Below are 121,896 nucleotides of genomic sequence, written 5' to 3' on the forward strand. Positions count from 1 at the left end.
ATGTAAACAGCACTTGCATGTATAGATCAACTGAATAAGACATAAAACCTCGTATTTGCAGGTATACAATAATAATGTATGGAAACGTAGCATTGCAGGTATAGATCAACAGAACACACAAGCCCAGCAAACACTCTGAAAAAGACCCCTCGTCTTATAATCAGGGTCGTCTATGAGACTATGAGACTAAGATCCAGATCGCCCGCAGCGCTGCAGGGGACCTGGATCCTCCTGTCTTATGCCCCCTCCAAACTTACCGGTGCTTCTGATTCCCCAGTGTGTAGCCGGGGCAGCGTGTAGACGTCTACGCGATTTGCGTAGGCAACTTCCGCTCCAGCCGTAAGGAGGTGCGGTTAGCAGCGGGTGTTGTCTGCGAATCGCGTAGACGTATACCTGTATACACACCGGGGAGTTAGAAGCACCGGTAAGTTTGGGGGGGGTAAATGGGGGCATAGGGCATTTCTGTAGGCAGAGTGCTCCATGAAATGCCTTTTAACCCCCTTAATGCCACTCTGCCTCCAGAAATGCCTTTTAACCCTCTATACGGCATTCTGTCTCCTGAAATGCCTTATACCTCCCTATATGCCACTCTGCCCCCTAAAATGCCTTTTAACCCCCTAAATGCCAGAGTGGGATCATTGGGCACAGTGGCATATTGAGGGTTAAAAGGCATATCATGGGGCACAGTGGTATTTAGAGGGTTAAAAGACATATCATGGGGCACAGTGGCATATAGAGGGTATAAGGCATTTCTGGGGCAGAGTGGCAAGCCTGGGGGCAGATGTGCATAACTGGGGGGGCAGGTTGCAAAATAAAAGAAAATAAAAACAACATTTTTTTTTCAATCATAGCTTTTATTTAAAAAAAAAAATAGTTGGCTCAATGTATAGTGATAGGGATTATGCTGTACCGCCACCAATGTGTGCCTCAGTATATAGTGATAGGTGTTATGCTGTACCACACTCAATGCGTGCCTCAGTATATAATGATACCAGTTATTCTACACAGTCAATGTTTGCCTCAGTATATAACAGTAATCCTATACCATTGTCAGTGTTTGCCTCAGTATATAATAGCAGTTATCCTATACCACCGCCAATGTTTGCCTCAGTATATAATGATAACAGTTATGCTGTACCATAACCATACATTTCCAGGCTCCGTACAACTGAAGCACATTTCGAGTCCTTAACTTTTTGCTTTGTCCTATTAACTTACTGTCTTGGTAACATGTAATTAAAGGATAACAGGCAGCCTTCCTTCCTGGATCTAATGAGATGATTCAATTTCTTTTTGCAGATGCTAAAGAATTTTCAATGTATTTCCATTCGTAAATGAACATGTTATATTGAGACTCATGCACAAAGGTTAGATTATGCTTTATGAAGCACCCTCCTTTTTTCTAGGTAATTGTTTTGTCTTCTCTGGTTTCGGGTGATTTTCATTTATTTTCTGAGAAACTGAGGTTTTCAAAGATTCAATAATTGCACTCTCTAGTATTGCTGTATAAACCATAGCATACCTTATATTATTATTCCCTCTGAAGTATGTATCATATAACAATACAGAAACTTTTAAGAAGCCTTTTTTGGTTTCTATGGCAACATCCTCTCAGTGCCAGTTTTTCTGTCACGTGACACTTTTTCTGAAAAAAATGGTAAATGATAATTCTGATAAGAATGAGACTGTTCACTCTCTCTCTATAAAAAAAAACGTCTACAATGCACTGGGGCAAAGATGGCACAGGCAGGCTGTTTGTGGCAAGGGCACTCACAAGCTGTTTGGGCAAAAGTGACAATTACAAGCTTTTTAGGGGAAAGGTGACATTGTGGGATATGTGGCTTGGTGAAGTTGGGGGACCAGGGCCCTGTGGTTTCTAGTTATACCGATGGTGTATTTACTCCATCACAGAGCCTGTTGCAGCCAATTTCTGCTTTTTTGGTTTATCATTCTGGCAAAGACCATGATCAAATTGAAGGTGCATCAGGTCTGGTACTTTTAGGCCCTGGGGACAAGTCAAGTGACCCCTCTGCACGTCCCCACTAAATTATAATCTCTCTCACTCACACACATGTATCAACTTACCTTGCATGGTGCAAATAAATCCTATCTGCACAATGTGCAAACTTTCACTCTACTATAAAAGGGGGTCTTGCAATATCTCCTTACATGAGCCAACTCATGTGCCAGTGTGCCAGCCCAATCTGTACTGACCCTGATTGACTAATTGAGAAGGGCCTGGGGGCAACTGCCCACCTGTCCCCCTGACCAGCCTGCCTGTGATCATCATCATATGACATCATCACCCAGTAATTAAGGAAAGTACAGCCCTAGCACTATGGGACAGTTCTTGGAAGAACTATGCCCTTGGAGGAGTTAGGTTGCTATGTGGGCATGTTCTTAAGCTCAACAAGTGAATAAAATATTATACCGGCCTGAATGTAAGCCTTTTTCTAAAGACATCTTTAATACACAGCCCTTGTTGCAGAAGTTCTTTACTTACAATGCCTTTAAAATCAGATAATTTCTTTCAGAGGTAACATATATAGATCTGTAATTTCATCAATGTCAGCCCAGTAACAATTTAACTTGGCTGCCCTAGAAAAGACAGTGAACAAATGTTGATTCTCAAAGAAATAAACAAGATACGGCCAATGAATAGATTTCATTCATTAGTGTTTCAGAAATCATGGGGACAAGTAATTGAAGGCAGGCAATCAGTGTTTGGCATGGATAATTTCACAAGTTTTTCCTTCAGGTCCTCTTGAAAAATATTAAATTTCAGATGCTGATGCCAAAAGTTTCTGATACATAGATGTTTACAGTCAACATGGATTGTGTCAAAATCTGATTCTACAAATTAGCATTTGTTATTAGAAAGTCACTCAGCAAATTTCCTCTGCACTGAGGTCCTCTAGATAAACCTCTGTCAACAAGAGTAGGATTTCTCTTGCCATGTTCCTTTATCATGTTCATGCCTTTTCCAGAGGTGTAATGAAAATGCCCCCCCCAACCATTTGCTCTAAATGGCTGTGTGTAATTTCACAGTTTGTTTTGCACTAAAATTAACAAATCACTTTGCACATGCATTATAATGCATTATTACAGAAGTCATTAGCAACAGATGTCATTAGTGTCAGCGTCCAATTTTGCATCAAGGAGCATTTTAAGGAAAATATTTGGTTGGTATAAAAAAAAGCCACAGACCTGTGATCATGTTAAACAAGGTATTTATTTTCCAGTGTTCAGTTGATAATTCCTCTTTTGTCACATGGGCTGGAGTGCAGTAGTAGACATGAGGAAAAGGCAATACTAGTTGCATGCTAGAGTCATTTGATGCATCTCAGGTTCCAGCATAACAAAACCAGGAATATTTAAATAAACCTCTGTCACCAATTTCTCTTCCTTTGAAACATTTCATGGTTTCTTTGGCTGGTGTATAGTTGCCATTGATCCCATGGAGAAGATGCTGATGCTAGGGAAAATGGAAGGCAAAAGGAAGAACAGCCGACCAAGGGCAAGATGGATGGGTGATATTCTGGAGGTCACGGACTCGACCTTGAGGGCACTGGGGATGGCGATGGCTGACAGGAAGCTCTGGCATGGGCTGGTCCATTAAATCACAAAGAGTTGTTTATTCGTTTAGTTGCTTCCGGCAATACTTGCCATATCCAGTATATTATGTGATCAACAATGTTTTTTTCTACTAACATGATTTGTGGTGAAATGACATGCCAGTTAATCTTATGGGCTAGAAACGGTTGAGCTAACAGGACCTCAAGCCCATTGTATGGCTTGGTCCAGCTCATGAAGTGTGAAGAAGTATGATCAAGAGCCAAACCATATCAACTTTCCTGTCAGTGTTTTGGTCAATATGGATATTTGTGAGGAGCTCAGCTCATGCACTGGTCAATGGGTTGAACCAGTCCCTGCTGTGGTTGTGCTGCACATTGGGCTGGCCCCTCTCCAGTGCTGTAACCAAAATATAACTAATGTCTCATAACCATTTAATGTATATTTGCAGTTTTGCTACTGGAGTCTGTGGATACTAGAAGAAGCCATCACACATGAAACTGTAGAGGTTTCTAGTGACCTCTATTCCACAAGGACAGGCTGTCTGCCCAGCTCCAATTTAAAAACTAAAATAACACACCTAATTAAATAATCAACTTACCTGCTATGATGTGAGGGTAATAACCCAGGAAATGGGAATAATAAAGTCAATCAATATGTCATTATGGCATAGCTATAGGCACATTATGGACTTGAGGCTTTATTACAAACGTTCTCCTGTTTACCTATGGAACTAGTGGTAGTACCAGAAATACAAATACATATACTGAGTACAGGAGAATAATCCTATAGTTTAGCTTTGGGATAAACCTTATGTGCTAGCTGTAAACACTCTAGAGATAATCTCTGCTGCCCAGGGTCATGTACAGGACAAGTGTTTCTCATTTAAAACAGTCATCTGCCAGGATGTCATATAATTAAAAAAAATACAGCTTTGAACCTGGAGGACTAATGGGTGTACTGTGTACACAAACATCAGAATGGCAAATTATCACTTGTAAGAATAACCCTTGAAACATATATTATATTTGTACAAATTCTGCAAAAAATGAGTAAAAAAAGTACATTGTCAAAATCATAACATGAGAGAGAAAGTGAGAGAGAAAGTGAGAGAAAGAGAGTTGAGAAATATATGATTAGTTATCTTTTATTAGATATTTACCAAATTAGGAGAAGAAGGTTGTAGGGAGTAGACAACCTATGAAGGAGATCTGTGTTTGCTTGTAAATGGGTATGTAAACTTGGAATAGGCCAAGTGACCATGTCCATGACAAAGCTGAAGGACTTTCCTGACAAGGATGTTGTTAATGCCTACGGGAAATGTAGTCAATTGTTCTTCATGAATGGATATCCATTCACATTATGTAAAGTAGAATAACCCTCACATTCCTATTAAAAAAACACTCTGCAAAACAGAGCTATATGTGCCCTAACAATAGATTTTTCTCTTAATGTTTTTCATATTTAATTCTGGAAATTTGTAGTTACAGTCTAACAAACAGTATCATGGTAAATGAAAAGAGTAAATGCTTATAACACTGGATAACAAAAAGGTAGCAGGAAGTTACTGGATTAAAACTACAAAATTATTAACCATATCGATAAGCATTATCTGAAATATAGTTCAAGGAGTTGGGTAAGGCAACTTGTCCATCCCCAGGGTTGCGCTATTTTATCAGGTACATTTTTAGAACCAGCAATATTGGTCTGATATAACCACTGCAAGGTAAGGCCAGATTGAAGAGGCTTTGGGGAAAAACTGTTCTGCAGGCTGACATCTCATTATCAGTCCCAATGCAAAGAGTACTTTGACAGACAGAGCTGCTGAATGATTTAGGGATGAGAAGGACGAGACAGAGAAAGTTTATTTAATAAAGGGAATTTTCTGAGACTCATCTCCGCTGCCCAGGGTTTGGGGAGCAGACATCCAGTTCTAATTACCTGTAAAAAGGAAATGGATGTCTTAACATTTTTTATTGAAAGGCCAGCATCAGTAAAAGGCATACAATCTGCATTTTTTTTTCAAAGGCTGTTATCATATACTCAGATACTGGAATGTAGACTATATGGCCTATGCTTTCGAAATTTCTGTCTTTCCAAGTTTGTCTATTAATAAACAGGAAAATCATGTTATTTAATTTTTCATCTAATCTGAATCATATAGAATTTTGGAACATGCTGTTTATAGAAAGGCATTTGCATCTGAAATTGAACTGTTTTGAAGAAATGGAACCACGACCAAAATAATATTCCTTCGGTTCCATATATGGCCACATAAACAAAATTAAAATATATAGCTCCCTTATGGCTTCCTTCTCTGCCTTAACTTTTAAGTACTGCTGGCTGATGTATAGGGAACTAGTCATATATTTAAGATCCTAAGATGAGTTTGCTTGTTTGATAAAATTTGTTGGATCTGGGTTTATTGTAGTGGCATAGAATAAAATAGGTGAAACATAATAACAGTTGAGTGTGGCTTTTATTTAGACATTTAAATGTATTTACAAGAAGAAAGGAACTGCACTTGTTTAGAATGGTGCTTACTAGACTTGTGCATTCGTCTTCGGGCGAACATGAAAACGAGCACGAAGAGGCCGTTTTTTTGTTCGTTCCGAAGGAACGTAGAACAGAATACAGTGCCGGCAAACCGTAGGCGAAGACGAAGACTCACAATCACGAAGAATCGAAGATTCTTCGTGATCGTCTTCGTTTTTGCCGCGCAACCGCCAAAATTTCAAACAGGAGTGAGCTGATCCTCGTCTGTCCAATCAGCTCACTCTTGTGACGTAACGCTAAGGGTCTCGTCCAATGCCTGTGCTGCTGTTTTTTGAATTCTGAAGGCGCCTTTATAAGACCAGAGCTTGCCTGAGAGATCCATTCATTTTTCGCTGTGACTGCTTTGGCAACACTGCTGTGCTGCATCCGAGCGTTACAGAGAGATTGTTCTGTTCTGTGTGAGACTGGTAAGCCTTAGCCTGCCATTTCTCACAGTGTACTTCATCCTCACTTCAGTGCTACTTAATTAATATATTTAATAATAATAATTTGATTAATTTAATTTTTTTAAAATTAATTTGTCATCAACTTTAGTGTAAGTGCTGTTGAGTTGACAGTGCACCCAGTGCCTCAGTGGCACTGGGGTGCCCTTGCCCTGGGCTGGCACTAGTGCCTATTGCCTGTCCTGCTTAAATAAATTAAATAGAATTTATAAATTACAATTTAATAGAATCTATAATTTAATAGTTCATTATAATATTATATATATATATATATTTGTCAGTCATATATATATATATACTATAGTATACTAGTGTAGAGTGTACTGTAGACATTCATCTACTAGTGTCTAATTTAAAATCAGTAATATTAATTAATATAATTAATAATTGAATTCATTATAAAATATATATATTTGTCAGTTATAGTTAGTAATAGTATACTAGTGTAGAGTGTACTGTAGACATTCAGAACATCTACTAGTGTCTAATCTAAAATCAGTAATATCAATAATTCTCTAATTCTTTCTTATCTTAATAGTTAATTAAATTAGCTATAAATAAAAGTAATAATATTAATTAATTACTACTAGCGTATAGTTCAGCTAATCTTATTAGTACTGGTGCTGCAGCTCTATAGTTTGTGCTTTGTTTTAGCAACAGTAAGAGACCAAGTCAATTTTTCTTAATTAATCTTTCATTTTATTTCATTTGTTTTGCTCACCTCAGTCCATCAGTGAAGTGAACTTGTTGGGCTAGTGAGTGCAGCCGCATAAGTGCTGTGTTTTTTTTTGATCAGCAAGCAGTGACGTTAACTGTTTTGCAAAGATTTTCTCATTTATTTTACATTTTATTTCAATTTTATTAAAAGTACCCTTAGTGTTTTGCTCACCTCAGTCCATCAGTGAAGTGAACTTGTTGGGCTAGTGAGTGCAGCAAGCAGTGAAGATAACTGTTTTGCTGTGACATTTTATTTTATTTCTAATTCTTTTCAAGAAAAATTGACTGTGACGAGCTGTACTAAGCAAAGCTTCAAGCTACTAGCTGTAGTACTAAAATAATTCTAATCTTCTTTAATCTTAATCTATAATATATTATAAATAATAATATTCTAATTCATAATCTATAATATAAGTAATTCTAATTCTAAATTCTAATTCATAATCTATATTCTTCTATCTATAATACATAATATATAAGTAAATTAGTTCTAATCTATTAATATTATATAACTTAATATTAATTAATAAATCATATACTGAATCTGATTTAACCTCACTTTAGCTTAGTGGGTTTGAGAGCGTCTGCCTAGAGGTAGACTTATAGTAAGGAAATATAGCTTTAGGCTAGCATAGTAGTAGGCTAAGCTCTTAGGCCCGTGTAAATTCAAATTAAAAATAAAATACTGCTAGTTATTAAATAGTTAATCTTGAGTTAATAATTTAAATAACTTTAGGATTTTGGCAGATTGCACACAGCACAGTGCAGTAGTGCATAGTTTTACTTTTTAAGCAGTAGCACTGAAGAGAACTTCCTCTAATTTTTTTGTCTTTAATTCGTTTTTCCTTTTTTTTATTTTTATTTTTTTATTTTTTTTTTATAGTTTTTTAAACACTACACTACACTACACTACACTACACTACACACACAACACAAAATTTGAAATGGATCCTCCTTTTGGGACTAAGGAGGGACAAGCTCCATCTACCACCACCACCACCACCACCAGCACCACCACCAGCACCACCACCAGTTCTAAGATGCAGCCTTTGCGTCAGTCTAGTCGGCCAAGTAGGCCAAGCTCTCGCTTATCATTTGGGGAAGCATTGCTTGAAGGATCATCAAGTAAAGGAAAGGCACCAAAAGCAGGCAGTAGTAGTGCGGCTAGGCCCACAAGCTCTATGGTTTTTTACGGAAAGCCTAAAGCACCAGAAGCACGTTCAAAGTTAAAGGGTAGCACAAGTAGTACCAGCCCAGTGACTAAAAAGAAGTGCCTTTTGCCCCAAGCAGCATCTTCCCCATCCACCAGCAGCATGCAAGGTACCAAGCAGAGCCAAATTAGCAGCAAGACTCAGAGGGGTCCCAAACCAAAGCGATCTCATTCCTTTGTAGGGAAAACCACCACCACCACCACCCCCACCTCTACCGCCTCTACCACCACTAGTGCTGCGCCTACTGTTCCCACTGGTACCGCCACGCCATGTCCTCCTAGTACCTCTAGCAAGCCACCAAGTCCTTACAAAATTTTTGTAAAGACAGTTAGAGAGAGGGCTACACATAGTGGAACTCCACCTAGCGAGGTAGCAGAGGAGCCTGAGACTGAGAGGCCAAGTGCAGAGTCTATTCTTCCTGCTCGCACTACTACTAGTCACGAGTCTCACGACGATATCAGTCTTAGCTCCAGCCTAGCAGGAATTCCATTCGATCTGGCTAATGAAGAGCTAGACTATGAGCCAGAGGAAGTAGAGGAGATGAGTGGTCAGGAATCAGATTCCTCAGGGAGCAGTGTCCAAATGACTAGTGCACAATTTTCCCCTGAGCCTCCACCTTCTCCGCTACGATCATCACCATCACCACCACCAGCAGCAGCAGCAAAACCTAGCAAATCTAAAGCAATTAGCAGTCCCACTATGGCCAGTACTGTTACCACCAGTCCCACCACCACTAGTTCTGCCTCTGTTCATCCACCCCGAGCAGTAAGAGCAGCACCCAAGGCACACTCCAAGGCTATGCGCGCCCCAATTTGGGAGCACTTTGAAAATGTTGAAGAAGGGCGCTATGGAAAGTGCAAACATTGTGGGAAGCTAATAAGCAGAGGGAAAGTGTCTGGCCATTTTACCAGTGCTAGCATGAAGCATCACCTCAGCACTCAACACAACGCTGTGCTATTGGGGAAAGATGCAGAGGTAAAACTTAGTGCAGGCAGCATAGCTGGTGGCCGTGGAAAAACCCCAACAGCTTCTTCTTCTGAGCCAATAGCAGCAGCAGCAGCAGCAACTAGTGCTGGCAGCCAGAGACCAAGGCAGGTTGGAGCACTGCATGCCCAGCCCACCCTGGAAGAATTTGGGGCATTCCACTCCAAGAGAACGATGCCCAAACAGCAGGCCAATAAAGTAACGCGACTTATTGGTCAGTTCATTGCTGTTGGAGGGGCATCCTTCTCCATGATTGAAGGGGAGCCTTTCAAACAATTGATGGCGGCTGTGGCTCCACAATACACAGTTCCGTCACGTTCCACTTTCAGCAGGAACATTGTCCCCTCGCTGTATCGGTCCTGTGTTGCAGCAGTGAAAGAGGAGCTTTCCAAGGCTGCTGGTCAGTGTGTTCATTTCACTACAGATTTGTGGAGTGCACCTAGCGCCCAGCATGCCTTTCTTTCTTTGACAGCACACTGGTGGCAGCCCGGTGTGTCTAAGGAAGTTGCTGCAGCAGGCTACCGATCATTCCTTCTCCATGCAGAAGTGATGGATGAAAAGCACACTTCCCAAAATATTCTGCATGCGATTAGGAAAATGTTTAGCCTTTGGGTGGGAGCAGAGGCGGGCACCAATGTTGAAGTTGGTTTTGTGGTAACTGACGGAGGTGCCAATATGGTGAAAGCGCTGCGAGATGGTCATATTGTTGGTGTGCGCTGTGCAGCCCACATCATCCATCTTGTAGTGAAGGCAGCAATGTCAGAAGGAACTAATGTGGCAGCAGTAGTTCTGTCCCGCTGCAGAAAGATCGCTGGGCACTTTCACCATAGTGTTAAGGCTAGCCAACTTTTGAGGGAAGAGCAAGAGAGGTCAGGTCTTCCCGTACACTGCCTACGTCAGGATGTCAGTACACGGTGGAACTCCACGTTAGACATGCTAGAGAGGATTTTGGAGCAGCAGAGGGCAATCCATAATCTTGCCTCAGAGCACAATATTGGGATTACCTCTCCATTGAATAGGGAGGATTGGACAGTGATCGCCCAGCTAGTGGCAGTCCTTAAACCATTCAGGGATGCCACAGAAAATTTAAGCTCAAACACTGCCAGTCTGGCCCAGGTAATCCCAGTGTTCTCCCATCTAGGCAGCAAGATGGATGTGTTCCTTGGAAACCGTGAGGCTGTTCAAGGTGGCACTCTACATCCTGACGTAGCAGCCATAGTCAGGAAGCTGAAGGATCTGCTAAAAGTACACCTTCGCAAGCGAATGGAAGAGAGTCCCGAAATGATGCTAGCGTGCCTTTGTGATCCAAGAATTAAGGGAAAGCTAGCTTTGAAATTCAATGTTCTCAGTAGCTACCGGGAGCAATTGGTCAACAAGGTGCGTGACTGGCAGCGTAAAATGGGAATGCTGTCCGAGGAGGGTGAGGTGCAGGAGGAGGAAGAGATGATGTGGTCTGCTACCCCTAGCAGCAGCATCAGCAGCAGTGCCACAAGCAGCACAACACAGCTGAGTGGAGCAGCTGCGTTTTGGGAAGAGGCACTTGGCAGTATAGTTGGACCATCTGACAGAGCTAGCAGCAGAAAGGAGAGTAGTGCTGCTGAAATGGTCAAACTTTACCTCTGTGAAGTTCCTTCTGCTCCTAATGTTGATCCTCTTAGCTACTGGGATGAAAAGAAGAGTGTGTGGCCTGCACTCTCATGGGTTGCGCAGCAGCTTCTATCATGTCCGCCAACCACTGTTCAAAGTGAGCGCGTGTTTTCTATGACTGGAAACATACTGAGTCCACAGCGCTCACGCATGGCACCTCATCTCATGGAGCAGATTGCCTTTCTTAAATTCAATCTGCCCAAATTGGGTTACCCAGCTCTTAGCTTGGAAAGTTAAATTTTTTCTCTCTAATGTTTAAGGTAGTTTCTCCCCCTGGTTGCACTTGCTGCGGTGTGGCAATGCCTGCTACCTCCGCTGGTGTAGCCATTTTACGCTAGGGCCTAGTGTCTGAGCTCTGTAAGTCCGCTCCCAAACGCCTAGGACTGACAGTCTTTGGATGCTTTGCCCTGGGGTGAAACAGGTGAGTGGGTCGTCAATTGCCCACTCATTCACCTTTTTCCGTTTCCAACGCTGCTGCTGGTGGTGGTGCCAGTATCTTTTGCCAGTTCGCTTCCTGGCTGAAATCATGCCTCAGATGTCCCTAATGGAAAGGGTAGTTTCTCCCCCCTGGTTGCACTTGCTGCGGTGTGGCAACGCCTGCTACCTCCGCCGGTGTAGCCAGCTTACGCTAGGGCCTTGTGTCTGAGTTCTGTAGGTCTGCTCCCAAACGCCAAGGACTGACAGTGCTTGGATGCTTTGCCCTGGGGTGAAACAGGTGAGCGGGTCGTCAATTGCCCACTCATTCGCCTTTCCCAATTCTGCTGCTGCTGGTGGTGGTGCCAGTGTCTCTCTTCAATGCCAGTTCGCTTCCTGGCTAGTGTCATGCCTCGAATGTCCCTGATGGTAAGGGTAGTTTCTCCCCCCTGGTTGCACTTGCTGCGGTGTGGCAACGCCTGCTACCTCCGCCGGTGTAGCCAGCTTACGCTAGGGCCTTGTGTCTGAGTTCTGTAGGTCTGCTCCCAAACGCCAAGGACTGACAGTGCTTGGATGCTTTGCCCTGGGGTGAAACAGGTGAGCGGGTCGTCAATTGCCCACTCATTCGCCTTTCCCAATTCTGCTGCTGCTGGTGGTGGTGCCAGTGTCTCTCTTCAATGCCAGTTCGCTTCCTGGCTAGTGTCATGCCTCGAATGTCCCTGATGGTAAGGGTAGTTTCTCCCCCCTGGTTGCACTTGCTGCGGTGTGGCAACGCCTGCTACCTCCGCCGGTGTAGCCAGCTTACGCTAGGGCCTTGTGTCTGAGTTCTGTAGGTCTGCTCCCAAACGCCAAGGACTGACAGTGCTTGGATGCTTTGCCCTGGGGTGAAACAGGTGAGCGGGTCGTCAATTGCCCACTCATTCGCCTTTCCCAATGCTGCTGCTGCTGGTGGTGGTGCCAGTGTCTCTCTTCTCTGCCAGTTCGCTTCCTGGCTAGTGTCATGCCTTAAATGTCCCTAATGGAGAGGGTAGTTTCTCCCCCCTGGTTGCACTTGCTGCGGTGTGGCAACGCCTGCTACCTCCGCCAATGTAGCCAGCTTACGCTAGGGCCTTGTGTCTGAGTTCTGGAAGTCCGCTCCCAAACGCCAAGGACTGACAGTCTTTGGATGCTTTGCCCTGGGGTGAAACAGGTGAGCGGGTCGTCAATTGCCCACTCATTCGCCTTTCCCAATGCTGCTGCTGCTGGTGGTGGTGCCAGTGTCTCTCTTTGCCAGTTCGCTTCCTGGCTAGTGTCATGCCTTAAATGTCCCTAATGGAGAGGGTAGTTTCTCCCCCCTGGTTGCACTTGCTGCGGTGTGGCAACGCCTGCTACCTCCGCCAATGTAGCCAGCTTACGCTAGGGCCTTGTGTCTGAGTTCTGGAAGTCCGCTCCCAAACGCCAAGGACTGACAGTCTTTGGATGCTTTGCCCTGGGGTGAAACAGGTGAGCGGGTCGTCAATTGCCCACTCATTCGCCTTTTCCAATGCTGCTGCTGCTGCTGCTGGTGGTGGTGCCAGTGTCTCTTCTCTGCCAGTTCGCTTCCTGGCTAGTGTCATGCCTCAAATGTCCCTTATGGTAAGGGCAGTTTCTCCCCCCTGGTTGCACTTGCTGCGGTGTGGCAATGCCTGCTACCTCCGCTGGTGTAGCCAATTTACGCTAGGGCCTAGTGTCTGAGCTCTGTAAGTCCGCTCCCAAACGCCAAGGACTGACAGTCTTTGGATGCTTTGCCCTGGGGTGAAACAGGTGAGCGGGTCGTCAATTGCCCACTCATTCGCCTTTTCCAATGCTGCTGCTGCTGCTGCTGGTGGTGGTGCCAGTGTCTCTTCTCTGCCAGTTCGCTTCCTGGCTAGTGTCATGCCTCAAATGTCCCTTATGGTAAGGGCAGTTTCTCCCCCCTGGTTGCACTTGCTGCGGTGTGGCAATGCCTGCTACCTCCGCTGGTGTAGCCAATTTACGCTAGGGCCTAGTGTCTGAGCTCTGTAAGTCCGCTCCCAAACGCCAAGGACTGACAGTCTTTGGATGCTTTGCCCTGGGGTGAAACAGGTGAGCGGGTCGTCAATTGCCCACTCATTCGCCTTTTCCAATGCTGCTGCTGCTGCTGCTGGTGGTGGTGCCAGTGTCTCTTCTCTGCCAGTTCGCTTCCTGGCTAGTGTCATGCCTCAAATGTCCCTTATGGTAAGGGCAGTTTCTCCCCCCTGGTTGCACTTGCTGCGGTGTGGCAATGCCTGCTACCTCCGCCAATGTAGCCAGCTTACGCTAGGGCCTTGTGTCTGAGTTCTGGAAGTCCGCTCCCAAACGCCAAGGACTGACAGTCTTTGGATGCTTTGCCCTGGGGTGAAACAGGTGAGCGGGTCGTCAATTGCCCACTCATTTGCCTTTTCCAATGCTGCTGCTGCTGCTGCTGGTGGTGCCAGCATCTCTTCTCTGCCAGTTCGCTTCCTGGCTAGTGTCATGCCTTAATTGTCCCTTATGGTAAGGGCAGTTTCTCCCCCCTGGTTGCACTTGCTGCGGTGTGGCAACGCCTGCTACCTCCGCCAATGTAGCCAGCTTACGCTAGGGCCTTGTGTCTGAGCTCTGGAAGTCCGCTCCCAAACGCCAAGGACTGACAGTGTTTGGATGCTTTGCTCTGGGGTGAAACAGGTGAGTGGGTCGCCAATTGCCCACTCATTCGCCTTTCCCATTTTTCAATGCTGCTGCTGGTGGTGGTGCCAGTGTCTCTTCGATGCCAGTTCGCTTCCTGGCTAGTGTCATGAATCAAATGTCCCTAATGGTAAGGGCAGTTTCTCCCCCCTGGCTGCCTCTGTCTGCGGTGTGGCAACGCCTGCTACCTCCGCCGGAGTGGCCAGCTTACGCTAGGGCCTAGTGTCTGAGCTCTGGAAGTCTGCTGCCAAACGTCTAAGACTGACAGTGTTTGGGTGCTTTGCCCTGGGGTGAAACAGGTGAGTGGGTCGCCAATTGCCCACTCATTCGCCTTTCCCATTTTTCAATGCTGCTGCTGGTGGTGGTGCCAGCATCTCTTCTCTGCCAGTTCGCTTCCTGGCTAGAGTCATGCCCAAAATGTCCCTAATGGTAAGGGCAGTTTCTCCCCCCTGGCTGCCTCTGTTTGCGGTGTGGCAACGCCTGCTACCTCCGCCGGAGTGGCCAGCTTACGCTAGGGCCTTGTGTCTGAGCTCTGGAAGTCTGCTGCCAAACGTCTAAGACTGACAGTGTTTGGGTGCTTTGCCCTGGGGTGAAACAGGTGAGCGGGTCGCCAATTGCCCACTCATTCGCCTTTTCAATGCTGCTGCTGGTGGTGGTGCCAGCATCTCTTCTCTGCCAGTTCGCTTCCTGGCTAGAGTCATGCCCAAAATGTCCCTAATTGTAAGGGCAGTTTCTCCCCCCTGGCTGCCTCTGTCTGCGGTGTGGCAACGCCTGCTACCTCCGCCGGAGTGGCCAGCTTACGCTAGGGCCTTGTGTCTGAGCTCTGGAAGTCTGCTGCCAAACGTCTAAGACTGACAGTGTTTGGGTGCTTTGCCCTGGGGTGAAACAGGTGAGTGGGTCGCCAATTGCCCACTCATTCGCCTTTTCAATGCTGCTGCTGGTGGTGGTGCCAGCATCTCTTCTCTGCCAGTTCGCTTCCTGGCTAGAGTCATGCCCAAAATGTCCCTAATTGTAAGGGCAGTTTCTCCCCCCTGGCTGCGTCTGTCTGCGGTGTGGCAACGCCTGCTACCTCCGCCGGAGTGGCCAGCTTACGCTAGGGCCTTGTGTCTGAGTTCTGGAAGTCTGCTGCCAAACGTCTAAGACTGACAGTGTTTGGGTGCTTTGCCCTGGGGTGAAACAGGTGAGTGGGTCGCCAATTGCCCACTCATTCGCCTTTTCAATGCTGCTGCTGGTGGTGGTGCCAGCATCTCTTCTCTGCCAGTTCGCTTCCTGGCTAGAGTCATGCCCAAAATGTCCCTAATTGTAAGGGCAGTTTCTCCCCCCTGGCTGCCTCTGTCTGCGGTGTGGCAACGCCTGCTACCTCCGCCGGAGTGGCCAGCTTACGCTAGGGCCTTGTGTCTGAGCTCTGGAAGTCTGCTGCCAAACGTCTAAGACTGACAGTGTTTGGGTGCTTTGCCCTGGGGTGAAACAGGTGAGTGGGTCGCCAATTGCCCACTCATTCGCCTTTTCAATGCTGCTGCTGGTGGTGGTGCCAGCATCTCTTCTCTGCCAGTTCGCTTCCTGGCTAGAGTCATGCCCAAAATGTCCCTAATTGTAAGGGCAGTTTCTCCCCCCTGGCTGCCTCTGTCTGCGGTGTGGCAACGCCTGCTACCTCCGCCGGAGTGGCCAGCTTACGCTAGGGCCTTGTGTCTGAGCTCTGGAAGTCTGCTGCCAAACGTCTAAGACTGACAGTGTTTGGGTGCTTTGCCCTGGGGTGAAACAGGTGAGTGGGTCGCCAATTGCCCACTCATTCGCCTTTCCCATTTTTCAATGCTGCTGCTGGTGGTGGTGCCAGCATCTCTTCTCTGCCAGTTCGCTTCCTGGCTAGAGTCATGCCCAAAATGTCCCTAATGGTAAGGGCAGTTTCTCCCCCCTGGCTGCCTCTGTTTGCGGTGTGGCAACGCCTGCTACCTCCGCCGGAGTGGCCAGCTTACGCTAGGGCCTTGTGTCTGAGCTCTGGAAGTCTGCTGCCAAACGTCTAAGACTGACAGTGTTTGGGTGCTTTGCCCTGGGGTGAAACAGGTGAGTGGGTCGCCAATTGCCCACTCATTCGCCTTTCCCATTTTTCAATGCTGCTGCTGGTGGTGGTGCCAGCATCTCTTCTCTGCCAGTTCGCTTCCTGGCTAGAGTCATGCCCAAAATGTCCCTAATGGTAAGGGCAGTTTCTCCCCCCTGGCTGCCTCTGTTTGCGGTGTGGCAACGCCTGCTACCTCCGCCGGAGTGGCCAGCTTACGCTAGGGCCTTGTGTCTGAGCTCTGGAAGTCTGCTGCCAAACGTCTAAGACTGACAGTGTTTGGGTGCTTTGCCCTGGGGTGAAACAGGTGAGTGGGTCGCCAATTGCCCACTCATTCGCCTTTCCCATTTTTCAATGCTGCTGCTGGTGGTGGTGCCAGCATCTCTTCTCTGCCAGTTCGCTTCCTGGCTAGAGTCATGCCCAAAATGTCCCTAATGGTAAGGGCAGTTTCTCCCCCCTGGCTGCCTCTGTTTGCGGTGTGGCAACGCCTGCTACCTCCGCCGGAGTGGCCAGCTTACGCTAGGGCCTTGTGTCTGAGCTCTGGAAGTCTGCTGCCAAACGTCTAAGACTGACAGTGTTTGGGTGCTTTGCCCTGGGGTGAAACAGGTGAGCGGGTCGCCAATTGCCCACTCATTTGCCTTTCCCATTTCCTTTTCCATTTCATTATTTTCCTTCTGATACACAACCAACCAAACATAACACACACAATAACACATATAACACATATAACACACAGTGACATCACACATAACACACATACACACACACTTACAATGCACAAAACACAAGGACCTTTTCCTTGTTATTTGCCCTGGCCTTCACTCACTAATAGCATTACATTAACACTATAACTCACACTTCACCCTATAACATTTTTCCATCCACATACCTGCCAACAGACCCAACTTTTTCAGGGACAGTCCTGCTTTTTTCCAGTCCTGTCCCATCTAATTTAGCTAAACTAGGTATGCAAAATGCAAATACACATAGGTAGGTATAGCTCGGTAGGTAACGCTACTATAAACATTTAATAAATATAATCAAGTACTAAATAATAAATCTAACTTTAAAATACATTTAAATAAACCCCTATTTTTTTTAAAAAAAAAACATTAAAATTAAATTATTATTATTTAGACATAATCCATCTTTAACCAAACCAGTGCACTGCTACTAATCTTAAACATAACCGTACATTAACCCTAAGCTATTTTTTAGTTCTTGTCCAACATTTTTCCATCAGCATACCTGCCAACACACCCAAGATTTTGGTGGACAGTCCTGCTATTTTCCAGTCCTGTCCAATAAGTAAGTTGGGTTGTTGCAAAGTATGCCATTGTAAATAGGTAGCAAATGTTAGGCATGTAAAGTGGTCCAAAATCAATTTAAAAATGTAAAATATTCCCTATTCTTTTATTAAACATCTATGGACAGTACACCTCGGTATGTGTGTGCAACTCTATTGGTCGTTTCGGCAGGGGGCTCGCCTGCCATCAACGAATGAAGTGCATTCTGCAGTTCTGCAATTCACTCGTTGATGCCAGACCAGCCCCCTGCCGAAACGACCAATAGAGCTGCACACACGTACCTTCACGGCAGCTGCTGCTGCTGTGATGTGTTATTAACCCCGTATTAACCCCTGCTAGGCAACCAGGAGGAAAACGAAGATTAAACGAGCACGAAGAATGTCCGCGAATATTCGCCCGAAGAGAAGACAGGAACGGGCGAATATTCGCGGAATACGAAGATTTTTTTTTCCCCGAAGACGAGCACGAAGACGAACACGAAGAGCCCCCTGGTGCCCAAGTCTAGTGCTTACTCAGAAGCACCATTGGTAAGCACCAGCATCCACAGGGCCCTGGTGCGAGAATCTGTTAAGGGCCCCCCCCACCCCCAACCCCCCCCAAAAAATGTTTTTCAACAAATTACATATTGAATCATATCTGTCAACTTTTCAACTTACTTATCTTCAACAATGCAGCATTCAGGATAGGAAAAAGTCACACGTCACAGCCATTGATGGTGTGGTTCTGAAAATATAAAGGACAAGCATTAATCAACATTCTTTATTAACACTTACCGTCTTGAAGTCCTGTGGTGGGAGCGCGAGGCCTCTGTCTCGCTGCTCTGCCGTGGTGCACGCGGCTTCACTGCTGAGCGCCGGCATATGGCGTCATTGGCACCGAGACAGACGCCTCACACTCCAACCACTGCAGTCGGGGCAGCGCTGAGGCAGGCAGCGGCAGGGAGCAGAGGAGACAGGACGCCGAGCGGTTGCTGAAAACGACCGTTCGGCACCCCTTGGGCCCCCCTGATTGTCAGAACTCGAGGGTCCGGTCGCAGTCGTGATCCCAGTAGTTCGCCATTATGTGTGGGTCAAACCAGCACTGGATCAGCTGTGGATGCACTTGTACCGTTTAGACATGCTCAATACATATTAGAAATTTATATCCAAAAGACTGTTGAGTTGATTTGCCCTGGACTGTATCACTGATCCATTTTGTGTTTCAATATTTTGGGAGATGCCCAATATGATTTTCAGTTACAATCCAAATTTCCCCTGATCATACGTGCATCACCTCCTTGAGCTGGTTTAAAAACAAAATTCTGTATTGGACTGACTTTGAGTTTGATTGTAGTGTATTGGAAAATTGATAACTGTTTGTATTATTTATGTCAGTTCTGGTGTGTTGCTTTTATGGGCCTCTTACAATTGATTAATAATTATAATGGATACAAGTTTATTCCCTTGTTCTCAGTGAAGCATTAATAATGAGCAGGATCCACAATGTCTCCAGTATCACAGTGCTCGTGCTCTCTTGTTTCAGAGGTCACATGGCTGTCCCTAAAGCCCTGATTCATTCGGTCCCCAGTACAGCTGGGGGCACAGGAAACACAGAATCACATTACAGATTAATCATGGCTGTAAATGTAACAGCCTGAAGGGTTAACTACATCTTATATCTAGACAAGGTATGCTCATGAAACAGAAAAATGACTTGAATTGTCATTTTTGCTTAGTAGTTTATGGAACAAACCTATAAGCATCTATTTAAGCATATAATCAAAATATTATGTGCAATTGTTTTAAGCCATGTTAACGAAGACCAAGTCGGAATGCAACAGATGTCAAAACTCAGCCATCTGAAATATATTAATTGTGAAGCTAAAAGCTTACATATACACCTTTTAAAATGTTATTAATTGACATAATAAATGAGACAAAGAAGAGTACAACCAAATCAAGGCTGGCCTTCTCAAAATAAATATGTGAAATACATTTTCTGGAACATAGGAAGAGCTATTTAACGGTATTTGCCCCAAACGTTTCCCCTCCTTTACCATCTAATGTAGCCTTAGCCAACATAAAATGTTTTTTCTTCTACTGTTCAAAGTCTTGTAAAATAAGATAAATAATAAAATACTCTATTATTGTAAATATTCTAGATTCTTTTGCACAGATTTCAGTGCATTTCATTCAAACACCTTATTTTTTTAATGAGGTGCTGTTTTACCTCCTTGTGAATTTGTAACCTCAGTGACTAGAAGACCACCTCTTAACCTGTGCAGGTAACGGCTTTGCTTTCTACTTTAATTTCTAAAGAAGTTAGTCTATAGAATATCTTGAATCATAGACTATTAGGGATTATTTGTGAATTATTTAGAAAGTCACTGCCTAAAATAGAAGCACATAAATATACCCGTACTTTAAAAAATATGGTTGGAAAAGCCAGTCATGATTTTGCTGATGACAACCTTACAGTTACAGCCTTTCTTCTCCTGACCTCTTGCCCTTTCTCCTAACTCACCCCCACTCCAATTGCACACTGTGTGGCATCCCACTACCAGAAGCTACAGCTTCGTGACTGAGGTTCTGATTACCATGTCTCCTCTAATTCCTTATTCGCCATCCAAGTTGAGAATTCCACAAACAACATCTCACATTCAGTTAAGCACTCAATCTTACTGCCTCACTTGCAAAATCCCTTGTATTTGTCCTTTCCTCACACAGGACACTAAAATGCTAATTTACCATTTGTGAATGCATAGAAAACCTGTAAAGAGTGCATAAAAAAGACACACTCATCACAGAAGTGCCATTTTAGTGCCATTTAAAATTGATCCTACTCTACCAGCCCCGGTGGCTATATGTAGATTACATATAAAACACTCCGGAAAGCTTCGTTATATTCAAGCACCATCCCTTCCCTGGGACGGTTGACAACCTAGTAGCGGGCACTGACAAAGCTCAGTGAGTTAGGTGCCCAAAACATATTAGAAAGACAATGCACACACACTGCTCAATCCTGTCTAACACATGTTCACCTAAAGGGCCTGTACAGAAAACGCTGAATGTGAACACAAAAAGAATCCGGTTATGATATAAATGCAGCATTAACCCCCTGTCAACCAAATTAATTCATGTCAATCCAAATTAATTCATTCAAATAACAACCATGGATTGGTTAATGGACACATTGAGCAGAGAAGGCCATCCTTGCACCTTGTTCTTGTTATCCTGCCAATTTGCTAGTTAGCAACAACATTTATAACATAATCTCATTGCAACGGGTCTAAAGATAAGATGTGAAGGAGACAATTCTTTAGGAAACTGTGAGTTTTGGTTTATCTTCCGAGTTATATTATCTAGATCTAATAAGCAATTATTATTGCATTATACAATGTGTTCCTTGACTAAAAGTAGAAATGTTGCTAAAACATAAAATATCAGGGCTTTATCATACATACTGTGTTTGAAAAAGGTACTTTGTTTTCATTGATTCCTACATTATGGATTTTAGGCATTGGCATATTGCTTTAGCTCTCCCAGTACAGAATAAATTATTGAACTCATCATGACATAAGAAAACTCCCTTATTTAGAGATGACGTTGGTATTAGTAAAAACCCTGCAGGCATTACTTTTTAAATAGAATAAACAGGTTGGGACGAACTTGTCGAATATACGTGATCAGAATCAGGAAACGTTGTTCTTGCTATCCTGCCAACTTTTAGGGGAATTGGCAATCCCTGTCATATATTGTGGGGAGTGATTAAACAAGACAACATAACGTGTAACTCTTCAACTTTCTTCCCACTTGGAACGTTCATTTAAAAGCATTCTGTTCATACATACTGTTGTTTCAGTGTTCCCTCAATTAATGCTGAGCACTGGAATATGATGTATGTATGAATAGAGCTCATGCCACATCCACAGGCTCACCAGGTTAGGAAGGAAAAGAGAGAAGGGGAAGGGATAAGGAGAAAGGGAAATAAATAAGGAGAAAGGGCAAAGGGAGAAGTGGGAAACAGAAGGAGAGGAGAGAGGCAGAAGGGAAAGAAATTAAAGGATGAAGAGAAAGAAAGGGAAGGAAGGAAATAAGGGCAGAGTGTGTTAGTGTTTTGTGTGTTTGTGTAAAGGAAAGTATATATGTTAGGGAAAGTGTGCCTTGTAAGAGTAAATACGTGCTAAATACGTGCTAGGATGTTTGTGTGTGAAAGCGTGAAAGTGTGAATGTGTGGTAGGTGTGAGTAAGGGCAAGTGTATGTAAATATATGTATCTTGACAGTCTAGCTATTACTGTTTCTAAAGGCAATATAATGAATAATTGGAAAACATTTTCACCTAGGGGAGTTTTGGAATATTTGTTTTAAATAAAAATAATCTATAAAATAATTTATAGTATCCTTCACAGAGTCCAGTACCTGCCATGGACCATGAATGAAGTAGCGTCCAGTTTAGGTACCTCTTTCACAAATAAAAACAAGAGACACTTCTTTATTTAAAAATTTTATTAAACGTCAGAATGGAATTATTTGTCCGGACTTAAAATACTTCAGCACCATGACACTCAACCTTTATTAATATGTCACAAAGTGTCAAATATTATAAACACACAAATTTGACACAATATATATCAATAATTTATTGTCAAAACGAAAGACAACATAACCAATTGTAACCATTAATAACCACTTAATAACCAAATTAATAACCTGCTGGTATGGGCGTGTCAACCTGTATCTCTGCTGGAACTGCCGGCGTCCCCTAGCGCGGCAGTCACATGACCTTACGATTCACAGAGGCGCATGCCCCTGGAGTGTCCTGCACTTACACCTCTGTGCACCACAAGTAACCATACCTAGATGGTTAACTCCTGCACCGTACCAGCTTAACAAAACCAGAGTACCCGGCAAATGCCAAAATTAGGGGAGGGATGGGCGGGAAAAATCTCTTGAAAATAATTGCCCCTATAGGCCACGACCCTTCCTTATATACCCCCCAGGGAGGATGATTACCCCCTCCCTTCTGGCCCTGCACGTGCCACCAAACTTAACTCTTTCAGTGCCAAAATTTCCGCTTAGTCATGCCTTAACCCCTTAAACCGGCTTGACCATGGGTACCTCGTCCGCACTACATTCATGTGGCCCCTCTGTCCAATTCTTTCCCTCCGGGGATGTTCTTGTCCGTGCATATTCCTGCCACTGCAACCCTTGAATGTTTCTTGCAGGATAATAAAGTTTTGACCTGTACTTTTTAGATATAACTCCTATTGTCCTTTGTTAATTGGGTGGGTTAAATCATTTTGAAGAAATCTATTTATCTATTCATCTGGCATCTATCAATCATGCTTTCTGCCTGCCTGCCTGCCTGTCTGTCAGTCTGTCAGAAAGCTGTCATCCATATTAATGGTCAGGGGCACACTCATGTTCATAAAAGTGTCAAGACAATCAGAAATTAGGTGTTAGCCGGAGTGCCTGCTTAAAGGTTAGTCTAGAACTAAGCAGTGGTGAACGTGACTTCTTTTTGTTCTCTGTAATTCTTATATATAACATATATTCTTTCTTATCTTCCTATCTTTTATCTTTTCTTTCATCTTTTTTTCCACTCTAACTTTTTTTTTTATCTTGGCTGGTTTCTCTTATGTTATATCCTTATTGAGTGATGACTAATTCCTGTTTATGTGCCTAGGGATGTCTTATTCCCAGGATCTTTTTGATCTTTGAAATTACTATTTTATGGTTGAATATTTACATCTCTATTGCCTTTAGTAATTTTCTGAGTGCTCTTTATAAAGGGTGCTCTACTTTTAATGGCATGTTTGTAACGTGTACTTTTTTGCATTATTGAATTGCCCATGTTTCACCCGTTCATGTTTTAATAAAATAGAAAGAAATTAGGTGTTAGATGATTCTGTAACACCCTAGTCTGTTAAAAGAAAAACCGCTAAACATAAATTCATTTCTAAATAAAAAAAAAAATGCAAAGACACGTTAATGCTATCTTTGTATGTGTATAAAATGATATGCATGTATATTATATATATATATATATCTGAGGCAATACAACAAAACTAGAGGTATTAGTTGCAGATAGAGGTTAAGCCATTTTTAAGATCTCTGGTCAGATATGTTAAAAAAGAGGTCATAATCTAAAACTAGAAGATCAGAGTCTTAGATGTAAGGAAATAAGGGTGGTAGATAAACAGGCATAGGGCTACCCATGATCTAAAATCAGACCAAAGACTGATTAAGATTAGATTAGGTAAAACAAGATTAGATTGGCCAAATGATTCTTATCTGCTGTGAACTTCTATATCTATCTATCTATCTATCTATCTATCTATCTATCTATCTATCTATCTATCTATCTATCTATCTATCTATCTATCTATCTATCTATCTATCTATCTATCCATATACACTACTAAACATTTGGGGTCCCTTAACTATTTCCATGAAAGCTGTGCTTACATAATTGTAAAATGGTTTTCTAATTATAAATTAACCTTTTAAACTTGGATTAGCAAACACAACATGCCATTGGAACACTAAATGATGGTTGCTGATGAAAAGCTTCTGTACTCTTATAAAGATATTCCATTAAATCAGCCGTTTTCAGCTACAATTGTCATTTACAACATTAAAAACGTCTAGACTGCATTTCTGATCCATTTCATGTTATTGTAGTGGACAAAAACAAGGATGTTTTTAAGCGAAACCAAACTTTTGAACAGTAGTGTGTGTATATAAATAAATACGTAATATATATATATATATATATATATATATATATATATATACAGTACTGTGCAAAAATTTTAGGCAGGTGTGAAAGATCCAGTAAAATTAGAATGACACTTTAATAGTTTATTTTCATCATTTAACAAAATGCAAAGTGAGTGAACAGAAGAAAAAGCTAAATCAAATCACTGTTTAGGCCACCCTTTCAAAACTACCTTTAACTACATCAGTTCTTCTAGGTAGACTTGCACACAGTTTTCTTAATGAACTCGGCAGGTAGGTTGTTCCAAACATCTTCTAGGCAGCCTCAGCTGCTTCTCTCTCTTCATTTAATCCCAGACAGACTCAATGATGTTGAGATCAGGGCTGTGTGGAGGCCAGGGGCGTACCTAGAGTATTTGGCACCTAGGGCGAATCCTGTATGCGGCACACACACACTTTAAAACTGCATAGCTTCTATCGTTGGGCAAACATTGACATGGGTACAGCATAACTGTTATCATTCTATACTAAGGCAGACATTGACGGTGTTACAGCATAACTGCTATCATTGTATACTGAGGCAAGCATTGATGGTGGTGCAGCATAACTATTATCATTATATACTAAGGCAAACATTGATGGTGGTACAGCATAACACCTAACACTACATACCAAGGCAGGCATTGATAGTGGTACAGCATAACACCAATCACTACATACTGAGGCAGACACTGACGGTGTTACAGCATAACTGCTATCATTATATACTGAGGCAAATATCGATGGTGGTGCAGCATAACTGTTATCATTATATACTAAGGCAGACATTGACGGTGGTACAACATAACACCTATACCTACATACCGAGGCAGACATTGACGGTGTTACAGCATAACTGCTATCATTATATACTGAGGCAAGCATTGATGGTGGTGCAGCATAACTATTATCATTATGTACTAAGGCAGACATTGACGGTGGTGCAGCATAACACCTAACACTACATACCAAGGCAGGCATTGATGGTGGTACAGCATAACACCAATCACTACATACCGAGGCAGACACTGACGGTGTTACAGCATAACTGCTATCATTATATACTGAGGCAAATATTGACGGTGGTGCAGCATAACTGTTATCATTATATACTAAGGCAGACATTGACAGTGGTAAAGCATAACACCTAACACTACATACCAAGGCAGACATCAATGGTGGTACAGCATAACACCTATCACTACATACCGAGGCAGACACTGACGGTGTTACAGCATAACTGCTATCATTATATACTGAGGCAAATATTGACGGTGGTGCAGCATAACTGTTATCATTATATACTAAGGCAGACATTGATGGCGGTAAAGCATAACACCTAACACTACATACCAAGGCAGACATTGATGGTGGTACAGCATAACACCTATCACTACATACCGAGGCAGACATTGACGGAGTTACAGCATAACTGCTATCATTATATACTGAGGCAAACATTGACAGTGGTGCTGCATAACTGTTATCATTATATACTGAGGCAAACATTGACGGTGGTACAGCATAACTATCATTATATATTCCTTAGCTGAAAGAGCATTATGGGAGATGTAGTCCTGCAGCAGCTGGAGGGCCACAGGTTGGACGCCCCTGTTATATACTGAGGCATGCACTGATGGTGGTACAGCATAACACCTATCACTATACAATGAGCCAGACATTGATGTGGTGTAGGCCTAAAAAATTCATAATGTATCTGGGATGAGGTATTATTTGGATGATGCAGTGCTGGAACAACTGTGATGGTATTAATAGCCAAACATTTCTTACAAGAATATTGTGAATAATAATGTGATCACTGTTTTGTTCCACTGAATAAAATTGAACTTTTAATCTTAAAGTTTTTGCAGTAGCAAATGTTTTGATTCCATTATGTCTAATGTATTTAATGTATTAGGGCCTTTTAACACTTTTGCTTTCTGGCATTTTAATACAAATAATTTGATAAAAAGAATGTTATTTGTATGGCAAATACCGTATTTGCTCGATTATAAGACGAGGTTTTTTTCAGAGCAAATGCTCTGAAAAATACCCCTCGTCTTATAATCGGGGTCGTCTTCTAATCAGACCTCAAATAGAGGTCTGATTAGGAGACTAAGATCCAGATCCCCCGCACCGCTGCAGGGGACCTGGATCCTCCTGTCGTCGCCCCCCCCAATTCAACGCCCCCCCCCACACACTTACCGGTGCTTCCGGAGGTGAAGTTGGCAGCGGGGGTTTGTATGCGTCCGTCGCAAATACCTTCCCCGACTGTCAGAGATCAGAGTTCCCCGCGACAGCCGTGGAAGGTATTTGCGACGGACGCATACAAACCCCCGCTGCCAACTCCACCTCCTTCCGGCTGCCGCGGAATGAGACGTCAACCCGCTGCCCCGGCAATACAGCAGGAAATTGGAAGCACCGGTAAGTAAGTAAGTAAGTAAGTGTGTGTGTGTGTGTGTGTGTGTGTGTGTGTGTGTGTGTAGGGCATTTCTGGAATGCCTTATACCCCTATATGCCACTCTGGCACTTAGGGGGTTAAAAGGCATATTATGGGGCAGAGTGGCATATAGGGAGGTATAAGGCATTTCAGGAGGCAGAGTGGCGTTAAGGGGGCATTTAATAGTGCACTCTGCCTCCTGAAATGCCTTATACCTCCCTATATGCCACTCTGCCCCATAATATGCCTTTTAACCCCCTAAATGCCAGAGTGGCATATAGGGGTATAAGGCATTTCTGGAGGCAGAGTGCTCTATATAATGCCTTTTAACTCCCTTAATGCCACTCTGCCTCCTGGAATGCCTTATACCTCCCTATGTGCCACTCTGCCCCATAATATGCATTTTAACCCCCTAAATGCCAGAATGGGATATAGGGGTATAAGGCATTTCTGGAGGCAGAGTGGCACATAGGGGGTTAAAAGGCATATCATGGGCCACAGTGCCATATTGGTGTGGCAAGCCTGGGGGCAGATGTGCGTAACTGGGGGACAGGTTGGAAAATACAAGAAATAAAAACAAAAAAAAATATTTTTCTCAATCATAGCTTTTATTAAAAAAAATAGTTTACATGAATTAACATTTACTGGTAAAACTTTTTTCCTTTAGGGTCATCTTATATTCAGGCTTTTTCTTTTTTTCCTAAGTTAATATTCAGATTTTGGGGGGTCGTCTTATAATCGGGGTCGTCTTATAATCGAGCAAATACGGTAGTGTGACTCGGGTATGTATAAGGGGTGAATGTGGGTACAAGAGCTCGACTATGAGATACAATATATGAGGCTGGTCTCCAAATGTTTCCAGGGTGGCTTTTCATTCCCAGTCCGGCCCTGTAGATGTGATCTCTAGTTTGTGCATGTTTGAAGATGCCTCTCCACATGACCTACAGTTATATAGCAGTTATATAGCAATGTTTGTGGCTTAAATAACCATCATTGAGGGTCATGTATAATGAGGAAATTGTTATATAACCATCTGGTTAACCTCTGGTTAACTGATTACCATAGAAAGGCACTGCCTGTGTGTGGCCCATTTCATTGTTACATTTCATTAAAAAGAAATAATTATTTGCCCTGGACTTCTCTAGGCTATATGTCTGTACACTAATAATGTATATTAATATGTTACCTGTGTAAATATGCAAGACTTATGTTTCCTGTACAATTTACATTATTTCATATGTTATATGCTTCCAGTACACTACATGGTTATACACTACATTCTGAAAATTTGATAATTTTTAAATTTGATAATTTTTGCTTGGTTATAGTCTATAAATATTTTTTGTAGATTATTTTACATTAGTAAGAAAATCTGAAAATACAGATTTTAATAGGAAATTAATTGAACCAGTATAGTCCCCAGAGACCATGCAGAGAACAGCAGCAGAATATTGCTGACAAAATGGATTTGACAGGTGACAGGTCAAAGCTTTTTTATGTCCCTGATACTAGGAAGATAAGATTTTTTTGGCCATTTCTTTATTGATGGAACGCTGTAGCTATGGAATGTAGAAATGATAATGGAACAGATGGCACTCACCTGTCAATGCAAGTTAAGGATTTTGAATGACCTCTGCTGACTGTGCCATTTCTAATCATCACAGGGATTCTCGTGCTGTACTAGAGAGCTAATGCAATGACAGAAAAGATGCTTGTGGCCAATGTAAACTGCACCCCATGGGCTGCTCTTAAGCATCTGCCTTTTATGTAGTTGACATATAACTACGTAACTGTCCAGACTATTACTTAGCAAATCGTGGTGCTTTTGCAGTGTTGAATTCTCACCATACATGTAAACTACAGCAGCAGGTTTTATAACGTTTACCTTCCTTGTATATACTTGTATACGTATGTTAAGTTTAAAAGCAAGGGTTCCTTTTATTGAAGGATAACATTGTAACCACTCTTTATACAGGCCTTTCTTGATTTAGTTAGTTCTCTTGTTTGGCAACTTAAAGCACTATATTTCCCTAGTATAAAATTTATATGAGTGTACGCAACATGTATAGAAGAGTAGAATGGCTTCCTTGTGAAGCAGAGCATCTGAATTTATAGCATCTAGTATAGCAGAGTGCAAGATCTATTCACTCTTACGAGTTCCTGAGCCGTTGTTCCACTAGAATAATTATCCCCCGTAAAGATTTGTGCAACCTCCTGGTTCTGGTGAAAATGCATTAGCAGAAAAAGATTGCAGGCTAAAACACCTTCTGGTATTCATCGGTCAAGTCCAGATTGGCTCATGCATGCCTCACTAAGCTGTGCCTGGTGTCTGGCCAAAGCTCAATGTGACTCACACATGTAAATGACCATCTCACCTACTTCTGTACTAGCCTTTCTTCTGACTATTGTTATGGTATATAAAAATAAATATCAGTCTAAAAAACAATAGCGTATACGATTGGCCACCAAAGCCAAAAGGTGCTGTCACAAGGTTTGGAGATGTAAGTATAGTTGCCACACTAATTAATCACTATTCATTCTTTAGTAAATTGATCCTTAGAACAAGAGTAAAGGGAAGAGACAGGGAAAAGCCATTTCAATTAAAATAACTTGGCTGAAAATGGCTGAAAAACAAAAAGATAGCATTGTTTTAATAAATACAATACAAAATAATATTTTTTTCTCAAGTCCTACACTTTACAATAAGTGGTTCCTATTTTCAAAAAGGGTTCAAACTCTGTGCCCGGAAATTATAGACCTGTGAGCTTAACTTGGTTGGGAAAGTATTTGAAGGGCTGTTTAGGGATAATATTCAAGCATTCCTTGGGAAGAACAGTATTATTAGCAAAAATCAGCATGGTTTTATGAAACATAGGTCCTGTCAAACTAATTTAATTGCATTCTACGAAGAAGTAAGTAGAGGCATAGATCAGGGGGTTGCCGTGGATGTAATCTACTTGGATTTTGCCAAGGCGTTTGACACGGTTCCACACAATAGGTTAGTATTCAAACTGAAGGAAATTGGTCTAGATGCAAATTCTTGTGCTTGGGTAGAACATTGGCTTAGGGATAGAGAACAGAGAGTTGTTATAAATGGTATATTTTCAAACTGGTCAAAAGTGGTAAGTGGCGTCCCTCAGGGTTCTGTTCTGGAACCAATTTTATTCAACATATTTATAAATGACCTGGCAGTAGGCGTTGAAAGTCATGTTTCTGTGTTTGCAGATGACACTAAACTAGGTAAAGTTATACAGGGCGAGCAGGATATTACTGTGCTGCAGAGAGATCTACATAGACTGGGGGACTGGGCACACAAATGGCAGATGAAATTCAATGTAGATAAATGTAAAGTTATGCACTTCGGGGTAGCGAATGCACAAGCAACTTACACCCTAAACGGTAGTGAATTAGGGGTAACGACAAATGAGAAGGATTTGGGAATTGTTATAGACAACAAACTAGGCAACAATGTGCAATGTCAGTCTGCGGTTGCTAAGGCCAGTAAGGTATTGTCGTGTATAAAAAGGGACATCAAGTCACGGGATAAAAATATAATTTTGCCTCTGTATAAATCAATGGTAAGGCCGCACCTTGAATATGCTGTGCAATTTTGGGCACCTATTCTAAAGAAGGATAGCATAGCACTAGAAAGGGTTGAGAGGCGTGCTACAAAATTAATAAAAGGAATGGAGCACTATAGTTATGAAGAAAGGTTAACAAATTGAAATCTGTTTAGTTTAGAAAAACGTCGCCTCAGAGGGGATATGATAACATTATATAAATATATTCGGGGGCCAATACAAACCATTGTGTGGAAATCTGTTCATAAACAGGACTATGCATAGGACACGTGGTCATGCGTTTAGACTGGAAGAAAGGAGATTTAGACTAAAGCAGAGGTTTTTTACAGAGGCAGAGGTTTTTTACAGTAAGGACAATAAGGATGTGAAATTCTCTGCCTGCAGAGGTAGTTTTATCGGAGTCTGTACAGACGTTTAAACTGAAACTGGATGGATACCTGGAAAAACATAATATTCGGGGATAAAATCTTTAATTATGGGGAAACAGCTTATTGATCCAAGGAGAAATCTGACTGCCATTTTGGGGTCAAGAAGGAATTTTTTCCCCTGTTTAGTGCAAAATTGGAAAGAGCGAAACTGGGGTTTTTTTGCCTTCTTTTGGATCAACAGCAACAAATTAACAGATATAGGAAAGGCTGAACTTGATGGACGCATGTCTTTTTTCAGCCTATGTAACTATGTAACTAACTATGTAACTATGTAAACATGTCAAATAACATTTAATTGAAATGTTTTACCCCTTAAGGACAAAGCCTGTACATGTACGGGCTCAAAATGCATTGTTTTCCATGGGTTTAGGGACCGGCCATTGTCCTTAAGGGGTTAATGTTTAATTGAAATGTTTAATTTAATTTAACATTTATTGAAAACCACGGTAGGTGTATACCATAGGGGCATTCATCTTAAGTATCTGTTTCTCAGAATCTGCATAGATATTACTCCCCATTGCTTCAATGCTGTTACATGATTCCTGGTTCTGGCAACCTTAGTAAAAGTGAGGTGAGAAGAATTAGAATTTGTTTTGTGTGGTATTGTTGGTTAAATTCCCTTTCAAATAAATGGTTTGTTTTTCATTTACTTCATATTCAACAAACTAGATGAGCAAACAGGGAAAAGAAAAAAAATGTCGGTGCGCTAAGCTAGTCACAGGCTCAAATAATACAAATGTATAATACGAGGCCTACCAAACATTTTTTTCTTTTCCCTGTTTGCACATATTTGAGGTTGTTGGCTCCTCATCAGTCTGGTTGCAGCTTGCTGTCCAGGGGTTAATAGGGAGGAGGTTTAATTGCACCTCCCCTAACACATTAATAAGGTTTTGGTAGCAGTATAAACTGCTTTGTGTGCCCACTATGTAGGAGATGAGAGTAGGTTCTCACCCTATTGAGAATGTGCCTTGACGTGGCGGGTGAGCTTACTAATGCTTTGGCCAATTCATATAACCAAAACCTCTCATTTATATTATGTTTATATATTTGTTGCCAACTTTATTAGGGTAAGAAGCGCAGACAGTTTTAGTTTTTTGTAACAAACTAGATGAGCCAACAGATTTATGAGAATCCATCAAGTGTCCTTACATCACTGGAGCCTAATATGATTTTTTTCAATTGTTGCATTTACCTTTAGCTAAATTTTTAGTGTAAATATAAAAGGTTCTGCTAAATAGAGATTTTGATGATTTACATTTTGAGATGTAAAGTTTTACATTAATGAATAAACGCTGTTAGAACAAATACATTCTGCATTTTTAAGATACACTATGTGGACACTCATTGCTAACAGGTATATAAAATCAAGCACATATGAAGCCATCTCCATAGACAAACAATGGCAGTAGAATGGGTCCTGCTGTAGAGCTCAATGAGTTTAAATATGGCACTGTCATAGGATGCCACCTTTGCCACAAGTCAGCTTATGACATTTCTGCCTTGTTAGGTCTGCCCTGGTCCACTATAAGCGCTATTATTGTGAAGACAACTGTATGCTTCCAACTTTTGGGAAGGCCTTTTTCTATTTCAGCATGACTGAGAGCACAAAGCTAGGTTGATAAACACATGGTTGAGATGAGTTTGGTGTGGAAGACGTTTACTGGTGCGCACAGAGACCTGACCTCAACCCCATCAAACACATTTGGGGGGGCGTGGCCAAACCTCGAGACCTTCCTGCTTCAGTTCCTAGAGATGCTATAGTCCGGCTGCACTTTTTTAAAACGAAGGAAGCCATCATGGGGGCCGTGAGACAGAAACAGAAAATTCCGGAGGAATTTCAGCACATCAATTTGTTTGCTGATCTCTCTGCATACACGCTTGCCAGGAGACGAAGCTTCAAACCATTCTTGGAGTCTCTACAGAAGAATAAGATCCCTTACAGGTGGGGTTATCCCACAAACTTATTGGTTACTATCGACGGCGCTACGCATGCGATTCATTCTCCTTCTGACTGTCCTGAGAGGCTGCGTGCCTGGGGTGTCCTTCTTCCACAGGACGTGTCCATCCCTCCAGCCAAGAAACGCCTGATCAAGATGCGGCGCGAATGGGCTCCATAGGTCGCCCACCCGGCCCTTTTTCTTACCGCTGACCGTTGCTGCAACTCACGGATGATCGTCTGCGGGACTTCTGCTACTTCCGTTGGCCCCTATGGGTCATCTGAGTGGATTGGGACAGTTCTTCTCTAATGCGATTGTGAGTTATTTTCTATGCTGTGCAGATGGGCACGGGGTTTCCGAAACGTTTGTTACCTTTTCATTTTGTACCTCTCCCATTGCGTCCATTGTATTATATACACCCTGTCTGTTTCGGGGGTTATAGAACGACGACTGCACTCCTAGTGCTCGTCTATTATGGGCTGCCACGCTCCGGGGCTAGTGCCCAGTTCTCTGGTGACGGGGGCTGTATGGAGAACACATAGGTTGCTATCACCTGCTTTGGTTTGGTTGTTCTGGTTTTTCTTGTTTTTTTATTTTCTATGTTCTGTTCTACACGGTGTCTGCGGTTATGCCCCGCTCTCAGCTCCTGTTCTTATGTTTCTATTACACATAATTTGCTGTCCCTTCAGTGTTCACTATTATGGCTCAGGATACTCTTAAGGTTATGTCTATGAATGTAAAAGGCCTAAATAGCCCTCATAAGCGTCGTATGGCATTGTCTGAGGCCAGCAGGGCCCACGCCGCTGTCGTATGCCTACAGGAAACCCACTTCTTAAATGCCCACCCGCCGTCCTTCTCTTCTCGCCAGTACCCTACGCACTACTCAGCCATGGCCTCTACTAAAACGAAAGGGGTTTCGATACTTATCCACAAAGATTGGCCCTTTGCATTGATTAAAAAGGTTTCTGACTCGCAAGGGAGATTTCTTTTTATTGTGGGACGCTTGAATCAACAGGTTGTTACCGTGGCGTGTATCTACCCGCCTAATGCTGACCAACTCCCGTTCCTGTCAATGTGCTTTGAGAAATTATCTAAGGTCCAACAGGGTCGCATCTTGGTCTGTGGGGATTTTAACCTCCCCTTAGACCCAGTATGGGATACATCCTCTTCGGCTCCCAGGGCTCGCAGTGCGCCCCTACGTAGATTATGTTCGGGTTTTCAGGACCTCTTGTTACAGCATGGGTTATATGATTCTTGGCGCATCCTACATGGTACAGAGAGGGACTACACGTTTTTTTCTGAGGCCCATAATAGTTATTCCAGGATCGATTTTGTATTTGTAGATAAGCTTACTTTACAAGATGTCAAATCGGTCGTTGTGGGTGATATCACGTGGTCGGACCATGCTCCGATGTTCGTGGACTTGCCCTCGGTGGCAGCGGTTAGGGGATACGGAACGTGGCGTTTAAACAACTCTTTGCTTAATGACAAGGAACTTGTCTCCACCCTCATCACGGCGACTAAGGATTTTTTCGCTATTACCGTATTTGCTCGATTATAAGACGACCCTGATTATAAGACGACCCCCCAAAATCTGAATATTAACTTAGGAAAAAAAGAAAAAGCCTGAATATAAGACGACCCTAAAGGAAAAAAGTTTTACCAGTAAATGTTAATTCATGTAAACTATTTTTTTTAATAAAAGCTATGATTGAGAAAAATTTTTTTTTTTTGTTTTTATTTCTCGTATTTTCCAACCTGTCCCCCAGTTACACACATCTGCCCCCAGGCTTGCCACACCAATATGGCACTGTGGCCCATGATATGCCTTTTAACCCTCTATATGCCACTGTGCCCCATGGTATGCCTTTTGACCCCCTATGTGCCACTCTGCCTCCAGAAATGCCTTATACCCCTATATCCCATTCTGGCATTTAGGGGGTTAAAATGCATATTATGGGGCAGAGTGGCATATAGGGAGGTATAAGGCATTCCAGGAGGCAGAGTGGCATTAAGGGAGTTAAAAGGCATTATATAGAGCACTCTGCCTCCAGAAATGCCTTATACCCCTATATGCCACTCTGGCATTTAGGGGGTTAAAAGGCATATTATGGGGCAGAGTGGCATATAGGGAGGTATAAGGCATTTCAGGAGGCAGAGTGCACTATTAAATGCCCCCTTAAAGCCACTCTGCCTCCTGAAATGCCTTATACCTCCCTATATGCCACTCTGCCCCATAATATGCCTTTTAACCCCCTAAGTGCCAGAGTGGCATATAGGGGTGTAAGGCATTCCAGAAATGCCCTACACACACACACACACACACACACACACACACCGGTGCTTCCAATTTCCTGCTGTATTGCCGGGGCAGCGGGTTGACGTCTCATTCCGCGGCAGCCGGAAGGAGGTGGAGTTGGCAGCGGGGGTTTGTATGCGTCCGTCGCAAATACCTTCCCCGGCTGTCAGACATCAGGAACTCTGGAACTCTGATCTCTGACAGTCGGGGAAGGTATTTGCGACGGACGCATACAAACCCCCGCTGCCAACTTCACCTCCGGAAGCACCGGTAAGTGTGTGTGTGTGTGTGTGGGGGGGGCGACGACAGGAGGATCCAGGTCCCCTGCAGCGGTGCGGGGGATCTGGATCTTAGTCTCCTAATCAGACCTCTATTTGAGGTCTGATTAGAAGACGACCCCGATTGTAAGACGAGGGGTATTTTTCAGAGCATTTGCTCTGAAAAAAACCTCGTCTTATAATCGAGCAAATACGGTAATTATACCCCTGAGGTAGACGTTCCGACGGTTTGGTCTGCTTATAAGGCGTTTATCCGGGGCCATTTCCTACAACATACCTCCCGGCTTAGGCGTTTGCGCAGGGAATCCTACCTCTCGTTGTTGCATGCGTTGACCTCTCTGGAATCCCAGCATAAGGCCAAACACATTTGGGATGAACTGGAACGGAGATTGCGAGATTCTCATCCAACACCGCTGCCTGACCTCACAAATGCTCTACTGGATGAATGAGCAAAAATTCCCTCAAAACTCTCCAAACTCTTATGGGAAGCCTTCTCAGAAGAGTGGAAGCTGTTATAGCTGCAAAACGGGGAGACCACCTACATATTAATGTCTATGTATGAAGAATGCAATGTCAAAAAAATCCTTGCTTAGTTGATTTTAGAAACACCGCTAACCCATTTCATATTTTCTGATTCCCATACCTGTAATGACACCATGGTATTTAAACATTTAACATTGTCATTTTTAGTATTGTTTTTTTTATTGTTAAGTTTTTCTTTTTATATTTTTTTGGTGACACTAACTAATGGTAAGCCAGACTAACCATTGTGAGATAAAATGTTGAACAGAGCCGTCCAGTGTTCTATGATTAAAAATTAGGTGTCATCACTTAATTTAATTTTGCAAATTTTTATAATATGGTACAAATGCCACAGACATTTCATCTTCTGGTAAATATTAATATCCTGTGTCATAGTGCAGACGTCCCGAAGCTGGTGCCAATATTAATTTTCTTGTTTGTTTTCTCACTACCTGTAGTGATATAACATTGGCCTATAACCGTCTGTCACCACATCTGTCTAGTGATATACTCAGACTTCCACTTTCCTATTATGTTACCTGAAATGTTGCATTGATTTATGTCAACCTGACCTTTGTTTAGCAGCCTTGAGCTTCTGCCTATCTGGTTTCTATCATCTGTACATGTTATGCCTTTATCCATTTGGCAAAACTATCTTGTTGCTCAATATGACATATCAAATTTATACTGTGCCTTAGTCATATCAAAAGTGCCTTACCCGCTACATCTTTGGTGTTTATGACAAAGTTCCAAGTTGAAGCCTTGAAAGAGGAAGGATTTTTTTGCTGACATGGACATGGTCATTATATAATAATCTCTTTGCAATAACTTGTAATGCTATATTCAGAGGGCAATTGTAAGCAAGGTTATGCTAGGTTTATAACATTTGTTCCATTTAGGTATGGTCCAGCAAAGGTTGCAATTGAATTTTCTAATTTTTTTCATATTACAGTATGAGTTCAATTGATTGGAATTAGCCCACTTGAAGCATTTGCATTTATTAGGCATGCATAAAGGTGCTTCATATACGTAATGCAGTTCAAAAGAATAGGGGATGCAGTTAGTACCAATTTTATAAATCTGCTTTACTGACATCAGGCAGGACTGGCAAAAGCCACCAAGGTCAGACCAGAGGATACCAAAATCAGGAGACAAGAAGCAGGTCAAAAACACGCCGGGTCGATAACAGGAGAGCAGGGTATAAGCCAAAATTAGGAAACAAGGCGCAAGGTCAAACAGTCCGGGTCACAACGGGTTAACACGATCAAACAAGAGCAGCAATACAATAGACGTCTTACACCAACCAAGGGTAAAGTATTGGTGAAGGTTCTGTGTTTAAATAGGCAGCAGGGGTCGAGAACGAGGCACAGGAGGTCAGGCGGGGTCATTCGAGGTCACAAATATGCATCACTCCAGTCCGCGCGTAGACGAGACGTCACATTAATTACGGGAGGCAGCATTGGCGAGGAAGCTGCTTCGCCTTAGGGCGAAAATGGGTGCCAACGGGTTTATCAGGATGTAGATCATGGAATCGATGAAGGAGGCGAGGAGCATGGACGTCATTGGCCGGTAACCAAGATCTCTCCTGCGGTCCATAACCCTTCAAATGTACCAGGTATTGAAGAGACCCTTTAAACAAGCAAAAGTCGAGGATAGTTTGGATCTCATATTCTTCCGAGGATTCCACTGCTATGGGACCAGGATAAACAGGAGCACGGGAGAATTTGTTGTAGATCACATGTTTTATCAGGGAGACGTGGAAGAAGCGGGGGATACGGAGGTTGTCGGGTAACTCCAATTTGCATGCCCCCTGACAGACCTCGCTTTACTGCTCCCTCATCAATACGCACCGGCTATTGATGTAAAGCGCAGGGATGACATTATATCACGGTGCTCTGCATCATTTGCCGGCGCACAGTGTTTAGGGAGCAGTACAGCGAGGTCCGTCAGACCCAAAATCAAGACTGTCCCACCAAATCGGAACAGTGACAGACCTTGCGCTCCCACCACAGGATGATGGATGAAGGATGAAGAAAGAAGGATGGAGGATGAGGAAATAAATGGGAGAGGTGTAAGTGCAGTGTATGTGTATATATCTGTGTGTGTTTGTAAGCTTGTGTATGTGTGTATAGGCAGGTGTGTGTAAGAGCAGTATAGGTATTTGTAAGCTGGTGTGTATATGTGTGTGTAAAGGCTGGTGTGTGTAAGATCAGTGTATGTGTATGTGTGTGTGTAAAGGCAGGTGTGTGTAAGGGCAGTGTATGTGTATATGTGTGTAAAGGCAGTGTATGTGTTTATCTGTGTGTAAAGGCAGGTGTATGTAAGGGCAGGGTATGTGTGTAAAGGAAGGCATGTATAAGGGCAGTGTATGTGTGTTTATGGGCAGGTGTGTGTAAAGGCAGTGTACGTGTATATGTGTGTAAGGGCAGTGTATGTGTATATGTGTGTGTAACGGCAGTGTATGTGTATACATGCGCGTAAGGGCAGTGTATGTGTATATGTGCGCGTAAGGGCAGTGTATGTGTATATGTGCGCGTAAGGGCAGTGTATGTGTATGTGTGTGTGTAACGGCAGTGTATGTGTTTACATATGTTAATGGTAAGGTGTGTGTAAGGGCAATGTACGTGTATATGTGTTTGTGTGTAAGGGCAGTGTATGTGTATATGTGTGTGTAAGGGCAGTGTATTATTTTTTTATTATTATTATACTTTATTTATAAAGCGCCGACAGATTCTGCAGCCCTGTACAAGATGAAATTTTTACAGATAACAACAAGTACAATACAGCAATTGACATATAGATACAAGAGGAATGAAGGGCCCTGTCCCTGCAGGAACTTACAATCTAGGTGGATAAGGGTAAGTGTAACGGGTTCACCAAGAGAGCTGTAGTAACTCCCAGAGATCACTCACATGTATCCTCCTGTTGTCCCCGGAATCACTTCCAGCACCAGCCAGCATGCGCACCTTGGAACCCTGCTATGTGTACCCAATATGTAGACACAACTACCTTGAACTGAGTACAGCAGGAATAAACAGTTTATTGTAGTAAAACATAGACTGATATAGCCACAGAACCTTACTAACATAAATTAACATTGATAAACAGGTACATGTAGACAACCCAACCTTTAATCCCCTTTAAACCGGGGACTCAGATGCAGGGGACCTGGATCCTCCTGTGTTATGCCCCCCCCCACAACTTACCGGTCTTCTGAGTCCCCGGTGCTTAGGCCGGGCAGCGTGTAGAGCTCTATGCAACTTCCGCTCGGAAGACTCAGAAACACCGGGGACTCAGAAACACCGCTAAGTTTGGAGAAGGGAGGGGGTCTTAAATGGGGGGCATAAGGAATTTCTGGAGGCAGAGTGCTCTGTGAAATGCCTTTTAACCCCCTTAATGCCACTCTGCCTCCAGAAATGCCTTTTAACCTTCTATACGCCACTCTGCCTCCTGAAATGCCTTATACCTCCCTATATGCCACTCTGCCCCATAATATGCCTTTTAACCCCCTAAATGAGGCACATAGGGGATCAAAAGGAATATCATGGGGCACAGTGGCATTTAGAGGGTTAAAATGCATATCATGGGGCACAGTGGCATATAGGGGGTATGGGGCATTTCTGGGGCAGAGTGGCAAGCCAGGGGGCAGATGTGCATAACTGGGGGGGCAGGTTGAAAAAAAAAAGGAAATAAAAACAAAGTATTTTTCTCATAGTTTTTATTAAAAAAAATTATTCACATAGTTTACATGAATTAACATTTACTGGTAAAACTTTTTTCCTATAGGGTCGTCTTATAGTCAGGCTTTTTCTTTTTTTCATAAATTAATATTCAGATTTTGGGGGGGCCGTCTTATAATCAGGGTCGTCTTATAATCGAGCAAATACGGTACCTTAGGGATAAATTGGAATGCTGATTGCTAGCCAGGCCTATACATCAAAAAATCAGTGCCAAAACTCACAGATGCTCTTTTGGCTGAATGGGCACCAATTCCCATAGACACACTCCAAAATCACGTGGAAAGCTTTCCCAGAAGAGTAGAGGCTTTTATAACCACAACATTGGGGCAACTTCATATTAATGGCTATGGTTTTGGAATATATAGATGTGATGGCCAGGTGTCCACATACTATTGTGCCTATGGTAGACCCAAAATCATTGTTCAGCAGAAGAGAAGAGTATAAATAATGGTTTTTATAAATGTTGGTCCATGGGTTATTGAAAACATGTGGTGAGGCATGTTTGTGTGAGTGCTTGCAGAGATGGTAACTGCTAATACCCCAGCTGCTGACATAATTTCATCATGATACCTCAGGCCCGTGGGTTTCTGAGCACATGGGGATCACACTCCACAAAGGTTGGCATGCCAAATGTTGCCAATCTCTGGGTGCTTGTGAGAGCTTGTCTGCAAAGGATTTTTTAGTAAAATATAATTCTTTAAATATATTTGGTCATTGACTTTGGGTGGCGGGGCAAGGAGGTTGTCCTAGAGGTTGGAATGAGACCCTTGAGCAACTGTTTCACCTGCCTATATGGTAGAAACACTTCTGCAAAAGATATAATGGATATATCTACATTTTAGAAATAAAAAAATAGGAAAATAACCAATAACAGGATAGTCATTGTGAAATTGATTAATTAAGTCTAATACTAATAATATGGTAAGAAAGATCAGATGGGAATAAATGAAACATTCTGTAAGTATTAGCCATATGTGCAATATCATTGGTGTTCATAAATAACTCACATTCTTAGACATGTAAATAAAGGACACTTGATAAAGGTTAATTTCACTGGAATGGGACTGTATGGGTAAGTGTATGATGTTAGACTACCAGATGCCAGAAGACGGGGAGATTAGGGGAGAAAAATTAATTTCCATTGTGCGCTGGTTGTAAAACATGTGTGTGCACGCACATGCGCACATCTTACAGGGATCATTGATACCAATTAATAATATCAATAAATACTAGTGCTGAGTAGGCTCCAATAATAACCATGTTTTATAATCCAAGACATTATTTTAATTAATTACAATAATCTTTGTTTAAAATAATGAAGATGGAACCTGGAAAACTGATAGCGTATCGTATTTCCTTTTCTTTTTAGGCACTTCTGTGTCTATGCTTTTTATTAGTTTTTCTTAAAACCTGTGATGAGTTTTACAATTTTCATGTACCTTCAGGTTGGCAAAAGTGTGGGGGATTATGGCTGGAGCTAGTCTGAAAATTATTGTAGAAAGCTGCAACAAATCCTACAACAGAGAAGTATTTTTCTGCCTAGCATATAGACATGGGTTTAGGATCTGGGGGGGGGGCAGACCCCCCAGTAAATCAGGCGCAGGGGGACCCATAATGAAGAAATCCCCCCCAGGGTCATAGGAATCCCCCCAATCGAAAAGCTGTATGGCACCCAGGCGGAGGAGAGAGAGGGGGAGAGTCGTGCAGTCGCTCATGAAAGAGTTTTCAACAACCGCTCAACACCCCTCTGTCTCCTCTGATCCCGGCCGCCACCCGCCTCAGCGCTGCCTTGAATGCAGTGGTGGGAGCGGAGAGGCCTCTGTCCTGGTGCCAGCACTTCAGCAGTGAAGCCGTGTGCACCGTGGCAGGGCAGCGAGACAGAGGCCTCGCGCTCCCACCACATGACTCCAGTTGTCTAAGATAAAGACAAATAAGTCGATGGGGCCTGATGGGATGCACCCCAAGTTATTAAAAGAGTTTGGTGGTATACTAGCACTAGCATTTGTTTAACGAATCATTGGTAACGAGAGTTGTCCCAGGGGATTGGAAATTAGTGAATGTTGTGTCCATTCACAAAAAAGGCAGTAGGGAGGAGTCGGACAACTACAGGCCAGTAACTCTCACTTCTGTAGTGGGGAAATTAATGGAAACTATGTTAAATGACAGGATTGTTGAACATCTGAAATCACAAGGGTTTCAAGGTCAAAAACAACATCTTCCTTAGGAAGATCATGCCAAACGAATCTTATTGATTTTTTTGATTGGGTGACTAAAGTAATTGATCAAGGTGGTGCGGCAGACATTGCGTATCTGGATTTCAGTAAGGCCTTTGACACTGTGCCACATAGAAGACTTTGGGTTTAGATCCCAATGTTGTTGAATGGATTAAGGACTGGCTGAGTGACAGACAACAGAGGGTTTTAGCCAATGGCGTCTCATCAGAACAAGGTCTTGTGACCAGTGGGATACCTCAGGAATCTGTCCTTGGACCCATTCTCTTTAATATTTTATTAGTGATATTGCAGAAGGTCTTGATAGAAAGGGATGTCTTGTTGGTGACGACACAAAGATTTGCAACAGGGTTGATGTTCCTGGAGGAAGAAGCCAAATGGCAAATGATTTAGGTAAACTCGAAAAATGGCTGTGGCAACTGGCATTTAATGTGGATAAATGCAAAGTGAGGCATTTAGGGCATAAAAGCCCAAGGACAGAGTATAGAATATTTGTACAGAGCACTGGTGAGACCTCACTTGGAGTATTGTGTACAGTACTGGAGACCATATCTCCAGAAGGATATAGAAACATTGGAGAAAGTTCAGAGAAGGGCTACTAAAATGGTTTATGGATTACAGGATAACACTTACCAGGACAGGTTAAAGGATCTTAACATATATAGCCTAGAAGAAAGACGCGGGAAATGCATGGGATAGGCATAAGGCCAAGCTAGATAGGATAAGGAAAGTACTCAGAGGTTGCGCAGACTGGATGGGCCTAATGGTTCTTATCAGCCGTCACTTTCTATGTTTCTATGTGTACATATCAATAGATATGACTCATGTACGTATAATATGCAAGCATTTTTCTTCTTCCGATGCATCTAGTACATCATCATAAAAAACATGGCTGTGATCTGTAATGAAGCCTTATATGTCACTGGATAATTAGCCCTTTGTTTAAGAAACTGTACAGTTGAGGTTGTTATTGTGATGCTAAGGAGAATAAAACAGTTAGCAAACATAAGAACAATTATTCAAATTACACAATACATCAAAAAGAAACTACTCATATAATACCATGTGTTTGTTGAATATTCCCCCAAAGGACTATTTAACTTCTGCCACTAACCAAATAAGACATTTTTAGAGGCAACATATTGCTTGGTTTTAGTGCTTTTAGTGGTTTTAGGTACTTTCTTGACCATTATCTGAGTTTGAACAAAATAGATTGAGTAGCCATTAAAATAAATAAACACTCTAACGTAAAATGCCATCTTCTCTTGAGACATGGCTTTGGCATGCTTCTTTCAAAAAAAAAGGAAAGTTCTGGACCACAAAAGGGCCACACTGAGACCAAAAAGAGTCCAGGGGATTTTAAAGCACACCTGCACACTTATTAAATAATTAATATACCTTATTTTTTTTTTTTACTGTTGTTTTTTCTGACAAAAAAAATACTGAGAAATACCTTACTTTCTGTAGCTCTCTAAATGATACTAGGTATCTGCAAACATGTCCTGTGATGATAGCTTCCCAACAATTGATCCTAAACCAGCTGTATCTGCCATTGCTCCTGCAGTAAGGATTCTATGTTTCAGCTCACAAACGGTAGAGGCAATCTAATAAAGATCTACATATTATACATAAACACATCACTCTTTGCATACAGTGCCAGTCTTCCTGAGAAAGCAGAATAGCTGCTGTAAAAAATAGAGGGGATTGTAAACCATTTTCCAGTCCTTGATTAGGATCTTCATTGAACCATTTAATTAAGGAAAGGAGGCTTTTGTGTGATGTCGAACACCATAAAGACCATTCTTCAATGGAAGACCTGATATTTTTTTCCTGAAATTCTTGAACTTCACTGATGAAATGAGATAATTAAATTTTTCTAGAGTATAGTATAAATATTTATGTATATTATTTGCATTCCCTGAATATCTAGACAACAGATATTCACTGAGACCATGTCTCCTGTCAGGTAAGGACATCCTGCATTTGCTAGCACCTGAATAGGCTTCTTGAAAAGAGTATGCTTTCCTTAATTGTTGATAGGTTATAGGACATATAATCATTAATGCATATGGCATGAACTACTCTGTCTATCTAAATGCTAAGAGAAGTGGGAGACACAGAATGGCAGACGTTGATTACCAAGTTCTTAGATTAAAAGTGTGTCATGGTAGAAACAAGAACACGATGACCATACTTTCTGGTCTACGTCATGATTACCCCGGCCATTTTCCAGCCATTTGCAATTGTGACTTATGAAAAATGATTTTCAACTTCTGTCTACATCAGACATTTTATTTGGACACAACTAGAGTTGCCTTGTTTATCTTCATATGATAATTCTGTATTGGCTCTTCAGTTTAAGATGCAGGAAACATGTGACAACATGACACATTCTCCCTTGGGCAAAAGTCTCTAAACAAAGCAATACATTAAAATGTTCACATAGATTTACTGGTATTTTTACCCTAATCATCCAATTAAAATTGTCCCTTCTTTTAATTATCATCTGACTTTGATTTGTTTTACCAGTAGTGTTCCTCTCTCTGGCAGGATCTGAAATTCTGTAGTAAGTACAAGAGGCAGAAGACGATGCATGGGGATATCATTCACACTTGGATGGCTAATAGCCAATGCAGCACTTAATGACTGGTATGAAACAGCTTAATGTGTCTTGCTGCACTGCAAATACAGTTGTTGTGTAAGCACAGATAGCATAGAGACCCCTAAACAAGCTCAGGAAGTGCAACCAAAAATAATTCTCTAAAAATATTCTTGAAGTGATAGAAAATACATTAAAGCAAACATTTTCATTTTTATTTTCTAGTAATATAGAAGACCACATATTTATTGCTAATTAAAATAATATCTATCTATCATTAATATGGAATTCATTTTGTTTATTGGACCAATAATATATCTTATCTTAGTGGTCTAATTATGCATTGTACAGCTCAGCCATTCTAGCAGGAGAAGCCCACTGTGACTGGCCCTTTCTTATCCATTGTGAAGTTATGGTCATCCACTAAAATCCAGATTACTGAATACACCACAGGGTGTTTTTCTTGAATACAACGACTTTAAGAAGCAAGTCCTATGAATTAATGTTCTTGATGAAATGGCCATTATTGTTACAAAGATTTCTTTTTCATTGAAAATCGTGTGTCTATGACCCACAATACAATGTAAGGGAGCCTCATACCACAATGAAGTTTCTAAGATCCAATGTATTTTTGAGAACTGTTGGCCAAAACTCCTCTGAATATTTAATGTGTGGTCTTACAAAATATTTTAAAATGAAAAAACGTAAAGTTAAAATTAATGAATCACTTTGCAATGCCTTAGCTGGTGCTGCTGTATGATATTGCAACTAGGGCTGAAACAACTAATCAATAAAATTGATAATCGATAATGAAAATCGTTGTCAACGATTTTCATTATCGATTAATCGAATAGATTTTTATCGATTATAAAAAGAGTTTTTTTTCAGAGCACATGCTCTGAAAAACTCCTCTCCTTATATAATCCAACCTCAAACAGAGATCGGATCATAACACTAGAATCCAGATCCCCCGCAACGCTGCAGGGGACCTGGATTCTCCTCACTGTCGGCCGGTCTCTCACTTCCGTCTCTCTGTCATCCTCTCTGTCAGCCGGTGAGGGTCTGCATCGCACAGACAGACTCCGTTACTGCCCTTCACTTACACTGAGGCTTCTAGGAAGCTGCAGTGAAAGTGCCTGTCAGTAACAGAGCTGGGTAGAGAGGCAGAGTGATGTATGGGAGGGGGGAGGAGGCAGAGGGGTGTATGGGAGCCACCCTCCCATACACCACTCTGGCTCCTCCCCCTCCCATTCGCCACTCTGCCTCTCTACCCGGCTCCCTGGTGTCTTGTCAGCAACAGAGGTTCACAGGAGGCAGAGTGGAGTATGGGAGGGGGGAGGAGGCAGAGTGGAGTATGGGAGGGGGGAGGAGGCAAAGTGATGTATGGGAGGGGGAGGAGCCAAAGTGATGTATGGGAGGGGGAGGAGGCAGAGTGGAGTATGGGAGGAGCCAGAGTGGTGTATGGGAGGGGGAGGAGCCAGAGTGGTGTATGGGAGGGGGAGGAGCCAAAGTGATGTATGGGAGGGGAGGAGGCAGAGTGGTATATGGGAGGGGGAGGAGGCAAAGTGATGTATGGGAGGGGAGGAGGCAAAGTGATGTATGGGAGGGGAGGAGCCAAAGTGATGTATGGGAGGGGGAGGAGGCAGAGTGGTGTATGGGAGGGGGGAGGAGGCAGAGTGGAGTATGAGAGGGGGAGGAGCCAGAATGGTGTATGGGAGGGGGAGGAGGCAGAGTGGTGTATGGGAGGGGGAGGAGCCAGAGTGGTGTATGGGTGAGTTTTAGTGGTGTATGGGGGGTATTATGAATTTCAGGGCATATAGGGGATATAAGGCATATCGATATTAGGTATATCAGGGGCCTCAGTTGCATATCACTGGCATATAAGGAGTATAAGGCATATCAGGGGCACAGTGGCATATCAGGGGGCACAGTGGAATCTGGCATATAAGAGGTATACGGCATATATGGGGGCAGAATGGCAAGCTGGGGGTCAGATGTGCATAACTGGGGGCAGTTTGGTAAATAAAAAAAAATTAAACAAGGCTTTTTTCTCAGTTTTTATTAAATATGAAAAATAGTTAACATATGAATTAATATTTACTAATAACTTTGTATTAAAACCTAGTTTGAGAAACACTGTGTTTGGGTTCTTGTAGCTTTTATTATTATGTCAGTAAAATAAGAAGGTGAATAGAGAGAGGCCATTGCAATAAAGAGATGAAAGTGTAAATTGTACATTTTTTATTGCAATTTTTCTTCAATTTAAAATAATGTATTTTTTTATCCGATTAATCGAAAAAATAATCGGACAACTAATCGATTATTAAAATAATCGTTAGTTGCAGCCCTAATTGCAACCTCTTTCAATGTATGTTATCTACAACAAGGGCGTAACTAGAAACCACGGGGCCTTGGTGCGAAAAATTGCCCCGGGCCCCCCCCCAACTTCAACAGCTAGTCTGTGCCATCATTGCCTCCACACAACTGGTCTGTGCCTTTTTTGCCCCTTGCACGCTTCCAATATACAACATATTTAAACACACTCACACAAATTACACACACTTACTCATACTAACACACACTCCATTGTCACACACACAAGTACACATCCATTCATACATATATATGCAAACACATATACATACATCCCGTCCCCGCAGCTTCCTCTCCGGCTGCTCACGCACTGTGCAAGCAGTCTCTTATATTAGCCCAATCTACTAGACAGCCTGACTCCTTATCGTACTGCTTGTGCGAAACGATAGAATAGCTCAATCTCAATCACCCAGCCTTACACTTTGACTAGAGAGTGTCATAAAGAATACATTACTGTATATTGGACTCTTTATGCTCAAGAAGATATTTTTCCATGAGACTTCCCCTTCAAGTGCTGTCATGAAAAACCTGGCGTGTCTGCAGCCATCAAGGGCCGTTGCTTTGATGCTTGATGTCAAGCTTTTGCAGATTCTATAGCAAAATTAAATGCGTATGTTTGTAACCTAACACAACATGTTTTTTCTCTATCTAACTTTCAGAAAACCATTAACTCTTATAAGTGTCATATTATTTTTCAAAATCCATAAAGCAGATGGATAATTATCCCCTGGCCTCTGTTGTTTAGTCAAATTTAGGCCACAAAAGCCATTCAATATTTTTTCATCAGATCGGGTAAGTGTTGGGCTCAGGTTTTTGGAATATAATTTATCTAATTCGGAAATATTTACGTATTTAAGAATGAAATCATTTCTAAATCAAGCACGATATAAGGTTAACAGAGACATTCAGGGGAAACTTGAATGTATATTTAATAAGAGTTGTATAAAAAAAGCTATGTCTAAATCCCTTGAAGTGTTTAGAAATATAGATGAGATTACACCAGAAATATTTCTGGTTAGATGGTCAAGAGATTTAAGGTCAGAGATTTCACAACAAGATTGGTACACAGCAATAAAGCGAACATACGATATTATACAGTGCATAACAATTAGGGAAAATTACTTTAAACTTATACATCAATGGTATTTGACGCCCACAAAGCTGAAAATCATTTTCCCAAATTCATCGGATAAATGTTGGAGGTGTAACACGGAAAAAGGTGATTATAAACATATTTGGTGGTCTTGTAAAAAAATAAGATCCCTCTGGGACGAGACATTTGAAATATTGGAAAAAAATCATTAATATTTGATTAAAAAGAATATGAAGACTGCTATGTTACATATCCTCCCTGAAAATGTATCTTTATAAAGAAAAATAATAATTATACATGCATTTGTGGCTACAAAGCTATTACCGTATTTGCTCGATTATAAGACGACCCTGATTATAAGACGACCCCCCAAAATCTGAATATTAACTTAGGAAAAAAAGAAAAAGTCTGAATATAAGACGACCCCAAAGGAAAAAAGTTTTACCAGTAAATGTTAATTCATGTAATAAAAGCTATGATTGAGAAAAAAAAAATTTTTTGTTTTTATTTCTTGTATTTTCCAACCTGTCCCCCAGTTACGCACATCTGCCCCCAGGCTTGCCACTCCAATATGGCACTGTGGCCCATGATATGCCTTTTAACCCTCTATATGCCACTGTGCCCCATGGTATGCCTTTTCACCCCTATGTTCCACTCTGCCTCCAGAAATGCCTTATATCCCTATATCCCATTCTGGCATTTAGGGGGTTAAAATGCATATTATGGGGCAGAGTGGCATATAGGGAGGTATAAGGCATTTCAGGAGGCAGAGTGGCATTAAGGGAGTTAAAAGGCATTGTGTAGAGCACTCTGCCTCCAGAAATGCCTTATACCCCTATATGCCACTCTGGCATTTAGGGGGTTAAAAGGCATATTATGGGGCAGAGTGGCATATAGGGAGGTATAAGGCATTTCAGGAGGCAGAGTGCTCTATTAAATGCCCCCTTAACACCACTCCAGAAATGCCCTATGCCCCCATTTAACACACACACCCTATAGCCCCATTTAACTAACACACACACACACACACACTCTCTCTCCCCCTCTTTCCCCCCTTCCCCCTTTCTCACCCCCCTTCCCCCTCTCTCACCCCCCTTCCCCCTCTTTCACCCCTCTCTTCCCTCTCAGCCCTCTCTTACCGGTGCTTCCAGCCGGGGCAGCGGGTTGACGTCGCCTTCCGCTGCAGCCGGAAGGAGGTGGAGTTGGCAGCGTGGGTTTGTATGCGTCCGTCGCATATACTTTCCCCGGCTGTCAGAGATCAGAGTTCCCGGCACCGGTGCCGGGAACTCTGATCTCTGACAGTCGGGGAAGGTCTACGCGACGGACGCAGACAACCCCCACTGCTAGCCACACCTCCTTCCGGCTGCAGCGGACGTTGTCTACGCGGATCGCGTAGACGTCAACCCGCTGCCCCGGCAATACAGCAGGAAGCACCGGTAAGTGTGTGTATGATGGGGGGGGGTGTGACAGGAGGATCCAGGTCCCCTGCAGCGCTGCGGGGGATCTGGATCTTAGTCTCCTAATCAGACCTCTATTTGAGGTCTGATTAGAAGACGACCCCGATTAGAAGACGAGGGGTATTTTTCAGAGCATTTGCTCTGAAAAAAACCTTGTCTTATAATCGAGCAAATACGGTAATTGCACGATCATGGAGAGAGATTAAACCTATAAGAAAGATACAGTTAGAAAATTAATGTTGCAGTTCCAAATGTTGCAGTTGCAAATGGAGATAGGTATGAGTTGGATCAGTATATCTCACAAAAGGAAGTCAGATATTTACGAGGACTGGATTAAAAAACTACGAGAATTATGAAGAACTTGAATTGGGGCTAGCTCTATACCTGGTTTCACTTTTGTTTTTTGTTTTTTTTATAATACATACTTGAAAGTGAAATGGAAGGTTCTTCCAATAATATTGACTAAACTAAGTAAGATCATATGTTTATGACTTTGTTTATGTGTTTCTGTTCATTTATGTAATATATGTTATTTCTTTTTGATATACGAAAAATCGATAAATATGATTGAAAGAAAAAAAAGATACATAAAGTTACACAAATTAATGGAAGAACTAACTTCTAGTTTTGCACAAATCTAGAACATAGCTTGCAGATGTCTCTCAGCTAGTGTGCATCCACTCAATGGTTTATTAACACATTTAGTGCTGTAGGGAGGTGAGAATTGATCATCTAAAATTCCTGGCAGGTGTATTGGAACTGGGGGAATTCAAACTGTGAAGCAAAGTTAAAAAGCTTTGGAAGAATATGTGAAAAGGGTTGCAAGGAGCAACAAATTGTTGTCTTCATTGTTGCTTATGTATGAAGGGTGATACTATAATGAATATTTTTCCAAGGCGGTAATTTCTGTAATTGGAACCAGGTGACTGCTCGATTAAGACTGTCGAGAGGCATGGCAATCCAAGTGGCACCAAAAAAAAAAAAGCCTAAAGCACATGAAATCAAAAGCCCTGAAATCAAATGTACAACAGTACCAAAGGACCCAATCACGAGGTAAATGCTGCCTCAATTTCTTGTCACTCTTGAACGCTATGCAGAATCAAAAATGGAAACACAAAAAAGTATTTGGCAGTAGTCCAGAATCTGTTTTTTTCTGTTGATTTCTACCATTGTATCAATACATTGATATTATATCAAATATCTATCATGAAATGGCTCAGATCCACTTGAAGACAGCAGAAAAGACTTGTACCAGAGAAAGCAACATGTGTTTAGCAAAATGCAGGAGATAGGACTTTAATTTGCATTGCGAAGAACAAGACATATATTATTGGGTACATTGTATTTACATAGTTACATAGGCTGAAAAAAGACATGTGTCCTTCAAGTATAGCCTTTCCTATATATGTTAATTTGTTGCTGTTGATCCAAAAGAAGGCAAAACAACCCAGTTTGGCTCTTTCCAATTTTGCACTAACCAGGGAAAAAATTCCTTCTTGACCCCAAAATGGCAGTCAGATTTATTGTTAAGGTAATATAATGTGTAAAGACCATATGCTCCAACGCTACTTTTATTTTCACTTTGAACATTTGTATCGATGTATGTTCATGTTCATACTTTAGAACTTTAGAAGTAGGTATTTGTGAAGGGTTGAACTTGACGGACTGAAGTCTTTTTTCAATATACTATACTATTATAATATTATTTATATTCTATGTGCATTAGTTTAGAAACTCACCAAAGGGTTATATTAAAAATAAAATATTTGCTATTTTATTATAAAATGCATGCTGTTATTCTCACTTGGTGGCGGATAAGGCATTTGGCCTACCCTCTTTGCCTATTTAGTTCTTGGTCTTCAGTTTTGTTTTATGAACAAATCATATGCCTGTCCCACAAATGCTTAAATCTCATTGCATTAGCCTTCTCTACTCCTGCAACAAGACAATTTTACTGTTCCACCACTATAAGCCCAACATTTTAGGTTCCCCAAGAGAGATAACTTTGACATGAATGTTTGAAAAAACAAATAAAGCATACCATAACCTTGCAATCTGTACAAGCAAAACACTAAAATATAAGGCAGTCTGGTGGGGGCTGTGATTGAGGTGGGCACCACATTCTCTATTAATAAATGGAGTAATTGTAGTAAAGGGTCATTAGTTACTTTACCACAGCTTTTTAAATAAAGACTAGGGCCCTAGAAACACATTAAAGAGAATTCAGGAGGGCACCGGAGGAACTAAATGTTATTAGCTGAAATAGTTAGAGCCTGCGTTCCTAATTAAAAACTCATAAAATTATGTTTGATAATTTAATGATTTTGAAACCCATTGTACAGTATATTTATACTTATAGCCAGACGGGCGAAGTAAAGCAGCCCTGGCAACTTAAGGCCAGCAGAAGCTAAATAATGTACATGTGGCCACCTGCTGGACACAGGTGGTCGCATGCAATGCACTCAAACAGCATTCAATTGCATGTATCCAACCTGTGACCACATTTGCCATGTAAGCCACATGACCTCTCACCGGCCCACATGGCGTTTCCTGTATATACAACAGATATGATCAAACCCTGTTGAGAGCAGTTCATTCTGATGGTTAACCCGATTTTATAAAGATCCTATAGTTCTGAGGAATAGAATTAACCAAGCCTGATACAAATTAAACATTAGTTATTTTTTTTTTCAATAAGGAGTAACAAGCCTCCCAGGCTACATGTTGCCATCCCTCTCTGCGCATATGCCAATGTACCACTCGGTTCATGAAGGGGTTAAATCCACTGAAAAATCTCCCACCATTTCACTTAAGGCACAGGTTGTCATCCTACTGTGTTATAAAGTGAATATTTAGAGGTTGTTTTGTCTAGAGAATATTTATAGAGGAGGAAAAGGAGAAAAAGAATCAAAATTGGTCTAAATTATACCTTTTTTGGACTAACAGTGCAACTTGATTCCTCACACACTTAATAGATGGCACAATTAGGATTTTATAATCTAATTTTGGCTACAAAAGAGGCAAGGGCAGCTGACAGTGATGACATCTGATACGTACTAAGTTAAACCACATCAAGGAAAATGTGAAAAATTATATTATGCTGTCATGTGCAAAGATATATAAATTAGTTGACTAATGTTATTTGGGTATAGTCAAAGCTCTAGGTCTCTGTGTCTGAATAATCACTTTGTAGTTTTATTTTTTCAGCTGCTGTATTGTTCACCCAGCTTGTTGGAATTAATAAACAATTCAGAATGTTAATATTTACAGATCAGGAATTATCTCCATTCATTATATATTTGTAATATCTTAGAAGAAAAGTTCCCATCTAAAGTTTACATATGGGCAGGCATAATAATGACACACTTCTGGCAGTTATTGGTTGTTTCTAATTTGATTCTAGGCTTAATGGAGTCTGAAGTTTATATATTTCTATTGGGCCGGTACAGAAACATATATAAAGCTTTTCATTCCATCCACAGAATAGACACCTGAGGTTCCAAAAGCCTACATTTTTATCTCAATTGTCCCAATAAAATAAATCATATTATCATATATTAACTTTTCTATTGTAGGCTTACGGTAGTTTCTGCTACCGTATTTAATACATACCACAAAGTTGTCTGTATTTTTTCACTAAACAGTCAAAAAAAAAACAAATTCATTGCATTAAGATCTAATTTAGCTTAAATGTATAATTTAGAATTAAAACATTTTCTATCTTAGCATCTAGAAAGCAGACCTTTCACTTGAAGCATTCTATAATAAGCTAGACAACCAAAAGACTCGCAAGGTGTTTTCTTGATATTTTTAATGTTATTTTTCATCTTTAAGTTTATTTTCACAACATGTTTGCTGTCATTTCTGTGTAGATAAAGCAATTTATGGCCCTGCTGATATGATATTTTCACTAATGCAGGAAATGTGATTTAGGCAGAGGATAATGCGTGTGCCCCAAAATGCTCATGTTTACAATAATACCCAATCCTATTTGACTTGTTATCTAAAGACAGCGACAGCAATATATAAAAAGCCGCAACATCAAAACAAAATCACAAGGTCTCAATTTGTCAATCATATTAACCTCACCCCTTATGCCCTCTCTTTTGTACAAAACATTGCAAAAATGAAAATTGACTTTAAGCGAAGAAAACTTCTCCTGTAGACATTGTTAATCGTCATTAAATTCATTTATTGAAACTACCTATAGATTGTGATTTCTGGTTTTCGATCACTATAATCATCTCAGATAAATGTGGTTTATAATTGAGGATCTGGTGTACCTGAAAGAAACTGATCATTTGCAGTGGCAAATGATATGCATTTTAACCCCCTAAATGCCACTCTGCCATTTAGGGGGTTAAAAGGCATATCATGGGACAGAGTGGCATATAGGGGCTATAAGGCATTTCTGGAGGCAGAGTGGCGTATAGGAGGGTATAAGGCAAATCAGGGAGGCAGAGTGGCATAAAGGGGGGCAAAAGGCTTTTACATAAAAAATATACAGTTTGTTCAAAAAATAAATTAGTTTACTGATTTACTGATTACATTGTAAAATCAGTTTAAAGTGAGAAATAACTTAATACGGAATATATATCTGTTTTGTTGTTGTATATATAAGGCTGGCTTTTATACATTGTGTATATATATTATTTTAAAAATCCTGCATACTGCAGAATGTTTGACCATATTTTCACGTGATATACTTACTGCCATTCAGTTCAAGCACTGGCCCAGTAAGCATTGTATTGTTCAGACCCAAATGCTTGATTGTTCAGACCCCTACGTTCCCATACATTTAATGGGAGAGCTTTCCTTCCACTGATTGGCTACTTCCAGCAGCCATTCGTTGGTAAGGATCGATGGACCATGGAGGAGGAGCGCAACTGCAGCTTTTTGCTCAGGTAAGTGATATTTATTATTATTTTTATTTTTGAAGACTACACATTAAAGTACTCACTGTCTGTGGGGCTATTAGGGACATTAAGCTGTCCCTTTATCTCATTGCACAGAAATGGGTGTTGAGACGAACATGTGGGAAACCCTTATCTGGTTTTATACACAGTCATATATGATGGGGATTATCAGAGGCTTTTCCCATTTATTAATACTTCCCCTCCACCTTCCTCATACAGGTGAAAGAAAAGGAGAGAGCCTGTCAGCCATTTCGTGGTAGAAATGTTACCTTCCTCGTTGATATTTCCTGCAGCAGTTCATTGCTTTGAATGTGGAGGCTGGAAAAATTAGATGGATGTACAATAAGGGGAAACTCTTTAGGGGCAGAGTATAAGGGCATTTAAAAGGATAACCACAGGGCTTAGGTGGGAGTTTTAATTATTTTCATGGTTGTTGTGGGGAAGGCTGATTAAAGATTGGCCAGGCTACTTATGGTTGATGTTTATAGGTACCTTTCCCCAGTGCTGAACATTTGCCTGGGTTGGAACATCAATTATAGCTTATCTTGTTGTAGGAGACAGCAGGAAGAGAGTCCCTGAATGAAAGCCTTAATTGTAGAGAAACAGCATTTTCGTCTGAGATATTCCCCAGTGACTGTCCTGGGGCTGTCTCAACAGTCAATCATGATTAGTTTCTATAGGTCAGCCATCTTTTTAGAGTGAATGTAAGTAAGTTTCACATGAATGAGTGAAAGGTTGATACATGGAGGGAATTTAAGCCTGTATGGGATAGCCAAAAGGCTATATTGAATATAAGACCTGTCTAAGAACAGAATAAGGTTTGGTTTTTTTACAGCAAGGAAGAACAGGCAGCCTAGATTCTGCTACCAAATTCTATGTTTCTATAGAATGGACTAAATACATAAACCAGTGATGTCCCGTCTGCTGTCAAATATTATAGACTTTAGGTAAGAGGATGTAATGCCCCAGGGCCTGCTAGAACTGACTATCCTCATTGGAAGACTAGTCTAGATATAGGTATAATGGGCAATCCAAAAGCAGAATCAGTCAAATCTATTAGGGGAAAACAGGAGCAAAGTCAGGCAGACTAAAGGCTGTAGACAGGGGAGGTCAAGTCCAAGAAAAGACTCTGTATACCGAAGCAACAGAACAGCGAAGGGCAGACTTGGTGGGTTTAAATAAAGCATCAGATAGAGGCACACCACACCTCAGCTGGGTGTCTCCAGATCTTCATCTTAGACAATGTTAGACACACCGTGTATGTTGTTGTATACACAAGACAATATGCGTATGTATCTGCTCACACACCAGCGGCAAACACCATCTTTGTCCAGAGGAACAAGCTCTGGACACATAAATTCTACAGTTTTGCCTTTTAGAGAGAAAACCATTATAGGGAAAATATTTCATGAAAAGTTACAATTTGTACTAATATTTTAAATAACAGCAACCAGAAGAATAAACATTGCATTTGCATTTTTTTCTTTTTTGGTTATATAGATTTTACTTATCACTATTTTAAAACTATTTTATAAACTGTTCAATTCCTAGTTGATAATGCTAAAAATGCCTTTTCTGTTGTGAAATATAGTATTTTTCCTCTGGGCTATCCTAGCTTCTGAAATGAAATGCATATTTTGAGCCAGTCTCCCTCTATCACACTTTCTTCCCCTGATGTCCCTCTTTTCTAGAAGCTCAGAATGTTTGCTCTAAAAGTCACAGTAGTATGCACTTATGTACTGTTTGTTATCATTATTTTTTATATATAAATTATATATATGACAAACCCTACCATATAAGCAAAGTAGGCAACTGCCTCAGGTTCTGGTAGCTGGTATCTCCAGTAGAGGCGTATCTAGGGTATGGCACCTATGGCTCGTGCCATAGGCGCCATTTGAAGGGGGCGCCAGTGAGCGGCTTTCAAACGCCGTCTTTTTTTTTTTTTTTTTGATGCGGAGGAGAGAGGGGCGCCTAGCAACCGCTCCGTCCCGGTCCCGGTGCCGGCATTTCATGCTGAACGCCATAATATGACATGATATTTCGGCGCCCAGCAGTGAAGCAGCGGGCACCAGCGAGCGGCTTTTAAACGCTGTCTTTTTTTTTGATGCGGAGGAGAGAGAGGGGCGTCTAGCAACCGCTCGGCGCCCCTCGTTCTCTCCCGCATCAAAAAAAAAAGAAGACAGCGTTTAAAAGCCGCTCGCTGGTGCCCGCTGCTTCACTGCTGGGCACTGAAATATAACGTCATATTAAGGCGCTCAGCAGTGAAGCAGCGGGCACCAGCGAGCGGTGCAGGATGACAGCAGCATCGTGCTCCCGTCGCTGGACTTCAAGGTGAGAGAACTACGGGGGGGGGTATATAGTGGCTGGGGGGGAGGGTATATAGTGGCTAGGGGGGAGAGGGTATATAGTGGCTAGGGGGGGAGAGGATATATAGTGGGTAGGGGGGGAGGATATATAGTGGGTAGGGGGGGAGAGGGTATATAGTGGGTAGAGGGGGAGGGTACATATTCCTTCAGTGCTGAGATCACAAGTGAATTTCAATTGATCTGGGTTTGTGTGTTGATCTATACCTGCTATCGGCAGCAGGGACTAATATTTATATATATATATATATGGGCAGCAGGGGCTAGTAAATGGGTTTTAGATATTTGGACCGGGGCGCAATTTCAGTGCTTGCCATAGGCGCTATTTTCAGTAGATACGCCTCTGATCTCCAGGATATTCTTTTCTATATTTGCAAGCAATTGAAGGTAAGATGGGGCTGCCTAGGGCACTAGAAAAAAACTAGTGTTGGCCTACATCGTAACATCTTACAGTGCTTGATTATCCCTTGGGAACACTAGGGACATGCTCAAGCCCCCTTTCCCAACACTCTAATGAATAATCTGGCCACTGCACCAGCCAGCAACTGCACACCGGAGGCCTGGGATGTGGGTAAGTGACAGATAAGTACAAGAATGGAAGCTCCCGCTGCACAGCCTTGCCCATGAGGAAAGCGGATTAGTGTGTGAGCGTGAATGTATGTACGTGTGTGCACAAGTGCACTTAGGGGCCCCAGAGGATAACAAACCAACATACCTTTTATAGTAGTAGTAGTTGCATTATTTATTTATAATACTAACCCGATCTACACATGCTAAGTTAAAGGAAATTTCAAAATTCTGTTTGACTGATAGAGACAAACCAATGCTGTGTATGCTTTTTCCCGACCCCCAAAAATGACACCGCAAACTAGAACCGCTCTTTCTAGTAGTGAGCAAAGTGTTGTTTTCAATGGAGTTGCACGTATGTCTAGCATTCTTAATGGTGCTTGCAGTGAGAATTAATTAAATCCAGATGGGGTCTAGCACTTTATTACAGTAAGTAGCATTAGAGCTGTACGCGTACCATTCACATTATTTCTTAGCCACTCACTAGATGCATTACCCTGCTGTGCTGTAAATCAAACAACGAAAAATCCCAGCCTGCCCAATGACTTTACATATTTATACCTGCGTATTCTATAGCATAATTAGAATTCAGGCCAAAGAGACCATGTGCAGAGGTTTCAATGCACAGCCCGCAGTGTTACTGAAATCATACAGGTCTTGTTAAGAATGTTAAGTATATTTGTAGTAAAAAGATTGACCCCTTGTAAAATACAACTCTCATAAATTGTGTACAGACCATAAACATACAAAATTAGGTAAATAGCGAGTTCTGACAACTAGAGTGCTAACGATTAAACAACGTGGCCTTGCAAATAGTTTGCCATCCCTTTTAGTGGCTTCAGGAAAATGCAGTTTTCTCTGGTTTCGCACAACAGTGAGGGCTTTAGGACCTCTCAGAGAATGGTAGCATAGGGAGGTGTACATTCATCTATAAGCCAGCAAGAGTTCCAGACAGCAGCATCAGTTCTGGCTTCCTGCTTGGGTAGGAGTCAGCCTCATTGATAACAGAGGATACCCTATTACTGGGGAGGGGGATGCTTTACTGAGAACAGACCTGAGGATCATTGCTATAAATGCAGATATGGGCTCTCCCTTCTCCAATCTCATCATTCAGATGTCACTCTGGACCCTCTTACTGGGTGAGCAACTGTTTATATTTCATATTCATCACAGTAACATTCTGCATTTCAAATCAAACTCTAAATATAAAATGAAGGTGGAAGGTGGACTTCCGATTTCTAAAATATCTTTGGAAGTTATTGCCAGGGGCTCTTTTTATAATGTCGCTATAATTGGGGACAGTATGTCAGCTCTAATATATGTTATTTGTTAAAAAGTACATCAAACTATATAAAGTGTTTTTTTTTAAACTTCCAGTTTTCTTGATAGAAGAATGGTTCTCTAGATATTGTATTGTTGCTTTTCTCAGTGTTTCTTGAAGCCCAAATGTCCTGCAGTCAATAGGTTGGTTACTGATACACAGTAGGATTTGCTGAATAGGTTAAAGCTTTATTATAGCAGTTTACTTCAACTCCCAGTATATCAAGCCAAAACATTTTTACTCCATTGCAGTTGGGGTGGCACGTTGTGCCTATGTTTTCTGTGTATAGATACCTATGATATTCCATAATTGAAACATTGGTATATTTTCTGTAATGCAAACAAAACATTGTGCGGTCGTTTTATTTTTGTAAGGAAAACATACATTTATTTTAAAATACAGGAATCAATTGAATTAGTTACATTACTGAATTACTGAATGTTTCTGTTAATTACTGATGTTCCTGTAAGACCATACGCTGTCCGATACAAATTGCTAATGACACTATGTTTAAAAAAACAGTCAGTTTTCCATTGATACCGACTCTCAGATTGTAACTATAATTTATTAACATGTACTGGTATTATGCTGAAAACATAGGACCCTAAACAATTAGTTTGTGGATCCTATGTTTGTAACCCGTTTTAACTATGTGTTGTTTAAAGAAAAAAGATCCATTAAATTAATTTGATTTGACCTTAAATGGTGTGGTGACATCAGACCTATTGTACCTGATCTCATATTTATTGTAGTTGGTCTTCTCCTCTATGTGTGTGATCATGGATAGTATCTGTTCTAAATAGACACATACACTATATGAGAGTAGTCGTTGCTCTAGGCTTTAAGGGCCCTATGAAAAAATATTAAAGGAGTTCCTTTCTTTAATTCAAAGATGACAATATGAACAAAGCAACAAAAGTATATGATCAAAAACCCATTCATTATAGCGATAAGACTTTTTGTGAATTCTGTCCACTCTTACAAATTCAGAGGTGGCCCCCTTGACCAGTGGAATCCCTAAGCTACTGATTAATTTACATATCTGTGCATACTGGCTGGCTCAAAAAATGCAATTTAGACAGATCCACTCCAGCTGAGCTAGGCAGTGCCAGGTGTTGGGCTTAAGTCAAGTCTAGGTGCAATGTTAATAAGAGGACTCCTCATACTTTCAGAAGACTGTGTCTTTCAAACACTGAGATGGAAGTCCCTGACATACAAATTGCTCATTCTTTTTTCAAGTCCCACCCCATGCACTTTCAACATATGCTTTAATGGTATATATATATATATATATATATATATATATATATATATATATATATATACAGTGATATGAAAAAGTACAGTATATGCCCCTTCCTAATTTATTGCATATGTATCACACTTAAATGTTTCAGATCATCAAACTAATTTTAACTTAATTAAATTAAAACTAATTTAATTTTAAATTAATATTAGATAGATTACCCAAGTAAACACAGAAGGCAGTTTTTAAAGTAAAAAGTTATCTGACCCTACCTGGCCATATGTGAAAAAGTAATTGCCCCCTTAGTTACTAAATCAACCAATCAAGCAATTAACCAAATTTAATTGATAATTGAGTTTAAATTTTTAGACACATTCAGGCATGATTACTGTTAGCTCTGTTGAATCTAAATGTAAAAAATATCAATAAAACCTGTCTTGCAAAGTGAAGTAGGCTAAAAGGTCTTAAAAAGCAGCACATGATGCCGTGATCTAAAGAAATTCAAGAACAGATGAGAAACAGTCATTGACATCTTTCAATCTGGAAAGGATTACAAAACCATTTCTAAGTATCTGGGACTCCAGTGAACCCCGATGAGAACCATTATCTACAAACAGAGAAAACTTGGAACAGTGGTGAACCTTCCCAGAAGTGGCCGGCTATAATGCCCAAAAAAGATTTGTGACCTGAAAGGGTTAATAGTGTGATTAAGGCATGTTTGAAGAAAGGGTAAATATTATGTGTTATTCTCTGCAAAGAAGTATATTAGGAGCTTTAAACTCCAAACTGATGTAACATAGAATGATATCATGCAAGGGCTGCTGGACACAGTTGACGTTGTTCTTGAACCTAAGGTCTTGGGTCGTTGACAGGATATGGAGAGCATTATGAGTATCTAAGTTCTAGTTAATTAATAGATTTATGAGCGTGTAGACTGATAAGTATGAAGACTTTTTTGTATTGCTAAATGCTATAAGATTGGGGCCATTACAGCACGAGAAAAGACTCTGCAAAGATCAGCTTATAGTGTCTGGTGTTTAGCCCTGCAGCCTGTTTCACACAGAAACATCATATAGCTTTAAGGGTCTTACTGTGCAGGAAGGGACGTAAGCATAATCTGTTCCATACTTCTTTTATATGAGATGTATGATTTCATCGATTGAGTGAAACTGTCATCACTGTATCCTCAAACCTGCTAATGCCAAAATACCTCCAAGAGCGCATTAACGACTCAAAAATAAACCCAGACTAACATGTAAAGAACTGCGGGCCTCGTTATCCTCAGTTAAGGTCAGTGTTCACAATTCCACAAATAAGAATGGCATCCTAGGGAGAGTTGCAGGGCGAAAACCACTACTGACCAAAAAAGAACACAAAGGGTCATCTCACATCTGCCATCTTGATGAACCCCCAAGATTTGGGATAATATTCTGTGGACTGAAGAGTCAAGTGGAACTTTTTGGAAGACATGAGTCCCGTTACAAGTGGCGTAAAATAAAGCATTCCACAATAAGAACATCATGTCAACAGTCATGCCATATTTGAAGGAACCATACATTTTGTTCTCTACCAGAAAATCCTGAAGAAGAACATCCAGTCATTAGTTTATGACTTAAATCTCACTCACATTTGGGTTATGCAGCGGGACAATGATCTGGAGCACATAAGCAAGTCCATTTCTGAATGTCTCAAAAGAAACAAAATTACGTTTTTGGAGTTGCCTAGTCAAAGTCCTGACTTAAATCCAATTGGTTGATGCCAGAGGAGGCCCCTGCAGGTGACCAAAAGACTCACTCGCACGGCCCTTTAACTCCTGACGGTACAACTTGGCCTGGGGAGACCATGGTCTCCCCGCTCCAAGAGTTAAAGGTCCGTACAAACGACCCGTTAAAAATAGCATGTGTCCCAAAACATCAGCAGATCCACTGTCAGTGTCAATTAGTGTCATTGTTTTTAAGATACTTGGTTTAAAAGTGAGAGACTATTTTACCTAAAAAGTTGGAATCTGTGACACAAGGTGGCAGAACTGGTGCCATCATATTCACTGCTTGTAAGTCTGCTCCCACTTTTGCAAAGGCATCTTGAACCACCCAGAGAAATGTAGGATGACTGCTCCCAGTGGTATACAGTGGTATACACACAAGGTGGGCTTTTTAATACATATATACATGCTGCTTACTTTATTACATAGGTTTATTTAGTGATTCAGAATATGCTGCAGAATATGATGGTGCTATGTAAATCAATAGGGGGAAGTATAGGATGGGGGGTGTCAGATGGGTGGAGGTTTGGACAGGACCAACTGTAGCCATTTGTTTTAATTTATATGTTGGCTGGAGTGGGGTTTCCAGTCATTCCAAGGTTCCCATATTTTTGAAAAGGAAGGTAGACTATTTGATGGTCTTCCAAGATATGACAATGTGTAACTTGGCAGCATTTGTAATGTTTGTTATCAACCCTTTGACATGCTTTGGCAATTGTGTAGGGAGCATTTCTAGTAAGCCCTTGTTTGGGGAAAATTTTAATTCATAGCCAGTTATCATCTGGATTAATTCTAAGACCATAATATTGAATAATAATATACAGTCACATTGCCACCAGATGTGGTGCATTTTGCCTTTAAACCCACATAATCTCCAGCAATCTTCTGAGGCCTGCGGAAAAAATCATTACCTTCTAAAGGGAAACTTTGGTTTCCCAATGAGTTGTACTCCTTGAGTTTCCCAGGAAGTTTCCGATTGCTCTATGCCATTGTTCTCCAGTGAATTCAGTATTCAGCTGTCCCCGATTGTTTCATGTAGGAAAGCTATTTTTAGCTCAAATAGCAAAAATTCAAAGGTGGGAGATCATAACAATGCAATTTGAAAGGCCCAGCCTTATTTTATAGGCAACTGCCTAACTAAAATTCAGGAACAGGTTTATGCCTTTAGCGGGAATGATTAAATTGTCTTTAAAAGAGTGCTCCAATCGTATTTTCATGTTAAATGCGTATTTTTCTGCCTGCAACATTGGTGCAGATATTATTTTTTCATTTGAGTTAGAAAATTAGCTTTCTGTTTCATTAAACTCCTCCCCTAGCTCCTTCTACTGAAAGTAGGAAGCTTTTTTAAGTACACTTGTTGCACATGCTCAGTAGAACGCCCACTAAAATCAATGTGAGTAGCAACAACCAATCACATGTATGCACTCCAATGTTTCAGTAGCGTACATGCAATTGATTGCTGCTTCAATTGCTGCTACTGATTATGTGCAAGAAGTTCCCATAGTAATGCTTCAGTAGAGGTCTGTTGACCGCAATGTATTTTTTATAAATTTTTGTTTCTCTACTATGTATTTTATTCACTACTTCATGTATTTGATTATTTTTTTTCCTAATCCAAGATTGATTGCAGTTGAACGTTAATGTGGTTTCTGTTGAGAAACCCTATCTTTTCTACTATGATTGCATACACGCATATACCAATCAGCCACAGCATTATGACCATTTGCCTAATATTGTGTAGGCCCCTGACAGCCCTGAACTTTCGAGGTATGGACTCCAGTAGACCTATGAAGGTTTGCTGTGGTATCTGGCACCAAGACGTTAGCAGCAGGTCCTTTAAGCCCTGTAAATTGTGAGGTGGGGCTTCCATGGATGCATCCTGGTGCCATGTGTTCTCCAGGTAAGCGAAGCACCCGGCCATTCACGTGATGTAAAATAAAACGTGATTCATTAGACCAGGCCACCTTCTTCTAAATGCAATGTCCTGGAAAGAAAATACCCATGACATGGGATATATTCCCTGTTTCCAGGATTGCCCCATGCAATCCGGGACCCTAGTCAGGGGTGGTAACCAGGGGAGGGCTGGCAGCCTAAGGCTTGGGGGGCAAGTCTAGTCAAGTGGCCCATTGCACCACTGAATCCGCTCAGCCATCCATGCCCATCTTTTCCTGATTTTCTAAGGCATAAAAGGTCTTCATACGCAGGACGCCTGAAGCCACAATTTAGTGTCACTAATCCTTTTTAATAAGATGCAGGCCGAAATAGAGTAAATAACACAAAAACATTTCTGGGCCTAGAAAGTTTTGCCCTCTAAAGTGACTACAAATTAAGGAGGTAGGTTTATCTCTGGATAAGTAAAATTAAATAGTTCAATGTATTCCTACAGTAAGTAAAGTGCCAGGAAACAGATGACCAAGTACACACCGGGACAGGCTCTGCCACACTGACACCCAAACACACACCAGGACAGGCTCTGCCACACCGACACCCAAAAATACACACACACACACACACCAGGACAGGCTCTGAAACCCACCATTCAGGCTAAGCTACAACAATAAAAGAAAAAAGTATTTTCCACACTTCTTTGTCGTTGACCCCCACCCCTTTTGTGTTTTTGCCCCTTGTGTATTGCCCTCAGCCAGCACTTTGTGTATTTATGCCCCCAGCCTGCCCCTCATTTTTGATTTATGTAATGGCCCCAGCTGCCCCCTTGTGTATTGATGCCGCCAGCACAGATAAAATGTTGCCCTGCAGTATGGGGGATGTATATCTGACTAATTAATTCCTTCAATTAGTCTATACACCCACCATACTGCAGGGGAGCATTTTATCCGGTCAGCAGAATGTAAAAGTTATGTGTCCTGGAAAACATGGCTGATGTTGTCATCCTAATGCCCATACCCCCTTGTGAATGAATGCCCCTCCTTTAGTATCATGTCAGCGTGTGCGAGCAACACACAGGTAAGCAGCAGGGCCCCTGCGGAAGTGATCACGGGGGGTTGCGACCCCTGCGATCACGGTTGCCACAGGCTTTTGTATCACATTGAAGGCGGTCGTGCGGGCGGTTTATTTAGATTCAGGGCGGGCATTCAGAATAGAATTTTTAACTGGATATTTGTCCGATCTATGATCCATATTTCAGCTAAGTGACTGGCTAAATTGCTTTTAGGGAACAAAACCTGCATGGTCCTCGCTAAGGACAAATTTCAATAATATATGTATTAATGTTCTTTTTAAATGTAAGTGGATGTGCTTAGAGAGGGTTCCAGGAAGTATTTAAGTGCAAATACGAAGCAAAATGAAGCAGTAATATTTTACACCTCTCTATGCTTGTGGCTCTATCATATACCTTATTCAATTGTCAAACCTCAGCCTGTCTGCAATGCTTATAGATATTTTTGCCAATAGATGTTTCATTTAAAATTGCTTTCTTAGGCTTGCTTTACCTGGTTTTAGTTATTACTGGGTTAGATAACAAATCTTTATAATCTATATATTGTCTTAATCATGTAAGCCGTGAGATAAAATTTTGCAAACTGGTCCAGAAATATTGCACCTCAGCCACATACTCACCTGATCTGCCACTCTGGCTCCTGATCAGGTGCTGCAAAGAGCAGCCACCAACTGCATATGCCAGTCAACGTGGTGTGTGAGCATAAAACATGCAGCTGCACTTATATCTTAATGTGCCAGGGCTGCCTTATCATCCTAAGTCTGGCCATAAAGACTAAAAGACTATATGCGCCCATACAGAAAGGTGATCAAGTAATACTGTGACAGAATGACCTGTCATACAGGGGCCCAAGGTACTCAGAGATGGCTCCAGCCTGGCTGCCAAACAGGCAGGAACTCCATTGTTTAATTAATCCCATCAATAGGATTGCTGATTGGGGATTAAAGGTTGGGTTGAATACATGTATCTGTTAATTTATGTTAATGAAGTTCTGTGGCTATATGAGTCTATGTTTTACATCAATAAACTATTCATTCCTGCTGTACTCAGTTCAAGGTAGTTGTGTCTACTTATTGGGTACACATAGCAGGGTTCCAAGGTGCGCATGCTGACTGGTGCTGGAAGTGATTCCGGGGACAACAGGAGGATACTGGGTGATCTCTGGGAGTTACTACAGCTCTCTTGGTGAACCCGTTACATTGGTGGCAAGCGGCGGGATTGCCTCCTAGTCTGAGGGACACTTCCTTTGCACTGGGATCTATCTCTAGGAAAGAGAATGGAAGTCAGCTACGCAGAGCTGATCAAGAGGAATTGTAAACGCCTGAAGCTCTGGAGAGAGGTTCTCCACTGGGAAATTAAGTACAAGGGGAAAAGCCTCCCAACCTTTGAGGAAAGGTTTTGGCTCCAGCGGAAGTTGCGGATGCCGTTCTTGGGGAAGCAGCCCAAAGAGGAATGGGTGGCTGAGCTGGAGGTGCTGGTCCAGACAGAGCTGAGGTTGGACGATGGATATCGGGCTCTGCGATGGTACGCAGCACAGCTGTGCCTGGGGCTGGAGGATAAAGGTCCCACAGAGGGCTATGGCTTCGGCGGCCCGGGATTATTATTGGAAATTATAGAAGAGGATCCCGACTTCGGTAGTGCATCGGAGTGTCGGGAGGAAGACATCCAGGAGCGAAGGGAGGAGGATATCCCATACGTGCCTAAACTGTGGGCTGACCTGGATTATTTGGTCACACAAGAATGGGAACTGGAACAGGCATATCAAGAGTTATTTGACCATGTGCAACAGTATGCCCCAGTGACCATGGATTTCATTGATTTTACTGCGTGGTCACCTGAGGATGTTGACCCAGAAGGGGTGGATGGGACTGAGTCACAGGGATACTGGACAGCTAACCCAGATCCAGAAACATTACAGAGAAAAAAAAATAACTTTCCAAGCTAAGATCTGGGTAACCCAACTTGGGCAGATTGAATTTAAGAAAGGCAATCTGCTCCATCAGATGAGGTGCCATGTGTGAGCGCTGTGGACTCAGTATGTTTCCAGTCAGTTGGCGGACATCATAGTAGCTGCTGCGCAACCCATGAGAGTGCAGGCCACACACTCTTCTTTTCATCCCAGTAGCTAAGAGGATCAACATTAGGCGCAGAAGGAACTTCACAGAGGTAAAGTTTGACCATTTCAGCAGCACTACTCTCCTTTCTGCTGCTAGCTCTGTCAGATGGTCCAACTATTCTCCCAAGTGCCTCTTCCCAAAACGCAGCTGCTCCACTCAGCTGTGTTGTGCTGCTTGTGGCACTGCTGCTGATGCTGCTGCTAGGAGTAGCAGACCACATCATCTCTTCCTCCTCCTGCACCTCTCCCTCCTCGGACAGCATTCCCATTTTACGCTGCCAGTCACGCACCTTGTTGACCAATTGCTCCCGGTAGCTACTGAGAACATTAAATTTCAAAGCTAGCTTTCCCTTAATTCTTGGATCGCAAAGGCACGCTAGCATCATTTCGGGACTCTCTTCCATTCGTTTGCGAAGGTGTTCTTTTAGCAGATCCTTCAGCTTCCTGACTATGGCTGCTACGTCAGGATGTAGAGTGCCACCTTGAACAGCCTCACGGTTTCCAAGGAACACATCCATCTTGCTACCTAGATGGGAGAACACTGGGATTACCTGGGCCAGACTGGCAGTGTTTGAGCTTAAATTTTCTGTGGCATCCGTGAATGGTTTAAGGACTGCCACTAGCTGGGCGATCACTGTCCAATCCTCCCTATTCAATGGAGAGGCAATATTGTGCTCTGAGGCAAGATTATGGATTGCCCTCTGCTGCTCCAAAATCCTCTCCAGCATGTCTAACGTGGAGTTCCACCGTGTACTGACATCCTGACGTAGGCAGTGTACGGGAAGACCTGACCTCTCTTCCTCTTCCCTCAAAAGTTGGCTAGCCTTAACACTATGGTGAAAGTGCCCAGCGATCTTTCTGCAGTGGGACAGAACTACTGCTGCCACATTAGTTCCTTCTGACATTGCTGCCTTCACTACAAGATGGATGATGTGGGCTGCACAGCGCACACCAACAATATGACCATCTCGCAGTGCTTTCACCATATTGGCACCTCCGTCAGTTACCACAAAACCAACTTCAACATTGGTGCCCGCCTCTGCTCCCACCCAAAGGCTAAACATTTTCCTCATTGCATGCAGAATATTTTGGGAAGTGTGCTTTTCATCCATCACTTCTGCATGGAGAAGGAAAGATTGGTAGCCTGCTGCAGCAGCTTCCTTAGACACACCGGGCTGCCACCAGTGTGCTGTCAAAGAAAGAAAGGAATGCTGGCCGCTAGGTGCACTCCACAAATCTGTAGTGAAATGAACAGACTGACCAGCAGCGTTGGAAAGCTCCTCTTTCACTGCTGCAACACAGGACCGATACAATGAGGGGACAATGTTCCTGCTGAAAGTGGAACATGACGGAACTGTATATTGTGGAGCCACAGCCGCCATCAATTGTTTGAAAGGCTCCCCTTCGATCATAGAAAAGGATGCCCCTCCAACAGCAATGAACTGACCAATCAGTCGCGTTACTTTATTGGCCTGCTGTTTGGGCATTGACCTTTTGTTTTGGAATGCCACAAATTGTTCCAGGGTGGGCTGGACATGCAGTGCTCCAACCTGCCTTGGTCTCTGGCTGCCAGCACTAGCTGCTGCTGCTATTGGCTCAGAAGAAGAAGCTGTTGGGGTTTTTCCACGGCCACCAGCTATGCTGCCTGCACTAAGTTTTACTTCTGCATCTTTCCCCAATAGCACAGCGTTGTGTTGAGTGCTGAGGTGATGCTTCATGCTAGCACTGGTAAAATGGCCAGACACTTTCCCTCTGCTTATTAGCTTCCCACAATGTTTGCACTTTCCATAGCGCCCTTCTTCAACATTTTCAAAGTGCTCCCAAATTGGGGCGCGCATAGCCTTGGAGTGTGCCTTCGGTGCTCCTCCTACTGCTCGGGGTGGATGAACAGAGGCAGAACTAGTGGTGGTGGGACTGGTGGTAACAGTACTGGCCATAGTGGGACTGCTAATTGCTTTAGATTTGCTAGGTTTTGCTGCTGCTGCTGGTGGTGGTGGTGATGGTGATGATCGTAGCGGAGAAGGTGGAGGCTCAGGGGAAAATTGTGCACTAGTCATTTGGACACTGCTCCCTGAGGAATCTGATTCCTGACCACTCATCTCCTCTACTTCCTCTGGCTCATAGTCTAGCTCTTCATTAGCCAGATCGAATGGAATTCCTGCTAGGCTGGAGCTAAGACTGATATCGTCGTGAGACTCGTGACTAGTAGTAGTGTGAGCAGGAAGAATAGACTCTGCACTTGGCCTCTCAGTCTCAGGCTCCTCTGCTACCTCGCTAGGTGGAGTTCCACTATGTGTAGCCCTCTCTCTAACTGTCGTTATAAAAATTTTGTAAGGACTTGGTGGCTTGCTAGAGGTACTAGGAGGACATGGCGTGGCGGTACCAGTGGGAACAGTAGGCGCAGCACTAGTGGTGGTAGAGGTGGGGGTGGGGGTGGTGATGGTGGTTTTCCCTACAAAGGAATGAGATCGCTTTGGTTTGGGACCCCTCTGAGTCTTGCTGCTAATTTGGCTCTGCTTGGTACCTTGCATGCTGCTTGTGGATGGGGAAGATGCTGCTTGGGGCAAAAGGCACTTCTTTTTAGTCACTGGGCTGGTACTACTTGTGCTACCCTTTAACTTTGAACGTGCTTCCGGTGCTTTAGGCTTTCCGTAAAAAAACATAGAGCTTGTGGGCCTAGCCGCACTACTACTGCCTGCTTTTGGTGCCTTTCCTTTACTTGATGATCCTTCAAGCAATGCTTCCCCCAAATGATAAGCGAGAGCTTGGCCTACTTGGCCGACTAGACTGACGCAAAGGCTGCATCTTAGAACTGGTGGTGGTGCTGGTGGTGGTGCTGGTGGTGGTGGTGGTGGTAGATGGAGCTTGTCCCTCCTTAGTCCCAAAAGGAGGATCCATTTCAAATTTTGTGTTGTGTGTGTAGTCTAGTGTAGTATAGTGTAGTGTTTAAAAAAACTATAAAAAAAAAAATTAAAAAATTAAAATAAAAAAAAGGAAAAACGAATTAAAGACAAACAAATTAGAGGAAGTTCTCTTCAGTGCTACTGCTTAAAAAGTAAAACTATGCACTACTGCACTGTGCTGTTGTGTGCAATCTGCCAAAGTGCTAAAGTTGTTTAAATTATTAACTCAAGATTAACTATTTAATAACTAGCAGTATTTTATTTTTAATTTGAATTTACACGGGCCTAAGAGCTTAGCCTACTACTATGCTAGCCTAAAGCTATATTTCCTTACTATAAGTCTACCTCTAGGCAGACGCTCTCAAACCCACTAAGCTAAAGTGAGGTTAAATCAGATTCAGTATATGATTTATTAATTAATATTAAGTTATATAATATTAATAGATTAGAAATAATTTACTTATATATTATGTATTATAGATAGAAGAATATAGATTATGAATTAGAATTTAGAATTAGAATTACTTATATTATAGATTATGAATTAGAATTATATATTATTTATAATATATTATAGATTAAGATTAAAGAAGATTAGAATTATTTTAGTACTACAGCTAGTAACTTGAAGCTTTGCTTGGTACAGCTCGTCACAGTCAATTTTTCTTAAAAAGAATTAGAAATAAAATAAAATGTCACAGCAAAACAGTTAGCTTCACTGCTTGCTGAAACACACAGCACTTATGCGGCTGCACTCACTAGCCCAACAAGTTCACTTCACTGATGGACTGAGGTGAGCAAAACACTAAGGGTACTTTTAATAAAATTGAAATAAAATGTAAAATAAATGAGAAAATCTTTGCAAAACAGTTAACGTCACTGCTTGCTGATCAAAAAAAAACACAGCACTCACTAGCCCAACAAGTTCACTTCACTGATGGACTGAGGTGAGCAAAACAAATGAAATAAAATGAAAGATTAATTAAGAAAAAATGACTTGGTCTCTTACTGTTGCTAAAACAAAGCACAAACTATAGAGCTGCAGCACCAGTACTAATAAGATTAGCTGAACTATACGCTAGTAGTAATTAATTAATATTATTACTTTTATTTATAGCTAATTTAATTAACTATTAAGATAAGAAAGAATTATAGAATTATTGATATTACTGATTTTAGATTAGACACTAGTAGATGTCTTGAATGTCTACAGTACACTCTACACTAGTATACTATTACTAACTATAACTGACAAATATATATATAATTTTATAATGAATTCAATTATTAATTATATTAATTAATATTACTGATTTTAAATTAGACACTAGTAGATGAATGTCTACAGTACACTCTACACTAGTATACTATTACTAACTATAACTGACAAATATATATATAATTTTATAATGAATTCAATTATTAATTATATTAATTAATATTACTGATTTTAAATTAGACACTAGTAGATGAATGTCTACAGTACACTCTACACTAGTATACTATAGTATATATATATTTGACTGACAAATATATATATATATATATATATATAATATTATAATGAACTATTAAATTATAGATTCTATTAAATTATTATTTATAAATTCTATTTAATTTATTTAAGCAGGACAGGCAATAGGCACTAGTGCCAGCCCAGGGCAAGGGCACCCCAGTGCCACTGAGGCACTGGGTGCACTGTCAACTCAACAGCACTTACACTACAGTTGATGACAAATTAAATAAAAAAAAAATTAAATTAATCAAATTATTATTATTAATTATATTAAGTAGCACTGAAGTGAGGATGAAGTACACTGTGAGAAATGGCAGGCTAAGGCTTACCAGTCTCACACAGAACAGAACAATCTCTCTGTAACGCTCGGATGCAGCACAGCAGCGTTGCCAAAGCAGTCACAGCGAAAAATGAATGGATCTCTCAGGCAAGCTCTGGTCTTATAAAGGTGCCTTCAGAATTCAAAAAACAGCAGCACAGGCATTGGACGAGACCCTTAGCGTGACGTCACAAGAGTGAGCTGATTGGACAGACGAGATCAGCTCACTCCTGTTTGAAATTTTGGCGGCTGCGCGGAATCTTCGATTCTTCGTGGTTGTGAGTCTTCGTATTCTCCTACGTTTTGCTGGCACTGTATTCTCTTCGGCGTGTCTTCGGAATAAACAAAAAAATGGCCTCTTCGTGCTCGTTTTCATGTTCGCCCGAAGACGAATGCGCAAGTCTAGTACTAATATACTAAAGTTCAAATTGCTCCTCTTAGGAGGTGTAAGATTGGATACATTCATGGAAATTTTGCATACTATTTACAGCACCTTGGTATTATAATGTCTCATGGTATAGAATTACAATATAAAATCACGATTGTACGATAACATTTTTGAGCTATGCTGTATGTTAATAAATGTGATTTTTTTTTATATGGTATTAAAAAAGTTTTCAATTGTCAGTGGTCTCTGAAGGAATCTAATCTTTGTGTGTGGCTAAAATGATGAGAGACAACAATGATGTTGTTGTATGACGCTTCTGTTTCATCTGACAATGAAAAGACTCAATAGAAAGCCACTGGAGATTTTACCTTACAAGTTTTCTCTTTGTTAGTGAATCTCCTACTTTGTTGTCAAGACAATAGCCAATTTTACACATATGTGGAGACATTACTTCATGACTGAAGAGTCAGATCAAATAATCTGGATTGGAATACCCAGAATTGAAAATTAAACTGGGAAAAAAACATCATGAAATGTGTATAAATTTAATTTTAAATATTCTGAAACTTAATTTATCATTAGATATTTCTGCAAGCATACAAGAAGGAGGCTGCACAAACAGCTTAATGGTCCAGGGACATATGTGGCTCACTCAGGAAGGGGATCATTAAAAAGCTACATCCAATCCATATTCTTTGGGACTTAAATCATTCTGTCCCTCTTTCTTTACATCAGTACCAGAGAACTATTGTAAAAATGTCTGAACAGTTTCCTTGGACATCCATGTGCATACTGACAGTACAAACTAACGGGGTTTCGCAGCTACATTAGATCTGTCTATAGGAATTCAACAAATTAACTGCTGTAAGCAAAATCATCCTGAAGGGACATGAGCACTTTGAACGCTATTGCTGCATCCTGTGTCAAGGGAATTTCAGTGTAGAAAGTGGGATCAAAGGAGCTTCTCACTCTGAACTCTAGTAGAAGTTCAGCAGATACTTCAGTTTAAGCATTATGTGCAGGGGCTTCCAGAAAAACATTGAAGGGTTCTGCAGGAAACTTTCACCCTTAGGCTATGATTGTCCCGTTTGTACTGGACAGGCTTCAATAGAATCCATACAGGGGCACATAAGATACCATAGTCAAAACTGGTATTAAATCATATTGCTGAAAAAACATATATATATATATATATATATATATATATATATATATATATATATAAAATATATATAATATATGTATACATATACATACATAGGACTTTGTCATTCAACATGGGAAGCCTGAAGCCACAATTTAGTGTGACTAATCCTTGAAATAAATAACACAATACCTTATCTTTTCCACTAAATGATTTCAGGGCCTTGAATGTTTTGTACCCTGAAGTCACTACAAATTCAGGAGGGTGTTTTATCTCTGGAGAAAATAATTCCTACTGTAAATGAAGTGCCAGGAAACAGATACCCAGACACACACGCCAGGACAGGCTCTGCCACACCGACACCCAAACACACACACACCAGGACAGGCTCTGCCACACCGACATCCAAACACACAACCCAGGACAGGCTCTGCTAGACTGATAACCAAAAACATACAAACTTTAGGACACAATCTACGACACGGACATCTACATCAGGATGGATTTTTCACACGCATTGTCGTTGATACCCCCTTAGTGTTTTTGCCCCTTGTGTATTGATGCCTCAGCCAGCACCTTTTTAGTATAGATTAATGTGGTGCCCCAGACCCTTGTTTGATCGCCTCCAGCCAACACTATTTGTATTAATGCCCCCTGCAAGCCCCTCCCTTTATTATTGATTTTTGTGATGGCCCCATCACACATATGCATTAGACATGCATTTTTAACTACATAATAAGTATTTATTTCTTAAAATTGAAATATGATTTCAAAATAACAGCTGAACTGGCAGTTTCTTTAATATTAGACCCTGCTGCTGATATGTATTAGTATTAGACCCTGCTGCCCATATATATTAATATATATCTTTGTCCCATAAACACCCTGATGTGCCATCTTGGTCCCCATGGCTCCAACCCCCTGCTTGTGCCATTTTTTCTTTTCCACAATTATACACCTGATACACACAAACACTTTTACAGTCACTCACTAATTCACACTTTCATTCACATAATCATTTATTCTCTCACAAATTAACACAAATCATTTACACATATTAAAAGATAATGTGCAGTGTGCACCTTTAAGATATGGCGTGCTGGGATGTGATGTCGTATTTTATGCTATATCAGATCCTTGGATTTCCCAACTATTAAACATATGTTGGGAGTAATTTTACATTCATTTTATCCAAAATGTATATTAATGAATAATCAAGTTTAAACCCCACAAAATTAAGAGTTTGGGGTTAAATTCTGGCTTGGTATGCCTTGTTTAAGCTATAAATGGCTACATATAAGTTCTAAAAGTTTTGTTTTCAACAGGAATATTAGTCATCATTAGTTTGTAAATCAAAGGATGTTATAACCGAAATACAAAAAAAAACCCAATAATTGTATGTGGAATTCTTATTAATATATTTTTTATTAATAACATGAATTCTTCTGATGCGGGCAAATACTCAAAAAGGATTTACTGAGAAAAAAACTCATGTTTCTACCATATGGCACAACGTCACAATTTTGTGAGCAGAATTGTTTATTTTAGAAATTGAAAAACAAATTTATTTTTAATTGCGGCAGAGACAAGAAAAGGCATACTATAAAAAATGGGCTGACTAGATAGGCTGACAATTTCTTCCTTGCTGTCAGATTTTATGATCCTTTGCTTCTATGATTTGGGTATCAATGATTCTCATTCATTTGCCCACCAAGCATCCAAGTATCTAATTTCCCCAACAAACCGCCCACCCCCTGCCATTCCTTGCCCTGCGTCATTACTAACTACTATGGCAGATTCGCTTGTTATGAATACCCAGTTATATTGCAATCAAACATCCTTTTTCAATAACCACTGGGACGAAAAATTTTATTTATTATGTTCTGGGGAAATGGTGCTGTTTTAATGATTCCTGAGTGTTTTCTTAATTAATCCTGATGAATGGTGAATCCACGATAACTTTGTAATATAAATTAGAGAGAAAGAACTCAGGGTATACTGCATGGTTTGACAAGCGAAAGGAGGCGTAATTGGCCAATATTTGAACTAATATGGTTTATAAAAGTAGAAAGCCATCTGTTCCTTGCAGGCTCACGGTGCATTGTGTTTATTAACAATTTAAAATAATCCGCTCACTTCCTGCAGTAGTGATGTGTTCTTTCCCTAGTAGATTTAATTTGATAAGAGAAGGGGAGGTATTGTAAAGATATATAAATAGATACAAATGCATACAAAAAAGAAGTGGAACACATTTGCATCACATATTTTAAATTACCTTGTAAAAAGAAGCTCTTTCACGTGAGGTAGAATTCTTCATTTTTTTAATACAAGTAGAAGATACTTCTTTTCTAACTATTTTATGCATGACAGTGTGAAACTCTAAACATCGCTTCGCCTGTGTACCAGTTCCACTGTGTTGACCTCTTGAATTGTGTTTTCCGGTTTCACTGTGGTGTCTAATCTGTTGGTTTTTTTTTAAACTATTTTCTTTTTTTTATCTGGGAAGAGGTGGTGTGTGCAGGATCTATCATTAAACCTATACCTTAGAACTTCCCAGCATAGGGAGTCTGGAGCTTTATGTCTTCTGCAGGAATGGCTTTGGGGGACAGGGCTAGTCACACGTGGAGTCCAATCTAGCCTCAAATAGCATCAAATTAGCGTGGCACTGGGGCAGGAAGTGGGCACTGAGTGGACATGGCCCAACACTGCTACCCTGTCTGGAGAAGGGGAAAAGTGACACGGAGACCTAGGGAAGCAGCACTTCACCTGCAGACTCTGGGTCAAACCTAAAGTGTTCATAGGTATGATTAAGCCATACCCTTTTTCCCACTTACCATTACATCACTTTGCACACACTGCCAAAAAGGAAGACACAGAACCAGAGAAAGATAGCAGCCCTAAGCCTCAGGTGGCAGGTCTGAGTCTAGGAGGCAGAATACTCCTCTGCCCCATTAACAGGAGCAGAACACTCTACTGTACAATCAAGCTCTCCAGTGTGCCACCGCTCACTAGGCTTTTAGGAAATATGGATCTCCCTTGTAGCTAGCCCATTTATACTACTAAGATCTGTGGCTAGGCCATTATCCAATCTTTAAAATAGCAGAGACTATACTCAGAAACGACCTGTTTGAAATGAACACAATAGTGTAGCAGCTACATCAATGTGTACATTTTTACATAGTCTTGATCCCTTACCTAAGACAGCTTTCCCTTAAAAGAAATGAGTTCAGTACAAAATAGCAAGTTTTCAGATTTATTGTTTTTTTGTATAATAAGGGCTTTATATTATTCTCCACCCTTTGTTAAAGATGTTAATTCCATGTTTAATGGCATTGTTCACACTCCCCCAGGCAAGGAACTCCCGCAGGCCTTGAAGCATTCATCTGCAAAGGACTAAAACTGTCCTTCTGTCTGCTAAACTTTGATGTTAATGGCTTAATTTTATGCTGATGCAGGAATGTAAGGTTCATGTTCATACAATACTAAATATCTTTCACTGGGAGCTAACATGCATTACAAGGTAATAGCACAATGCACGTGCTTGTGAGGATGTCTATCTGTGTGAGAGTTATTAATGTTATCTGTTTAATTATTGTTCTAAACTCTTTATCAATAACACAAATACATATGGAATTTGCTGCTTTATATGTGTTTCCAAAAACATCTATTTATGCCACTGTGTGTCTAACATGTATATAAAGTGTGTTCAACAATACTCTCAATATTAGAAAAATATATTCTTTCTTTAAAACAGAATAAAGACTTTGTAACAAATGATGATGCTATGTAAAGCAATTAATAATAATAATAAGACATCATCGCCACCTTTAGGTTCCGACCTATCTCACCGAATATAAGTTACATTAAAAATACAACTTTTAATAACGACCAGCCTTCTCTTCACAGTAATGATATGTATGATTCAACAATCAAACTTATTGTGTAGACTAGTATGATTTATAATCAGTAGGGATGGTGGGTGCACAATATCTAATTTTTACACATATTGACTGAGGGCTTGGGATGGGTGTGCTATATATTGAAACTAATTCAGCATGTATAAAGAAAAAAAACATTTACAATTTTGCTTGAATATTGTACGGTTGACACATATATCTGAGTAAAAATATTTAAGTAAAATGTATACTGCTTTAGAACTATAACAATACATAAATACATTACAAATGTGGAAATTTAAATGTTTTACAAAAATGTTTATATTTTAGAGCAGCTTAATCATGAAATCGAAATAATAAATGGTTAAATGTAAACATCCAAGGTAAAAATGATGTGTTATTTATTATTTATGTGTGGTTGCTGTAAAACCATTAGATATCATCACAGACCATGTGCAAAGGGTATGAGGCAAATATTTTTTATTTTGTTGCAATGACTAGTTGGTACCAACTTTTTTTTTTATATGGGAACATGACGTTATTTGGTCCAGCTGCCCTTTAGGGTACAAACCGGGTACCATACCTAAGAACTGTAAAGATTTGACCCTGACTCTCGAGGTTTATGCCAGAATCTCAGGGTGAAGGGGCAGATTCTCAGGATCACACAGTCTGGAAGTGACTCATTTCTATTCTACAGGTGACTCAATTACGCGTGTTGGGTACACATGTCCGTATGTATGCCCTGGCATGTCAGGTCCCAGTCCACAGCAGCTGTCGGCTATCTCCAATATTTTCCTGCTCTTACTGTTCCTAACTCATGCTCCTTGCATTGATTTTCACTAATGTTTAAATTACAGAGTATAACAGTTGGGCAGGTGTGTACATGGTTTTTTGAGTGACATACAGTATCAGTTTGGTTTAATTGGACTCTCCTTTTTTGAATAATACATGGCTAATTTAGTTGTCTTGGTTTTTTAATCGTTATTGCTTGCTTTTGGAAATAATTGTATAATATAATATTTTTTTATTGTATAATGTTTTTTAAAGTCTGATGATGTCTTTAATGCTGTCCCATTGTATTGTGCTACTTGAGTGCGTAAGTCGGCATGATCTGAATCCTAAAATAAGTAGTGTATTAAGTTATTGACTTGGCCAAATGTTGTTAGATGCATTTGTGTTTTGAATCAATATGTCCCTCCATCCCCAGTGCCAAACTGAAGTGCAGCTTAGCTTTAGCAGGGCATCTTTTCTTTATTTATTTTCTTTCTCTCTCCCTGGTATATTTGTCAAGTGTCAAGGAAAGGAGCTAGAAGTGAGTCATATCATCTTACAGAGGACCCTTATATTTGTCAAGTTTAGTTTGTGATCAAGTATGAAAAACTGACCCCATGTCATCAAGGCACTGAAAATCTATTTTGGTTGGAGGATTAATAACAATCATATTGCTATTAGAGACTGTGGACAAGAGCCTGTCATTTATCGTGATGAATGAAGCTTTGCTCGAACTCACAATGCCAGGATGGCAAAGGGGACTATATGTGTAATGCAGTGGATAGGAAACCTCCATCTAGCCAAGCACTAGCACAGGCACCAGATAGGCCAGGATAACCTCCATGCCAGCCTCTTGGTCTTCACTCTATTAAATGTGAGTTCTTTTCTCAGTAGCATAGGAAAGTTAAGTGTGCAGAACGTATTTGGCAACAGAAAACCTTAAATACAAAACGCATTGGGTTGGGAAATATAGCTTGTCATCAAACATCTATAGATATAATCTTAGCTGCTAGAACCTTTTCTCTGTGCCTTATGTTTGTCACCCCATTCCCTCAAGATTGTACGCTATAGATATAATTTCTTTCCTACTATTCTGGTAACCTGACAACACATAACACATGTGTAAATTTCCTTCTGAGTATTCTTGAAGTCATCTCAGTGAGTGAGTCCCAGATGCTTGACTGATAGGGACACACTGCACAGTGCATGGATAAAGAGGCCAATAGGTGATATAGAGTATCTAAACCCATCACACTCACACTTAAGGTGCAAGTGGCAGGATCTGGCGAGGGACTGAATGTGAGGGATGAAGGAAAGGTTAGAGTCAAGGATGACCCCAACACATTGGGCCTGGTTAGTAGGAGAGATAGTCGTGTTGTTAATGGTGATAGAGAATTCGGGTAGTGGAGTGGAGATGGAAGGAGGGAAGATAATGAGTTCAGTTTTAGAAAGATTAAGTTTCAGGTAGCGTTGTGACATCCATGAAGAAATAGCAGACAAGCAATTGGTAAAATGGGACATGAGAGATGGAGAGAGATCAGGAGAAGACAGGTAGATTTGGGTATTTTACTTGATCTTTGCATACAAACTTGTTTTCCTTTTTCTTCCTGCACTTATTCTGCATCATCTGTGCCATGGTTATTTCTTAATTTAATTTCTGGAGCCTCCATCACAATGTTTCTCTAATGGCCTCATTAAAGCTTTAACACAATTCAAGACAAAGATGCCAGGACCTCCTACTTGCAGATACGTAGTAGACTTAATATATCAGCAATTTTTTGAGGGACAGATACAGTTCACATTTTTCTTGACCCACGTGTGTAAAGTGATGCCCCTGCAGCATTTGGGATGTATAAACTCATGCAATGGAATCCCACAAACCACAATGTACAAGAATATACTGCTCAATAACACGAAAAATGCATATGTGTCCCTCAAAAATGTCTCAAATGACCTGACTTTGTTAAGTCCTACTTGCAATATGTGAAATTCACAGAATTTATAGATTGTATTTGCTTCTAGGTCATATATGTCAAGTCATAATCCGTCTGTTTCATGGAAGTGACCCGTAAAGTTCTACAGCTCTGCTTTTGATTGACAATGCTAAATAATTCCTAATCAGCTGGCATCTGAAATCTTCAAATGTAGCTTTAATCAACTCATACACTGTATTAGGGATGGGTTACCTGCTAAAGATCAATATGTTTCTTGGAATAAATATTAATTTTGAAAGATGAGATTTAGTATGTCTCTTTTTTCTGTTTCGTTTGCCTGAACAGACACTGGACTGCACAGTTATACAGTTAATTCACCTTTTCACATAAATAGCCCAGTTAGCGCAGCTGCCTATCAATCAGCAACTACTACAATCCAAACAGAAACAGGATAGAATAACATGATTAGTCAAACTAATTTTCAACAGAAATGACAGAATATGTTTTCAAATTCGCTTTTAAAAAACATTTGCCAATGAGAAAACCATGACTCCTAACTTTTAATTAGCTATCAAGCAATATATACCTAGAGTAGGTGGACAATGTCAGGGCAGGGAGGGATTAAAACCATTTCACCCGTACGTCCCAGCAATCCGAGTTGATTTCTATGCCCACATGCCGGCCTTTAATCACTGGGTGGGGGTGTGGTGTTTAAACCTCCCAAAATGCCGTGTTACCCCTTCCTTGTTAAGGAGGCGTGAGCCTAGGGTTAGGGGCACCTAAGTGGAGTATTTATTGCCCTTCAGTAGCTAACACACATATATTAACACATAAACTTGTTCTAACATCATACACTAACACTCATTCTAACACCATATACTCACACATAGCATATGCTCACCCTATCATCCACACACTACCACCATACACTAATAAACACACGCAAGCTAGCATTGTATGTTGATACACAGGCACATGCAAGCACAATGCGCTCACACACATGCTAACAGCCACAGTAACTCTCCACCATATGCTTTTACCCACACGCACACACACACTAACAACACACAATAACACACATTAACAACATACACACACTCTAACACTAAAGACACAGAGACATTCAGTCTTGCTTACCTTGCCAGCATCCTATCTTCAGTACAGCTCACACTTTCTGTGCATGCTGCCATGCTACTGCAGGGTCATGTAATGTAATGTTACGTGACCCTACAGGCAATTCAGTTCCTGGGGCACCAAGGTGCCATGAGTTCCCAGGCATGTCTATATGTAATTTCATAATTTCCCAGGAGTTAAGATAGCCAGGACATGTATAATTAACAGTTTTCCCCCCAGAAAATAAGTATACAATGCCAACATACATTTTAAAAAAATATTTTATTGGCTATAAAATAGTTATTCTTTGGCGTGTTATCAGAACATGTGGAAAGGATGTGTTGACACCTGTTTTAGAGTATAGCTAGTGGGACTAGCTAGTGGGAAATAAATAAACCTATATCATGTAGCAACTAAAAACACGAGGCATGATTTGATATAGGGCAGCTGAATCATGTCTGTTCAATACCATTTACTAAACTGGAATGAACGTAAGATGCTTTTGTCACATATGCTTGTATTTGTATTCTATAGTGGCTGATTGGTGCTCTGGCCTTCATGCTGAATCTATCTTGACCCCTGGACTGCCCATAGAGAGTATGTCTGTCAGTCACAAGAAGAATGTTGGGTTCACTGATCCGCAGCCATCTGGTAAACCTTTAGAATTTTTATGAACTGCATGTGACTTCTTATTCTGATGCTTTGCACAGAAATAATTGTGTTGCTGTTTATGTGGCTGTCCGTAGAATACAGTTAGCCGTGTACGTTTTGTGAAAGAGAGAACCTAATTAAGAATTACTAAGAGCTCTTGTGGGGGATATGTACAGCTCACTGTAATCTACCCTTATTGCCCAGGCCAGAATATGTACCTATTTGTTTTATTATTATTTTGTATGACACCTATATGCTTAATGGACATGCCATGTGTTATCTGAGTTACCTGTGGTTCATTGAGACAAATAGTATTACGTATGCATATACACAGAAAGGCTTATATCAATATCTTCAGCATTGAAAATGAGTACGCCATGATATCCCTCCGAAAAGATTATCATTCTCTGCTAGTTAACTAGGTACCCGATTATTCTTTTGTTTCCCCTCTAGGACAGTCATGTGACTTTGAAACAAGTTGCCCTTGGGTCTCATCCACAAGGAATGATGGAAAGCCACACTGGGTGCCAACAGGGATTGGAACATTAACATCACAAGAACAGATCCAGCTACTGGAAAGCAAATCTTCCACAAAAGGCGTCAAAGGTAAAAGAAGAGAAAGTTGAATTATATGAGCCAAATGTATAATTTGTATTACTACAACCGTCAATTATTACATTATTATTATTCTTATAACCCTCTACCGGACACACTTCTAAGTAATGTGTATATATGTATATACGTATCAAACTATATTTCATGAGGGTCAGTGCATGTAGCTGCCAAATTGGCACTGTACATTTTTATGTATGACTTTAACCTTCACTGTGGTTCTAAATTGCCAAGAATATACTATTAACTTTGTTGCCTCATTCAAGTAAGGAATTCCGAATGTAAACATATAAATAAATAGGTTGATACCAACAAACAATAAAAGGTCATATGCATTTCACAATTGTAAATAATGTTTTATCTATTTACTGTATTTATATAGGCCACCATGCCAATCATTGAATGCATGACATGGTATATCACGTATGATAATTACTAGACATGTGCACGGCGAGCAAAATCGCTGTGGAATTTTTTTTTTTTCGGGCAACAAATCTTGTTGCCTGGCCGTCCGTTTCGGACGAGGTTCGGAGTTTTTTTTATTTGGAACATAATTCGGGGGCGTTCCCAAAGAGGAGGTCCCTGACACCTTCTGGACTCCCCTTTCATTATAGAAAGTTTTTAAAAAAGGTTCCCCCAGATTAAGGACAGTCAAAGAGGTGCAACAGTGGTAGTAGAGCACTGGGCCTGGGCAGGCAGAGACTCGCACATCATAGGTACATGCATTTTCCCAGTATTATATATTATAATGTCTAGTTTTGTGACCAAGATTTATTTATCAGTGAAGAATAATATGTGATATAATAGAAAGATAATAAAAAAAATCACTTGTCCACAAATTAGAGGTTTGGCTAGTAACATAAAGGGGCAAGTGTCTTGTTATTAAAGAGATAACATATGCAAAACCAATATTCTATCACATACACAAATTCCGGCGCATTTAATTATTGTAGGATCACAACCACAATATGAATTTAAAGGGATACCCAATATTTTATATCTGATTCTTAATCCTTTCAAATCACAAAAAAAGATAAAACAGAAAAATGATCTTCAAAACATGTCAAAATAAATCATAACATAGAATGCAGCATATTATTGGTTGGTTATCAATTATGAATCACTGACTTATTAATCCAACACACAAGAATGCAACAGGTGAAGCAGCTCATTGCATAAATATCTCCGATTTGTCAGAATGATATCACCTTATATGAACAGCATTTGTTAATATCAAACCAGTTCATTTCCAGTCCACTCAGCAACCACAAATAAAAGGAATGGTAATAAAACGTTCACCATTATATTATATTATGTTATAGAACACCATTATATTTACCACCACTTGTTGCTGTGGCCCAACTGGTCCCTGTAGACATAAATCTCCAGGTTCAGTGGAAAAATAACGTTCATCAAATTGGGCAATGGCCATAAAATTTGAGTTAGCCAGGATAAGATAGCAAATATGAACATTATTAGATAATCAAAGTAATTATAAGAGTAAAAATATGGTCCAAAACCATATCTCGGAAGTCCAAAATAATTTCTTTCTCTTCGCCTTATTCTCTTTGGCTTTGTCTAAACATAACTTTTAAAAACTATGCCTATTACCATAATCTCCACCTATTGCTTTAAATCCTCCAATCAAAATTATGGATATTATTCATTATAATTACAAATTTCATAGCACATTTGCAGGGTTTTTTCCATTATTAACCGGTGAGACACGCTCCGGTCTAAGGAAGAAAACATCTGGTGTTTACCCTTGACCAGTGTATCTCTAGAAGAGAATACCTTCTCAGTAGAATTGGTTTCGTTACATTCTTAGAGATAAGTAGCTTCTACTCCCTAAAATTTCTCATAATACAATTTATTTAATTAGGAAATACTTGCTGAAGCAGCTATTTTCATTAAAGCTTCTTTGTTCTCAATATGTTCTCAGAGAGAAAAAAATCTTTTATATCATTTAAAGCAAACAAGATGGCTCTGACTCCATTTTGTGTTTGTGTGAGTGTAATATGCTAAAATATCCTACACTTGCTTTTCAGCCAAAAATATCAGTCAGTCTTAATCAACTAAACCAGGGGCGTCCAAGTTTTTTCTGCAGTGGGCCACTTCATCAGGATTGTATACGTGCGAGGGCCGCACTCATTTTTCACTGTGAGAAAATATGGCCTTTAATAAAATATGCAGATTAAAATAAATTAAATGACATAAAACCTTTACTTTTCCTCTCACTGATTTCTGGGCCTAGAAAGTTTTGTGACTACAAATTCAGGATTCTGGATAAGTAAAAATAAAATAGTTCTATTTATTTTAGCGATGCACTAAAATGAAAATTTTGGACCAAAACTGAAAATTCAGGGTTCACTTAGCCGAAACTGAAAATGACCCCCCACACACTTTTAATAAAAGTAAGTTACACACCAAAATTGTACAAAAAATTATATATTATGATTGTTAACAGCAATCTCAGGCATACCCAGATTCCAGCATGTACTGGTTGGCTGGGCATTGTACCGGTATTTTTTGTCTAATTTTAGTGTGTAACCATGCTTTTATTAAAAGTAACACACCACAACTGGACAAAAAAAATCAACAATATGACTTGGCATGATAGGAGTGTGATTGCTAACAGCAATCACACTCCTATCATCCCAAGTCAGCCAGTACATGCTGGTACAGGGTGGCTGTAAGTGCAGACCCCATACTGCTGGCAGCATCAATACACAAGGGGGCAGCTAGCCAGATTTCAGCATGTACTGGCTGACTTGGCATGATAGGAGTGGGATTGTTAACAGCAATCACAGTCCCATCATGCCTAGGTTCCAGCACTTACACATCCATGCTATCACACACACAAATCCATTAATTCACAGATTCATTCCCTCAATCAGGCATACTCATTCAAACACACTCCCCCTACCCCTTACCTGCACTACAGCTCTCTCAATGCCGATCACTGACCTCAGCAGGGGGCGCGGCCTCCCTCGTTCTCCCCACAGAGGAGGCAGGACTGGAGCAGAGAATAGACCCTCCCACAAGTAAGCAGCAGGGCTCTTGCGATCCTGGCTGCCGATCTCACGCGGGCCGCACCTCGAGGTCCCGCGGGCCAAATGCTGGACGCCCGCATGTTGGACGCCCCTGAACTAAACGCTACTCAGGAACAGGAGAAAATGTCTGCTGCAGTCCCTGTAATGTACTACAGTAGTCACTACAGCTTCCACAATCCACCCTATAATAGTACATTTTCTGCACTACAATAAACTATTAATTCACCTGCAGTATGGTGGGTGATGAATGAGCATCAATCTCAGCCTCTGCTAAGCTAACTGTTACTGTGTCACACTCCAACTCTCACCAGTCTGTAACTGCTGCTGCTGACAAGTTAAAATGGAGTCAGTACACTTATATATCTAATGCCTGTGCCTTCCCCTTGTAAATGGTGATTGGCCAGAGTGAAAAAAGTAAGGAGAAAACTCCCACAGGTTGTTGGACCCATCAATCACAGCTATAACAATCAATGAAAAATGGGGCCACCTACATTTTTTGGCTACTTCTACCGATGAGTCATTGATATGTATGCTACCAATACACAGTCCCTCCCACTTTACCTCATCAACAAGTGCCAAAACGGCTTGTAATGGCGCCAAAACGGCTTGTAATGGTGGCTACACGTGGAAACGAATCTAACAAATCCATACAAGTTTTCATCACTTTTGCAATTCGGTTTTGTCCGAGATCGCCCTCATTTTTGTTGATTCCCACGAATGCACAAAATGGGCAATTTACATTAAAAATAAAGTTTGTACAAAAACTAATGCACAAGTCTAATAATTACAATGTTTGTAGGAATTGGGGTTCAGTGTAAAATATGAGATTTGGTTTATGGCTGTACAACACTGTGATACACTCATGCAAAACGAGAGGGACACAAGGGGAGGAAAGAGGGTCGAAAGCCATCTCTGTTCCAAAGGTGAGTTTCAAAGGATACTTTGGACTTATTCCTTAGCTATATGATGTTTCCTTATTGTACTTCCTTATCTCATTCCTTGTAGATGGGATACTTCTTCTGAATACAAGTCAAACATCACAGGACTGCCTTGTCTCTCATCTGCTTAGTCCGATGTTCCCCGGAAGCCTTGGTACTTGTTCGCTTGAGCTATTCATGTACACACAGGATGACTCCACATCAGAGAGACTTACGGTTATGATCCAGAATATGAAAGTGAACATCAGTTTAAGGTTACTACCAGAGAGAGAGGTAAATTCAAGGTGAGAATATAGACCATATTTTTGTTCCAGATGAAGCCAGAGGAAAATTTGACTTGATTTGTGACTTGTGCCATTTTACAAAAATCAGATTTTTTTATTCTCATATTTTTCACCTACCACAAAATCTAAAATTTGTGTACTTTGCCCGTGCATCTTCACTGTTTCAATGCCCAAATGCATGATTGGGCACCCGCTTCCAGTAGAGAAAGCCAATGATACTTAATATAAACAACATATATTGATAGGGTTTGCACCACAGAAAATATAGATGCTGAATGTGCACTCCATTCAAAATATTGTTTGCCGCTTTTCATATATTTGGCATCAAGTCAATAGCCAATGTTTTGCGTTACTTTTTACAATTTCCTTTTAGTGCTGCAGTGATCATTCTTGGCTGGTTATGTAAGAGACAAAGCCCTTGACTCCATTAATAAAATTAAATTGGCTGAGAAAGGCTGCTCGGTACCATTGACTGCAGTGCAGACTCTGTGCTGCATAAGTTTCTGATGTGAGCAAAATATTAATTGGCACCAATGAGAACATAATTGACCAAAGTGTTCAAGGACTGACGTCTCGTGTGATGCTTTTACTTACTTGCTCAGGAGTGACGCGGCTGGAAAGCAGTCAACATCACCAATGCTGTTTATGGGCTAAATGCATGCACCAAAGGTGACCAATTTTGTAACTCACCAGTATTTTAATGTGTGGAAAAAGGAACTTTCTTTTGTTAAGAAACATCTAGAGAAATGTTTTTGACATGAAATCGTAAATGTTTTAAAGACTTCACAATTTATCTCATTAGATTCGTAGAACAAGAATTCCTGGAACTCGCTCTGTTGGTAGCAAATGCATAAATATTATTTTTTTTTACCAGTGAACAAAAAACTGTGTAGGCACTAATAATAAAGTAAAAACAGTATACAAGCATGAAAACAAATATAAAGTGAAGCAAGAAAGTTATGACTACACCACCAATAATTCGTTTGTAAACAGAAATGCTTTTTTTTTTAAAGCGTTGTACTTTACTTTACTTTACTTTACTATTTGAATTATGAAAAGTATATTTGCTAGGAATCTTGGTAGCACTGCGAGCAAACCTTGTTTAACCTAATAAAATCAGTCTCATAATTTGTAGCTTACAGGTCCAATTTAAAACAATAATGGACAGAAAGCTTTAGCTAAAATTGCCAGGTGGTTTCCTTGGACTTCTTATATAATAAATTATCCCTCATTTATTAAGATTCAAAATGCTTGCTGGGTATAGGTGTATCACAGTGTTACACAGCCCTAATTCATAATGATGTGTAGACAAACCACCGAAAATGTGTTTATAAATTAAATTGTGTAAATTACATTCTTCTGCAACTCAAGCCACACTCAGGTTCATAACGCTACTGTATCTGTGGGCTGTAAAAAAGTTTTTAGAAAACCCCATCCCCTAGCTACATCTCTACTGCAACCCTAAACAAAAGTGCCCATCACTACTTATGCATATAATTAAGTAAACATTATATACATTATTTAAGAGATTAAGTACAAATCTTACTTTTAATAAACACAATGCTGTTTACCTCTATTCTCAAATAATCTCCCCAAGAAATTAACTCAAGAGCTTTAAAAGAGCAATGTAGAGAAAGATTGTCAAAGTTTGGGTAACAATCACAGATAGGTTCATAGATGGCACCCAAAGGCAGGGCAAATAGGGTAGCTTGAAAACATTAGTTTTAAAATGCCGAGAACTAGGAGCGCATAAAACCATGCCCATTAAAAGCAAAAATTGCACTGACTGGCCACTTTATTAGGTACAACTGTTCAATTGCTTGCTAACACAAACAGCTAATTGCTGAAGTTCAAACCAAGCATCAGAATGGAGATTTAAGTGACTGTGAACGTGGCATGGTTGTTGGTGCCAGATTGGCTGGTCTGAGTATTTCAGAAACTCCTGATCTACTGGGCTTTCCACGCAGAACCAGACGATGGTCTGAAAAAGAGAAAATATCCAGTGAGCGGCAGTTGTGTGGACGAAAATGTCTTGTAGATGTCAGAGGTCAGAGCAGAATGGGCAGACTGGTTTGAGATGACAGAAAGGCAACCGTAACTCAAATAACAACTCGTTACTACCAAGGAATGCACAACATGTCAAACCTTGAAGCAGATGGGCTAGAGCAGCAGAAGACCACACCGGATGCCACTCCTGTCAGCTAAGAACAGGAAACTGAGGATACAATTCGCATAGGCTCATCAAAATTGGACAATGGAAGACTGGAAGAACGTTGCCTGGTTCCAGCTGCGACATTCAGATGGCAGGGTCAGAATGTGGCGTAAACAACATGAAAGCATGGATCCATCCTCCCTTGTACCAACGGCTCAGGTTGTTGTTGGTGGTGTAATGGCCCCTTAGTACCAATTGAGCATCGTTTAAATGCGACAGCCTACCTGAGTATTGTTGCTGACCATGTCCATCCCTTTACTCCAATGGCCTCCACAGTCACCAGATTTCAATCCAATAGAGCACCTTTGAGATGTGGTGGAACGGGGGATTCGCATCATGAATGTGCAGCCGACAAATCTGCAGCACCTGCATGATGCCATCGTGTCCATATGGACCAAAATCTCTCAAGAATGTTTCCAGCACTTTGCAGAGAATGCCACGAAGAATGAAGGCAGTTCTAAAGTCAAAAGGGGGTCCAGCCCGGTACTAGCCAGGTGTACCTAAGAATGAGGCCAGTGAGTATATATTCCATGCTCATTAAGGTCTATTCAGTAAAGGGGAGGTTTTCAGGAGAGTCGTGTTTTTGAATTCTTTGACTTCGTTATACAATGAAAGGTCAGCCAAAGTGAACGTCTTCTGCAGGAAGTGATTGGCTGGCCTTGTATAATGTATGGGTAAATAAGTGAGATTTCCTCAATCAATTCACATAATAATGAATAGTGAAGCACAAGAGTTAAAACCATAACTCTCTGACCAACTTTCCTGATAACTCTCCTTTAGTGACTAAACCCCATGGTCTATTTAATAATATGAACCCATAAATAAATTGGACACAATAAAGACAGAAGCAAATACTGAATAGTTTTTTAAGAAACCATAAAGAAAGTGACATATAAAATAATTGCCTTAAAGAATTTGACATATGACTTAATTGTCAAGGGACAGATATGACTTTAAATTGAACTTTAGGAGTCTCCAGTATTTTATGATAGCTATTGTTGTAAGTGCTTCCTTAGTTAATAATTTGCTTTTCCAGTAAATATCCATCATGCTATACTGCTGAATCAATAAGTACAATGGGGCAGTAAGCATCTGAAATTCATCTTTTTCTAGACATCAGTTGACAAAGGTTGCACTGCATTTAGCAGGTCCTCCTTAATGTGTTACTGCAAACCAATGTAACATATTCTAATATTTATTAAAATAGAGTTTGTTGAAACACATAATAGAATAAAACATACCGGTAGATGTTTTTTTACTTTAATGGCTCCAAATTTCCCTTATGTCCCTCCTAGCCATGAAACAATTTTAAGTAATATTCTATGCCCTTTTGGTGTTTGTGAATTCTGTTCTATGTGATGTGTCTGCCTAAAATTGCTACATAATTGTTACATAAATAATTAGGTTGAAAAAAGATATATAGTCCATCAGATTCGGCCATTTCACAAACCCCAAGAAGAAGGCAAGACAGTAATGTCATTTCAAAGGGACAAACATTCCTTCTTGACTTCAAGGCAGTTGGACCCCATCAGGATAAACATTACCTTTTCCACTTTTACTTGTAACCCCGCATGCATTTCATATCTAGAAAAACAACCAAACGTTTATTGAATGCATTGATTGAATTGGCAAAACTGTTTCAGGTGGCATTCTATTCCACTATCTAACCGCCCTAACTGTACAGAAACCTTCTCTATGTTTAAGATGAAGGCTCCTTTGTTCTAATCTTAAGGGATTCACATGCATAGTCTGGAAAGAACAAGTTATATAAAGATCCCCAAAAAGATCTCTGTATTAACCTTGAACTTACTTTTAAAGGTTTATCATATCCCCACGAAAATGTATTTTCTCCAGAGTAAACAATCCTAATTTAGACAGCCTTTCTTCATAGCTGAAATTTTCCATTCCTTTAATCCTTTTGTAGCTCTTCTCTGGACCCTTTCTATTTCCAGTTTGTACTTTTTTTTGTACTCGTGCCCCAAGCTGCACTGCATATTTCAGTATCATGGATTCAGAAACATAGAGTTTGACAGGACATAAGAACAGACTTCTGCCTATCTTGTCTGCCTGTTTTTTCTCATGTAAAGAATCAAGTGTTAAATAGTCCTTGTTCTCACCTTAGAGTCATGCTAGCCATATGCTTATCCTATGCATGTTTGAATTGCCTTACTGTTTTAACCTCTACCACTTCTGTTGGTGGACTGTCCCACTTATCTACCACCCTCTCAGTAAAGTAAAACCACCTTACTGTATGTGTTTATGGCTGTTTATAGGCAGGTGTGTTTAAAGGCAGTGTGTAAGGACTGTGTATGTGTATATGTGTGTTTATGGGCAGGTCTGTGTAAGGGCAGTGTATAAGGGCAGTGTCAATAAAATCTGGGCACAATATTTAATTCTTGCCTTGGGCACAAAAGGAGCTAGCTATGGCTCTGCTCACAACAACCAGACAGCGCGAAAGCTTGTCGCTCTGTCTCTGCACTTATTTGTAAACTATAAAGAAAATCTTTCGAGAGTTTTCCTCTTTCTCAAGTCTGAAGCAATACCTGAGGAAGAGAGGAAAACTTTTGAAAGCTTGTCTTTTAAGTATTATATTAATCCAATAAAAAAGATATCATTGCATACTCCATATTTTGGCATCTTATATTTATATACATATAATGGTGGGGTTCACCGAACCGTTTCTTAATTACCCTATTAAAGGCCAAACTTTCCCCCCCACTTAAAGTGGTGGTGCGGTCTATAATCGGGGTTTAACGTAATTCGCATCACCCGACTGCATGTCCCGGGCGCCGGGCGGGTGTTTTTTTTTCTTTATCATTTAGCCCTGCTACGGGCAAGCAGCAAGGTGAGGATCCAGAGGCAGAGGACCTGGATCCGCCTCTCTGGCAGCCGGTGGATGTCTGTGCGGTGCAGACAACCCTGCTGCTGCCGGCACTTCCGCAGGAGCATCTATGAAGGAGCGTCGGCGTAACATGACCTTCCAGTGCTCCACCATAGAAGTTCGAGCGGAAGTGCTGGCAGCAGCAGAGGCTGCCAGAGATGAGGATCCCCCGCAGCGCTGCAGGGGACCTGTATCCTCCTCTCTGGCAGCCGGGGAACATCTGTGCGATGCGCGCAGACAACTTCCACTGCTGCCGGCACTTCCGCCAGGGCCGTTCATTATTTTGGTTTCTTCTGACTCTAGAACCCAATTCCATTGTAGTGTATGGCAAACTGTTGAGTTTATTTTCGGATGAGAGTAGAGAGTTTTTCTTCAAAGTCTGTCCAACAATTTGTGGTGATGTAACTGACGTCGGATTGTAGTTTTGGAGACTTTCTGACCACAAGACCCAACTGCTTTCTGCAGTTCTCCAGTTGACCAGAACGGCTTAATTATTGACCTTATGGTGAAAATGGGCATTTTCAAGGCTTTCCTCAAACTTTTGCAGCACACCACAGCCGTATTCCTTGGTCTTAGTATTTATACCCCTAAATCACAGTTAAAAAATTCCTGTTCCTAGTCACCCAGGGTTGCCAATAATTCTACCACAGATTTATATATATATAAAAAAAAAAATTTTGGATAAACTTGTGTTGTGTTTGCAATTGTTTGATATCCATGAGAGCAGAGTATCTTTGTGTATTGTTTGAAGAAAAGATCACAATGTTAAACAGTAAATACAATTTTCACAGCCTTCTTTGCTTATATCTACCAAGGGCACCAATATTTGTGGAGGGCTCTGTATATCTAAGCCTCTGACTCATGTGTGCATTTAATTATTTACTGTTAGTCTTGAGGATTTCTTTTTTTCTTATTGATCAAGAAATGTCCAAACCCATCCAAATTATTGTTCTTTGGAATGACCATTACAAAGACAAAATATATTCCCATATGCATTGACTCCACATCAACATCTGATTTGGTATAACAACAGGTTATGTGGTATTACAATCCATATAAATGAATAAATAATTGTATGATACATTCCCTTGATTTAAAATAAGGAGCGTATAGAACTTCTCTTGAACAATACTAATTATGGACTTGTAGAAGCATAATCCTGATTGTTGCTGTAGTTGTTGTTTCTAGTGGAAGCATATTTTTGGTGTTACTAAGTGGGCCATAACACTGAAATTTACAAGATGAATATTTTTATAAACACAAGCTGGCACACAAATAATAAAATTATTACAGTCTGCATACAAATTGCAGAGTGTCCATGAATTACGAGCACAGAGCCTGCGAATTCTTTCACACACAATATTTTTGCTGCATTACTGTAATTAACTTCCACTTCTAGCACCAGGTAATAAACCCGTCTGATGCAGGGTTCTATTTAATGTTTATTGTCTGGATATACTAGATTCATGTTTTTTGTTGTTGAAATAAACCTAAGCTAATTTTAATTGTTTCTGATGATTATATTCTAGCACCATATATAATGTCAGCTACAAAGATGAGGCACACAGTGTGGGGGTTATTAACTAAATAGTGAGTTGTAAATAAATATTTCATATCTCTGTAACTACCCCTATGTGAAGTGATACCTTGTTCATTGGTTTTATCTGGAGAGTGTAGTATGTTGGAATATACATAGCTTCTCTAAAGCCCAGGGTGTTGGTAATCAGGATTTACTCATACTTCTCTATTGTCTCTGTTTAGAAGGGTTAGTCCCTCCCTGGGACCCAAATCCTTCAGCCCCCCTTTTTTCTCTTGATACTCCTCCCTTAGAGGAGCTTGGAACATATGGTGGGTATAAGCATATAAGTGTTAACCCTTTAGGTTATAGTAATATGTATAGAAACTGGGTTGTAATCTGTCCTGTCTCTCTACATAAGGCCAGGCTGGAACCGCCTGTATTCCAAGATTGGAGTGATTGATGACCCATTTCAGATCACTTTGCATTACACATCTTGTGGGCTGGACAAAGACAAGATTTTGGTGCTGGATTCTCTGAGCCTCAGCAATTGTTTTGGTGGTAGGTTTGTGGAATGCCTTGAATTCTATTGTCTCTAAATTGGATAATAGTTTAAAGAAAGCTCTACTCGTAACTACACTACTACTACTCGTAACTACACTATAATAAAATGACCAAATGCTAGTACACCACCACCTTACATTAAATGGATCTGAATGTGGCTACACTAGATGTTTTAAACCTCCAAAGGACATATTTCTTCCAACAATACATAACATGTAACAAGGTGCCACTTTCTCTGTGGTTGATCACATAGAGCAACTATTCTAACTGTTATATTAAAATTACTTCATCTGAAAACATTGACACTACTACCTTATTCATTCTATTCAATGATGTTGTTCAGTTTCCAACCACTGCTCTGGTGTCCATCACTTCTATCTTCTGCTCACAACCCACACTGTGTATCCAGGCAGCTGACTTGTTGTCATACACCCCATGATAAGATTATGTTTCTAAAACATATATATATAGGATCAAATATAAATAAATATTGTATGTCATGAAAATGTATATTGTTCTGCATGAAATTAGACAATGCGCTTAACTTTTTTAAAATGTATTAAAAAAAAAGAAAAGTACAGCCTATGACTTGAAATGTATATGCACAAGAATCTACAAATAACTACCACTATGTATTTGCAAGGAAACTTATCCAGTTGTCCATGGGAATCATCTTTCATATGTGGAAATGGAGGCTGCATCAATCGTAAGAAGCTGTGCGACTTTCAGTTTGATTGTCCTTTAGGGAATGATGAAGGATCAGTGTGTGGTAAGTAACTAACACACAATTTTAGCATTAAGATCCCCACTGTGTAACAGTCCTTGGGGGTACAACTGCAACCATGCACTGAACTTGAAGGGGTCCAGCTGCTTTTCTCCACCTCAAAGGAGGAGAAATGTTAGAACAAGAAGTCAAAATCTAAAACTAGAGAGTCAAAACGTTATATGTAATGTAAGGAATTTTTTTTTATGGAGAGTTTGGTAGATAAGTGGAACAGCCTCCTATCAAAAGTGACGGAGGCTAAAACACTGATGGAATTTTTAACATTCATGGGATAGGCATTCAGCTATTCTGAATCTAAGACAAGACCCAGGTCTGATTATGGTCTGAGTCTCTACATCAGGAAAAATGGGCAGACTAGATGAGACAAATGGTTTGTATGTGCCGTGAAATCTCTGTGTTTCTGTAACCCTGACACTTGGGTTGCAAAGCCCATTGCTATTTATTTTCTATTTCGAAACATCAGATTTAATTTTCTAGTTAGCTTTTTAAGGCTCTGGATAGGTGGAAAGTGTATCCAATGGTATTCCATAGGGCCCACTACTGTCTTTGTATGGCAATGGCTTAATGGAGTGCACAATCATTTTGTTAAATTCATGTATTGAAAGACATTTTTGTTTTTAGGTGAAATCCTACCTTTTGGGTCTCATTGTTCTTTTGAAGAAGGAACCTGCGGTTGGACTTTTAATGGTTCTGGGCAATCCTCATGGATTCACACAAGCCTTGGTGAGAGTGGCAATGAAGATTTAGAGAGGATTTCAACTTTGCAAGTTACAAAAGGTATCCAAGCTCTTAAAATTATGTTGTCATCTTTCCTTAAATCATTTTCACTCTTAACTGTACAGTAATATACTAAAAAAGCTGACGTCTTGGGCAATAAAAGTGGCTTGTGAAAGTGGGAAAATCTCCCCTCATATGATTTGCTTGGAATTTGTAAAAATGTAAAAGTATTGAACTTAAATCCAAGGAATAATTGACAGGAACAGTTAGGTGTCATTAAATCCAATTAACAAAGAAAAGGAATCCCAGCACTCCATACAGCTTCCAATCTTTAGGATACTTTATTTAGAGAAAGCAAAAAAAGCAACGTTTTGGTCAAACAGGGCTTTTGTCAAGCTTGTTCGTGTGCTTCAAGAGGGTTTGTGCTGTCCCTTTTTTCTTGCTAGTACCCAGCTTCCTGGGAGTTGAGTGCAGAGCCATTTTTTCTTTTTTTGTTATATTAAATCGAATTAAGACAGTATTAATAGGGAGTTAAAGTTAACTTTACCATAATGATAATGATGTATTAAACCATGGGCAATGCCCCCAGTCGTCTCTTACCCGGCTCCCATCATATTCCGGTGCTCATCCTCTTACCGATGAGCAGCTAGTAAAGTCCCCCAGTGGCCTAGGGACTGTAGTCCTCAGGTTTTCCTGCCCTAGGCTCAGGCCAGAATACATCACTGCCTTGTTGAATTTCAAAAAAAGCTGCATACTCAAAATATTCATATAACGCTATGGGTAGACAAGCTGGGTAGACAAGCTGGCAAATCCAGAGATTATAAACATTTCATGACATGCCAAAAGCAAAATAAGACCCCATGGAGTCTTAGGCAGTTTATATCCTTAGTGTCCTCAATTATAAAACTCATTAATACTTAAATTATGCATGAAACCCCCACCTCTCTTTTCTGTTTGCAATCAATTGAAAACCCAGTTGTTTGCTAAATTTGCTTTCTTCCAGGGTATTTTCTACACTTGCACATAGAGAGTCAACACAGTCAAGGTAGATCTGACATGTATAGTGAAAGCCTACCAGGACTGGAGACCAACAAAGTTTGCCAGGTATGAAATGGAAATGGAACTGTTGCATTTGAGATAAAGCCATAACTCAATCATAACTCAACCAAACAGGCAGATTTATTTTAAGCTATACATAGTTATTTATAGTTCTGTAAATAGTTTTTATAGTAACATCCACCAAAGCCAATGTAGTATTTTCAAATATCCTGTCATCACTAAGTTGACTGTGTTGGAATCATATTATTGAAGGACGTCTTCCTGTCACACTTCCTGGTCTCTGCATTTTTTGAGCAGACTGTTCATGGGCATACCTGGGAATTTGCCCAAAAGTCTATGGAGGAAGCTCTATTTCCCTGGTCTCATGGCCAGTTCTATCTTTCCTCAGGCAGGGGAATGGCATTTGGCTATGCCAACTCACTCCGGAGAACGGTCACAGCCGCAGCTGCAAGTAATCTTCAGCATCCCCAAGATGGCGGTGGCCCGGGAAAAAACAAAAAAAAAGATGAAAAAGTTGGCTAGATGGTCCCCAGACCCTCTAGAGAACTCTGGCTCCACTTGCAGGTTGAATACAGGTACTGCATTCAACCATGCAAGTCAATGGAGCCTAGCTTTCTAATCACAGTGTGATTAGTAAAAATAAATTAAAAATAAAATAAAATTACCGTATTTGCTCGATTATAAGACGACCCCGATTATAAGACAACCCCCCAAAATCAAAATATTAATTTAGGAAAAAACAAAAAGCCTGAATATAAGACGACCCTATAGGAAAAAAAGTTTTACCAGTAAATATTAATTCATGTAAATATATTTTTTAAATTTCCTTTTATTTGCCAACCTGCCCCCCCCAGTTATGCCACTCTGCCCCCAGAAATGCTTTATACCCCCCTATTTGCCACTCTGCCCCATGATATGCCTTATGCTGGGTTAAAAGGCATATCATGGGGCTGAGTGGCATATAGGGGGTTAAAATGCATTTCTGGAGGTATATATGCATATCATGGGGCTGAGTGGCATATAGGGGGTTAAAATGCATTTCTGGAGGTCCAGAAATGCATTTTAACCCCCTATATGCCACTCAGCCCCATGATATGCCTTTTAACCCAGCATGTACTGGCTGCCTTGGCTTGATAGGAGTGTGATTGCTGCTAACAGCAATCACACTCCTATCAAGCCAAGGTAGCCAGTACATGCTGGAACCTGGGGATGATAGTAGTGGGATTACAGCCTCCCTATGCCATGCTACAACCCCCACCCCCCTTACACATCCATGCTATCACACACAAACACACATTCACAAACATTTAAATACTCATTCATTCCATTAATCACACATACTTCACACATTAATCACACATACTTACCCAAAAACCCTCCCCCACCCCCTTACCTGAACTGCAGATCTCTCACTCGAAGACTTCTGCAAGGGACCGGCTGTACGAGCAACTGCTCTGGCCCCGCCCCCAGAGGAGGGAGGGGGAGATAGAGTTCTGTGAGGAAGCTACAAGCTTCCTGTCCTCCTGCTTCTAACGGAAGAGACGCTGCTCGCGACCGGTAAGCAGCATGGCCCCAACCATTTTTTTGGGGTCTGATTAGAAGACGACCCCGATTATAAGACGAGGGGTATTTTTCAGAGCATTTGCTCTGGAAAAAACCTTGTCTTATAATCGAGCAAATACGGTAATAAAAATTAAAAAAAAAATAGTTAAAAAAAACAGTAAAATGTAAAAATAATTTCCCACTGATGTCACTATCAGGGGAACCTTCAAGTTGAAAAAAATGTAATTTTTTTTTTAAAAAAAGGCAAAAAAAATAAAATATATATATAAAAAATATATTTTTGTGAGCAAGTCCTAAAATTAGCACATTAGCTCGCATGGAAAGAGTTAAAATCAATTCTCGCATGGAAAGAGTTAAAATACTGGCATATTAAATCAGGGCTTGACAAATTTGTTGTGGATCTAGGCGCCAGGTAAAAAAGTTAGGAGCCAGGATTTTTTTTAAACTAACAGCTGGTCAAGAGTGATCTGATCATCATCAGCCCACTTACTAAACTCACAGCGTTTGACCTGGAAGCACCCTGGACTTTCAGGTCAGTGCTGTTTTTTTTTTTACTCTTTCGATGCTGATGTTCCATTGGAGCACAGCATTGACTGATATTTAGTCCCCACATGCTTGTGGGGACAAATGTTAACCCCTGCAATGCCACGAATGTGTCATACACAATTGTGGCATTGAAGGGGTTAACGCTGCACTGTCGCTCTCAGGGAGCGATCAGGCAGCAGGGGGGTGTTGGGGCTGGTCTCCACACTCATGTGGAGACCGAAGAACCCTCTCCCCTGTCCCTGAAGCTGCCTCTGGCAGCTGGGACTCAATTGCTGGTCTATAGACCAGCCATTGCAGGGGGGAGTCTTTGATGACTGCTGTAGGCTTCCATGCCTACAGGAATCATCAAAGGGCTTGTGGGGGCTCGTTTTTGCTGTTGCTGGTCTGCCTGGGCTTCCAGGCAGACCACCAGCAGCAGAGCCCCATACAAAACGGGAATTAACCCCTAAATGCCGCGGCATTGAAGGGGTTAACCCTGCACTGGAGCGATCAGGCAGCTGGGGGGTGTTGGGTCAGGTCCCCACACTTGTGTGGGGACCCAATAAACACACAACCCACTTCCTTGAAGCTGCCTGTGGCAGCTGAAAACACGATTGCTGGTTTTGCAGCAACCGCGTTTTCAGCCTACAGGATCACTCCGTGGGCACGGGGGGCGGGCTCTGAGTGGCTGTGCTGTCTGCCCAGACCCCTGGGCAGACAGGAGCAGCAGCGCCCCCGTGTGGTGACTCAGCCTCTTACATCCATAATTTTTTCTGGATGTAAGAGGCTGACAAAACCTAGGCGCCAGGACAAAATTCTCTGTCGCCATGGCGACCTGGCGCCTGGGATTTGTCGAGCCCTGTATTAAATGCCCATGGGGTGTCTACTTTTAAAAAATGTATGATCTGATGGAGTAAATTGAATTGGCCGGTTCAACAATGTCCCAATTAACACGGGGGGAAGGATGGCCACACATCTAATTTCCAATTAGAAAAATGCACACGTCCCAAATGTGGCCTTTTGGTTCCCCCAAAAAATGCAAAAAATGACAAACCCATGCATGTGGGGTATCACTGTACTCAGGAGATGTTGCTGAACACATATTGGGGTGTCGTGTGAGAGCGGCATATACCAGGAGCTGTAAATTCATACATAAAGTAGGTGTGTGGGGGGGAAATACACACAAAAAAATACTACTGCAACTTTGAAAAAATGCTGGTGGTAAAATGTGCGCATGCAAAGAGTTAAAATACTAGCATTTGAAATACCCTGGGGTGTCTAGTTTTCAAAAATATATGGTTTTATTGGGCACACTGAAATGGCCCGGCTCAAAGATGTACTAAATAGGGCATGGGCAGTGGATCCCCAAATGCCAAAGGTCAACATTGAAAAATGCACATGCCCCAAATGTGGCCCGTTTTCCCCCCAAACAGCCAGGCAAAATCATTCATGTGAGGTATCACTGTACTCAGGAGATGTTGCTGAACATATATCGGGGTGTTTTATGCTAGTGACATATACCAGAACCTGTTGATTCATACCTGAAGTAAAATGTGTGTGAAAAAACAAATGCAAAAAAATGACTACCACAAAGTTTGACAAAGACTGGTGGTAGATATGGTGCATGGAAAGAGTTAAAATACTAGCATTTGAAATACCCTGGGGTATTTAGTTTTCAAAAATATATGATTTGATGGGGTAAATTGCATTGGCCGGGTTCAAAGATACCCGAAATGGCACATGGGGGGAAGAATTACCAGATTTGGAAAAAATGGCTTTGAAATAGCAAAACGCTACCTGTACTTATTGCCCCATAAACTCAGGACAAATAGTAGAATCTATTTGGCAGGTTTTTTCATTACCTTTTATAGATGAGTAAAATATTTTTCAACTAAAAGTTAGAAAAAGTCTTTTTTTCTAAATTTTTCACCATATTTTATACTTTTTTAATAGTAAATAATATGATACAATCAAAACAATGTCATCTAAAAAAGCCCTTCTTGTCCTGAAAAAAAACAATATATAACTTGTGTGGGTTCAGTAAACGGGAAAGAAGAAAATTACAGTTAAATTAAATGTTAAAATGGCCATTGTCCCAAAGGGTACAAAAAGTAAAATCAGCCTTTGTCACGAAGGGGTTAAATGGCTATTCTATGGCTCATGTGAATCCAATCATAACTTAGTGACATCAGTTTTCATTCTAATTTCAGTTCAGTTTCAACTTCTTTATATATGGCTTCCTAAATGGCACCCTGGCTGTGTACGCCCTGCAAGAAAATGGGGTAGGCAACCCACTGAAGCTTTGGGAGAGAAATGGAACGCCAAGTTACTACTGGTCATCCGCAACATTAGAAGTACCAAGATTTCAGAACAGGTTAGGCTGAATAGTATATAAAAATGGATATGGGACATTCCATGTCAACAAAAGATTTGACCTTCCTAAACGTTCAATAAAATAATCATGTCATTTCCCAAAAGCTTACATCATACACTAGTTCATTAAAAGTGTCTTGCACATTTTCTTAAATACATTTTTTAAACAGTTTTGTATTTACTGATATATTTTAATTATATATTTTGATCTACTTACTATGGAATGTGTTGTGCAAACCTGAAGGAGTAAATTTAACATATGCAAAACTTTTGAAGATTTTTAACCACTTTCAGAAACTCTTTTTGATTTTTGATATTACTAATATAAATTCAAGATTTCCATTCTTTGTTTTATAAAAAAGGGTGTTATGACCAGTAATAACGTCATGTCATTAAATTAACTATTGTTTGAGCAGAAAATTTGCCAGAAAGTATTTAGGTAATTTTTTGAATGGAATGTAGAGTATATGCAGAATTTTTTTTTTCAAAATCAGGTTTTTATTGAAATTTTCAAAAAATAAAGGAGGGAGGGAGGGCAGGGATACAGAAGGAAAAAAGAGGGAGGGAGGAGGAGTATATGCAGAAATTTGACCCATTATAACCCAAAAAATAACATTATTTTTAAAGAGGAATCTGCCTTTGGGTGTTCAATTTCATTTAAGAGATAGAACAAACAGAGTGGTTGTCTATTCTTCTAGGCTATAAAATAATTACAAAAAAACGGGTTGTTTAATCAGAGTTTTCTGACATGCACAGTGTATCAGGGGACCTTCTAGCTTTTTTCTCTTGCTTTTTTCCAATCAGATTTCGCCTGCAGTTGTTGGCATCATGGGGCTGGAATTCAGTTGCACATATTGCTATTGATAATATGACTTTTGCAGTAGATTGCTTCTATACCGGTAAGCCATGGGGAATTCACATGTCCAAGTAGTCCAACCCTTCTGTTGGAAGAGTATCCATATGTTTATCTTTGATGGTTGATTGTCTACGTAGTATTTTATGAAATAGAATTAGAAGGCATAAGGCAAGCACATGCTTTTTTTACTTTTTTATTTTGTGCCAGGAAGAATAGAAATGAGACACAGAAAACATGGACAACCACTAGAAATTGAACCAATGGAAGACACTATTTTCACTCCTTTTTCTGTTCCATATCACACAGGTATTAAACACATAATTCTTCCACATGTAGTGTTCAAAAATATGTTGGATTGAGTGATCATTAAATTGCTAGTGGATTGCCAAATCTTCACTGGCACTTTTTCCAGTGTTTTGTTACTGATGTTTAAGAATAGAAGTCCAGGAGATAACAATGTACTTCTAATTCCTAATTCCTGGTTTAATTTTCCACTGTAAAAACAGAGGAAGCATCAGAAATTGAATGGGGGTTCAATTCATGTGGAGCTAGTGGACCCCGTGGGCCTACTCAGGCTCAGTGTGATAATGCATACCGAAATACCAACACATCTGTGGAGGTGGGAAAGGATGGCCTCTTTAGAGGAATACAGATGTGGAAGGTCCCTTTTACCAATGTCTACAAGTAAGTGAACTCCTAAAAGTCTGCAATGTATTTTAATATTGCTAAAAATCAGGGGCGTAACTAGAAGCCTCAGGGCCCCGGTGCCAGAATCTGTTAAGGGCCCCCCACCCCCAACCCAATCTACCCCCTCACACCATCTACCCCCTTTTCACACTATCTACCCCCTACCCCCCTTCTCACTATCTACCCAGCCTTCTCACTATCTACCCTCTCCCTACCCCACTCAGTATGCAGTGGCAAAATAATGTGTGCCTTAAGTCTGGTTTACTAGACTAGGCAAAATCCATCCTGATCTATGCAACCTCTGTGTCTGAAAATGAGAATTGTTAAAAAGCAGCAAAATTAGATGATGTAACTTAGTCAAAAGAAAAATTACTGACAGAGGGGCGCCTGCAATCCTCCTGGAAATGATTAACAACCTTTACGTTCGAAACAACAAAGACATCCCTTTTCACTTGTTGCAGACTTGCATTGGCTATATTTTATCACAGAGCTCAGTGATTGCCTTCTCTGTCGGCTCTCCTTGGGAAAGCCTGTTCTTTACCAATCATGACTTTATATTGTTTCAGGATTTCTGCCTATGGAGCAGCAGGAGGTAAAGGAGCAAAAAACCACAATAAACGATGCCAAGGAATCTTCATCTCTGCAGTTTTTCATCTCCAGAAAGATGAGCTTCTCTATATCCTGGTGGGACAGCAAGGGGAGGACGCCTGCCCAGGGGTAAACATTTAGATATGTTACATTGTGAATCTGACCCCCCTTGTTATCAAACTAACACTTTACAAATGGCCTTAAATTCAAGTTTAAAATTTCACTATTGTGCGCATGCAAGAAGGTCCTTCTTTACCTAGTATATTGGTTTGTCTTAGTCTGTCAAACCTAGTCTTGTCATTCCCCTTGTGTATATGTAATATAAAAAGCACTGCATAAATTGCTGGAGCTACATAAATAAAAGATAATAACAAGAATATCTTATTCTGTCAGCTTATTCTGTCAGTATTTCACACGCAAATGCCTTTGGTTTTCTTTGCTAGTGGCTGCTCCTGTCTTATAGTGGGCATCACTTCTGGACATGTGCATTCAACCAATTAATACCCCCACTAGCAGCTGGGTTACGGGAATCTTGTCTGTGCCAATAACACTCAAAAACTTGATTTTTTTTTAAGTAAAAGGACAATATGCATGACCAGTAACAGTTACCATTATCACAGAGAAATGTTTTAGGAATTCATCCAGAAAATCTGTGGGTTTGTGGCAAATGGGAAGAAGGTTGGACACCTTCTTTAAAAATTTTTGAACAAGTAACTCATAGTCCTTTTAATTAAATCGCTAAATGATAATTGCTCCTCTTCCTGTATAACTTTTGGGGGAAAAACTGATGAAAATGAAATGTTTTATTTGAAGTGGAGTACCTTAAACCTTCACATATTCTTTAAAGTATTCCTGTGTGGGGCTACTGGCTTACCAAGGACCATGGTCCCCAGAAATTTGTTTAGATGGGGCATATTCAATGTGATTGATAGGTGTATTGATAGATGTAAATCCAAGACACCTGGGGGAAAAGTAGTAAAGGAAATACAAAAAACATAACCAAAACATTTTCTGCATGAGTATAGTCCTGAGACTCCTGTATTTTTATAGTTATTAAAACTGTGTGCATGGCACAGGTAATCCTATATAGGCATGTTAAAAAATAACAAGAACTTGTGTCTGGATATACAAAAAGTGTGAAGTTTAATATTCCAGAGGCAATAACTTTATACTATGTGAGCCACTGTCAGCGGGCAGTGAATGTGAATAAAACTTGTCTGTTAAGGAAAAATTGCAATTTCCACTTAGTGTATTCTTGCAGCAGACGTAGCATATAGTAGTAAAACGGAGGATAAGAGGGTGAAGTTCAATTAAGCTCCCGATTTGTCAATATCTTAGAAGAATAAAGCAACTGAAGAGATATGCATGGGAGAGTCTTCGGTCATTGAGGATGAAGATCGAGAAAACAAGACTATACCAGGCTGGGCAGGAGGAGGAGGTGGTGGTGGTGGAGCTACCTACATCTTTAAGGTTGGTTATTAAGCCCTTTATGTGATATCAATCACATTGTATAACTAGCATGAAGGGTTTAATTATTAAACTTCCATCCCTTTGTTCGTATTAGTATTAATAACAGGAGAATAATTTAGCTTAGTAGTCAATCTGTAATGTCTAACAAATTAAAATGTGAATTCCCAAAGAAATAGGAGATGCAAATGATTATTCAGATAAAAGATTATGTTGGGGGATGGGGTCCGTCATAGGAGAAACAGGGGCTCAGATTGTTTCATAATGGCCCATTGACAGCTACTACTAATAATGTCTGTAATTACTTAATACAAGACATTCAGAGCATTTAATTAATTCACTCATTTATTTACACATAGGTATGTATGGGATTCACTCATGTGCGATGGCCATACCTAACTAATATATAGGTGAATGTATAAATATTTTTTCGTGTTGTGCATACAAATTGTATTCATCAGTGTGCACAATATAGAGATTCTCAAATAGTTTAATGGACAGTTAAATGGAGGTTCAAGCTAGATGAAAAATCACTGTTTATTAATATTCTTTCTATTTAGAATTTGCAAACTTTATTAAGAAATCATTAAATGATTAACACATAGCAAAGAGAAAACTAAATGTATCTTATTTTTCATGCTTAAAATGTATCTGCATTTTCATAATCCGCTACCTGTGGCTGCTAGGGACCGTCTCTACTACTTGGCATGGCCTTAGCTGATCTCAGAAAGCAGTTTGAATGATGAGTGATGAATTTGCTCTTTGGTAACATAAAACCAAGTAAAAGAAAAGCTTAAGAATTAAAAGTGATCTGTATATCGCCATAGTATACACATTCAGACAAGAAATAGTATGAATGTTTATCTTAAACAACAACATATAAAAGTGTCAGCTATATATCAATACTGGTGTTAGTATCCACAAAAGGGTCTATTAACTAAACCATGAGTTGTGATGCATGTAGTGTATGACATGTATCAGTTTGTGTGATGGTTCACTTTTAGCTGGAGCCATACTGGATCTTGCATGTGCTTCATCTAAACGCAGTCCTTGACATATTTATTGCCAATAGAGTCATACTGGGTTTGCTGCCAACACAAAGACTTTATTGATATTCATAGGAGCTGTTTTCTGCAGCACACAGAAGGCTCAAAATTGAGTAACGGCCTGTAATGCCAGATTTTTGTAATTTCAGTATTTGTAGCCCAGGTGTTTAGCATCCTAAATGGTACCCATAATTAAACTGATAAGAATGCAAGTCAATTGCTTCAGCAAAATTGTCATTTCTCTGGTTTTGTTTAAAGGAGTTAAATGGGGTGTTTTTTCCATTACTGGTGGCCGCCGGTGGAGGAGGAAAGGCCTATTTAGAAAATCCAGATGGCTTCCCACAGCTGGAGCAGTTTGAGAAAAACACATCAGTTCCTGGGCTCAATGGCAGGAGTGGAGCAGCAGGTACTAAAGGCTTGAATCTAACAAGAGATGGACATGATTGATCTCTGATACAAACAATATACAATTAAGGTTGTTTAAATCCACCAACATTCCAAATGGCCAATGCAGAACATCTTGTGGCTAGAAGGGTCTGTAGGGGACGTGACTTTAACAATATTTTGAATGTGACTTTGTAATCTATTAATATTTGTTTATGTAATTAAGGCTTTTAGAAGAAGAATAATGCTCCTATGTACATTATAACTAGAGGTTTGTAGAATACTGTGATAAATTGGTACCCAGCAAACATTTTAGAACATGGGGCATCAGGAGAAATAAAAGGACAATGGATTTATGTACCCAAGAGGGACTATCTCTCATAAACAATGACACCTAGCAAGTGTGATGGTTATCTGAGGAACCATAGTAGATGGGAACTAGAGTACCAATGGCAATCTGTGGTGGAACTTGGGAAATATATGTCATATTTTGACTTGGTTCCTGAGTCAGACCCTGCCCTTATTTTAAAGGAAACTTTGTTCTATGTATTTTACCTCAGTGAAGTTAATTTCTGTGACAGACATCAACTAAGATTGGGAGACAAGAGGAAGTTATTGCTCTAAAAGTATTCAATAACCTAATCCAGAAAATAGAAAACAAAGAATATATATATATATATATATATATATATATACTCTGCACGTCAAATGAAGTTAGATGCACCAGCGTCAACCAAGTTTTATTTATACATATATCATGGGGCAAAAAGCCCGTTTCTCAGTGTGCTGTCTGCTTCATTGTCGAATCCCATGATATTTGAGTCATACATCCTATTTGACAAGGGGACAGGTCACACATTCTGTGGTCATAACCTCGTTGTTTACAAAGGACAGTTTGGCCTTACTTGGTGTACCTATCCAACAGACAAACTACTTTTAGTTTAGTTGTTAATTTTAGTTAATTTTACAAGAACTGTAAAATGTAGGATATTGGGTATAGTAACAAATCCCTTTATTCTTTATATCAGCGTTTATATAGATATACACAGTATTGTATGGGAGGTTGCATCAAGATAGTTTGTGCATTCTCCAAAACTGACTTTAAATTTTGTTTGTTTGGCTGGTCAGAAATATGTTTAGGCCAGAATTTAGTTTTCTGCTACCTTTTTAAATTATTATTAGTATTATTATTAGTATTTCATCAGTATTCTTTAGTCTTCTAAATGCATTATCCATGTTCATAAATAGTTATCAATATATACACTTAAAAAGTCTCGGTGAAGTCCATCCCAAGGTAACTTGTTTAAGCGCACGCTCTAAACAAAACTACCCACCTGTGGCCACTGAAAATATTGGCTTTTTGCTTCAGTGGCCTTAAAGAAAGATTAGGGTTATGTTTAAAAAGTCAGGGCTAGGATCATTTTTCACATCGTACGTGCAATGAAACAACCCAGATTACCAGTGAAAAGCAGTTTGTGGGAAATTGGTCTTGCGTTGCTATAGAAGTAAATAGGAGAATATAGTAAGCTTACAATTTTTGTCCCCTAGGAGGGGGAGGTGGTTGGAGTGACATCACTGAACTACCATGGGCTGGACGATCCCTTATGGAAGGAGGAGAAGGCGGTCAGTCCTGCTACCATGCAATGGCCAAACTCCATTGGGACACATCTGGTGGCTTTGGTGGAGGAGGCGGTGCCTGCACTTCTGGTGGTGGAGGAGGAGGGTACCAAGGTAAAGCATCCCTAAAAAAAGCCAAGTCAATGAGACGCATCTTCTCTGAGTGTGATTTTCAGAAGACATGCCTCACCTTCTGTAGCCCTAAAAGCTATTTATATGCATGAGTATTCTGCATTTGTCTTCTTTTACTTAATTTATGTTATATGTCACCCCTGGGCCTTATCCAGCCCTGTATATATATATATATATATATATATATATATATCTATATATATATATATATAGATATATATATCTATATATATATATATATATAGATATATATATCTATAGATATATATATCTATATATATATAGATAGATATATCTATATATATATAGATATATATATCTATATATATATATATAGATATATATATCTATAGATATATATATAGATATAGATATATATATATAGATATATATATCTATATATATATATAGATATATATAGATATATATAGATATATATACATGCCGTATTTGCTCGATTATAAGACGACCCTCCAAATCTGAATATTAATTTAGGAAAAAAATAAAAAGCCTGAATATAAGACGACCCTATAGGAAAAAAAAAGTTTTACCAGTAAATGTTAATTCATGTAAACTATTTTTTTAATAAAAGCTATGATTGAGAAAAATATTTTGGTTTTATTTCCTTCTATTTTCTAACCTGCCCCCCCCAGTTATGCACATCTGCCCCAGAAATGTCTTATACCCCCTATATGCCACTGTGCCCCATGATATGCCTTTTAACCCTATATGCCCCATGATATGCTTTTTGACCCCATATGTGCCACTCTGCTTCCAGAAATGCCTTATACCCCTATATGCCACTCTGGCATTAAGGGGGTTAAAAGGCATATTATGGGGCAGAGTGTCATATATATGGAGGTTTAAGGCATTTCAGGAGGCAGAGTGGCGTATAGAGAGTTAAAAAGGCATTTCTGGAGGCAAAGTGGCATTAAGGGGGTTAAAAGGCATTTCATAGAGCACTCTGCCTCCAGAAATGCCTTATGCCCCCCCCCAACTTACCAGTGCTTCTGACTCCCCTGTCATGTAGCCAGGGCAGCATGTAGATATCTACGCTGCAGCCGGAAGGAGGTGTGGCTAGCAGCGGGGGTTGTCTGACCTTCCCCGGCTGTCAGAGATCAGAGTTCCCCGAACCTCCTTCCAGCTGCAGCGTAAGTTGTCTACGCGAATTGCGTAGACATCTACACGCTGCCCCGACTATGCATCGGGGACTCAGAAGCACCGGTAAGTGGGGCAGGGGGGGAGACAGGAGGATCCAGGTCCCCTGCAGCTGCGGGGGATCTGGATCTTAGTCGTCTCTGAGGTCGTCTTTGAGGTCTGATTATAAGACGACCCCGATTATAAGACCAGGGGTATTTTTCAGAGCATTTGCGCTGAAAAAAACCTCGTCTTATAATCGAGCAAATACGGTATATATATGTAAACATAAATATTTGAAAGCACTATGTCTGAGTATTATCCCATTATTTGCGTGTAGCTAGCAAAAGACGATAAAAAAACATGGATTTGAACAGTTGGGCTGACGTACCTCACAGCTTCTTTTAATTCACTCCATGACGTGTATGTACTCAAAGCCTGAGATGTGAAAGGTAAATGCTACATCATCTGTATCTTGTATGCAATAGGAGGATATGCGTCTCAGTCAGACGACATCACCACTGATGGACAGGATGGGGTTTCATTTTTTCATCCATCTGGAGAAATATTTATCCATCCCCTGGCAGGTAAGATAACTTTCTTAAACATAAAGGCAGCATGATGTTTGGGTGTGCTATTAAACATTTCGGCACAGTAAGCAAAAGCTTACTGCTGTAAGTCTATATTTGGGGTACCATTAACATTAGTTAATGTTGTTAATGGTGCCAAGAGAAGTCTTTAATATAGGCATCGAAAATTAGATAGGACTCGCCAAGCTTGTGGTACTTTGATGTAGTGGAGGGCTAAGCAATATATGGCCATATAGTTTGACAGACTCATAGACCCTCCAATACTTATGTTTTAGATGGGTGGTTTTTTAATTGTATTTGCTGGGTACGCACTGAATTCTTGTGTTGTTTTGTGTAAATTATTATTAGTATTATTATTAGTATTTCATCAGTATTCTTTAGTCTTCTAAATGCATTATCCATGTTCATAAATAGTTATCAATATATATACACCTAAAAAAAATTTAAGGTTAACCTATAATTAGTACAATAATTATTATCTTTTATATAGCTCCAACAATGTACACTGTGCTTCTTAGGATACATACACTCACTGGGCACTTTATTAGGTACACCTGTTCAGTTGCTTGTTAACACAAATAGCTAATCAGCCAATCACATAGCAGCAGCTCAATGCATTGAGGCATGTAGACGTGGTCAAGACATCTTGCTGAAGTTTAAACTGAGCCTCAGAATGGGGAAGAAAGGGGATTTAAGTCACTTTGAATATGGCATGGTTGTTGGTGCCAGACGGGCTGGTCTGAGTATTTCCTGTCATCCATTCATTTCAATAATATATGTTTTTATATGCTTTGGTTTCTTTAGTTGAGGAGAACCATGGAGGAGTGCACATTGAGTTTAACTTGAACTGTAGTCACTGTAATTCTGGGAATTGTAAGAGAGATGAAAGCCGCAAAAAAGCTGTGTGTGTTTGTCAGCCTGGGACTGTGCTGGCAAAAGACAACATCACATGTATAGGTAAGGATGGCAAAGCGCAACATCGCATGTATAGGTAAGGATGGCAAAGGGCAATGTTACCTGTATAGCTAAGGATCTGTCCCGCAATACTGCATTCAGGTGTAAATAGGTCAAGGGACTAAATCACTGCGCGGCTTTGAAACATAGCCCTTTTATTAACTCAAATGTTTCAAAAAATAAAAACATATTGTTGAATATTCAACACTGGAACATTTTTTACATTCCATTAGAATTGTCATCACATATAATAGAAATATAATTCCTTTTTACACAAGGTTACCATCTTTTTGCTACATTTCAGATTAGATTATTAATGAACACATTCTGAAAGCTTTGTCAGTGAAACTCATTATTTCATTGTTCTACTTGGGAACCCTTGTGGGAAAATCAGTTCATGAGAAAATATGACCTTTAGCTTTTTTGAAGAGTTCCCTTTAAAAAAGCACATTTTATTATGAAAGGGAAGGACCCATCAAATAAACTCTGCTCTTCCTCTGTTGCAGCTCCGAAAGGTCTTGTTGCTGAAAGGCAGCTGTCGCTGCCACTCATCCTAGCTGTCCTTGTTGCCACTGTGATCCTTGGATTAATCTTCACCTGTGGAAGTTTATCATTTGGTTTGTACCACTTTTCATAATTCTTTTGTATTTTAAGAAAAACTATAATTCCGAGCTTAGTTGGGAACTATTTACAAACTGTCAGAACTCACTTGGTTGTTTAATAAATTGTTTATAGATGTGTGTAGACGCACAGTTACTTATGTCAGTTTAAAAGGCAATATTGGTAAGAGTAGGTGATGAGATAATAAGATCAATCATTTTCCATAGTAAAACCTTTCCAACAAACACATTACTCCATGCTAGTGTTCCGTTCTCGGCGTGATGACGTGGGACAAAGAAAATGAATGCAAGAAAAATGTGCATATTGACTTTTTGTGAAAGATGATTTGTGAGCTTAATGATACAAGCCATTTTGTAATTATCTGCTTGAAATAAAATATAGATTTGCTGGCGGGATAAGATTTTTTCACATTCCTGGAAATTGACCCCTTTTATTTACTCAGTTAAGTGCCAATGGCTTGTGGGATGGAAATAAATAGTATTAACAATTAGTTCTCTCATTAAAATATCTTACATAACTATATTTCGGGTAGGGTGATATTGATCCCTTTTGCATGAGAAACTTGCTTTGATTGCTCTTCATAATGCATGCTTATCCAGTTTTGCTCCTTGTTCAGACCTCCCTTAGTCGACAAAGCATATAAGTATTAAAAATATGACTTCACTGTGACAGAATGTGGAATTAGATGATGCAAACTCAAACATTTCACTATCAATAGATCAAGTAAGTCCTTAAGTTCAAAGGGCAAACCTCAATGGGTCAATCTACACTCTACAGATTTATGGGGATGTGTGTTTCAAGAGAATAACTCTCCATAAAATGTATTCATTTTGAAAATATCTAATTCATTTCTAGAATTCAAGGAAAAATGAATGTAACATTTCAAAGGCTATAACATTTTTGCAAAGACTCATACAGACTCATAAGTTATTTCCACTAACATCTATGCCACTTGTATGCTGGGATGCAGTCTTCTAAATGGTTGGTGGCTTTTGTAGCAGAAGATGTCCGGAAGATAAGACACTCGTTCCTGCTTGGAGGTTTCCATCCCTGGAGAGATTTCAAATGACTTGATCCTTCTTGATCAGATTACTTATTTTATTTTTCAGTTTTCTGTGTCCCAAGTGAGAAACAGAGCTTAGAAAGTACTCAAATATAGCCCCAGAAAATCTAATAGAAAGCACCTTGTATAGCTTTTATATTCAGATACTTCACTGTCACCCATCATATTACTTCCCTGTAATCGTTTCTTATTGATAAGGTTTATTCTAATACCAACGCAATCACTGCAAATGTAACCATGAAGTCAATACTTATTTTAAGATGACCTTTTATAAGTTAAAACATCCATTCTGTATATCCACCAGCCCCTTTGCTACGTGTATCTTGTATCTTGTCTAAATGGTTGCTGTCTGTTATAGAAGCATACTATGACATTCTGCAAAGCTACTGTAAAACTTCATTCAGTAAGAGGGAGAAGCAGTGTAGTCCTAGAAGGGGACTGGCGTGACTTTGTGTACTGTGGAACTTGTGTTAATAAGAACAAATGGTTTGACACCGTGGTATGATTTTATTAGATATTAACAATTTCTAGATGAATATAGTATCCCAAGGCACAAACCATAAGGTGTGTATGTGTCTATTTTTCATTGTCACTCTGTGTGAATTGCACACACTGCAAAAAAATCAGCATAGACGTAGGTTGCGCATGTCATAGTGAAACATTGTTCCTGCTGGCTTTGCTACTAGCCTTTTGTTAACTGTCTGAACATTCACAGAAAGGAAAAACTATTGCCTAAAACTTAAAACATAAAAAAAATGCTGGTGGTCCACATTCTGTAAATGTCAATTTCCCTCCATCACATGCCCTTCTGTAATTGTTCTCTTCCTTTACTTAGTTTACCACCGTAAGAAGAAGCAGCTGGAAGGAGCTCGCGTTCGGTTACAGAGCACAGAGTATAAACTGAGTAAAATCCGCAGCTCAATCATCATGACTGATTACAATCCTAACTACTGCTTTGCTGGGAAGGGAGCTGGTCTGAGTGAACTGAAGGAAGTTCCACGTAAAAACATCACCCTGCTCAAGTATGTGTAAATTCACACTGACTGCCCTACTTTATATCAAGTTAAGGTGGAAGTGGAGAATGATGCGAGGCAAACAAAGATAACCTTTGGAGCTCAGCACTGCATGGTTATTCCAGTGAAAAGGAACAAGCATGTTATATTGTACTTTCTGCCTTTCTACTTCCAAACCTCAATCATCAGGTCAATGAAAATTAAAACTCTCATTAAGAAGCTGCTACTCATGCCTAGCATGATTTACGCATGAAGCCATGTAATAGACACAAGAGCAACAAGGATGGTGCCCCTGGGGCATTGGCTTAGGGGACATAGAATTGGATGTGCCAATGTAAGCTCTCTTGCCCTGTGTCTTGTGAGAAGAATCCATAAGACTCCTTCCTCTCTGGCAGATGGCCCTATGACATCTTCGTAGTCATGCAGGAACCTTTGTTTGGTCCTCATTATTATTTATGGATGTTCCTGTCTACAACCAGTCACACTAGCTAATGGAAAAGGTAGCACTATGTCTAGTAAAATAAATAAGTAGAATGCACAATGCATGGGGGCAGGCTAGGGGCTAGCCAGCATTTATGTCAGTGAAACACACATTGGGCATTTTATTTGTAGCCAGGAACATTAACAATTGCGAGGAGAAATTCTCAGCCTGTCTTAGAATTTCTTTACAGACAGGTCTAGAAAACAGTCTAGTTTTTAGAGTAGAAGTAACCTCTGAACATTCTGTGATTAGGCAAGAACTTATGTTAAAGAACCTTCTGTGGTAACTATTTTAGCCTTAGCCTTAGAAAGATAGAGGGGAAGCCTAGTGTGTGTGTGGGGTGTTTACATAAAACAGAGATAAGATTGTTTTTTTTTAAATTATTACTAATAAAAGTTAAAGTAGAGTCTTACTTTTATTTGTATGATTCATCCATTTTAAAACTATAGCATTTTCATTTAATTGATGTCTTACCTAACCACTCTGTTTTTCATCTCCTCCTAATTTTAGAGCTCTTGGTCATGGAGCATTTGGTGAAGTGTACGAAGGACTAGTGGTTGGGATTTCTGGAGATCCTAATCCTTTACAGGTTGCAATCAAGGTTAGTATGTTTTTAAAAAATATGTTTTACTCCCAAAACAGTCAAACAGTGTTAGATTCATTGATACTCCTCTATGCTTAAAATAATCCACATTTCATTTGGAAATGATGGACCCTTTCCCAAGGACCACCTCCTGATTTCACTTATGTAGCACCATTAGGTCAGCAGCTCATATGAGGGTAATGCTGCGCATGTGTACATAGACATTGCAGGAGTCGCAATGAATTCTCCCCTAGTATCAAGCCTCAGGAATGATTCCTTCTGCCTATCCATCTGTGCCATTGACTTACTAGCCTGCTGAAGAGGATTCACACTAAAAACAAGGTGGGGTGGGTAGTTATTAAATAAATGGGTTTGGAGAATATTGAAAAAAGAAATAAAACATATTTAGGTTGGTAAAATCTAATCGATTACATAAAGTTAATTTAACCTGGATAAGTGAATTGCTGTACTAATGTATTTAGTTCTGTTAAAAAACATCAATGGGGAAGACCACTTGAAGAAGTCATTGAGGAAAATGTAATTATGACATTAGTTCTTTGCTGATCATGTGCTTTACACAAAAGTTCCCTTTGAGTCTAAATATATGCGTGTAATAGTAATTAACTTTCCCAACATAGAACAAATTTGAACATCATAGAACATATTTGTTCATTATACTATAATTAGATTGTACTAAAAGATCATGATCTCTGATGTTTGAAACACACTTAAGAAAGTATTTAAAAACAGAACAATGCAATACATCTGTATAAACATGACATTTGAATTTTGATGTCTTCTGGTAAAGCTCCTAATTACACAAACCTCGAGTCATTGCAGGAATCCAACTTTTAAGTGATCCATTATTTATTTGTATGGGCTTAATACATCGACTAATAGTTTGACTTTTTCCCTTGTTTTTCTATTTCAATTCTTGGGAAATTTAATAGACTCTTCCAGAAATCTGTTCTGAACAGGATGAGATGGACTTTCTCATGGAGGCACTTATAATCAGGTAACAACCTTTCTGGTGAAACAAATAAAAAAATCCCCTTACAATCCTCTTATCTTCTAAAGGCAAAAATTGCATTTTTAGTGTAGATGTCAGAGACTAGGGAGCAAGGCTTAACGTAACATTGAGCCTGTCATATACAGCCATCGACAAGGCAAACTTGTCATTTCCAGACCAGCCCTGATGACAGCTATGAGGAAGAGTGTACTTTATGGACACAATTTCATTTACATATGATGTTTCTATATATATATATATATTACAGTGACTTTTTAGGACTATGGAGCACTGTGATGCACTCATAACCTAATCAATGTTTACTACTGAAATGTTCAAAATTTGCACTGCTCAAATAAAGACAGCTCGCCCTCAATGTTCTTCTCAAATCTAGTGCAAATTAAGCCAATTTTAATAGTACAATGACAAATGTCCTCCCAAACACATATGTGTGCCTCTTCACTATGTTATTGATAATACATGTTACATCCAGCCTGTCTAGTCACTGGTGTCACCCTGTATGTGTCAGACATTGCTGATACAATTTTTATTTAATGGTTAAAGTGCCACAACATGTCCAAACTTCTACCTCTGAGTGATAACTCCAGCATAGCTAATCTGCTATAGTGTGCCTCCCTAATTTGATTACATTGCCATTATATGCATGAAGCAGTGATGCTAAAATACTAATTATAAAGATGGGCACTCAGCATATCTCTGAGTACATTGTTTTTGTGCTGCTCTTTTAGTTTTTAAATATGTTCGTCTAGTTTTATGCTAATCTCAGAAAGAAAGAGGCTTAGATGTCATGACACTTGGCAAGTGTATAACATATCTTATTCATTTACCCAGTAAATTCAGTCACCAGAACATTGTCCGTTGTATTGGAGTGAGTCTTCAAACCCTACCTCGTTTTATCTTACTGGAGCTTATGTCTGGTGGGGATATGAAAACCTTTCTAAGGCGGAATCGGCCTTGGGTGGTAAGTCTACATTAATACATGGTGTTGTCTGTTTTCAGATTGGATGTTCTCCAGGCCTTGAATTCTTCATCTTTATCCATAAACAAGGCCTGGAGATTGGCACAGCTGGTTTCTTGCTTTGTATTTCAATAACTGGACTTGGTAAAAATGTAACATGCATGAAAATTTATTGTGGACTTATTCTTTAATAAATGAGAGCATATCATTATTCAGTATGAGTACTCATTATGAAGTATGAAAAAAGCAAGCAAATGTCCTATGATTGGGACATTCTGCTTTCTATTTGTTTGTTACTTATATCTCAGAAATAATCCACCCAATTCAGTTTATAGTTGCTTATGAGTTGTTGATATCCAATAAATAAAGCATTAAAAAAGAAGGCCAGCTCTAGGATTTCACAGCTTTTTTTATGTATCCATCACCCCTAACCTATATGAACTTTCTTAGTAACATATTAAAAAATCCCATCATGGCGTTATTCATCAATGGTTACAAATCCGCATGTATTTTTCCGTTTCATGTGTAATTGGAAAAGCAAACAATACAACAATGAAAACATAAAATCATAAAATCCTTTCTTTTTCTGTAAATAACAACAAGTATGGTTATGTACTGACATCAAATATCTGCCCTCCATTCTCACTGACTTTATCCATTTCCAGAATCAGCCTTCCTCCTTAACCATGCTGGACCTGTTGAATATGGCCAGGGATATAGCTTGTGGCTGCAAGTATCTGGAAGAGAACCAGTTCATCCACAGGTAGAGGAGAGATTTGTGGGGCACAGCTGACATATAAACTCACCCGAAATATTATTACTAATTATGTAAAGTCCTCTAGCATATATTCTAACAGATACAATGTACAAATGGAAGCTCACATTGATTAAATGTACAAATTAAAACAATAACTGCTTAAATACAAAATAATATACACATGAATTACTGATGAGGGGGGTCAAAATCTAAACCCCCACTTATAGAAACACCCCTGTCTTGTTCTAGGACTGGAATTCACAGGGTTATTTTATAAAAGGTACAAGTGGCAAAGTCTTAAGCAGATGTATAGATCAAATGAAAAAACCTTTGCTTTACTACGCTGCAACATCACAAACCAAATCTATTACAACTTTTGCAGTTTGCATATGAATTAGTACTTTAGCTTCCTAGTTAAGCCTCAGATCATAAGTACCATTTAGGTGGCAAGTCCCCTTTAACGTTTGGGACACATAGAAACACTCTGCCTGTTTGTGTCATTATTTTCATCTTGTTAAAGAGAGAAAAAAGCTGGTGTGTCAAAAGCTGGTGTCCTGGAGCTGTTTTAAACAACACGAGACACTATAGAAATGTTCAGTAGGCTGTAGAACAAACTCCTTCACTTTTCATTGCCTTGGTGTAGTTTTGTGTGTTAATTTGACCTAATTTTATCATTCCTCTGTTTTTCTGAATAGGGATATTGCAGCCCGCAACTGCCTTCTCACATATAGCGGCACCGGGCGTGTGGCCAAGATTGGAGACTTTGGGATGGCTCGCGATATTTACAGGTTAAGAAATGCTAAAAGAAACTTCCTCTTTTTACCCTATGAATTGTATAATTTATATATAACCTTATACAACTCTACAGTTCTCATTCTGGTAAGATAGCGTATTTCCAAAAGTATCATATAACCAAGTTTAGGTAGCCATTGCCTCATAAACTAATGCTTTTAGCCTGTGGGATTTAATGCACGCTTTACAGGTCTGTCCATATGTAAGTGTAAGGATGCAAGAATGGGGTGCCACCTATGGAATGCTGGTCAGCTGACAAGATGATAATATTGGCTTTATTGTGTTTTAGGGCAAGTTACTATCGTAAAGGAGGGAGAGCTATGCTACCTGTCAAGTGGATGCCACCGGAAGCATTCCTAGAAGGAATCTTCACCTCTAAAACAGACTCCTGGTAATGATGATTGGTTAAAAGTACTACTTTGATTTCAAATGAAATAAAGTGACATAAAATATTAAATATTAAAAATGTAATTCATTATTTAACCTCTCCTGAAATTATTACTAATAGATCATTACACTCTGTTCTAATTCCATAACCCTCCATATATATTAAGCAAGTTTTTTGGCAATGTGGGAAAGCTTACCTCCCAGATGGTCTTCTCAACAGGTCCTTCGGAGTACTGCTCTGGGAGATCTTTTCTCTGGGCTACATGCCATACCCATGCAAAACCAACCAAGAGGTGCTGGAGTTTGTTACAAGTGGGGGACGCATGGATCCTCCTAAAAACTGTCCAGGGCCTGTGTGAGTATTTGAGCCACAATAATAGTGCTTAATTCACTAGTTCAACACTCTGTTTTGGGCCATATTCATCACAACATAATGGGACAACCCCGCAGCACTAGGTTTGGGTTTTTTGTAACTCCATCACATACCAATAATCTTTACAACCAAATATCTTGGCAGGGTTGAGCTGGTATAACATTAAAACTAAAGATAAGACATAGCCTTATCTAGAAAGGGTGTTTAGTACATTGTCAAAGTGTTAAACTAGATGCAAGCAGTTAATGTGTGTGAAGCTAGATGTGAGCACAGTCAGTAACGGGGGAATCTAGGTTTTTAAAGTCAGAGATCCATTTCACATGTTGTTGACCAGCACATGTAAAGTGCTACACCCTCCAGTATGTATAACAGTAATTGATGCTGTTCTGCGAGTTTACACATCCCACATATTGCAGGGGTGGCATTTTACGTGTGCTGATCAGCAACATTTGAAATGGATATGTTTCCTGGAAAAAAAAATGGCTAAAAGTGGTCACCATCCTCAGTAATGAGCAGTTAAACGAGAATAGTTGTTCACTAGTAGATCAAGCTAGGTGCGGGTGATCAGTATGAAGCTAATAATGCATCCAGTAGTATGTGAAGCTAGGTGGGAATGGTCGCTACTTTATAAAGCTTTAAGTATTAGCATTAAGTAGTATGTGAAGCTAACTAGGTGAGGATACTTAATACTCTATATAACGTAAATGTGTAAACATTTAGCAGTATGTGGCTAGGTGGAAACTCTTAACAGTGTGAACATTTTGTGCACAAATGAGGGACAGCTGCATGCTGTGTTGAGGGGTCCGTCCCCAAGTATATGAGACACATTGAATATGCTCAGTAATAAAATATTACAGCCATCATTCACAGCAGATTAGGGACATTATCAAAGCGCTCACTTCTGCAGTGCCTCCAAAGACATGATGACATCAGGATCCTGAAACATATGTTTATCATGGCTGTCCTGCATAACATGATTTATTCTCTGAGCCTCAAATAATGTATCTGTTATAATTTTTTTTCTTAGATATCGTATAATGACCCAGTGTTGGCAGCACACGTCAGATCATCGACCCAACTTTTCCACCATTCTAGAGAGGATTATTTACTGCACACAGGTACAGCACACATATGCTAATTTAAATGCTATATTAATATATTGATATGAAAAACACACATGTTGTATATATATATATATTTAATCTGTGCAAATGCGTGGGTGAAAAGTTATTCTATAATGACGGTTTTAGTTTTTATGTGTGTCCCGCCAATATACAATTATAAACTCTAAATGTGACTAGTGTGACTAGGATTGCAAACATTGGCATGCTATATTTCCAATCTGTAGGTCCTTTCATGACAAAAAGATGTATATATATATATATATATATATATATATATATATATATATATATATAGTAACTAACACACAGCCTCTATAGGTGCTCTTTTACGTTGTGCCCATAATATTAACCAGTGTTGGATTCACCGAACATAGGCTACCCATCAAAAATAGAAATGTAAGAAAGGTTCTTGGGGAAAACATTGGAGTGAATTCAACACTGTATGAGCCAAAGCAGACATAAAGGCATGCCTAAAAATGTATGGTCCCTATATGGGACTGGGTGCAATTTCTCTTTGTTATGCTTTTAGCAGCACCTCTAAAAAAAAGTTTCACACTAGTCGGGCCTTTGACTAAGGAAGCTTGTGTTTGGGGCTGCCATGAAAAACATGAAAGGTCGCTAATTATGTTTCTCGAATTTCAGGATCCTGATGTCATCAACACAGAGCTGCCCGTTGAGAGTGGGCCTGCCCCCGAAGATGAAGGAAGCACAGTAATGAGGCCAGGCAGCTGTAATGGGTTGACACCCCTAATGAGCAATCCCTCTCTGCCTCCTTTGTTAGACATACAGGCCAACGAATATAAACTTGGAGAGCTTCCCCAGGAGATACTGGTAGAAAATTTGGTGGGTTGGAGCATTAAGTCACCAAATTTGCCATGCATTCGTGAATCAACAGGAGGATCATGGCTCCAATCAAATCCTATTTCCTTAACAGAGACAAAGCCCCAGGAGGCACACAAACTGAAAAACAAAACCAAAAACCTGTGGAACCCAACATACGGGTCTTGGGTTATGGAGAGTACCTGTTGACTCCCTGCACCCCAGCATAATACTGGGATGCGAAGACTCAGGTTTGGACTTGGAGGTGTGTGGGTACTGTCCCACCACTTGGGTATTTTCAGCATTTCCAAAGAAAAAACAATGCACCCCTATGCCACTTTTAACAATCATTAGCAGGATAAGGAGTGTCAAAACCTCAGACACTGCCAGACAGCACTGTGAATTATATTTCTGAAAAAAGTTATACACGGACTTGATGAAAAGATGGTGGAATGGACAGCAAACTTAATTTCCAATGATGAATTTTTATTTTGATTTTATTTTGTGTTTAGAATGGCAATAATGTGCTATGAAAAGTGACCCGTAATTATATGATTCCCTGGTTATAGGGGAATATACTTATATACAATATATAACATTTTTATACCATGTAAACCCAGGCTGTTGTGTTAAGATGCTCAGTTAACAGTCAATATTATTTTGTTATAACCAATGTAATGAAGGCATTCTAACACCTTAGCCTTTTCATATATTTACTCCCTTCATGGCCACAATACATCCAGCAGCTGAAAAATGTAAAGCAGATTAATCTATACAGCCATTACAACACATGGATTTCAATTTGAGATTGAAACCATTAATTCTGGGAAGGGCTTGGGAAGTTAATAATACAAACAAAACCATTAATCTAATGTTGAATTTAGTTGTAAAGGTGTTTGACAGAGGAGGTGGAACAGTAACTTTAATTCTTCATTCATTTTAGCTGATACTTAAAAGCTTGGTTTGGGGGGGGGGGCACATTTCACCAAAGCTACTGGCAAGTCTCTTTGGAGAGCATCAGTGCATTTTTCATTTATTGGCCTCTTATTTGTTAGCAACCTGCAAATTAAAAAAAAACAAAAAACATGCAAATAGTTTCACCCACATTTTAGGGCTTTACAGGTAGAACTACAATAAATAGATTTGATTTTTGATGTTTTGTCATATTGTGCTATTTTGTTTTGTGTCAAATATCTTCATGACTCAACTATCATGACTATAATATAAAATAACTGTAAAAATACAAACTAAAAATACAACAGAGAAATACTATTAATACTGGTTTGCAACAGTGTAATACTAATAAATATGATATGGTTGATGCTCAACTGTGTCATCTGAACATATTAAAACTACTATATTTCTGGCACTGGAATTTCCATATTAACTGGTCTCACTTTAAAAACAACCTTTCAAATACTAATCCCTGAAATTCATTGTACCTACAGTCATGTGAAAAAAGAAATTGCATCCTCTTTGGGTCCTATGGTTTTACATATCAGGACATAATAATAATCATCTGTTCTTTAGTAGGTCTAAAAATTAGGTAAATACAACCTCGGATGAAGAACAACACAACATATTACACCGTGTCGTGATTTATTTAACAAAAAATAAAGCCAAAATGGACAAGCCTTGTGTGGAAAACTTAGTACACCCTTACTGATTCCATAGGAATTAAGATGCTAAGTAGCAGATGGTAATCAAATGCCCATGATTAATTGATCATCAGCAAGTGTGACCACCTCTATAAAATCCATTTCCAAACAAGTTAAGAGTCCATCATTCTACAGTGAGAAAGATTATTACAATTTGGAACACATTCAAGACAGTTGCCAATCTTCCCAAGGGTGGGCTTTCCAGCAAATTCACCCCAACCTCAGACCGTGCAATGCTCAAAGAAATTGCAAAAAAAACAGAGTTACATATCAGAATCTACAGGCCTCAGTTAGCATGTTAAATATTAAAGTCTATGACACTACAATTAAAAATAGACTGAAGTATGGTTTGTTTGGAAGGGTTGCCAGGTTCCCCAAATGAGCTCCTTCTCTGTAACTACCTCCGATTATGATCCCCCAAGAGCCCAGTATAACCCCAAAAGAGAGACATGGTAGGACGACAGACATCTGTAGCAACTCACTTCCAAATGTCTGCAGGCATCCAGCTATTTCTAG

General features: G+C 40.2%; 1 protein-coding gene across 1 annotated transcript; it reads left to right on the forward strand.

Moving 5' to 3' along the window:
- Positions 1 to 58,177: 58,177 nt before the first annotated feature.
- Positions 58,178 to 120,310, forward strand: LTK (leukocyte receptor tyrosine kinase). Its single transcript, XM_053474455.1, has 28 exons — positions 58,178 to 58,285; positions 81,066 to 81,182; positions 81,636 to 81,788; positions 93,105 to 93,239; positions 93,886 to 94,011; positions 94,648 to 94,803; positions 95,747 to 95,847; positions 100,101 to 100,264; positions 101,068 to 101,162; positions 101,327 to 101,425; positions 101,626 to 101,803; positions 102,373 to 102,523; positions 103,733 to 103,864; positions 105,166 to 105,313; positions 106,840 to 107,022; positions 108,666 to 108,764; positions 109,572 to 109,724; positions 110,228 to 110,338; positions 112,241 to 112,427; positions 113,410 to 113,500; positions 114,433 to 114,497; positions 115,344 to 115,473; positions 116,136 to 116,233; positions 116,923 to 117,015; positions 117,309 to 117,410; positions 117,627 to 117,761; positions 118,807 to 118,897; positions 119,546 to 120,310. Exons 1-28 carry the CDS (start codon positions 58,228 to 58,230, stop codon positions 119,930 to 119,932), a joined length of 3,738 nt encoding a protein of 1,245 aa, XP_053330430.1. The 5' UTR covers positions 58,178 to 58,227; the 3' UTR covers positions 119,933 to 120,310.
- The last annotated feature ends 1,586 nt before the right edge of the window (positions 120,311 to 121,896 follow it).

The sequence above is a fragment of the Spea bombifrons genome, chromosome 9, assembly GCF_027358695.1.
Source record: "Spea bombifrons isolate aSpeBom1 chromosome 9, aSpeBom1.2.pri, whole genome shotgun sequence".
Taxonomy (NCBI): domain Eukaryota; kingdom Metazoa; phylum Chordata; class Amphibia; order Anura; family Pelobatidae; genus Spea; species Spea bombifrons.

Excerpts from the sequence above, each read along its gene's own strand:
- LTK (XM_053474455.1), top strand. The coding sequence starts at position 58,228 with ATGGGCTCTCCCTTCTCCAATCTCATCATTCAGATGTCACTCTGGACC. Across the intron at positions 116,234-116,922 it reads GAGAACCAGTTCATCCACAG|GGATATTGCAGCCCGCAACT; the intron begins GTAGAGGAGAGA and ends TTTTCTGAATAG. Across the intron at positions 118,898-119,545 it reads GGATTATTTACTGCACACAG|GATCCTGATGTCATCAACAC; the intron begins GTACAGCACACA and ends CTCGAATTTCAG.